At 37.5% G+C, this 101,755-nt stretch overlaps 2 protein-coding genes across 8 annotated transcripts; one reads left to right on the top strand and one right to left on the bottom strand.

Annotated features, from left to right (window-relative positions):
* Nucleotides 1–3,214: 3,214 nt before the first annotated feature.
* On the bottom strand, nucleotides 3,215–28,206 carry LOC140138110 (small ribosomal subunit protein mS40-like). 4 transcript variants are annotated; one of them, XM_072160006.1, is made up of 8 exons: nucleotides 28,049–28,206; nucleotides 21,574–21,745; nucleotides 21,019–21,095; nucleotides 18,459–18,479; nucleotides 17,541–17,609; nucleotides 15,523–15,589; nucleotides 14,251–14,310; nucleotides 3,215–4,463 (listed from the first exon to the last, which is right to left on the bottom strand). In XM_072160006.1, exons 1-8 carry the CDS (start codon nucleotides 28,181–28,183, stop codon nucleotides 4,372–4,374), a joined length of 693 nt encoding a protein of 230 aa, XP_072016107.1. In that variant the 5' UTR covers nucleotides 28,184–28,206; the 3' UTR covers nucleotides 3,215–4,371. The 4 variants fall into 4 exon arrangements, with proteins under 4 accessions (XP_072016107.1, XP_072016109.1, XP_072016108.1 ...); XM_072160008.1 differs by having other exon boundaries at nucleotides 21,574–21,742; XM_072160007.1 differs by having other exon boundaries at nucleotides 28,052–28,206.
* A 425-nt stretch (nucleotides 28,207–28,631) lies between these two features.
* Nucleotides 28,632–99,630, top strand: LOC140138107 (serine/threonine-protein phosphatase 1 regulatory subunit 10-like). Of its 4 annotated transcripts, XR_011856943.1 has the most exons (18): nucleotides 28,632–29,125; nucleotides 54,320–54,379; nucleotides 81,152–81,264; nucleotides 81,972–82,058; nucleotides 82,541–82,728; nucleotides 83,334–83,828; nucleotides 85,922–86,042; nucleotides 86,615–86,715; nucleotides 86,925–87,037; nucleotides 87,835–87,981; nucleotides 89,656–89,680; nucleotides 90,303–90,515; nucleotides 91,298–91,452; nucleotides 92,349–92,555; nucleotides 92,926–93,210; nucleotides 93,737–93,818; nucleotides 94,866–95,010; nucleotides 96,609–96,742. XR_011856943.1 is itself a non-coding variant. In XM_072160002.1 (17 exons), the coding sequence occupies exons 2-17, from the start codon at nucleotides 54,377–54,379 to the stop codon at nucleotides 97,058–97,060; spliced, it is 2,787 nt and encodes a 928-aa protein (XP_072016103.1). In that variant the 5' UTR covers nucleotides 28,632–29,125; nucleotides 54,320–54,376; the 3' UTR covers nucleotides 97,061–99,630. The 4 variants fall into 4 exon arrangements, 3 of the variants coding, with proteins under 3 accessions (XP_072016103.1, XP_072016105.1, XP_072016104.1); XM_072160002.1 differs by lacking the exon at nucleotides 94,866–95,010 and having other exon boundaries at nucleotides 96,609–99,630; XM_072160003.1 differs by lacking the exons at nucleotides 28,632–29,125; nucleotides 94,866–95,010 and adding an exon at nucleotides 29,146–29,265 and having other exon boundaries at nucleotides 96,609–99,630.
* Nucleotides 99,631–101,755: the final 2,125 nt, after the last annotated feature.

Raw genomic sequence — 101,755 nt, 5'->3', positions numbered from 1 at the left:
ATTATAGTGCACAGACATTAATACCCATATTCCTGAAAGATTAACAGGGGCATAGGAAGTGGGTGGACAGGGTGGATGAAGTCCATGGGCCCCCAGGCTCTTGCTACACTCCTGGAAAGATAAAGTTTTAGTTAAGAGGCATGGCATCATAAGTTGTCCGTTATTGATCACCTTGTTTATGTATCTGATAAGGCTGCCTTGTGTGATTTTGATTATCATTCCTGTATTCTGTATTGTTATTTCAGCATGCTTATCTATTTTATGAATGGACATAAGATTGTGATAATAGGTGACCCCGGAGTGACGTCACAAGCCGTTGACCTCTGTTGACAACAAATCCGATTCAGAAGTCAAATTTGTAGTTTTCTGTGGTTTGTCCCTTTTCAAATCGGCCAAAATACTACCATTTCTATAACTTCTCGACATGGGGCCTCCAGCCAACAACAAAAATAAAGACTCTCCTTCCTCTACATGTTCATGTGTTCAGCTTCACATAAAATGCAATTTTCGCCAAGTATTTAACCCTTATTTTACCGAAATCGGCCCGAAATATGCTTGATTCGAGGTCAAAACAAAATGTCAACAAACTGAATCAGCCTCTGTTACAAGTCTTCAACTAGTCGCACTGCTCCACGGTCTATTGTGGGTTGAAAAGCGTAAGTGTAGGCACTGTAGCGTCATGTAAAATAAGTACCCGGATGGCCGGGGTCACCTATACCTCAAAATACTACATGTAATATCAAGTTAATTTTACAGTGTATTTCAACACTAATAGATGGCAATAATGAAAAGTCACACAAGGAAGCCCAGGTTGTATCAAAATGATTGGTACCCATCAGTTTTGATGGTTATTGAAAAGTCTGCTTCTTCCAACCAAATGCAACATAGGATCTTCTTGAAATGACAATAATTTATAGTAATATGACTGTTTATGATATTATGTGGATCGTATGTTGCATTTTGATGTGGCAGTCATATCCATGTGAACTGATGGGTACCAATCATTTTGATACACCCTGTTTGTGATGTAATCAAGCTACATAATACAGTCCAATCTCGCTCATTGTGATTGGTTACTCAGATTAGTATATCATGTAATTAACCAATCAGAGCCACTGTAAAAAGGCAGTAGTTCCTATGGAGTTAACATTGGCATGAATGCACAAAAAAGCTCATCACTTCTTTTGACCATATCTCAAAATTAATCATAGCGACAAACAACTTGTCATTGAATTAAATTCATACATAATTCTGAGATGTATGTTTACACACCAAAGTTCCTCACTAATAGTTTCATTTAAAACACGTATAATTTTGACAATATGTGCCCATTTTAAACATTGTATGATTCCATGAATGAACAAACAAAAACATGTAAGTGTTAGATTTGATATATGTCAATTTCAATACTAAGTACATTATGTATAATTATGTTAATACCTGTTGTTGATTGATAGGTGATTAATATTCATACACTGACACAGAAACAGTAGATAAATATGAATAAACACATTGTGAACTGTTACATGTAATAGTTGTTTCTTGCTCCTTTATTTTTATGTTGTCATATATTTCTTAATCAAATTGTGGGATAGGCTTTTATGGTGGGAATTCATAACAATTAGTGGGTTTTTAGCAGGTTTGCTATCAGACAAGTTTAGAACTGTCAAGCTTTCGTCAGGACTAGCTCTGACTTCTTCAGGACAAAGTAACTAAGAATGAGACATATAGTGATTTTAATCACTTGATTATCTTCATACAATTTCATTGGTTCCTGCTTAAAACACAACAAGCTGTTCAAACCAATCGGATTCACACATGGTCTGTTTTGGGGCTATTTCAGTTGAAATACATACTTCCTCCTGGTACATCCCTTATGGAAGACATGACCTTAATGACAGGGGTATAGATTTCAAATGGAGTCACAGGTAACCCCATTTATGATTCACACTCCGTGTGGAAGATTAGGGTCATGTCTTAATGATAGGGTGTATGGATTTCAACTGGAATGGTGCAATACTGTTCCATGGGTAAAATCAAAGATATACTTTATTTTTAAAATATTTCTTATTATTAACATCTCATTTGAACATGATGAATAGAAATGTTAACAAATGACAATTAATAAAGGTATTATTTTTAAACCAGGTCATTCATCTATTGTCTCATACAACACATAATACAACAATCAAGCCTTCTTTTAATGCTGGATTGTCAAATTTGGTGATAACAATAGTGCACCTTCACCATTTTCAGAAATAATCAAAATCAAAAGTTGTTTGTTTGTCCATACCCAACTAACCCTTACCTTGAAAATCAGGAAAGTTTTTACTGTACGAAAAGTACACCGCTCTAATGGCTACACAATTTCAATTAAAATCCACACACTCCATGTGGAAGATTTTATTGCCATCTTTATTCCAGTTGACCCTTATGTTCATTCTATAATATTTTTCACCCTGATGTGGCAATGACGTAAACACGTTGAGGCAGCTGTGTCGCGACGTCATCTATGCAGCGTCTTTAAGCATGTGCAACTAGCACTTTGAGCATCCGCTAGATACTTAAAGCTGCGCTAATGAAATGCGCACTGACGTCACTGCCCCATCAGGGTGAAAAATGGTATTAATAGCTGGAATTTTTTGCTGCTAGTTTTATGTTAAAGTCCAGTTCATAATCATTGAAATTTATAAATCCAGTTAAATTTTGCACAACTTGGTCAAACATGTGACAATTTTGTTTGAAATTCCAAAATCTTCCACAAGTTTTCCATGAACATGGATGGATCTGGAATTATTCAAAGTTGAATTGGACTGAATTCTTCCTCAGTGTGGAGCGTGAGTGTGAATTTCAAATGGATTAGCCCAATTTTGGAAATACCAGAAAAACATTTTTTTTCTTCCAGATTTTAATATCCTGAATTACACAACACAAAGTTTTAAAAAAGTTTCTTCACATCAGTGGTGAAATATCCCAATCACACATAGTTTTTTTATCCAGCTAATTATGCATTGAATTTCACATTAGCTATTATAATGTATACTTTGTCTCATCAAGAGTTGAGAGTGATGTATGTGCTTATTTTGCTGGTTTCAGTACTGAATCACATGCCCTTAATGCACCTTAATCGTGCAGGGTGTATACACACACATATAAAGTCAGTTTGCCAGCATGCAGTGGCGTAGTGTGAGTCATCCTATTGGGGAATGGGGGGGAGTACCGGTCTGAGGGGGGAGCACAAGCCATTTTTCGTATGGGATTTCCAAATCGATTGGGGGGGGGGGGGCATGTGCCCCTGTGCCCTAATGATGCTAACCACTGTCAGAATGTCAAGTAAAAGCACTGATGTTACTTTTAAATGAGTTCAATCAAAGCATGTAGATGTTGACGTATCTTGCACATGAGTCCTATAATAGGCAAGTACTGTGCTAAGAGTCGGACATCAGCAATCAGTGCAAGTGCAGCAATTATTTCTCATTTTCTCCAGCAACACATAATATTCATGAAAAAGAAAACCAAGTTATGCTACTTATATTTACAAAATTCTCACCAAAATTGTCAAAAAACATGACCAATATGAAACCATACATCGGCAAGGTAGATCCTATGCGAAATCAGTCGGAACTCGGCAACAAAATTTGTTCACTTTCTTATAGGATGGTAAAAAGCATTTACAAAGCTGGATTTTGCAGAAAACCACACTGAAATTGAACAACCAGTTCCAAAGATATTAGCAATTAAAGAGTTTCCAAAATAAGAGGAAACAAAAGGAAATATTTTCTTTGTTTGGCTATATCTCAAAATCAATATTTCCGAGTTCCGACTCATTTTGCTTGATCGCATCACATATATGCAATACATTTTGATACAATTGAAATACATATTTTCTCTATCTACCGTATTTCGTCAAATAGTCGCCCCCTCAAATAAACGCCCCCACTACTTTTTTCAACCAAGATGTTTCAAAAATGCCGATATTTTCATGCTATCTTGTGTAGTAAGCTTACCAATTTGCACACATGTTCGATAATAGTGTCACTTTTTGGCGAAAATCTGGATTGGAAACCCGGAAGTGAACCAGAAGTCAGTGTTTCTAGTTCATAGTTCGTCATTTTAGCGTGAGTTTTAAGTTTACCTAATGATTTTAACAGGAATTATCGTTCTAAAATTGACCTTGAATAAACGCCCCCCATTTAGAAAATGTAACGCCCCCGGGGGCGTTTATTTGATGAAATACGGTACATTCGGATTGGTTGCTTGAAGTGTACATAATGGAAGTCTATGATATCACATCCAAATACTGTGAGTCTGTTAACAAGTCTGTTGTTTGAGATCACTCCTCATGGTCATTTATTTTTAGTGCTCATCATGTCATGATGAAGAACTACTTTCTTCTTTGTCGGCCTTTGCATAGTATTCATCGTAGTCATACTCCACATAGGGCATTGTGAATGGCAACAAACCTGAAAATAACAACAATTTATCAGAATATTTAGACAAGTTTAAAATTGTTAAAATCAGATCACACAATTTTATGATATATTGTTTAAGTAAAGAAAAAAAAATATCGATAGAACAAAATGTCAGATCTATTGCAACTCTATGTTGTCATTTGACTAGAATATTTATCCTATTTCATGCTAAAAGCAAACTAAACGGGAAGTTGAAAACATATTTAAGTGAGCAAAGTTCACAATGGAAGTTGATTAGGTGAGGGGTGCTAATTATGTCCAATACAGTATCTATAATATGTCACTTTGAGTTTGGTAGTCAGTCACCTAGGTGCATCTTTTGCTGATCACAATATAAAATTGGGGGTGCTAACCTAATCACATAATACATCCATACAATAATCCTTACCCTAACCCTAAACTTCACCCTAACCCTAACCTATATTCTAAGTCCTAATCCTTCTCCTAACTCAACATAACCCTGACTCTAATCCTAACTCTGACCCTAACCATGCGCATATTTTTTTTTGGGGGGGGGGGTTTTGGGGCCGCCAACCCCCTGGGGTAAAAGTAGAGGGCGGCAAAAAAGAAGGGGCGGCGGAAGATAAAGGGGCGGCAAAAAGTGTAACAGAAGAAAGAAGGGCGGGACTTAAGGGGCGGCAAAAATAATTACGATGGAAAATGTGCGCAAGATGATTGAGAATTTAACCCCCCATCAGTTTGCTATAGCAGAAAGGTTGGTAGAAAGGTCTTGGGACTAATGGGGTGTTCCCATTACATCAGTTTGCTATAGCAGAAAGGTTGTTTGAAAGGTCTTGGGACAATGCCTTTGGTAACCTTTATCTAAAAAGTAGAGGTTAAGGACGGAGATCAAGTTGTTTGGAAAAAATCAGTGAATTAGTGCATTCATTTTTATCATAATAATAATGATGACAATGACGGTGTTATCAATATAAACATATGTGTGCATCCATGTGTCCAGATGTGATGGCATCCGCATTGAGACAAGTCATTAACATTGGAAAACAACAACATACATTTTTCATATTTTATTGTTGAAATAAATTGGCCCTATTATTCTTTTACGCCTTCAAATAAAATAGAGAGTGGTACAATGATACACCCAGTGGAGTCACTTGGTGGGTGTTTACAATAAAAGAAATGAAATGACATTCTGAATTTAATTGGCAATATCTATTAATTGAAATCAGACTTTTGTATTTTCAATTGTACAATTGAAAAATTAAAAAAAAAATCTTTTTTGCATCTCATTTAACATTCGTCTCAGATTTAAGGGATCTGGAATGAGCGTTTTGAGCATTTCGACAGTATTTTTTGTGGACATGAGAGCACATCAGACATATCGAATTGCATTCTGAATACGAAGAATGTCTTTCTGATATCAAATAATTTTCATTTTTGAAATTCACAATATAATACAAATGTTATGACAAATTATAAAAATTTGATATTTGTCACATTTTTGATATATAACAGTCCTCGAAGTAAATTTTATAAATCTAATGATATATTTTTAAAGTGTATGTAGCTGGGAGGAAAAGCTGACGATCAATTGAAAATTTTGACCTTTCATATTGAAGATGTGGATTCCCCCCAAAAAAGACCTTTTTTTTGTGCTTTTTGGAAAAAATACATATCTTCAATATGAAAGGTCAAAATTTTCAATTGATCATCGGCTTTTTATCCCACCTAAATACACTTTAAGTTTAAATCATCAGATTTATAAAGTTTAATTCGAGTACTGTTAAATATCAAAAATATCAATTTTTAATCATTTGCCATAAAATGTGAATTACATTGCGAAATTTCAAAAATCAAAATTATTTGATATCAGAAGGACATTCTTCATTCAGAATGCAATTCGATATGTCTGATGTGCTCTTAAATGTCCCACAATAAATACTGTCCAAACGTTCATACCCCACCCCTTAACTTGTTATTCCATGTTGAAATATTGTACTCTCTCATGATGCACAGGGCAACGAAAGGGTGCACTTTATCCTGATCAGAACTGGCTGCGAGATCTTTATCATTCACTGCATCTGCCCACAAATCAAATACAGTAATTCCCTGCCATAGAGCATGTTAGTAACCATTTGTAACCAGGTGACATAGCAACGGTCATATTCTAATCTAACGTGCACTACGCCAGCGAATAGCGGAAAACTGAATATGAATTTTGCCTCCAACAGGGATCAAACCGGGGACCTCTCGAATCAGACTTCAAAACCTTACCCACTGGACCACACCACACTCTCTCTAAAATAATAATATAGCTTTGTCTTTCAGAAAAATGTATTCAGTTAATATACAAGGCGGTTCTCGAACCACGAGTCTCGCCTGCTTTCGCGATCGCCTGCTTTTACGATTACTTTTGGTAGAAGTAAATGAACCTGCAACAACCCATGGCGATTTGCCTGTTCAATTTGAGCTTGATTGGACCAATATTGGAATTTGACCTTTGATCCCTAAATTTTGGTGGGTCTCGGCTGGGCACAATTACCTGGCTGATGGTGACTGTACCGACCAAGTCTCATGCCCATCCGACAATTTTTACTAATTTGACCTCAGATGACCCCTACTGACCCCAAAATGACCTTCCAAAAATTGGGCTCTAAATGTTGACTGTACATGTCATGCCCATACAACAGTTTTTAGTCATTTGACTTCAGATGACCTCTGAGTGACCACAGATGACCTTGCAATAACTGTCCAAAAATTTGGCTCTAAATGATGACTGTACCCACCAAGTTTCATGCCCATGGATGACCTTTGATGATCCCAAAATGACCTTCCAAAAAATTGGCTCTAAATGTTGACTGTACCCACCAAGTTTCATGCCCATACAACAGTTTTTAGTAATTTGACCTCAGATGACCCCTGGGTGACCCCGAAATGCCCTTCCAAAAATTTGACTCTTAATGTTGAAAGTGACCACTTAGTGTCATGCCCATACGACAGTTTTTAGTAATGTGACCTCAGATGACCCCTGAGTGACCTTGGATGACCCTGAAATGACTTTCCAAAAAACATGACTCTAAATGTTGACTGTACCCACCAAGTTTCATGCCCATATAACAGTTTCAAGTAATTTGACCTCAGATGACCCCTGGGTGACCTTGGATGACCCAAAAATGACCTTCCAAAAATTTGGCTCTAAATGTTGACTGTACCCACCAAGTTTCATGCCCATACGACAGTTTTAGTAATTTGACCTCAGATGACCCCTGGGTGACCCCGAAATGCCCTTCCAAAATTTGACTCTTAATGTTGACTGTAACCACTAAGTGTCATGCCCATACGACAGTTTTAGTAATTTGACCTCAGATGACCCTGGGTGACCTTGGATGACCCCTAAATTACCTTCCGAAACTTAGACTCTAAATGTTGACTATACCCACCAAGTTTCATGCCCATATGACAGTTTTTAGTAATGTGACCTCAGATGACCCCTGTGTGACCTTGGATGACCCGAAATTACCTTCCGAAACTTTGACTCTAAATGTTGATTGTACCCACCAAGTTTCATGCCCATATGACAGTTTTTAGTAATTTGACTTCAGATGACCCTTGGCGACCTCGGATGAACCCAAATAACCTTCCGAAAATTTTACTCCAAATGTTGACTGTACCCACCAAGTTTCATGCCCATACGACAGTTTTAGTAATTTGACCTCAGATGACCCTGGGTGACCTCGGATGACCCGAAATAATCTTCCTAACATTTGACTCTAAATGTTGATTGTACCACCACCAAGTTTCATGCCCATATGACAGTTTTAGTAATTTGACCTTAGATGACCCCTGGGTGACCTCGGATGACCCCGAAATAATCTTCCGACCACTTCACTCTAACTGTGGATTGTACCCACCAAGTTTCATGCCCATACGACAGTTTTAGTAATTTGACCTCAGATGACCCTGGGTGACCTCAGATGACCCCGAAATAATCTACCGAACATTTGACTCGATGTAGCACCCCGAGAGAGACATTTTTGACATAAAACCCGTTTTAGACATTTTTTGAAAAATGCTTCCTTCACCCTAAAAAGGTGGTTTTAAATGTTCAGTTTCCTATCCTTTTGTACATGAGAGACATTCTTCGAAGTCTTTTTTGGCCTAATAACTTGGCCTACATGACTGAAATTGATATACATAATGCGCAATATAAAAACAATATTTCATTAAATTTTTGACCCCCCCTCAACTTCGAGTGTGTGGGAGGGGGCCACATGGGGGGGGGTACTAGGTACTTAATTACCATATTTTGCGCTGAAAATCGAATCGGGTTGAGATCCTCTGGTCATACTACCCCCTACCACGTTTCATCATCATAGTAGGGATGACCAATGAACCATCAACTTGATTAGAACACTCCCATTCGCTACTTGCAGGTTCGCCATTATGCACTATGTGGGGAGAGCCTCGAACTGGCAGCATACATGAAAGGAAGAATTATGTAACCTTACACAGAACGTTATGACTAGTTCAATTCCCATTCATGTATGCTGCCAGTTCGAGGCTCTCCCTTTATAGTGCATAATGGCGGAACTGCAAGTAGCTTAATAGACATACAGGGAGCTCAACTGTGCACTGCTTGCACAGACATTTCTAAATTGAGCTCATTCTTTTATTGTTCATAATTTTTCTGTAAAAATTGGAGATGTTAATGCCAATTATGTTTTGTAACTATCCTGCAAATTACAGCATCATAACTTATTTGGTTTTTCTGTAAGTGTGAGTCAAAATTGGTCCATCACCACAGTGCGCTTAATTGCCAGTGGCCCAGTGCAGCACTGCTCAGAATGGCACAAAATATTCAGATGAATAAGATCAGGTGAACACCTTGACCTACTGAGCTGTAATTTGGCAGAGTTGTTGTTATTACCTCTATCATCCCCTCTGTAAAAAGGTTAAAAAAATGGACAAGTAGATCTCGAGTTAAAAATTAAATACCAGCTTCCCTTTGGAATTTCCAAACACCTTTCGAATCATGTTAAATAGACACCTTTCTGAACATAAATGTGAAGTTTCGTGCTCATTTGTTGTATTATTCACCTGATCTCAACCCTAAACATTTTCTTATATTTATACCATCTGCACTGACTTGCTGCTATACACGCACAGGAGCTGTACTTTTAAAATACGCGCCTAATCAATAATGAGACTTTCACTCCATTGTTAAAGTACTGTGCTCCCTGTAGCATATGGAATGACCAGGCCCTGGAGTGTGATGGTTTTGTAGCACATGACAGTATTCATTCAAGCCTATCAAGGTCAGTTATTAGCCACTTGCTGAATGGCTGGGCATTATCAGCTATCAAAGAGATACATTATGCTGCTGCCAATCACAATAGAGGTTAAACATTTTGTTAAAACCCCAGAAGTGATATCAGGACAAAGCTGTGCATGTTGGTACTTGATTGTTTGGATTCCTATGTTGAAAATCCCTTGTAGTACATTAGTATTTTTCTTATGTGTAGTGTATATTGTTGTGGAAAAAAAGTTCACCTGGATTTTGTGCCACTTTGGCCATTATGGATGATTTTTGGCAAATGTTTTCTAAAAGCATGATTTCAGTGCCTCGGTTTGAAGAAATACTTAATGCTATTGACTAGTAAAGTGCCATTTCATAAGAAACCCTTTTGATATTTTCACCATACTCTTTTTTCATGTTTGCATATATATCAAAATAAAGAAATATAAAAAGGTAAATATATGCTTATACCAATTTTGCTCACATTGCTATATTTAGACTTTGTCAATTTATTTCGTTCCAATGACCGGTCAGAATGGGAAACTTTGAAAATTCATAATTTGAAAATTTTTTGACCGATTTTGACCATTTAACCACCAAAATACTTCTGTTGATGAGTTCTTTCCAGAAAACAATCTTTTGTAGCAAAAGGGCAACATGAAATTATGATGGTCATCCCTAATCATAGGGCTTAGGGATCTTACGGATCCCCCAGATACAGCTCCACAAGGCGGATTTCTTCAGATTTCCAACCATATTTGTAGAATCGTTCCGCCTAAATTATGCAAATTAACAACTAAATGCGATACTTTTCACGAAAAACTAATCAGGTGATCAGCAGGTGTGTATCATTCCTGTCACCAGGTTTCGCTACTATGCGCCCGACGGATCTTGAGATAGTCTGTCCACAAACTCCGCTATCAATTTGCGCTGATTTTCGCATTATAAATTATGCAAATTAGCTATGTTAATTTGCATATTTTTCACCGAAAACATACGGTTACGGAGCAAACTTGGATACCCTTCCTCCCACCAAGTAGCGTCGCCGTAGGTCTTACGGTTCCCCAGATACAGCTCCGGACGGACACACATACATCCACACATACACCCCCACACACGCCCACACACACACGCACGGACAGACAGAAATAGTGACTACTAAGTCCCATCCTGAACAAAGTTCAGGCGAGACAATAATGTGTGTTCTATAAAACTAAAGAGTCACCCAATTTTTCTATTATCCTTTTAGACTTTTACATCAGCAGATAGGCGAGATCTTGCTCACTGTTGACAAGGAGCAGTCTTCAGTGAATGGCTCTTTTCAGAGCCAACAAACCTTTTACATCAGCAGATAGGTGAGGTCTGCTTGTTCACTGTTGACAAGGGGCATTTTTCAGTGAATGGCTCTTTTCAGAACCACCAGTAGGCAAGGGCCTACATGTCTCATTCTTAAGTACTTTTTTCTGAAGAAGTCAGAGCTACTCCTGACGAAATCTAGACAATTCTAAATTTGTCTTATGGCGAACCCACTAAAAACTTACCAATTGTCATGAACTCCCATCGTAAAAGTCTATCCCAAAATTTTCTCTTATCATTGGCTTATATTGGACAGGAAATTACCAAAGCAAAAGAAGCTCCCTCCCATTTTCATTGAACTTTCTTGACCATTGTTTTCTATGGGTACAAGAAATGATCAAAATCGCAACAAACATCTTAAAAGTCACACAACTGTACCACTAAATTGCAGGGTTAATAACCCCACTTCCATCTACCAACTCAAGTGGAAAAGATGACCACCTCTGACTTCTAGGGTCAAGTTTGGCAAAGATCTTCTAATTAAAATGTGTAAATATGGACAGTGCTGTTTGGACTTGTTTGTCTCTTTTCATCATTAATTTCAGGGGTCCTTATTTAAAGTTCAACTTCAGTGAAATGCCAGCATGGAATATCACAAGGAACAAACAATGCCAAGGTAGCAATGACATCAAAACCTAATGGGGTGGATTATGTGTGTACCTCCCACAGAAATAAAACCAGAGAACCAGGACTCGACCGCCATCTTGATACAGGCATGGAGCAAAAATTGGGGGTATTCGGTTTCCCTCGGAATGCGCCGAGGCATTCGTTGTCATGCAAGCGACATGGATGATGGGCGCATTTGAGAGACGCACTTGATGCGACCTGCACGCTTGAGTACCAAGACGCTTCAGATGAGACGCAGAATTGTTTTCGTTCGTCTCCGCAAGACCGTCGGCAAGGACCCGAATACCCCAATTTTCTCCCCATAGCTGACGGCGCGATTGTACGTGGTGGTATAGGGAGTCCCGGTTCTCCTTCTCTAATTCTGTGGTACCTCCTAATGAAAAAGGCATCCAACACTGAACCTACTTGCTAACTAACAAATCATATTATCGGATGAATGAAAGAACATTATTTCACATTATTTCCGATAATGCCACTACGCATGAATACTTCCTGACACAGCCCTATTGGGTCCTGAATGGAGCTATCTGGCAACTCAGGTGGAAGTGATTTGCAAGGCGGCTGAGTACAAAGATTAGAGATGGGAAAACTGTTGACACCAACAAACTCATGGGTTGGCTAGGGCAATGACATGAGCGGGGACATTGTTCTTTAGAGGTTCAACAATGTTGTATATCATCACACAAATTATAAAACACTTCTGCGCCTCTTTATGCTTTCATTTTGTGACACAACAGGATTTTCAACCTGCCGAATACCAGCATTTCTAGATTGACCATTTCCAAAATTTCAGACCACTTTCTACCCTGAAGTAAGTCACATGCACATTATTTCACATTATTTCCGATAATGCCACTATACATGAATACATTTTGACACAGCCAAATTGGGCCCTGAATGGAGCTATCTGGCAACTCAGGCGGAAGTGATATGTAAGGCGGCTGAGTACAAAGATTAGAGATGGGAAACTGTTGACACCAACAAACTCATGGGGTTGGCTAGGGCAATGACATGAGTAGGACATTGCTCTTTAGAGATTCAACAATGTTGTATATCATCACACAAATTAACAGCGCTTCTGTGCCTCTTTATGGCTTCATTTTGTGACACAACAGGATTTTCAAACTGCCGAATGCCAGCATATCTAGATTGACCATTTCCAAAATTTCAGACCACTTTCTACCCTGAAGTAAGTCGAATGCACATTATTTCACATTATTTCCGATAATGCCACTACACATGAATACTTCCTGATATAGCCTGATTGGGCCCTGTATGGAGCTACCTGTCAACTTCGGTGGAAATATTTGTAAGGCAGCTGAGTACAAAGATTAGAGATGGAAAACTGTTGACACCAACCCATGGGGCAATGACATGAGTTGGACATTGTTCTTTAGAGGTTCAACAATGTTGTATAACTTCACACAATTTAACAACACTTCTGCGCCTCTTTCAACCTGTCAAAGGGTGTATACAATGTCCCTCCATTCTGGCAACAATATGGTAACATGCACATGATTTCCGATAATGCCACTATACATGAATACTTCCTGACATAGCCCAATTGGGCTTGTACGGAGTTAACTGGCAACTCAGGTGGAAATGATTTGCAAGGCGGCTGAGTACAAAGATTAGAGATGGGAAACTGTTGACACCAACCATGGGGCTAGATCAATGACATGAGTGGGACATTGTTCTTTAGAGGTTCAACAATGTTGTACAACATCACACAAATTAACAACGCTTCTGCGCCTCTTTCATTTTGTGACACAACAGGATTTTCAACCTGCCAAATGCCAGCATTTCTAGATTGACCATTTCTAAAATTTCAGACCACTTTCTACCCTGAAATTAGACCACCCAGTCTAATATTTGCAAAAAATGCTTGAAATATTTTTAAAGCATATATTTGTGACATGATCAATGGAAATAAGTCCAATGTTACATCAGTTACTAGCCCTTTACAAATGTTATGTTTTGATACAAACCCACATGGAAATTTACCTTCTTGTTACCAAGTTATAGGCAATTCATCAGTTACTGAGAACAATACAAAACAAAAGAATTTGAGTACCTTTTCAAGTTGCCGATAACTTAAAATCAACATTCGACTCAATTCCCTCAATCATGTCACATTTGATTGCAGGACGGGAAAACCTCATCATAATACCAAAGGTCAAAAGCATAACCTCATATGTAACAAGTGGGCCCCAGTTACATAAACCTCACATGTGCAGTTCTGGTCAAATTCTTTTTTTGTATGTCAACTCGCAGACAATGCCCCGGCACACCTTCTGTACATCCCTCAGCTGTAAACTACATATTTCGGGAAATTACCAAATAACCAACACCATTTTCTATGTATATCCTGTTAATTTTGAACAGTATTTTGTCACTCACGCTAAATGACAAATTCATTACATAAGAGGTTTTTGTGACTTTGGCCCACTTGTTAGATAATATTATGAGACTTTGCATTTGACCTTTGCAACTATTATGAGGCTTCCCCTGCCAGGTGACAATTTGTGGTCTACTTACCATAATTCTGTGCTGTTTCTACTGCTTTAACAAGCCTCTTCTGTGTCTTTTGGCATAAACCTATCAACAAAAAAGAACAGATAGGATCAAGTAACATACAGAGGGCAAATTGATCACATATTCTCTTACCTCTGTCAAGACAAAAATAGTATACTCCACTACGCACCCATAAATGCACCAATCATTTCTATACATTGAAAACAAGTCAAGTATTCATACAACCACCCATCAATACTGCACCCCTGCAAGGGGTATTCTATAGTTACTCTGCAGTGTTTAGCTTTGAACTATTGATGACCAAGTTTAAAGAACTTTTGACACTAAATTTTGCCCATAACACTTCAGATCCTGACTGATACACAAGCCCCCATTTGTGAAATCCAACATCACATATCAGTTTCTTTAAATTAGCCAACAGGTACTGATGTGCTATAAATGTCTGATGGGATATTTGAATTCCATCCTTGAAAATCACACAAATGGCCCATATGTTTTGTGTGAAATTCCAGCAACTTTTCAAGCAGATTTCTGTGGGCATTTTGGAGGATGACATGAGTACAATGTATATTAATAAAGAATTGGGTGGGTCTTTATGCTTATTTGAGTGGTTACAATTATGTACCAGATTAAAAAATATGAGGAAAGTTATAACACTGGCTCTCATTGCATTTGAACAGTGTTCACATTTTCCCCAGATATTTTCCTCTCTCTTGGACATAACCGAATAGCATATGATTCATATCAAATCCCCAGCAATTTGTATGGTCAACTATCAAAATGCAAACAATTAATTTTGGTGCCAAAATATTAGGTGTGAGTTATCATCCACATCCCAGCAAACACTGTGCCAACACTGTGCCAATAAAGTTCAATACTGGACACCAATAAATGTTTGCACACCGGCATCAAATTGGGCCAGTACTGGTGCTAAGCTGGACAAATTTATATTTTCTGGCTGAATATGCCAGTGTGTGGGTAAGAGAGTGAGAGTCATGAAAGAGTAAGAGAGAAAGGAGGCAAAGAGAGGGCAAGCTTAAAATTTTTACTTGTTCATTATTTAGCACCAGTACTGGCCTAGTCTGATCATGTATTTAGGTAATGTTTGCTGTGATTGAGTGTCTTCATATCCTCATAAATCAAACTGCAATGGCGCCCTCTATTAAACTTGCATGAGTTATGTTTCCCTTACTATGAGGGCACTATTCAGTTTAAAATGTAAGCCCTACAAAAAATCAGATTTATTTCTTGCAAAATCATACTTTCTTTACATACCTGTTTGCTGTGGTGGAAATATGTGCCAGTTATCCTCATTGATAAATTGTTTAAGTAATTCCACATTCTGGGAAAAAGAAAATATCAGTTCAGATTAGTGGCAAGTTCACTTTCCCATCATAAAACCTAAACATGTCTCCAAATGATAATTCACTGCTTTTCAAAGATTTACCAGTGTTTCCTCTGTTCATACAAACTTTGAGTCAAAATAGGACCAAGAGAACACTTTGATAAGCTACAAGAAAACAAACATTAGCTATAAGTTTAAATCATCTGTTTTCACAGAATAAAATCTAATGTTTTTTGTATAAACATTTCATTTTTTCCTGATATACCTCATTGGAACCATAGAGTTTGATGGAAAATGGGATTTTCATTTTTGCTCAACAAATCTACTACATTTTGCAATCTCTAATAAAAAATATACACATCTTTTGAAGGGTAAGACTTTCCCTCCTAATATATCAGTAAATCTGTAACATTAGCATTGTCATTTCTCTCTGCAATCTTATCAAAATGAATTTTTCTTTCTCTACTATATTTACTATATAAATCAACACATGTTCAATAATTATTGTTTCTTGAACATTGCAAATATCGCATAAACCATCATGGTGTTTTCCCATCATAATAATAAAGTAATGATTCAGAGAACATTTGCCCAACAGCAGAGCTGCTAACATGCAGAAGATTTCTGCGAAGTGTAAAAAAAGCTTAGGATGCCCTTGCATGGGATCATCGCCCCCAAAAGCTCCTGGATGTTAGCTTTTTGAGACCCTTTCTAAGGTTACTCAATTTTATTTTGCAAAAGGACAGGACAGTGGGCGTATAATTGATTTTGTTTTTATTTTTTAGCCAATCGCTGTAAATGCAGAAGATTTCGTCAGATGGCTGCAATGCAAAAGATTTAATATGTTTTATAGAAGACAAAAAATTGTCAGCAAATGAGGAAGTCTTCTGCAGGATCAAGAAGCGTTGGCAGCTCTGCAACAGCAATCTATGAATATCTACTTCATTCTCTGGTTACAAACCAATACTCTTCCAATGAGCAAATAATCAGACAGGGAGAAGTAGAAAATGCATTTCTTTGCAGCACTTGACACTTGAAATCAGTATTTTCCATACAAAATCAGTATTTTCAATCTTTCATGCACAAAGCAGTATTCTTTAGCATTTTCAGTATTCTTCAGATTTTGTCAGTATTCTTGAGTAAAATCAGGTCAAAACACTGAAAATTTATACTAGTTGGCAGCTCTGCTGATGAGGCTTCAACAAATCACATTTTCCTTGTTTTAAAATCGCTGATTTTTAGGTTTTAGAACATTGGGCTATTCCAGATGTATTCCGCACCCCCCCTATGGAAGACATTTAAAAAAAATACAATTCCAGCTGGAATTGAGATGTGTCTAGAATTCCAGCAGTCATTTTTAACAAAGATTCCGGCTAGAGGGTATGGAAGACATTGAGATTAGGTGAAATTCCGGCTGCTAAAATAAACGAAAAAACAAGAGTGGGGATTGTGAAAGGCCATGATGTGCCTATGGAAGACATTCACATTTCTTAATATTCCGGCTGGAAAATGGTCAAAAATGCTCCAATTCCAGCAGAATCTTCACTTATGATCACCATCTCGATTAACCTATGAAAGACATTTACTTGAATTCTGGCTGGAAACAATAAATGTTCTAATTCCAGCTGGAACCCTATGGAAGACATTTACATTTACGTGAATTCCGGCTGGCCATATTACCACAATTCCGGCAGTGTCTTCCATGGGGTTTTCCTTACATGTGAATTCGCTGTCAATTTAGCCCAATTCGGAAGTGTCTTCCATAGGGGGTGCGGAATACATCTGAATAGCCCATTGAATTAAAGCCAAAAGTTAACAATTGCTTTTTCTGACAATCAAGTTTGTATTTGAAAGGAATCTCCCAGGATTAAAAACACAGGCCACTAAGTAAAGTTTGAAATCATGTCACAACAATCACACAAATAAATACACAGAACCAGATACTCACTTTGTAGTGTAAAAGAAGCTGCCTATCTCTGCAAATTGGACAGGGATTGCTTTCTAAGCGCTGGCCTCTCTGTAAAAATCAAAAGATGAAGTTATATTAACATTGACGAGTATGTGACCATAGTTAAATATCAAGTTTTGTCCTATGTTGCTGTCTATATCCATAGTTTCCTCAATTTGATTCCAACTGCTGCCCATACCTCCATTCCAGACACCCTTGTTCAACATTACATAATCGACCTAGCCCACTTCCTGCCAATCTCCAAAATTGTTAAGGTGCATGAAATCCCACCAATACATGGATCCCGAGTTTCTCTACCGGAAGTCTGTTTGACCGAAATTTCTGTCATTGAGTATCCTGGAACAACCTGTAGCATATGTTGCATGGGTAAGCATACTGCACACTCTGCTGACTGTGAGGTGCTAACGGATGCGCTGTTAGAATCCGCATATTGTATTGTGGGAAGGAATTTTGGTCAAACTATCTTCCGGTAGAGAAACATTCCTTGATCATAACCATTTCATTTTACACAAGTGTGGTATTATATTGTAGCTAGCAAACTTCTCAACAGGTTCTTTTTGTGTGGCATTGATCTTTATGTTATTGGGAACTGGGTATGCTTTTCTTAAAATATTTTGATGGTAAAATCTGAATCTGTCTGAATGAGAAAAAACATGATGGGCCAACCTCTTTTCTCCGACCATGATGGGATGAAGCATTAGCTTGATCCACAAAAATCAGCAAAAATCAACATAGTGGTGTACTGAGGTTACCTCGTTACCTTTTTGAAACTTCCTCCATAGCACATCCACACGGGAGTATCACTGGAGGTTGACTGAAGGTGGTCTGAATGACAGCAATTTATATCCAAAGTAACAAATTTAAAATTAAATGATGATTTACACAAAGGATACTTACTATGCAGGACTTCCTGGTTTTCTGAAATGAGAAAAAAAAATATAAGCGACTATAAAATAATCACAAAACAGCAGCTATAGCAACAAACTTTAAGTAAGGCTCACCCATGGATGCAAGTTTGATCAGTTTGAATGTGCATGTACATGTATGGGAATGTAGATATATTGCATTAAAAACACACTGAGCTGATTTCAAGAGCCCTCCACAATTTACAATTAGTTATCCAGGCAAGTAGTGCCAGTGCACAGTTTGCCTGATGCAATATTCAATTTGCAACAGGCAAGTGCCAAATCAGAGCCAAAATTCCTAAAATGTTGGACTTAAAAAAGGAAAACACATTATTTTAGGACAAACTTTTGTTAGGTCAGCACTAAAGCTAACCTGATTTTGTGAAAACTAACCAGAAGGTATATGTTGGGGGTATATGTTGTCTGTCACATTTGCATCTGCGATCTTTGAACAAGTTCATCTGGATTGTTGTGACAATGATTTTGAAAACGGTTGTAAAATGCAGTTATATTTACTCATGTTTTCAGTGAAGTTTCTATGGATACAAATCACAACATTGAATGAAATCAGGCCAAAGTTATAAACAGAGAGTCGTACAAAACTACAAGATGGCTATCTGGATTAGGAGGAGAGGAGACATAACATCTTGACCAAGTCATCACCACGCCCCCTATGGTGTTCACCAAAAGGACAGTGAGTAGTGGAATGGGTTGCCAGTCTGAAGAAGATCCATCTGGATTGCATCATTTCAGCTGGATTCAACAATTGGTATTCCAATGAAATTTCTGATCAAAAGTTGTTGTAATTATGTGCGAGCCTAATTTTTTGCTTTTCTTCCCAGTTTTTTGTGTTCGGGAGGAGTTGCCCCCACCCGAAAAAAAAACCCACAACAAAAAAAACCAAAAAACTGGTTATGCCATTGTTTATGGGATAGATTGCTTGGAAATAATGCAGCCTAAGGAATGAAGATATCTGTAAGCCTATCTGGTGCACTGGAAACATTTAGACCAATGTTGCTAATAACATCTGTTGAACAAAATTGTTCCAACATATACATGTACCAAAGATGGAAACTGAAAACTGCATTGTAGTCACTACACATGGTCCCCTGATTCTTATTTGCTCCTTGCATGGTCATCAAGTATGGAGGGTAGAGCCTCCAACTGGCAGCATACAAAAATGGGATTTGAAGCGTCCTATATCGCTTAAACTATCGCAAAAGTCAGTTCATCTGTGTTGGTAATCAAATAAATGAAGAATTGGAACTTATTCACAGCACATTTGTTATTAAAAACCAATAAAAAAATCAGGCGAGCAATTTTATGTGTTGTGAACGAAAGTTCAATTCTTCATTTATTAACATTATTATTAGCTATTTTGCTGCAAGCCTGATTAGCCGTTCATACTACCTTAAAGTTACATATTCCTTTTGTGTTTGTTGCTAGTTTGAGGCTCTATCCAATTCAGGGGAACCATGCAAGGGGTGAACTGTGACTGGGCCATTAACCCTAACCGCCTAGGGGCTTTTTGGCGACGGGAAGGGAAAGAAGGAAAGAATAAAGAGAGAAAAGAAGGAAAGAAGTTGTTTGCTCTGGGTGGGATTCGAACCTGAGACCCCTCGCATGCCAAGCACTCGGTCGGCGACACCTTGCCACGGGTCTTGGGCTTCGCTGGCCAGCGAAACCGTGCCTATATATCACTTAGGGCGATTGCGTCATCACACCACGTGGGATGCATGCACGAACAGCGCACATATCAAGTAGTATTTTGTAGTATTCAGGGCTGTTAGGGTTAAGGAAGCCTATACTGAGTTTCGATAGTGGTAACCTAACCCTAACCGCCTAGGGGCTTTTTTGGCGACGGAAGGGAAAGAAGGAAAGAATAAAGAGAGAAAAGAAGGAAAGAAGTTGTTTGCTCTGGGTGGGATTCGAACCTGAGACCCCTCGCATGCCAAGCACTCGGTCGGCGACACCTTGCCACGGGTCTTGGGCTTCGCTGGCCAGCGAAACCGTGCCTATATATCACTTAGGGCGATTGCGTCATCACACCACGTGGGATGCATGCACGAACAGCGCACATATCAAGTAGTATTTTGTAGTATTCAGGGCTGTTAGGGTTAAGGAAGCCTATACTGAGTTTCGATAGTGGTAACCTAACCCTAACCGCCTAGGGGCTTTTTGGCGACGGGAAGGGAAAGAAGGAAAGAATAAAGAGAGAAAAGAAGGAAAGAAGTTGTTTGCTCTGGGTGGGATTCAAACCCGAGACCCCTCGCATGCCAAGCACTCGGTCGGCGACACCTTGCCACGGGTCTTGGGCTTCGCTGGCCAGCTAAACCGTGCCTATATATCACTTAGGGCGATTGCGTCATCACACCACGTGGGATGCATGCACTGAACAGCCATTATATCAAGTAGTATTTTGTAGTATTCAGGGCTGTTAAGGTTAAGGTATGAGGTACACATTGGATTCCTCTATGGACTGCAATCCATCCATACAGCTCATAAAGGATTATAAACTGTTTTATGTATATATACATTGTACAGTAACTTACCCATCTTGGGACTTGTCCTTTGAAGTTTCTGCGATAGTTTGACCATACAGGATTCCCACCATAGCTTTTTATATATTCTGTAAATATTAAAAATATCAAATCAAATCAGATCATCAGGCATAAAAATGGCAAATTCTTATCACTCCTCTTTAGATCATGTTCTCAGGCCCGTACGCATGGTTATTTTGCGGGATGCTGAATTTAGACATTTCTTCAAAAAATTCACTTGCATGCCGAAAGTGGACTTCACCCCTAAATATTTATTCTAATTTGGACCTTCTTGGACATTTTTACCCTTAAAAATGGACTTTTTGGCAGACATCCCCAGTGACGTGCAAGCGTGACGCGATGGCCGCTTTGTGGCCATTTTGTACATTTTATTTTTATTTTTTCTCAAATTGGCCCCTCTGACTGCTCTAGATCTGCCACTGACTGCATCAGTAGAGTAGAGTAGAGTAGAGTAGAGTAGAGTAGAGTAGAGTAGAGTAGAGTAGAGTAGAGTAGAGTAGAGTAGATGAAAGTCAGATACAGTAAATGCTTAGCACACACTCCTACCAGAACTCTCTATGTATTCAATTGCATCTTCTACATCCTGGTCAGTAATCTCATGTTCCTTCTTAAATCCCTGGAAACCGCCATCTTGCTTGTGTCCCTCATCTGCCCAACATTTTGTACTCATGCATATTGGTCTTGTTACCGACTGCTGCAGCAGAACAGGGTGTGACTGCTGACAAATCAAGAAATAAAAGCTTAGTCAACACAAAATATTAAGATTTAATTAACCATGAGGGGCTATGTAATAATTGTTACCCCTGGGGGGAGGGTAAAATTAAGGGGGGGGGGGGAACAATTTTGGGGAAGCTGAGTGAGGGGGGAAGCAATTTTGGGCACATATTCATGGGGCACCTTTAATATAACATGCTCTAGAAACACATGAACAGTCGGAACACTTAAATATGTGAATTTTCCATCACCAGATGGGCCCAGGGCCTGTGCATCTTCCTTTATAGCCCATGTTTTGGGCCAAAATAGAGTAACAGTGTAAAATTTGCACGTTTCAGATGCACTGGCCCTTCAAGTAGTACAATTCACCTTCATTTAAGGCTAAAATAGTCTAAAAACTGTCCTAGTACAATTGAGAACAAAATATATGGAAACCAAAATTGGGCAATTTTTGGTGCACATGCCTTCCTGAATCCTCACAGTGAGTTTGCGGCCTCCAAATTTGAGCTGGGGCCCAAAAAAGTAAATCTGGCCCTGTGCCTATGTGTTTAATACAGACTGGCTTACGCCATTTTGTGTGTCAATGGGATTGATGTTTTGCGCAGCTCAAACATTTCAACGAATTTCTTTGCAATTTAGTCATTGTATATGCATATCTCCCGGGCATATCTGATCCTCAAATCATAGTTATCTTACCCGATGTATCCAAGGATTTAAACTTGGAATTTCTGATTTTTAAAAGATAATTTCTGAGCCAGTAGTGACCCCCTATGTCTGACAAGAGTGATCGCTGATGAAACAATACATGTCACAAGATGACCCGTCTCGTTTACAGCCAGTTTCTCGTCAATGCATGTTCGCCATTGAGCCACAATTGTGACCAGCTCCAACAAAACCCGGAACAAGTTGCCAGACATGTTTTTGAGTTATAGGTTTAAAGATGACATTCCCATAAATTTTTTTTTTTAATTCTTAATTTCATGGTATTTGACCTTGGGACTAAGTGCACTTTCAAATCCTTGAAAGTATTTATTAAAAATATGTCTATTTTAATTGACAGTTGACTACTATGATAATCCCTATTCAATCCTGTGTAAGGCAGGAAAATAATTAACCCATTATTTAGAATAACAATTTGGAAAAATATCAAGGTATCATTTACAAAATTATCCATATCTTAAAAAGTATCATAATTTTGGTATCATTTTAAAGCTCCATCTCGTGCTTACATTTCAATTCAAATGATGAAATATCAAAAATGTGACTTGTTCCTGGTTTTGTCGGAATGGGTCACAATAGCATTCTGGGAGCAACAAATTATTCATGACGATACGTGAGATTTTACTCATTTTCCAGCTTTTTGCGTGAGATTTACTACCTAGGCATGAGATTATACTACCTTGGCGTGAGACCATGAGAAAGTGACCCAATGTGTGAGACTCACAGCCAATGCGTGAGAGTTGACAGCCCTGGTGTCAGGTCGCTAATAAACATGATAAAACCCACTTGAGAAAACACAATCGCCGGTCATTTCTAAAGATACATTTATACTCAATCGCTTTTGCAGAAAACTGAATTGCACGCATGATCAGTGTACTAAATCGCTGCCGTATTTGCATGCTGAGCATGCGCATGATTCACTGTTTTTCAAAAGCGACACGTAGGCCTATATTTGACACCCTCTGCCGGTCAACGTTCACTAAAATTACACACATAACTTGTGCAGTTGTAAACAACAATGATTCAGTATGATGATGAGTAACCCATGAGTATAAACACAGCTTTACACAATGACTAATTTACATAGGCACAGAAGGCTGTGTTCAGGTACCGTTACTCAGCCAAACATGGCAGAAGAGTAGGGCCCGGATGTCCTATCTTCACAACGTTAATTTTTTCAACAAGGAAAGAGATACAAAAGGCGAACGTCTAGTGTACATTCAGTTCACATCTGTACCGTACTTATGTACTAACTGTACTTCCGTCAGAACGAGGAAATTACACTTGCAAATTTAATTACACATTTGTAATCATTTTTAATCTGGTTCTGGATCTGGATTGGTTACCTCCGTTAAAAGCTAGTTGTAGTGACTACAAATTTCGAACTTTTGAGGAGCTGTGAGTTCCAATTATTGGAACTAGTAAAAAGCAGGTAAGGTGCCTGCATCTCAACAACATGTTGGCGGTGATATAAGCCCTTTCGCAATTCCAGATCATGGTGCATCATGGGTAATATTTGCCGATAAAATTGGAGATAAACACGATGAGGCAACTAACTTTGACGTTTGCATAAAAACGTTTCATACTGGAATTTCGCTGACTGTTTGTTCTTCATTCCTTCACAATATTTGTATTTCACAGGAAATATTAACATGTAAGAATGAATAAAATATGTTTTACAAAAATATGTTTTTGAAAGAAGTGCAAAGTTCGCCACCATTGCAAATGCACTGCAGCCTCCTTGTGTTTATCTCTCGTTGAAGAACTGTGTGACGATGTCTGAGCATGCGCAGTTGCAATTTTCCGAAATTGCGAAAGGGCTTATTAATTTTGTGATCCTAGTATCCTCTTTTTATGACATTTTTCAGTAGATATCCACGAAAAAAGCTTATTCCCAAAATTTCAATTGATTCCGATTTTGCGTTTGCGAGTTATGCATGATATGTATTACACTGCTCCATAGACAATGTGTTGTAATTTCGTTCTGGTATACCAGAACGAAATTCAAATTTCACAATATCTTTGCTAAACGAATTAATCTGCAAGAAATATTTTGATCATAAACATTATGTAGCCAGAGGTTTCCAGTGGTATAAAAATCTCAATTTTTTTATAGAAAAGTGGGGGGATGAGGCTGTGGATCACAAAATGCCCTTTTAATAGGTATGCCAGGTGAATTCACATTTGCCATCAAACTGCATCATTTTATATACGGTATCAAATTAAAGCCCTTGAGTAAAGAAAGCCAAAACTGAAAACCTTTTTTTCATAGCACTTTCCGTAGCAAAGTTACATCTTGTCTAGTCCGAATAATCAGACCCAGAACAAAATATTAATTTCTGACATGATCGTGTTCTGGGTCTGAACTGTTTCCATTCGAAATCTTGATGCCAAATTGGACAAAAGAAGCACATGGTCCTACTTCACAGTTTTTTAATCCCCTATGCCCTATTCATGTTGTGTGAATCACTCTATTGTGGACCATCCTTTTGATACTTGAGTATTTGGACAAGCGGAACAGTTTTGACAGGCCTTTTGTCTACCTCTCTGTTTGGAAACAAACGAGGAGGTCGAAATTGTCCTCCTCGGCGAATTCGAAAGTCAGCGTAATAAGCCAAATCGGCATTAGAAGTTTGCAATGCATTGTGGGACAGTTTTTGCATTTTTAGGACACTTTGTCCTTTGACCTATCGCGAAATTCAGAAAAAATTGGTTTTTGTGCATACAATATTGTCGACAAAAGCACTTTTGCCGATTGTCGACAAGAGCTTTGCATGTATCGACAAAAAGTGAACAAAAACTTTGGCTAAAAAAGCCCGAAAAGTTTAACATCCTAACAAAAAATTTACCAAGGTATTTTCAGGATCTCTTATTCCTTACATCTTTATCATTTCCCTGACGTTCTTGCCGTGTTTCTTTAGCGAAATTAGCGTTTTCATCCTGACTTTTTTTGATCTATCACACACACTGGTAGCATCCAATTCTTTCACTCAGCAGTCGCCATTTTCGCTGTCACGCAACATTGGCAAACAGGGAAAGTCCCTGATGATCAACTGATGATGTCATTATATTTATTGAAACAAGCACACTGATTGGGTATTTATGTGAAATGGGTAAAATATGAGCCAATCACAGATGCTGTTTATTTGTGATTTGACCTTTCACACAATGTTTTTTTCATCTCTGTATCTGATTCTGTACCAAATATTTTTTATTCCAGGTACGGCTAAAACACTAGCACAAAGGTCGCGAAGAACAAAATCTGACATGACATCACAATGACATCATGGGTCACAGACACGTACGTGCGTTGCACAGCATTCAATTGTGAATGTACATTGTAAAGCTATAATTAATATTCATTACACTAAAAGGTAAAGACGAATCACGATGACGTTGATGGGTCACGTACGTACTTTGCACAGGGTTTAATTGTGAATGTACTTGGTTGGTGATCCTCCAAAATACTCAGAAGAGAGTTTTAACTGTACAGTTGAGTTATGAATATTCAGCGCACGAGGCAAGAGGAAGCGCTAGCCACGCGGTGTGTGTTGAAGGGAAAGCCCGGGCTATAATTGACATTGCGTGAATACATAGGTGGAAATACATTTGTAGTTTGATGGCTAACTAATAAACCATGGCATCAAACATACTTTGATGGACTTTTTTGACCAAGGGACTCTGACACCAGGTATTGTTAATAATAAACTAGACTTCTTTATTGTAACGAACTGTTTCAATAAGCCTCCTCCGAGCATACAAAAGTATTTTCCAACTCACAAAACAGTCACGTGCTCGGAATAATGCACACGCTCTCCATATTTGGGGAAATGGCTACAGTGAGGCGGAGTTCAGAGTAAGTTGCGCGATGAGGCGGATTAATATCGGTAATTTGTGATTCGGCACTTCTTTCTGATGTTTACATTTAGCAACTGAAAAAAGGCGAACAAAGGGACAGGAAATCATCAGATTTGCGGATCTTGTTTGGTATCTTTTTTATATTTCAGCTCAAAATCTAGCATATATATCTCATTAATATGTAATAACTTTCACAACTCTTGCCTGGTTTTCTAAAAATGGGTCAATCATTCATTGCCAGTTCAGTATCACTTTCATGGTATTCACGCAGCGGCGTGTGGTGCCGTCAGATAGGTTGCAGAATTTTGCACCGGAACGTCGCAAAATTTGCCAGGTTTGTGGGATGATTTTGGGGGTTATTAATTAGGTCTGATTGTTGACAGTTGTCGACGTCGGCTTTTTAATTTTGTCGATTGTCGACAATGAAAATGCTTGCCGATACCAGCACTACTTCAGTGGTCATGAAATAACCTCTGCCCCAATAATCCCAAGCTATTGTCTAGGTATCACAGGGAAACCGCAGTTAACACATTTGTTAGTCAGTCAAAATGGCCTAAACCGGCAATACAAAGTTACATTGAAATTAAAAAGAAGCTGTTTAAGAAGGAAACCTTCATAAATATGTTGTCTATACTTCACTTGACCCAAATATATGATTTTTTTTGGTGATGAGAGACTCGCACATGGAATTTCAGAGAGATTTTGATAGCAGTTCCATTAAAATAAGGTGCTATCGTCATGAGACTAAGATCTAGAAACACCCCCGTAATGCTGTTTTGGGGAATTTTGCTAGCAGAATCTTTTTGATGATTTCAAGTCAATCTTTGACAAGATGTAACTTTGCTACGGAAAGTGCTATGACAAAAAGGTTTTCAGTGTTGACTTTCTTTACTCAAGGGCTTTAATTTGATATATAAAATGATGCAGTTTGTTGGCAAATTTGAATTCACCTGGCATACCTAAAAATTGTCTGAAACTGCACCTCGAAAGATGTATCGTAAGAACTCAGTCCTCAAATGATAGTCATATAAATGACCAAAAGATAAATGACTTACTATCATTGAGGACTGAGTTCCGCAGCTGTCTACTGCTAGTGCTACTTAGTCACGATTATCGCACTTTCAGTTCCCCACGCGTTTGAACGGGAATTGGATTGCGTACTTTTTCGATGTCTGGTGAGCTAATTTTTTCAATATTTTGAGAAAATGATGTCAAATTTTCTATTCTGTATTGTTTGGTAATAATGTCTTTTGCCAATAGTATGTTTAAAGTTGTAATTTTATGTTTTTGATCGCAAAGATCGGATATTTTCGTTCCCGATTCAATTCTGAACCCTTCGCAAGGGTGCCGATTTCGCAGAACTTTGACGATAATTTTGCCTTTTGGACACTAAAATGCTTTCGATCCTTAATTTTGTTTCAACCGAGTCTTAAATTAGCAAGTACAATACGGTTGGTACCACTTTTATATACATTGATGAAATTTTAAAGATTTTTTTTCAAGTTTCTAACCGGCGCAAATCGTTAAGTGTGTATTTCCCATTGACATCCAAAATGGGAAATACGAGTCTGATGGACATAGGAACGGCGTCCATGAGACTCAGCGAGTCTAGTGCTACTGGCATACCTAGCGAGTCCTAGAGTACTAGCTACTTTTAAGCTTATCGTATTTATTTCTAATATAATTATTTTCTAAAATAAACAGAAGTTTAGCAATAAAGAACACATACAACCTTGAATTTTCCATACACGTTGTTCAATAACACACGAACGTGGTTTGGTTGAATTCCCATCTGTTGCGAGAAACAATGGTTCCAAAAACGAACAGAAATTCTAGGGAGCATTTTGGACATGGGCGCTGCCATCTTGGATTGAAAACAGGCTCATTCACAAAATCTTCTTTTGTTGCATTTTATCATTACGATGAATATGATATAAATAAGCAAAGTTTCATCAAATAAATATTTTTAAGTTATATGAATTTATGTAACTGTTCAAATGATGAGTTTAGAAACATTTTGTCTATTTTTTAATGTGTTTTTATAAAGTTATTTTTCAACAAATAGTGTCTAAACATTGTGGATTGAGAAATATTTTTATATACTTTATAATAAATCAATAACATCTTTGTTTGATTTTTTGAAACTAGATAAAAATAATTATAATTGAAACTCAGTAGAACTTGGCTTTTATTAAAAGATTGTTTGTACATATCAATTTTGATATGTAGCTTTATAATTCGTTATATATAGCCCGGATAATTATGCAAATTAATTTCGGGCGTATTCTATGACGTCACTGTTTGAACCTCGTTTTCGTGCTGGAGTTATTTCGCCACAAATACGTACAAAATTGTAGGACATAATTCCCTTAATTTTAGGCGTAAATACGTTATAAACTCTGTTTTAACATCAATATTGCTACAATTGTATATTCCTGGGAAACTGATATCCCATTTTGGTAAAGAAAAGACGTTGAGAAGGTGGTGTAAAACGAGAGAAAATAACTGACTTTCATGGGCCCAGACTTGTGAACGTATTTCCGCTATGGTCGTCTTGGTTGTGTAGAGAGAATCGTAAAAATTATGCTGGCCCCCGTCGCTAATGTTCCAAAAATTGAAACTTTTTGAGCATTTAATCGATCGGGAGTACAGATTATATTGTCAGGAGGCTGTCTTCGTCTTTCTTCTGTATGATTTCCAAAGAAATCCGCAATGATAGTCGCAAAATTTCCGTTTAAAGAAGTGAGAATGTACAGCTGTTCGCAAGAAAACTGAACAACAGCGGCAGGATATTGTCGCGCACGATGTAAGTGTGTTTTACAACAAAATTGTGTTTTTCCGTGGATGTTTGTGTTGTTCGTGTTTCAAAATGTCTCGCTCATGGGATATATTTGGATAAATTTTATTGTTGGATTTTGGATTTTGATTGTTACACGTCGAAGTAAGGTAAGCTTTATCTGAAATACTTTGTATAAAGCCAGCATGTCGCTGGAAATCAATTGTCTTGCAAGCAATGCAAGTTGCAATGGCATGATTGCTTGCGCTTGTCCAGGCCAGCCCAGCCTATGCCCTTCATGCATTGCTGTAGCGCCTTGCATAGCGTGAGCTGTGGCCTTGAAAGGTAATTAATTCATGAATTATTCATGGTGTGTCACTAAGCTATCATGTGATGTGTTTTGTGCAGGGTTGCCAAAAAAATTAGCCAAGTCGCAGGTAATGACATTATGGCATGGTATAAATAGCCGGGTAAATTTGTCTACTGTCTAACTCGTGAACTAAAATTGCCAAAAATTTTAAACTCAATTTAAGGGGTTCTACTAACACCCCCCCCCCTTTTTGAAACTTTTTTGGAAAGGCTGAAATAAATTATAAAAACAAACAAAAATGAACATTGAAGCATGGTCCACCCCACTTTTGTTGGTCATTCGGGGGAAAAACATCAAAATTTGCCCCTAACAGTAAAATAAATTGGACTCCATTCGGGGGAACTGAACAATCCTATAATTAAATTAAGTATTTCTTAGCCAAACTGGAAGTTCTGAACGCTAGTGGTTCCGCGATAAACATGCACAAATATAGCGCGGTACAGAAGAAAGTATACACACTGTTGGCAGGGCACCCTTTTTAAAGGGTGCCACTTGGAAATTTGAAAAATCCTTAAAAGGGTGGGTGTTTAAACTTTGTTGGTAAAAAGGGTGGATTAATATAAAGGGTGGGAGTAAAATAAAAAGGGTGGGAGTGCCAGCTTACAATATATTTTCATTGTCATTGAATGATAAAATCATCCTAGTTTCCAAGAATAAGTGCCAAACCACTGCCAGCAAACTATATCGCAAGATAAAATTCCATTTGATGCATGTTTACATCCACTAGGTTGTCGTGTGATGACAGGTGCAGAACTCAGCGTACTTGATTTACTTCGAACCAAATTGCCTGTGACTTCTTCAATGTATACAAATAGGGGAAAAAAAAAAAAGTGGTGGGGGTCAGGAATTTTCAGTATAAAGGGTGCCTCAGTAAAAAGCGTGGGGTCAGGAATTTTCAATATAAAGGGTGCCTCAATAAAAAGGGTGGGGGTAAAATAAAAAGGGTGGGGGTCAAACCCCACTGCCAAGTATGATACACGCGTCTTGCACTGCGTACACGACATGGATGCAACACGCATGTTCCAGTTTGGCCAAGTTACTTTATTTGATTATCATAGTATAGCTGAGATCAGCTCTAAGGATTGGAACCAAGAACAACCTGCCCCCCCCCCCCCAGTGTTCGTTTTAAGTGGTAATCCGGGCGTCCTGACGGCCAAAATTGCCGTCGGATTACCAGAAATTCACTGCCGGTTATCCGGCGGAAGTCCACATATTTTTCACCATTACAGTGTCTGAAACGATGTCCTACGATTCCTCATCAAAATTAATTTAAAACGTAATTATATCTCAGTTTTCCCAATCAGTTTTCCATGATTTTAAAGCTAAAATCGCCAACTAATTGAAATAGTAATTGTTCGATAAAGTCAATTTAAGGGCGTACTACACCCCTGGCCAATTTTGTGCCTATTTTTGCATTTTTCCCAAAAATTATAGCGCATTGGTGATAAGTAAGATATGTATATTATAGGGGCAAGGACTGCAACTACTGCATTAAAAATTCGGCAACTCAAGGCAAGTAGTTTTTGTCTCGCCTGATAAGGCAGGAGACTATATAATCACTTTTCCGTATGTATGTAGGGGTGTATGTGTGTGTGTGTGTATGTGACAAATTTGGTTAAAGTTTTGGTTAAAGTTTGCCTTCCGCCTATTTTCTCGGAGACTAGGAGTCGCACGTTCCTCAAACTTATGGGGTGGGTGCATCTTGACCCGAGACAGAACCGGTTTGTATTGGTTAGTGGGTCAAGGTCACTGAGGTCATGTAGGGGTCATCTGAGGTCAAATGAGTAAAAACTGTCGTATGGGCATGAAACTTGGTTGGTACAGTCAACATTTAAAGCCAAATTTTTGGAAGGTCATTTCAAGGTCACCAGGGGTCATCTGAGGTCAAATTAGTAAAAACTGTTGTATGGGCATGAAACTTGGTGGGTACAGTCAACATTTAAAGCCACATTTTTGGAAGGTCATTTCGAGGTCACCAGGGGTCATCTGAGGTCAAATTAGTAAAAACTGTTGTACGGGCATGAAACTTGGTGGGTACAGTCAACATTTAAAGCCAAATTTTTGGAAGGTCATTTCAAGGTCACCAGGGGTCATCTGAGGTCAAATTTAGTAAAAACTGTTCTACGGGCATGAAACTTGGTGGGTACAGTGAACATTTAAAGCCAAATTTTTGGAAGGTCATTTCAAGGTCACCAGGGGTCATCTGAGGTCAAATTTAGTACAAACTGTTGTACGGGCATGAAACTTGGTGGGCACAGTCAACATTGAAAGCCCAATTTTTGGAAGGTCATTTCGAGGTCACCAGGGGTCATCTGAGGTCAAATTAGTAAAAACTTGTACGGGCATGAATCTTGGTGGGTACAGTCAACATTTAAAGCCAAATTTTTGGAAGGTCATTTCGAGGTCACCAGGGTCATCTGAGGTCAAATTAGTAAAAACTGTTGTATGCGGGCATGAATCTTGGTGGGTACAGTCAACATTTCGAGCCAAATTTTTGGAAGGTCATTTCAGGGTCACCAGGGGTCATCTGAGGTCAAATTAGTAAAAACTGTTGCATGGGCATGAAACTTGGTGGGTACAGTCACCATCAGCCAGATAATCGTGCCCAGCCGATAACCGCCAAATTCATTTACCTCTACCAAAAGTAATCGCAAAAGCAGGTGGTCGCGAAAGCAGGCGAGACTCGTGGTTCGAGAACCGCCTTGTTGATTTACTGATCAAATATTGGTTTTCCCTCATTTTTGGCTGTAACTCCACAACTGTTGTCTGTGCTGAAATAAAATTTCCAGTGCAGTAGTTGTAGTCCTTGCCCCTATAATATACATATCTTACTTGTCACCAATGCTCTATAATTTTTGAGAAAAATGCAAAATTAGGCACAAAATTGGGAAGGGGTGTAGTACCCCCTTAAAATCATTAAGCTTACGCACGGTCGTGTATGGAACATGATAACATCCATCCCGGAAGTCTTCAGATTTCGCTTTCACACCGCCGCATCCCCACATACCTAGTTTGGGCTCGATTATAATTAGTGTGCACTGCAGATTTCTTTTACTCCGTGACTCAGTGACTGTGTCTTTGTGATTGTGTTATTATTTCGCTGACCTTTGGCCTGTTAGAAGGAATCTGTAAATGATACACTTCACTGAACATCGCTTCACGCAATTATGCTTGTTTGGAACTGTGCCTTTGAGGTCGTGACAGTTTGACAGCAAAAACGTTGTTTCAACGTCGCCTCGCACCGTGCGTTGAGAAAAAAATGGCGAAGCAAGTTTCAATTCGGAATTTCTTCGTGGGCGGGACCCGTGGCGAAGAAACTAATGCTTCTACTTCTAAATCTAAGAAGAGGGATCTGGATAGAGATTATGATCAAAATAAACGGATGAGAACATTTAAACCTTCGTGGAAGGAAGGCTGTTAAATATTGATTGTTTACATTACTTTTTGATACTTAAAATTTTGAGAAATCCCGACTTTGGGGGATAATATACGGATGACCAAAAATTTTGGCGGATGACCAGATTTCATGGCATGGTCATCCGGCGGATGACCAGATTTTTTTCCTTAAAACGGACACTGCCCCCCCCCCCCACGCCACTGCATTGAACAAGGTTAAATTAAAGAAACTGAAATTAGAAATAAATTACATGTGTTACAAAAAAAATGTACTGTTTGTACTTAATCTGATCTAATTCATAAACTGTTCATCAAAACCCTATAAAACTATATATCACTGTCAAGCTTAGAGTACCAGGAATACACACATACGGTCGCATGTCATGAATTGGTCATCTTTTGTGTAACATAATGTTAAATGATAAAAATATCACCAATTTTGATTCACTTCAATACAACTTAATGGATACATTTTAGACCATTAAAAGTATATATTTCTGAAAAGCTTATATTACAAGGATGCCAAATCAACAAAGTGTAACATCATAATACAGGGTGGGTAAGAAATATACAGGGTGGAACATCAACAAAATTAGCATCTTTATTGTCATGGTAAACCCCATATTTTCTTTTTATGAAAGCTATGTAGCTCAAAATAAATATGGATTCAGAAAGACATTACATGGGCCCTTCAAACAAATTAGGAAGAAAGAGTTTCGTATCCCTTGCGTAAAACATACAGGGTGGTCAAAAATTGTAAAATAATTTTACAATTTGTATGACATTATCAATCAAAACTTTTTTCCTCCATGTCTGGCACTAAAACTAATAGCAAAATTGAATTCCTCATCAAATTTCCTTAAAAATATGTGTACTTTTAAATAAGCAGGGTGACTCAGGCAAGAGATAGGCCATTTAGAAATGTCGGAGCATTATGTGCATACTTTGTACAGTAACATATAGGGAAAATTGTCTTAATTAGCAATTAATTAGGCAATTAATTAGTTACATCTAATTTGTTTCAGTTGATCTACTATGAGGTAGATTTACAATCCAGGATGATATATGTGCAATTTGTGGTCCATGCTAGTTGTACTTTTTAAGATACAAAGGTTTGAAGTTTGCCATATTTTCACAATTTTGTGTACAACCCTATGGGGCTCACCCGCCTGCTCACCCGCCTGCTCCTCCATTGACACATGTTACATATTGAAGTATAACTCTCAAAGTAGTTGTCCAATTGACTTGGGGATTTTTGTATTTGACAAAGAACATAATTATCTACAAAATGACACCAAACTATCTAAAATAGGTATCATACTTTTAGAATAAATCATACTTGAAGTGGGAAGAAAGCATTTTCATGTTACGGCTCCTCCATTTTTGGGTGACCTATTTGTGACATGCGACCATACAAACAATTGGTCAATATACAGGGTGCCACAAATGTCATATAGGGTGGAAAGTTAAATTTTGGTTCAAAAAGTATAACATTTTGTTCCTCTCTTATTTACTAACCTAAAAACTTTCTCTGCTAAAACCTTTTCAGATGTGCTAATAACATTGTAGGCTTTCAAAAAAAGCAAACATGTAATGATGAGTTATGTTGCCTTACTGAGATACAGGGTGTTCAAAAGTCGTACATAATTTCTATGATTTTTATAACATTATCAATCAAAACTTTTTTCCTCCAGGCCCTACACAAAAACCAGTGGCATATTTGAATCCCTCGTCAAATTTTCATCAAGAAAATGCTAACTTTCAAAGCATTAGGGTAACTCCTTCAAGAAATATGATAGTCCGAACATTTCGGAGCATAAATAAATACCTAGTACAGTAACATATAGGAAAAGTCAAGATACCATGACACAGAATGCAGCACACTTGCAACAAATTAACTTGGAGTAAAACTAGTCAGTAGTCACACTTCAAACTAGACAGAAATACCAAAACAATGGTACATAATCCATCTCAATACCTTGCTGGGTTATGAAGTTACAGTAAAAAATATATTTGAGAGTCACCAAAAAACAATATTCCCTATACTTTAACACATGCCTCATCCGTAGGCTCCTCATCCGTAGGCTCCGTCACCCCTGACTTAACATCCTTTGATTGGCAATATCTCACAAAAGTACAAATACCAGATGATGGCCTTGAGTATAGTCCCACCCGCTTTTGGGTGAACATTTTTCAAAATTGGGGGTGGGACTATACTGAATTTCAAATTTTTTTATTTTTTAAAATTTTTTAAAAATATTTTTATTTAATATTTTTTCGGTTTTGTAGTGTCCCTGGACCTAGACCTAAATGCTACGATCATTCATGGTTGACCTAAAAAAAATATTAAAAAAATAAAAATTTCAAGATGTTTTGTATTTTTAATATGAAAATTGATAATTTGTATTCATGTCATACTCTATTAATGATTTCAAAATGCATTGAATTTGAATGCATTTTTTTTTTATTATTAGTTTTTTTTATTTCTGAAATTTTTCGAAAATTTGGAGTGGGACTTTACTCGAAGGTGGGACTATACTGCGTCAGTACGGTAGTATGAAAGTTTTACCTTCCACAATTTTAGCCAGATAAATTAGCTAGAGAATAAGACTAAAACCAGTTCAGTACCCCTATCCATTCTAGAGATCTGTGACAAAATGTTTGGGAAAAAATATAAAAATGTAACACCGCCACCTTTTCCTATACCCCAATTCATGGCGCATGACCTTATATAATTAATCTCAGGTTTGTCAGAAACCTACAAATTTTATATTCAGCCCTCGAATTAAGGATCTGAAGGGGCACAGCAACTTTTTTAGGGCAAGTTGATAAGGCCAAAAAAAAAGTTGTTTGTTTGTTTGTCCTCCACCGCCCGCTCCTCCTTTTTTCTATTTTTTTTAAAATTCAATATTTTTTTTTTTCAGATTTGGAGTATCTCTGGACCTAGCTAGAGCTAAATACTAAGATCTTTCATGGTTGAAAATTAAGCCCCCCAAAAACATTTTGTGTCTTCAATATGCAAAGTTATAACTTGTGTTCATGTCATAGTTTATTATTTTTAATGACTTCAAAATACATTGGATTTGAAATCATTAAAAGACTATGACATGAACACAAATTATAACTTTAAGGGGGTACTACACCCCTGGCCAATTTTGTGTCTATTTTTGCATTTTTCTCAAAAATTATAGCACATTGGTGACAAGTAAGATATGTCTATTATAGGGGCAAGGACTACAACTACTGTACTGGAAATTAAGCAACTCAAAACAAATAGTTATTGATTTATTGATCAAATATTGGTTTTCCCTCATTTTTGACTACCTGTTGCAGGGTTAGCGGTGCCTGGTTAAAACAGGGGGTCCAGTGGAAGCTATTTGGACCCCTTAACCCCACCTTTAGTCTGAAAATAGGGCGTCCAAACCTAAAAACAAAGGGTCCAAAACGCCAAAATAAAAAAAAAAATTGAAAAATACCAAAAAAGTTAATTTTTTAACAATTTAATTTAATTTAATTTAATTTAATCTAATTTAATCTAATTTAATCTAATTTAATCTAATTTAATCTAATTTAATCTAATTTAATCCAATTTAATCTAATTTAATTTAATTATTTAAAAGGCAAGGCAGCACGGCAGTTTGTAATATTTCAAGAGGGCATCATGGCAGCTGTTGATAATTTGAGAAGGGCACCAAAGCAATTTCTCTATAAAGTGAAGAAAACACACACAAACAGTCTGATAGATGATTTAAAATGGAAGGGGCAGGGCTGGGGCATTGACGGCAACTTCATTATAGGGCACGGCAAGTGACTGCCTTGTGTAAAGGACATATTTTGAGGGCATTACGGCAGTGGGGCTGGGCACCCACGGCAAAATGGCATGGGTGCCGTGGGTTAATTTGAGGGCTGTTTATATTGAACATCACAGCAGCTGATAGGTGTATCCCATCATGCTCTATGGTACCATAGTAGAACTGCACATGCCATAGAAAGTGTACACAAAATTCCTCACTTCAACGTTCAATTACTCGCTTTAATAAGGTGGTACTACACCCCTGGGCAATTTTGTGCCAATTTTTGCATTTTTCTTAAAAATTATAGAGCATTGGTACTTGTAAAATGTACTATACATTATACAATGTAGCTACTTTTCTCGATCATGAGAGTATGAATGTACTGCGTGCACTGCGTAATGTCGCCAGTTTAGTGGAATGACACAATAGCGCGATCGATTGTGCACGCACAGGAAATGCAGAGCGTGTGTGGTAGGCGTAGTCCTTCAAGAATGACCCGTGGCTATGTGGGGGGGGGCTCGGCGAAGCCGAACAACGAGGCCGAAGGCCGAGGCTTGCCCCAATACTAGTTTTAAACTTTTAAACTTGCGTGCCTATTGAGCTCTCATGATCGAGAAACTATTATTTTAGCTATGTATATAGGGGCAAGGACTACAACTACTGCACTGACAATTTTATTTCAGCACAGACAACAGTTGTGGAGTTCAAAAATGAGGGAAAACCAATATACATTTGTATGATCAATATATCAATAACTACTTGTCTTGAGTCACTGCAATTCCAGTGTAGTAACTGGATTCCTTGCCCCTATACATTTTGTTACCAGTGTTTTATTAGTTTTTGAGAATAATTCAAAAATAGTCACAAATTTATCAAGGGGTTTAGTACCACTCAGAGGAGCTTAGACTTTTGTTTGAAAAAATATGATCTCTACATGTAAAGTAAATTGTGAAACTATCCATAGTTCTCAATATTAAGTGTATGTATTTGCTATGGAGCAAGCAGATAGACTGCAATGCACAATGGGATAGGCCTACTCCCTCCAGCTGCTGTGATTGAACATCATAAAGCTGAAAGTGTAAAGAAAACAATTTTGCAACCTGTTAGTTGATATGGGTATAATCTAGGCACCGGAGTTTTGCGCGATTTAAAACAGCAAAATGCGCTGGCCACTTTTCAAAATGCGCGAAAATCCGCCAAAAAATAGGTCAAAATGCGCTAAAATGCGTGATCCCCTGTTATCAATGCAAAACACAAAAAAACATCGGTAAAACGATGGCATGTCAATCAATTACGACCGACTTCCGGTTCATTTCCGGGTTCATTTCCAGTTTTCTGGAAAAAATAAAAAATAACTAGAGTCAACAGACGCTGAATACAAGCCGCAATTTGACCCCTATAACTTGACCCCTGGGTTACGGATGGGGTCAACTGCTCTTACATTGTGCTTAGGATGTCATAAGAAATATTCCTGGTGAATTTCAGCTTAATCGGAACTTATACATGGATTTTGATTTTTTGAAAATTTTTGATTGACCTTTTGACCCCCTTAATGACCTTTGACCTCAATGAAAAAAAAACCTTACGTACACCGACAAAATGCATTGTTCCAATTTTAATTAAAAAATTCTAACATGTTTAGTTCTCGAGATAAAAATTCTTAAAGTTATTCAGCTAAAAACAGAAAGTTACCCCTTAATGACCTTTGACCCCCAAAAATAAAAATACCATGCATACACCAGGGAACACTGATTCATGTATGATGGTTATATTATTCTGGTTTGTTTATCTTTTGAGATAAAATTTTTTTGTATTTTTGATAATTTTGGTTTTTGACCGGAAGTGACCCCTTAATGACCTTTGACCCCAAAACTGTAGGCATCCTAAAGACCCTGGCTAGTAGTGATGCATGTGTGCTAATGGCGACTCTCTGCTATGTAATTTGTAAAGACAGTGATTTTTTGAATATTTTTAGACTTTGACCGAAATGACCCCTTAATGACCTTTGACCCCTTATCTGAGCACACCCTATAGACACCGACTAAAGTCGAGTCACATGATATAACCATGTTCTCATCGCATGAAATTTGTGGAAGTAGTAGCATTTTTGTGAAATCACATTTTGACCATTATAGCTAGGTCAAAGGTCACAGCAAGGTCAAAGGGCAGGATTGGCCTAGTCCAGTGGTCATTTGGCTTAAGTATGGTTGAAATCTATCGAAGCATAAGAGAGCTAGGGCGAAACGTGGCAAGTCACGCAAAATGTCACGAGGTTGCCAGAAGAAGAAGAATTGAGAAGAGACAGCACAAGCCGACGTTTGACGTCGGCTTGTAAAGATGGCGACCATCACAAATCGTCGATCGAAATGTCGAAAGCAAGGGTAAATTTCCCCACATTATGCTTGGTTTAATGATCGTTATTTGTATTTTGATGTACATAAGTGAAGTTAGAACCAATATTGCGTGAATTTTCTTGTAAATGCTGCCGATTTGGGGCATAAAATCGTAAGTTTTAACTTTAAGCTTATGGATGGGTCAAAATCGTGAACATTCTCGATGGAACCCAAAATGCGCTTTGGACACCCAAATGCGCGAAAATGTGCGCTTTTGCGCGAACCGCGCAAAACTCCGTGCCTAGTATAATCAGAAATAATGGCATCAAACTTCAAAGTGTGACAAAAGGGTCAAAATTACAAACAGTGATCAGAAATGTAACTGTTGTCTTATTGTAAGCACAACATATCTAAATTCAAGTAAAAATAAAAAAAAAAATTTACATCAGTGATGTTACTAAATATATTTTTTCAACTGGCTTATTGGCAAAAGTAGTCTAAAATCTTCAGAAACATTACACAAAAGTTCCATGTCATTCTTTGTTATATTTTGACAAAATTATGCAAATATGTAATTCCTTGAGTTTTAACTAATTACTTAGACACTGAACTAAAATAGTCATTGGAGTAAAACAAAAAGTTTTGGAAAAAACAATAAAATTTTCGTTAAAACACCTAAAAATATGTGTAAATCAGGAACAAAAGTTTTTATTTGTCAAAATAAACATCTTAAATTATTTTCTGTTTAAATTTGTATAATGCAATATGATGTGCAAAAAACTGTGTTAAGGTTTTTAGCATCACATTGTTCTTCAAATTGATGTAAGAATCCATCAAAGTAGTGCTATTGTGTAACACTCCTGACACTGTATAGTAGCCTACCTGTATGGTAGGCACCGGAGTTTCGTGCGATTTAAAACGGCGAAATGCGCGGCCGGTTTTTTATAAAGCGCGAAAATTCAAGTCAAAAAGCGCGAAAATGCGTGTTCCAGACAGATTTTTGTGAGTCCATCTGAAATTCACGATTATCACGATACACACATACCCCGGGTCTACACCTCATCAAATGTTGATTGTTAAAAAAAAAAAAGTGCATTTTCGCCGTGATATTCCATCTCCGTTCGCTATGATAATTTTTCTCATTTCTGTATCAGTTTTTGTCCGAAACATGGTCAAAAACAGGTGCAAAAACATGAGCAAAGTCTGTCAATCTTGAGCAATTTTCGTTTGTACTTCCGCATTTCTTTTTTTAAATTAACTTGTTGTTGATGCTACAAAAACTAAAACACGCGCTACCACAAATAATACGAAAAAGGGGTTATCATTTGGATTTTGTCTTTAAAATTGCTTTTATTCATCGTAACAATAATACTAATAAAGGAAACCTAGATTATTTATGAGAAAATAAACTTAAAATATTAAAAATTGAATATTGCCAGGTTGTGATAAATAATTAAATAAACATTAACCGCACGTTAGCGGCACATGCTTGGTTGTAAACAAATCAATCAGGACTTCCCCAAGCCAGCGATCGTTCGGAAAGCCTGCAAAAAGTGCACGATTTCCTGACGTTACAAATATTGCAGAATTTACTTCAATTCTCAGCAGGTGGGTCAAAATTTTGGGGCTTTTATTATCTTAAAAATATAAAAGAATAGAAATTTAAGCCTGTTATGTTGTAAAAAGGTTATTATTGGTGAATTTACATTGAAAAGTAGTGTGTTTGGCAAAATTCTCAAAATTCACGATGGACCCCCAAAATCGTGATTTTTTGCGCGATCGCGCGAAACTCCGGTGCCTACTGTATGGTCTCAAATATTTTGTAAACTACAATTCTAACACAGTTTTTGTAATTTTTTGTTGACAACCTCTATGGCCCTCTCAAAAAAGGCACAGAATCTATTGCGTTCAATTTTATTTTTTTGAGCCCAGCTTGCATGTTTTTGTAACACTCCTGACACTTTGCTACAGTAACTGTATACATTTTCCAAAGTAGTTTTTGTATTTTTTTGATGACACTATCTATGGCTATCTCAAAAAGGGGCAAAAAATGAACTACATTACAATTTATTGTCAGGAGTGTAACATTTTGGTCGAGCTATGAAAACCATGTTTATGTACATATTTCTTGAATATGAAGGTCTATCATGATTGCAGCAGTTTGGCTTCAGGAATATATTTTCAGGGCTAAAAGAACACCAACAGACTGGTAGTTTCTTCAGAAATTTGAGATCAATCAGAGATTGCGAAGAGGCGTTCACTGCAAACACCATACGGGTTACGGATTGCGGCATTATGCGATAGAACGTCATAGTGCCGTTCACATCCAAACTTGCCTCCTACACAGCCAGTTTGTGTCGGTCCTAACGCTCGTCGTTCCTAGTATGTTCGTTCCTAGTATGTTCTGAACCAAGACCATATGTTACAAACGCAATTGTAATACGCTCATGGTGACGCTATGCTGAGACAAATATAGGAAGTGCCCATTGATTCACCTTGGGTGCATCGAACCAGAGAAGATGACCTTTCATCAAACCCACTTTCCTCGGCTTTGATATGCAAATACGACTATAATTGCTCTAAGCATTCAGTCCAGATTAGCGATATTTGAGTTCTGTGGGCTATTGGAAAATGAGTATAGGCCTATGTTCACACGTGTAGCAAGGCATTAGCCAGAGAGGTGTCTTTAGGGTGTCCAAAATGGTCAAAAATTTCTTTTTCTACAAAATCGGTGTCCACTTCCTATTCACTCCATTATAAAAATCAGAATTTTAGGGCGTCCAAATTGACAACAGGGCATCCAAATGACACCTGGACACCCCTCTGGCTAATGCCTTGACGTGTAGTCGACTAGTCGTGTATGCAATATATGCTATTTGTCTAACTAACAGAGTTTGGTGTTGGATGCCTAGGAAGTTCAAGTTGCCATGGTGTACATGTAATCGAATAACAAGAAACAAACTCCATTATCATATAAATAGTACCCTGTTTACTTTTTAAGGGGGTACTAAACCCCTGGCCAATTTTGTGCCTATTTTTGCATTTTTCTCAAAAATTAAATAGCGCATTGGTGACAAGTACATGTATGTAAGATATGTATAGATGTATATTATATTGGCAAGGACTACAACTACTGCACTGGAAATGTTATTTTAGCACAGAAAACAGTTGTGGAGTTACAGTCAAAAATGAGGGGAAACCAATATTTGATCAATAAATCAATAACTACTTGCCTCAAGTTGCAGAATTTTCAGTGCAGTGGCTGGTTGTAGTCCTTGCCCCTATAAATATACATATCTTGTCACCAATGCGCTATAATTTTTGAGAAAAATGCAAAAATAGGCACAAAATTGGCCAGGGGTGTAGTACCCCCTTAAAGCAAAATGAAAATGGATAATCTAATATGCCTAGTTCGATTACTACCCAGCAAACACAAATTATATATTACAGAAAACGTTAAATGTCAGGTTAAAGGGTATGTGAGGGCAAGGGTATAAAAGGTTTTAATAACATTCAAAAAACATGTTCAATACTTGCTGCAAAAGTTCTAACACAATAGACTTAAATACACAAAATGTTTGCCAAATGATATTTTACTGTAGTATTTCGAATTTTGGTTTAAAATGTTGTATTATTTTTGCTGAACCATGAAATGGTATCAGCCTATATTAGTGTATATTACTTACCAACCATTTGGTCTGAAATGGACATATCTTTGAATGCCACAAAGGTATGAGCCCCCAAGTGGTGCCAAAAGAAAGAGGAAGGAGTAAAGAATATAAAAACATTTCCTAACATCAGAGGTCATCCAAGGGGTCACAGGGGTCAAAAAAGGTCATTTTAACCGAAAATGCTCCATTTGAGCTGAAATTTATATGCAATGATCCTTATGGGCGCACACCACCAATGCAGCGTCCCATTGAAACACGTGAAAACACACCTTTTCTCTGCACGATTTCAGACCTTTTCGGCAACAAATTGACCATAAAAATACTACCAATCGATTGCAAATCGATGAAATTTTAACATATGTTTCAATGTACGGGTAGTCTTCCGATTAATTTTCGAGATATGGGCGCTCAAACAGCACCATGACCATTTTCGACCCCTTCTATACCCTGAAAACCTGTTTCTGGCCATTTTTCAATCCGCGGGCCTACTTTATTTAAAAATTGTGTTTTGCAACTTTTTGGGCGATCCAAGTTCATGTATAGGTCTTAATTTTTTATTTAATATCCCGTTTACATCGGGCAAAAGTCGTAATCGACTTAAGCCGTATTTTGAATTACGACCGCAAATTAATTCGTTTAGTGGGTGTTTAAACTGCATCGGCTTAATTCGATTTCAAATTCGCATTCACGAATATCGAATTCGTTTGTTACCAATGGTAACGGCAGATAAATACGAATTCAACAACGTGTTCGTTTACATTAGCAAAAAGTCGTAATTAATGACGACTTATTCGAATTCACTTGAAATGAATGATGATACAAATCATCATTGGAATTACGACTTTTGAATTACGATTAATTACGACTGTACCTGTTTACACGTATGATACGAATTAAGTTGATTACGACTTTAGTGAATTTGATTACGACTTTCGCCCAATGTAAACGGGGTATAATATGCTATAACATGCTTCTCTTTTTGATTACAAATCCACAGAGAGGCTCAAACTACCTCAAAAATTATTCTGTTTTTACCGGAACTCATTAGGGTTACACAAATGGCGCATTGATTTGGTTGTTTGCGCCTTATGACATTCTAAACATGTTTAAGGGTACATGCCACAAAATAGCTTTCCATAGACTTTACGTGCAAAATAGGGGTCACGTTTTAGGCTATAAGTCGAGTTACGTCTTACTTTGAAATATATATTTGATATCATCTTAATCAGAACAAAATTCTGCATAACATATCTGAAAATGACACCATATTTTAGGTCTACTTTTTGAGAAAAATAGCGCTATATAAAAAGACCCGATTTTCCCGTGTTTACGTCCGACTGCTAACCGCGTTTTGACCTCGTGTGTTCATGCGCTCATCATCGTAAACATCACTCAAATTTTCGCGTTTTCTGTTGAAATTAGTAGAGAACACATTCACAAGTTCTAGCAAAACACGATTTCCAACACTAAAATTGTTAATATTGTACCGATTTTGCACATTTTTTATGCAAAGTTGGGACTATAGTCGTGATAAACTTTTACCGGAAACCGCTTCACATGCGGATTTAGTGGTATGAACCCTTAAAATATTTTAGTATTCATTGAAGGTCATTAAGGGTCAAAGGTCAAGTTTTCAGAAATGCTCCAATTGAGCTGATATTTAAATGCAATGATCCTTATGATATTGTAAACATGTTTATAATATTATAATATTCATTTATGGTCATTAAGGGGTCATAAAGGGGTCAAATGTCAAGTTTTCAAAAATGCTCCAATTGAGCTGATATTTAAATGCAATGATCCTTATGACATTCTAAACCTGTTTAAAATATTTTAAAATTCATTTCAGGTTATTGGGGTCACAAAGGGGTGATATATACATGTACCACAATATACTGCCAAAGCCCCATGGTTCAGCTATGGTGCGGTAACCGCTCTAGTTTCAGTATAACACGTTTAAAAAAAAAACGAGTTCATGATTTTTAAAATGTTTTAACTAAAACCAAAAACATGTGCATTATCAATTTATCATGTTTTAAAAACATTTTGGTGTTTTGCTGAATACATGTAGTATCCATAAGCAAAAACTTTGACAGCTATTTAATGCAACGAAATAGCAATGGTGAAAAATGATGTTCCACGAACTGCCCCCATCCAAAACGGACAATTCATACCGCATTACATGTCCAGCCCTCGAATTAAGGATCTGAAGGGGCACAGCGAATTTTTTAGGGCAAGTTGATAATTGCCTTGGATTTTCACTGAAAAAGCAAGGCAGCACGGTAGTTTGTAATATTTGAAGAGGGCATCATAGTAACTGTTGTAAATTTGAGAAGGGCACCAAGGCAATTTCTCAAAAGCGAAGAAAACACACAAACAGTCTGATAGATGATTTTATAATGAAGGGGCAGGGCTGGGGCACCGACGGCAACTTCATTAGAGGGCACGGCAAGTCACTGCCATCGGTAAAGGACATATTTTGAGGGCATTACGGTAGTGGGGATGTGGGTTAATTCGAGGGCTGATTATGTCGTAAGACGACACGATCTTGCCTAAAATGCCTTTTCGCAAGATGATTTTTTGACGGCATTCTCCACACACAAATGAATAGGCAATCTGCCCGTTCGAATTCGCGTCGAAAAAAATCTAAATTTATTCACTAGATTGTCTATATACTAGGTCAAATTGTAACCCCCCAAATGAATTTTATTACATGTCGGACTCTACTTGTTCTATTTGGATACTTTGATTAGCTTCATAACACGAAAAACATAACATTTTTCTGCATTTTGTATTTACAATCGCAAATTTCCAATTTGCGAGTGTTCTGTTTTTGGTCAGTTCTTCTTTCTTTCTTCTGTCAAACTTTTAACGAGCCATCATAGCCATATGCTTTAAGCCAATGTGACCATATTTGGTCACAAGGACCATTGGGTGGGGGTCACAAATGTTACATGACCAACTCGGGGTCAAAGGTCATCCAAAGGTCATTATGGCCCAAATGTGATTTTCACTAAAAATGCTTCTTCTTCCACAAATTACATAACACAATGTCGTCACTTGCATACCTGCATCACCTTTAGCCATTGTCTAAAAGTTGTACAAAGAATTGGGGTCAAAGGTCATTAAGGGGGTGAAATCTTACAATTGCATTATCTCAACATCCGTAAGGGGTATGGGGCTCAAACTCTCAAATCTCACGACCAGGGGAACATTTTACAGGGGTCAGGTCAAAGGTTATGCAGAGGTCAAATTTAAGAAATGCATTTTCTGTACATTTGTAATTGGTACGGGACTCAAACTCTGTGAGAACAAACTTAATGACCAGGGGAATATTTTGGAACACTTTGCAGGGGTCAGGTCAAAGGTAAAAAATCAGGTCAAACGGCCATTAAAGGGTTACATGCCTTGCGATTGTCTGCGCTCTGTGAGCGCAAATTATCTCTAGTTGTTTTTATGTCATTTTGAAACATCATTTTTTGCTGCCAACCGCAACGTAACTGCCTCACAGGAATTCCACGGCTGACCAATTCACAATGGATTTCACCCTCTAGAGGGCATACTAACTAGTTTTCGACTAATGTAGCAAAGGGTTGGCGTTCCCGTATTGCGTTTCACATAGATTTTGCAATCTCTCTACTCTTGTGGGGGGGGGGGGGGGTAGGGGTGCCAATTTGGTTATTGCCCCGGGCACTACCAACCCTACATGTAGTTACGCCACTAGAGGGCACAAGCATGAAAAATTATGTATAAATCTAGCAAGCAACTTTAAATTTAACCCGACATTTGACCTCGGATGACCTTTTCAGTTTTATATTTTTCATATTTCATATTTGTCATATTTTCAAATTTTATTAACATTTATCAAAAGGTGACCCAAAGTTCAAATTACATGATAAATTTACAATGATAAATACAACAAACATTCAAAATTTTTTTTTAAGAATGACATATCTATAAAACACACAAAATGATATAAAATTTCATTTACAGAAACTAATATTGCACTTATAAAATAGTATCATTAAATATTAATAAATAAAAAGAAAAGGAAAGAAAAACATTGCATTTAATACACTTCAAAAATGGGGGATTGCACGGCCACTCTGCATGCTAGGATACAATGAGTACATGAAAAAGAAAGATTACACATTACTTGTTTAGCAGGTTCACAAAGTATGGAATGGGACTCTTTTGGAAGCGGGAGGTTCTGAATCACATTTCACTAAATCAAGCCTTACATATAACTTTGACTCCAATCGGTGATGTACAACTTATTTGAAGCTTGGGCCAGCTGTTTGGTGGTCATAAAATGTAATTTAAAGGAGGAGTACTTAGCATAAAGATTTTCACAAAATGACCCCTAATAACCCTTATGGCCATGCTAATTATTAAAATGTTCATAACTTTACTTTTTACAACATTTATTATGTTTAGACAGTTAATGCCCGTATTGGAGGTTCTCTGCTGGGACACTTTACCTGGCTGATGGTCACTGTAGTCACTGTACCCACCAAGTTTTATGCCCATACAACAGTTTTTAGTAATTTGACTTCGGTCAATCCCTTGGGTGACCTGGGGCGGGTGACCCCAAAATGACCTTCCAAAAATTTGGCTCTTAAATTTTGACTGTACGTTCTGGTCAAGTTTCATGCCCATACGACAATTTTTGGCTCCCACACAAGTTATGTTATCATCCAAATGGTTGCCTGGTTGTTTCTTTGTTTTTTCTTTGTATGCTTCTTTATTTGGCTGTCCAGGCGGAAGCAAATTCATTAATCCACTCTGCAGCTCCAATGCAATAACAGATCAACTTCATTATTATGTCTTCAGAATCTTGCATCCTATACCTTTGTACATAACCTGGCTGTCCGATAAATTTGTGTATCTGGTCTCCTGGAGCTAAAGGGTTTTTTCATATCTGTAACCTCTTCATTAAGTGCATAGTTCATATACTTTATGTGCACAAGTCGCCATGTATAACCAAAAATCACATTTTTGACCAACAATCACATTTTTGACCAAAAATCGCATATTTGACCAAAAATCGCATATTTGACCAAGAATCTCGTTTGTCAAAAAATGTCATTTTTGACCAAAAATCACATTTATGACCCAAAATCAGTTTTGACCAAAAATCATGCATTTGACCAAACTCATTTTTGAAAAGAAATCGCATTTTTAAGCAAAATCATGTTTTGACCAAAAATCATGTTTTTGACCAAAAAAAGATTCTGAAGACATAATAATGATAAAAAATTTGGCTTTAAAGAGGGTGCACCACCAGATCACTCCACGAATTATGTAACAGTGAAATGTTGTTAAAATAGTCCAGCTTGTTGCATGCGTGTGGGGGTGTGTGTACATATGTATGTGACAATTTGGTTTAAAAGGGAAGCGAAGGGGTATTCATGAACGTTTGGACAGTATTTATTGTGGGACATTAGAGCACATCAGACATATCGAATTGCATTCTGAATACGAAGAATGTCCTGATGATATCAAATAATTTTGATTTTTTGATATTCGCAATGTAATACATGTACACATTTTATGGCAAATCATTAAAAATTGATATTTTTGATATTTAACAGTACTCGAAGTAAAATTTATAAATCTGATGATTTACACTTAAAGTGTATGTAGGTGGGATGAAAAGCCGACGATCAATTGAAAATTTTGACCTTTTCAGTATTGAAGATATGGATTCTTTTCCCAAAACACCAAAAAAAAATTAGGTCTTTTGGGGAAAAAATCCATATCTTCAATATAAAAGGTCAAAATTTTCAATTGATCGTCGGGTTTTCCTCCCAGCTACATACACTTTAAGAATATATCATTAGATTTATAAAATTTACTGAGGACTGTTATATATATCAAAAATTTGAAAAATATCAAATTTTGATAATTTGTCATAAAGTTTGTATTATATCGTGAATTTCAAAAAATGAAAATTATTTGATATCAGAAAGACATGCCTCATATCAAAAATGCAATTCGCTAGGCCTGAGGTGCCCTCATGTTCTACAGAAAAGACTGTCGAAACGCCATAAACGCCATTCTAGATCCCTTAAAGTTTTGGTTAAAGTTTTGATAAAATCCTCTCAGATGAACAGTTCAAATCCTATTGCAAGGAAACTTTGGCCATAGGTGAAGTATGAAGTTCTTTATGTTATGAAGTTGTGTCACATAATTCCAAGGTCATTTCAAGGTCACCATAGGTCATTTAAGGTCAATTGTTTTCTTGAAATTTGGATTAAGTTGCTCTCGGGCTATGTATTTCGCCATGCTTTTACGTATCAAGCTACAATTTTGAACAGTGATAGGGGCAAGTGTGTCGAGCTACCCAGTGATTGGAGAAAGTGCTGGTCCAGTGGAGGGCAGGATGGGCAGTATGGGGGGTGGGGAGGAAGGGGGTAAGGCAGAAGATAACAAGCAAAATACCCTGTGAAAAAATATCTGGAGATCCGTATGGGGTACAGTGACGTAACTTGGTGGGGAGTAGCGTGACCAGAGGTTCTCGATCTGAGATTTTGGGGTCATCCGGGTCACCCAGGGGTCATCTGAGGTCAAATTACTAAAACTGTCATATCGAGGGTTGACAAACAGAAGGCCTTAACTCACTTTTGGCCATTTGGAGATTTTGGTACCAAAATAATCTGTAATACCACAGATTCTTAAAATCATAAAGCCTTAACTCAATTCAAATTCCTATAATACTTGGTCACATCTCATATGCAAAATATTATTTTACTCATTTTTCTCAAAAAGGCACTTTTTGAGTTAAGGCCTTCTGTTTGTCAACCCTCGATATGGGCATGAAACTTGGTGGGTACAGTCAACATTTAGAGCCAAATTTTTGGAAGGTCATTTCAGGGTCATCTGAGGTCACCCAGGGTCATCTGAGGTCAAATTACTAGTATAAACTGTCCTATGGGCATGAAACGTGGTGGGTACATTCAACATTTAGAGTCAAATTTTTGGAAGGTCATTTCGGGGTCACCCATTGGTCATCCAAGGTCAAATTACCAAAAGTGTCATATTAGCCACTTGCACGGTTCCGCCATTATGCACTATAAAAGCGGGAGAGCCTCGAACTGGCAGCATACATGAAAGGAAGAATTACGTAACCTTACACAGAATGTTATATGACTGGTTCAATTCCCATTCATGTATGCTGCCAGTTCGAGGCTCTCCCCACATATAGTGCATAATGGCGAACTGCAAGTGGCTAATGGGCATAAAACTTGGTGGGTACAGTCAATATTTAGAGTCAAATTTTTGGAAGGTCATTTTGGGGTCATTCGAGGTCACCCAGGGGTCATCTGGGGTCAAATTACTAACAACTCGTATGCGCATGAAACTTGGTGGGTATAGTCAACATTTAGAGCCAAATTTTTGGAAAGTCATTTCAGGGTCATCCGATGTCACCCAGGGGTCATCTGAGGTCAAATTACTTAAGACTGCTGTATGGGCATGAAACTTGAATCTTTACCTCAAATGATTTTGAAGAAAAGTACATTCTTAGAAAACACACCAAAACGAGGTTGCACACGGATGAGTATTTTATTCACACTATCTGTTCTACAGCATTTTGCTCATCAGTCATCAACTGCCCGCAAACAGTTTCAGTTCAACATAAATTGCGCATTTAAAAATGAAAATAAGATGAATTGATAAATAAATAAAATTAAAATTAAATACTTACCAAAATTTGAATAATTTTATATTGCAAGCTGTGATAGGGTAATAGGCTATGTTTCCCATTATTGGTGAAAAAATTGGATCTCAATTTCGAGTGTATGGATATTGCACCAGCACCATTTTTATTTGAATTCAAATTTCCCTCTACAATTTCAAGTATTATTTAATCTTTGCACACCTGACATTGTAATTGAATATCAATATTATTGATTTAATAATGCGAAATAACATTTGTCTTGGTTTTGCTGTACATGTATTGTACGTAGTCATGGTAGTTGCATTTTGTTACTGCGGTAGAGAACACAGATAAACTTAGTTCCGTGTGTTGGTCTAAAAATGGGATGATAACTTGAAAATGCGATATCTTCTGACTAAAACCACTTATTATCAAAATTCAAAATTTCTACTACAGAACACTTATCACTGTTTTCTATGATAGTTTTTTTGATATGTATAATTTCCGCAAATATATTTAAAAAAATTGGTGAAGTTGGGTACAGTTCATTTTAAATCACCCTGTGGGGGGGATACATGTCTCTTAATGATCAAGACCCAATTTGACACAACTGAATCAACTCAGTTTTGTAGCTGTGATGCTTACTTTAGTACCCATAATCTGGAAACTCATTGTTCGCCACTTCGCCTCTTTCAAGCCCAGTCCTGCTACCATTATGAGGGCCCCGAAAATACCCCGAAATTAGTAGGCCATTACTAAGCATGCTAAAGTAATAAAATCAATCGGGAGAAATGTGAACGCAATTAGGCCTAATATAACAGGCTATAGGTTGCAGGGTTCGCAAGTTTTTGCCGCAGTGGTTTTAACCGCTTGGCAAAAACAGTTTTTGCCATTTTTTGCTGTCAAAAATGGCAAAAACTAAAAATGTGATTTATAGTTCAGTTTTTCATCTCAAAACAAATTATTAAGTTACAAAAATAATTACCTGAGTGTAACAAGGCCAGATTCTGTAATTATAAGTAACATATAGGCATGCGTTTTCATTGCTCAAGTGCATAATTTTAGCTGAAATGTGGCATATATCAAATTCAATTTTCATTTTTCATTTTAAGGACTTGATGAGACAAAAAATATGTTGAATGATTCATTAAAAGTTTTGGGTTACTGTTTATGAGCTTTATGTTACTTTTAAATATTTGAGTGACTATAAATCAGTTTTTGCCAAATGGCAAAACAGGTTTTGCCGGCAAAAACCGAACTCTGATAGGTGGGTGTTAACTGTTAAGTGTTAGGGTTTCTGCTATTCAAATGTTAACTACGGAAAAAGACAATTCACCCCGGAAATAGTCAGTCTTGCGCCATGAGTTGGGACCCTTTTCGGTAACACATGGAAATTTTGAAAATTACAGTGGCTTTCATCTTGCAGCAGCTAAGTAACATCTTATCTTATCCTACAAGGGCACGGGTATATTGCCATCCTATGGTTTCTTCTCCTCTTCTTCCTCCTCCATCAAACACAACATTCTGTCAAGGCTAGCGCTAAAACTACAAGGGCCACAGGGCCCATATGTGGTACACTTATGGGCCCTACCCAGAGATTTATCCTTTGCCCATCTTGGCCCCAGAGGTCAAAGGTCACGGGCCCCAGGGGCCCAAATGTAAAAATACAAAGCATGCCGTTTCTCATCAAATGAAGTAGCCTCAGGGCCCTGAGTTGGTACACTGATAGCCCCAGGGGTACTCTATACAATTATACATGAGCCCCATATGTCATATATTATGGGCCCCAGGGCCCCAAATGTTAAAATAAGGTATGTACATATGTACATGAGCCTCATAAGTCAAATATTATGGTCCCCAAATGTTAAAAAAGGGCAGTCCGTTTGTCATCAAATAAAGCAGCTTCAGGGCTCAGAGTTTTTACACAGATTGCACCTGAGAATTATATTGTTAATAACGCCCATCCCATCCCACCCCATACACGTACATTTGTAGGACTAAACAGATTCACAGACAATAAATAGCGTAATTATAATATAGATAACATAAACGTTAAGGCTGTTCCAGTTAAATTACATACCCATTGGCTGTTCTATTTAATTTACATACTCCCTCTGAAATGGCCACAAAATAGGCTGTTCCATTTAATTTACATATTCCCTCTGAAATGGTTGTTCCATTTAATTTACATACTCCCTCTGGAATAGCTTTCCCCTAATCAAATTGCATATTGTGAATTTCAATAGCGTATTAGGCCTATAATAATTATAGATGATGATAATTGGAAATACCATGTGTGAAGCGTTAAGGCTGTTCCATTCAAATTACATACCTTTGGCTGTTCCATTTAATTTACATACTCCCTCTGAAATGATCCCAAAATAGCTGTTCCATTTAATTTACATACTCCCTCTGAAATGGCTGTTCCATTTAATTTACATACTCCCTCTGGAATAGCTTTCCCTAATCAAATTGCATATTGTGAATTTCAATCTATTAAATTGCATAGCTTCACTGTGAATTAGAGAGACTGACAACAGCAACCTAAGTCCTCAGCAAATAAGCACTGTAAGTTTGTGTAAACCGATAACATGCGGGTATAGCCGTATTTGTGTACAAATATATAGCCTTCTAGTTTTGAGGGACTGTCCCTCATTTGGGGTTTTCCAAAGTGCAAGAACAGCAGAAAATTATGCAAATTTCACTTTAAATTTTGCTGTAGCAGTCTATTGTGATGAATTTAGACCTGCAAAACCTTTCCTGAATTCTGAAAGGATTGCACACCTGACACCTGAAGTCTTTGAATTTGTTGGTACCTGGTTTGTGTACATATGTATGTACAAGGTTTTGTCCCTCTTTCTGACTGCGGTAGGTTGGCAGGTCTGAGAATGTAGTTTTAATTTGTTTGAAAGGATACCAGTATCATGCAGGCCCATTATATGTGTAATCATCAAAGCGATGCACTTGTCGGCTGCTACATGTGCCTCATTTCACATAATAGCAAAGAATAAATACCAGACTCATCTCCGAAGTGGAGGTCACTTCGAATCATCCCAAGTCACATGGTTAGAAATACAAAGAACATTCCTTAACCATATGACTTGGGGATGATTTGAAGTGACCCCCACTTCGGAATTGAGTCTGGTACTTATTCCTAGCTATTATATGTGAAATGAGACTCATGTAGCAGCCGACAAGTGCATCGTTTTGATGTGGATGTACACATATTTCTTTTGCTTGAGGTGTCTTGATCGTTTTTGATCACTTTGAGTTTGACATGGTAGATCAACAGAGAAAACTGAATCAAGTACCGTAACCACTCTGGTATAAGCCCACCTCCCTAGATGGCAGATTTCACTTCAAAAATGGGGGTTGGCTTATAACCGGGGAAGGGCTAGTGCATGAATTTTAAAACATATGAACAGGAGCTAACATAATTATCATCTCCACGGTTTACTAACCGCTTCCTGTTTACTAACTGCTCCCATTTACTCAACTTCGGGAACCCACGTGAGATTTCTCTCACTTTGCTGGATTTCAATGAGACTTTAGTAACAATGACCATTGGATACAGTGTAACATGTAGTATGTGATGTCAACAGATATTAGGTCATAGGTCAGGGGTACTCACAGGCCAGAGAGAGGAACACATTTCAAAGATCTGTGAAATGTGTACTGTATACACATTTGATAGCTGTTCAAGATCCAACAGCAATTGATTGGGGGGGGGGGGTGGATCTGGCCTATCATACATTTCTACAGCTCATTTTAGGTTCAAAATGTGTTTTAAAATCAAGTCCAAAAAAGATCTGTTATGTTTACTGTTCAAGATCCAACAGCAATTGATCATGATCAGGGAGGGGGAGTGATCTGGCCTATCATACATTTCTACGGCTTATTTTAGGTTCAAAATGTGTTTTAAAAATCAAGTCACAAAAAATTATGTGAAAATTTAAATTTGTGAAACTAAATCTTGATTTTCTTTGTTTTTATCTTGCAGATAATTCAAGTTCATCGAATTTTACAAGTGCAGTAGCCGGAATTCCTATAAATCAAAATGGTAATTATTACTCCACCCTGAACTAATTTTCAAAAAAAGTAGTTCAAGGTACAATTTTTATTCATCCTTCCTTGCTCCCTTTGTTTATAAGTCTTTTGTTTTATTTAAAACCAAAACATTTCAAGCTGCTCTGTGCAGTATCAAAAGTTGTTGTCAACACCTGCATTGCTTTGTTATCATCGTGTGTTGCGTACCATTCACAGTGAATTGGTTAGGCCATTTTTAACAGATTCACAAGATTTTTGTGTGTGAAAGGAGATTGTGTGGAGTTACACCAAAGAAACAATGTCAATTGAAGTGAAGTCGATTTCACGCAATGTTCAAAGAGTAGAAGTGAACATGATGATAGAAGTTATACATGCAGCTCAAATGAGGACTGGAGAACTGGGCTTGGAATGGTTTTGTGGCAAGCAGGACGATTCAACATCGGCGGTGAAGCTATACTGTGGGTATTTTTTATCATCATGACCAGGTCTTTTTCAAAGTTAAGTAGACTCATAACATTGTGTTACAAAATACCTTTGATTGCAAGCTTGAGTCCAAATTGCGATTGGTACGCTATAAACGCTAACCTCCCCCAATCTTAATGCACCATGGTACAAGATTATTTGCATATCCATTCTTTATTTTGACTGCTTGAAATATTTAATGTATATACCAATGTTTTTTGGGTTTTAAGCAGTCGGAATCAAGAACGTACGTACGCATGTGCACATAATCACGTCTTGTGATCATTGATCACAACTTGTGATTTTTGTACAGGTAGAGTCATTTTTCTGAACTAAGGAGAACAAGAAAATTGCAGTTTTAATGAATAATTAACATGCATGCTGTTGGACTTAATAAGCTTGTAATTTCAGATAATTGAATACCATGTTACTGAGAAACTTAATGGAAAAGATTTGTCTTACATATTGATGAAATCATTGTTTTGTTTTTTCGTCTTGCATAAAATGATGCTGTCGTTATGCACAAGCTGGTAATCATGAACAAAGAAACAAAGTGATTGTTACCATTCCATTTTAGAGGTGAATTTCCAGTGTGTTAAAAGAAAAGACAACAAAAACTTTTGATTTCATAATGATACAGGTCCTCCAACAAATTACAGCACATTCGGCCAAAAAAAGAAAAATGCAATTTATTTCAACTTGGGTACCTTTGTTTTGATAAAATATTCAGATGAACTTTTTAATTACTTCAAAATTCCAAAGCATGTAATGTGCAAGAATGTTCTATAATTTGTTGGAAATTGACTTAAATTGATGTTAATTGCAAACTGCTTTGGGAGGAAGAACAAGTGTGCAGCCCAATTATTAAAATGATTGCTTAAAAAAATGATAAATCCAATAACAGAAATATCATAGTTTGTTGTTCTTTAAAAATCTAATACATTCAATCATTTGATCTGATCAGGTTAATCACTTTATTTTTCTCCTCAAAATTGTGTACTTTAAATTAAGAGATAAGTACAGTACTATTAGATTAATGACTACCACTGTGTAAATTGTTGTTTTCGTATCATTGCAGTTTAATAAAATAAACTGTGCCCTCTATGCCTGTTTTGTTTTATAAAGTGACTGCATACAAAAGTGTAATTTGCATGAATATCTAGCTTTTGCAAGATATAATATTAAGGTAATTTATGTCTGATCATTTGAAGGCTCAAATTTGTTGAATCAATCAAATAACACTTGGAAAATGTTTTAAACATGGGGTTCCCAACCAATGGGTCACAACCTCAAATGGGTGGCAATTTCAAAATTGGTTGCGACTACAGCAGGAAAGACATGTTATACAATTCTTTCAAGTTTTGACTTAATTTATGACTTTCACGTCCTAAAGTAGGGGAACCCCTGGTTTAAACCATGCACATTCTGCATACACAAAACAACACATTGAGCCTTTTGATTTACTTAAGGAGGATGGTCTGATCAAAAAAACTTTTCCCCCGATCAAATTGGAAATTCTGGTATCAATTGATTAATGAAAGCCCATACTTTCCACATTGTTTTATTTGGACTTTGGAGCCAAAATGTGTCAAAAGTGGATTAACCCTTGATTACGGCCTTTCAGATATGCACGAACAGGCAAAGTCCTTGTTCCTTGTATGCAGTAAGAATGTTCGCATTATTAATTTTATGCTCAGGAGGGTCTATCGTTAAATTGATTGTATCTAACAAATGACGATAGAGCATCCGTGTGAAAAATACATGGCATGTGCATCTATAGCAGTTTTGTACATAGTCTCTTTTAAATGATGGAACAGTTAGCCCTTATGCTGAGACTTTGCCAGTTGGTGAATCATCTGCAGTTCTTAATTGTTAGTATATATGGGGTTAACCCACTTACTCACACTTGTCTATTGGGCCTACAAGTACACATTTGGCTCCTGAAATGCAGGCTTAACTTAAAACTCAGCAAGTGAATGAAATCAGACCACCTCCTTTGTGTGAAGTACTGACATTAAAGTTACAGAAAACATTGCATATACCGTATTTCGTCAAATAGTCGCCCCCCCCCTCAAATAAACGCCCCCACCACTTTTTTCAATCAAGATGTTTCAAAAATTCGATATTTCCATGCTATCTTGTGTAGTAAGCTTACCAAGTTGCTCACATGGTCGCGAGTAGCAGCAATAAATGGCGAAAATCTGCATTCGAACCCGGAAGTGAACCATAAGTCAGTGTCAAAAGGTCATAGTTCGTCATTTTAGCGTGACTTTTAAGCTTACCTAATGATTTTAACGGGAATTTTCGAGCTAAAATGACCTCTAATAAACGCCCCCCCTTGGGAAAATGTAACGCCCCCGGGGGCGTTTATTCGACGAAATACGGTAAATACTGCCAAAATGTGCGCACACAATTTAATACAATCCACAGAGCTTCAGGATTGGGCTTGTCTCTGCACAACGAAACACCAGGGAGATCGAGATGTGTTAAATATCATGTCAATTTGTGCAGTTTTTGTGCAAGATGTTTTTAAGTTGTGAAACAGAATTTGCAATTGGGTTTTTTGGTAAAGCCCATAAGCCTTTGCGGATAGGCCTGAGATGTCATCATTTGACGTCACGCTGATGTGAGAACATCACAGGTCTACCTGCAAATCCTTATGGGATTTACCGAAAAGGTCAATGACATAAATACTCTAGTATAAATTGTGTAAAGTTTCAAAAAGGAGACTTGTAACATCAGTTTGACAATACAACTCACTACAGAAACACTGACATGTACAGTAGGTATCTTGCTTCCTTGAAATATAGGGAGACTGGTGGTGTACAAATTGATTCCATGCAATAAATGGGATCTGGTATTGGAAGACCTTCCCATGAAATAAATGGGAGTCCATGCTTAGTGTAGGTTAGTTAACAATAAGCTTCCATGAGATAAATGGAAGTAGGTTAGTGTAGGTGGCCCTGATAGGTTAGTTATCAATGAGCTCTCATGAAATAAATGAGAGTAGGTTAGTTTGTAAGGCCCCCTTGTGTCATTAACTGTTGCATGTTGCAAAGCATGTTCATTGATTTGGCTGGTGCAGCCGAGCTGTATCAGCCTATGACCCCTGTTTGTGTATTGTGAATGTGAAAATCTGGGTTTGGAAAGTGGTTCAAATTTAAATGCCGCATTTGCATGAACAATGCTTTTAAATGATCAACTTGATTTATTGATTCGGTCTACAAAGTAGGGCAAGTAACCAATTCTGGACTTGGCATTCTTGGTGGCTATGATATTGTACTGCTGAATGCTCATCTGGTGGATTGATCCTGAGGTTTAGTAGTTGAATTGGGATGGTGTTTGTTGCATGTTCCAAGACATGTGAAGGGAAGTTCTTGATTACGTCTACTACCGATCCAGAAAAATGCAGCATAAATTTTTTGAGTGCTTAAAGAGGAAGCCCCACCAGAGCAGTTCGTCTGGGGTGAACCAAACCTGCCTGGTTATCAAATTAATCGGTGACGAGTTTGACAGATGCTAATTGATTCAATAACATAAAAAACATCTATTAGCACCTGTCAAATTCAGCAATAACCATAGGTTACTGATTAAGGGGGTACTACACCCCTGCCCTATTTTGATCCTATTTTTGCATTTTTCTCAAAAATTTTAGCACATTGGTGGCAAGTAAGATATGTATAAAAACTGTACTGAAAATTCAGCAACTCAAAGCAAGTAGTTATTGATTTATTGACTGTAACTCCAAAGTGCAGTAGTTGTAGTCCTTGCCCCTATAATATACATATCTTTCTTGTCCCCAATGCGCTATATTTTTTGAGAAAAATGCAAAAATGGGCGCAAAATTTGGCAGGGGTGTAGTACCCCCTTAATTTGATAACCTGGCAGCTTTGGTTCACCCCAGAAGAACTGGTATAGAGGGGCTTCCTCTTTAAAGACTTTAAATTTTGCAGGTTTAGAAAACAAGCAAAATGTTTTGGTTAATTTCCCTCAAATTGTAAAAAATTGGACTTTTGATTGCTGCATGATCAGGATTGAGCCGTTTCATTTGGCGAATCGGGATATTTTAGTCCAAAAAAATAAAAATTAAAAAAAAAAAAACCAGTTCCATATTTTTCTGGAATGCGGGAGTACATCCTGCATGTAGGTCCTTGGTTAGAGATGAAACAAATGCCTAGATGTATTATAAAAAGTAAACCCCCCTTAATATTATGAGGCAATAACTCGAAATCTATGCATCCAATTTTAAAACTGAATACCAAAAAGAAGTTCAGTTATGCATATTTTTGATGCCTCATTTGTCTAATAGCCCATGGTGCCCCCTTGAATGAAAAAGATGCAGATTTAAAAGTTGCACCTAAACCACACTGGCTGGGGTTCAATTCCTCGAGGTGCCACATGTGAGTTTGGTTGCCGATCCACGCTAGTCCTCACAGGTTTTTCTCCGGGTGCTCCGGTTTTCCTCCTGCATCTAAAATCGGACCTCTTTCCATATCCCTGTCTCGTCATATCCGGATGGCTTCGGCCAAATGTTATAAATAAATAAACCCATTGAAAATGTTGCTAGAGTGCTTGTTCATCACTGGTCACCACCACAGGATCATCCTTGACCAGTTGAGAATGTAATGGTACACAGACATCTTTTTAATGCGTGCAACTTTTTATTCTGCATCTTTTTTTCATTCAAGGTATCGCTATGACAACATTGCTAACCAGACAAATTAAGGTATCAAAATTTGCATAACAAAAATGGGTTTTTGCTTTTTCAGTTTTAAAATTGGATGCATAAAGTTATTGCATCGTGAAAAAAGGGGTTGGGGAAATTACTTTTTTGGATGTGTATAATGTAGTTTTAGGATATCTGGCTCTTTTGGAATCGGTACTAGCACTGCCATCGGAGGGATTAAGGGAAAAGTGCTCCACCCCAATGCTCCATGCTCCTGAAGCCACAAAAGCTATGCTCTGGGTGCCCTGCCGAATGTCTCCTTGGAGCAGGGCAGGCAGTGACATAGCCTGAGATGTTTTTTGCCTTGCATGTTTTATATGCCCCATTTCAACGAAAATACTTGTCAAATGACGGAAATATCATCTCGGCAGTTGCAATTTCTGCTGATTCTGCACCATGAGGTACTCTCTGGAATAAATTGTTTTGCACGAACAACGAATGTCCAGTTTTAAAAGGTGAATGTGGTAATTTATGTAGCGCCCAACTTGATGCTGTAAACAAGAAGCTCCGTATAAAAAGATAACCTTTTTAACAAATTATAAAACCACCATGGTTCAGCAAAGTCTATGCAAGATAAAATGATTTGATAAGACGGCTTGGATGAGGTACGATATGTGACGACTAAAATTACGGGTTGCCTGCCATTCATTGTTATTTACAATGTACATTGACAACCAAATTCGAAAGACTAACTCGGTATTCATATAGGGTACATGGACATGTACACTTTTGCGTCATACTGGTCTATTTGGGGCCAATTTGTCATTTCATTAAAAAGGCAAGTTACCGTATTCGTTCCATTAACCGCCCATGCCCCTATAAGCGCCCACCCAGCGACTTTACTATGTACACATGATCCTCTATCATTTGTAGTTTAAATTGTACGCAGAATCCATGCATGCATGGGGTCTCAAACACAGGGCCTCTACACACAGTCCAAATTCTGGGCCATTTTTTACATGTTACAATTATGTAAACAATATATAAAATCAGTGCCCACCTAAAATGACTTGGTTAAGCGCCCTGGGCGGTTAATAGAATGAATATGGTAGTCCAAAATATTCATAGCTTATGTTTAACTCACTCTTGAACATCTAGTGTGTACAGGATACATTCAGCACAGCTATTTTGGTCAACCATCAAAGGTCACATTAGGGGCATTCAGAGGTCAGATATTTAAATTTTCTGTCCCCATACAATAAACATGATTTGCAAAGTGAGCAAAAAGGGTTCATTTTTAATTTGAAAATCTGTGTCTTGCAGTTCTTGAGTTGCCAATATATCAAAGTTTTGGGTGTCCCCCCCCCCCCTTTTACAGACACCATACCATTTCTTGTATGTGTCAGCTTGACTCAATATTTTGAGTCCAATCACTGCTAGGTCATGAACCTCTCCGACCTGCCTTAAGCCATCAGATATGGCCATACTGCCCTCTTCCCCTAATAGTGCCCTCTTACAGGTTTTACTTTCAAGCAGTAATAAAATTTTGACCTCCCTACAAAAAAGTCATGACCTTTCGTTTCCGATTGCAAGAACCAAAAGGGAATACCGTATTTGTTCCATTAACTGCCCAGGGTGCTCAGTCATTTTGGGTGGGTGCTTATTTTTTACATTTCTGTGACGCATGGTTGCAGAATTCAACAACCTTTACAAAGTTTGACCGGAATTTACAGCCTGAATCTACAAAAACAGTCCATTTTCTTGCACATCCAAGCATCAACACAAGGAAGGGATTGTGCAATAATTATGTAGACCCCCGGAGTGGTGAATTCTCAAAGTGGTCTGCCAAAATCGCTTGTCACACCCCCCGCCCTTTGACCATGCCAAAAATTCTTTGCCCCCCCCCTTTTGACGTGCCAAAAAACCTGTCCCCTCCCTTTTGATGTGTCAAAAAATCTTTGCCTACACACCATATAATGTGAGCGCAGCGAGCAGAAAATTTTGTGTATCTGAATGTGTTCTTAAGGTTAAATGCAATTGATTTTCAAGGTTTGGTTCCAGAGGGGCGTAAGTTAATAATGGAAACAGCCATGCAGAAAAGAATGAACTCACGCGTACAATAGTGTATCAATCTGAACTAGGGCCACGGACAAACCGCGGCTCGTGAGTCATCCTATAGGCCTATGTTGCAGGGATAGGGAAGGGGCGACCATGATAGGACCATATGGGCTGATGGGGGGGTGATTGTGGGCAGCCGTTTTCGGCAATTTTCCTTTGGATTTTCTAAATTTTCAATTTTTAAAATTATCCTGGATGATATCTGTCGTGAAATAAATCAATGCTTCTATAGGCTATAATAGGCCTAGTATGCTTATTTATACCCTGATTATGCAATATATAGGCCTACAACATTAACTACAACAACAAAACCAACAACCAATATTTTGTTAATCTAATTTGTAAAAATATATTCATAGGCCGCGCCTATTAGACTAGTATAGCCTAAAAATTCCTGAATTATTATAATGAAAAAAAAACCGGGCAAAAACAATCAATCGCTGCAGAGAGAAAGAAAGAAACGAACAAGAAAAAAGAACAAAGTGAGAGAAAAAATAAAATAAAATAGATGGAATGGACCACATAGGGACTCGAACACGTACCAAAGTTTTCCAGCTCAAAACTATAGTATTATAGAGTCGAACGGGAGTTCGGCGCGCTAACCGATTGAGCTACTGAGTGACCTGTGAAATCGATTGATCTCAAACTGACTATTATGGAATAGTGCATACCAGGCTCTTATGATAAACAATCTCATCACCGCTGTAAAATGTCGGAGGTATCGATGGCGAAAAACCTCGATTTTTGCAAAAGTAGCTTAAATTTGGAGTGAAATTCAAATGGGAAAGGAATCGACATACTTTTGAGAAATAATGTAGGCAGTTAGAAATCAAAATTAACGTTCCACAATCCAGATATCGATAATGTAACATAACAGTGTTTTGTGGTACAAGATTCTCGAAAATTGGTCCCAAAAACGGGCTAATAAAATTTAATCGGTACTGTATTTTGTTCTCCCCATGGCAACATTATTTCTTTGGTCGATTTGTAGTACAATACAAAAAAGGAGAAAACAATCACTCGGCGTGGTTTTATACGGAGCGAATATTTGAAAAAAACTGCATGGAACGTGTTTTTGATCTTGTGAACATGGTGCGTAAAAATGATTTAAACGAAGGATTTTCAAACGGATTCTAAAAATTTGTATAAACTCACAAAAATAATGTTAAGATACATCCATGCACCAACATTTGACTCACTGCGATATTTGATTGCTGAGAAAACGCGGTTTTAGAGAACAACTTTATCGTCTTTTATACGTTTTTATACGTTTCTTCGTGTAACCTTAATAATTTACTACACCTTTTTTGGGCGTAATATAGAAACGGTGCCCAAAATATCTGTGCCAAAAATCGCTTGCCCCCCCCTTTCAACCTGCCAAAAATCACTTGACCCCCCCTTTCAGCAACCTGCCAAAAAATGCTTGCCCCCCCCTCCTTTGGCCTGCCAAGAAATCTTTACTCCCCTCTTTTGGCCTGCCAAGAAATCTTTGCCCCTTCCCCTATAATTCAGCCCGGGGTACCAGGGGTGGAAGTTCGTTAAGTGCCACGGGAGTCCAAGTGGATTCTCGCAGGAGATTTTTATGAGAGTCCATGGATTCCCAAACGGATTCTATTATTGTCCCCCCAAAAAAAATACTGCCCCCATTTTTTTTGGCCAATTTTGGAGCATAAATCTCACATTTTGCAGTTGCCATCTCGCATTTTTGTGTTCTTTCTCTAAGCCTACCTAAGGTGGGCGCTATAGGGGCATAGGCGGTTAAAATGGAACGAATGCGGTACATTGAAATGATTTTCGAAGCAATTCAAGTAGGTTTTTACCCTTGCATAATTAGACTGCTGTTGGCCCTCTTCAGTGGTGGCAACATGGAGGAAATTCCAAAATTTTGAGTTAATTTGGAGCGACTTGTGACACCTGTACAACAAGCAAATCAAGATTTGATCTACATAATTATTGTCCCATATTAAAAAATGTTATACACCCTCAAACCTTCCAATTTCTGGGATCGATGGCACCAGATGTATAATTTGATATGTTTGAAAGTGCTATTGGAATGGAATGTATTTTCCCCCAGTATCAAAATACTGCTAGTAGGCTTGTCCTAAACTTACTGATTGGGATGCAATTTTTTCAAAATAAACCAGTCTCTCGTAGGATGTTTAAATGTCAAAATAAAATCATTTAGTCATGGTAAGGGTAAAACCAGGCCGTTGCAACTCATATACTAGCGCAATACAAAAAGGTGGCAACAGCGTCGGCTTCCCGGCCTTCCCCTCTGTATTACCCTGCACTAACATGGCATCGCCCGGGGGCGGGGCCATATTGGAAAAGCTGCTGCCACCACGATAGTACTAAAAGCTACCTAAAAAAATATGCGTAGTGCTGTGGAGACTTATGCTAATTAAAGAAAAATGCTGCTGCCACCTACGTCCACACGTTCCAAGTGTGATGACGTCGCTGACCTCACGTCGACGAACGGAGTTTCAAGTCAATCGCACTACGTGCTCTCTATACATAGTCCATGGTAAAACTACATGTAGTTACCAAAAACCTAGGGTTGTTTCCCATTGGTTCAAGTACTAGTACCTCAGTACCTACACAGTCCTGTATATTGTTGATCAAGAATAATTTGAATAGAAAACACATACCCTGCAAAACTAGCAAAAACAAACTACCAATAATTCCATCCACTTGATTTGACTGAAGATATCGAAGTGTCAAAATAAGTGAATCATTTTGCCATTGATTAAGCAACGTTTGCAGTTAGCAGTATTTTGAGAGCACATCGGACATTGTATTGCATTCTGAATATGAGGAATGTCCTGATATCAAATTTTGATTAAAAAAAAAATTTGCAATATAATTCAAATTTTATGGCAAATTATTAAAAATTTATATTTTTTTGATATTTAACAGTCCTCGAAATAAACTTTATAAATCTAATGATATGTACTAGTAGTTAAAGTGTATGTAGCTGGGAGGAAAAGCTGACCTTTATTTGAAAATTTTGACTTTTTATATTTAAGATGCACATTTCCCCCCAAATAACTAAAAATTTAAAAAATATTATCTTCATTACTGAAATATAAAAATTTTCACATAATTATACAATCAGCAAGCTAGTAGTAATACACGCATTGTAGGCGCTGGAATGAAATGGCGATTTTCTTTGTTAAACGTTTGTTTGCTTCAAGTGGACAGTGCTATCAGTGAAAACTAACATTTAAATAGGAATTTATTATATTCAAGTCCCCCTGTGGATTTAAACAATAGTTGAAGTGTCCTTCCTGCATTTTTAGCATGAAACAGGATAATATGTAGAAAATTATTTCATCATTGCATTGCTGTTACATATTTTGTACAGCTCATTATCATGTTCACTTTTTGTCACTTAAAAATAATGTAACCTAAGCACAACATTGAAGTGTTTTTCCAAATACCCAGGGCAGTACTACAGGTAAATTAAGTATTTCTTGGCCAAACTGAAACATGTGTGTTGCGTCCATTTAGCGTATTAGCTGTTCCAGACCCTCTGTTTAGCCAAAAACAGATATTTTTTCAAAGACACACTCTCAGGCCTGGTGTATGCTTTCTTCTGTACTGCACTATGTGTGTTTATCACGGAGCCACTGGCATTCATAGTGTTTTGATCTTGGCCAAGAATTACTTAATTTACCTGTAATTAGGTTGAAGATGGTAATCCAAAATGACTTTAATATTGCTAACACACTGGTCATCAGTCTGCAGTGACAGCACAACGGATGTGTAATCAACTAGGCATTAGCATAGTCTATGGCATTAGCCACTGTGACGGCATGAGATGCTAGAAGGTGAAGCCATTGGAATGTATGACCACAATTATGTTACCATTTCCAGAGATCTTGCTGCATGGATGGCATCAGACTGTTGTAATACTCATACAGATATAGTTTGGGGAATTTTAACAGCTTTACTTGTCTTTAGGTGTAAAAATAATCACTTCTTCTCTCTCTGAGTCGAACCATAGAAAAAAGGATCTCAACGGTAACACGATTTTGACGTTTGGAAGGAATGGTATGCAAAGTGCTATGTGGTTGCCACGTAGCATACCTTGGAGTCCGGGTTCAAAATACACGTGGGCAAAGGGCGATTCGCCCCCAATTTTCCCAAAATAGCCCCCATGGAAAAAAATTGTCAATGGCAAAATACATACATGAGGGCTATTTTTCATGGAATCTGTCAAAAATAGCCCTCGTAATCAAAAAAGTATTTGAGGCCTGCTTGGAGTAGCCAGGAATTGAGTGTGTGAAAGGCAAATGTTTGTTTGCAATTGTCAATTTTTTTCGCCATTGGTCATTTTAATGACAGTGTCCCTATTTTATCCCTGAAAAATGTTTGTGGGGGCGAACTCTCCCCTGGCTACTGGTATACCTTCTCGTGCCTATACCACAGTGTTTTGATGTTTTGTAAGAATGATGCCCATATGAAATGGCGTACAACCGTCTTTAAATTTTGTTCAGGAAACTTGTTTATCAAATATCTTGCTAAAAATAACTTTGGCAATCCTAAATTTAGTAAACTGATTAAATTAGTACTAAATGACCAAATTTACTTGGATCTGAAAATGTTTTCAAATGACTGTGTTGAAAGAAATTATATGTAGCCATTTTTTATGGCTGCAGCATACATGTAAACTACCAACATTTTGATGAAGTCTTGTTTGGGTGGGAGGTTGTTAAAATATTGATGTTGTTTTTCCTATGCTCAAAAACAGGGGTTGTTTGACCTACTTCATTTCATTACAGTTGGGAAGGTAGTGGGCTAGTTATGAAACAAAACTAGTTAATGTATTGGGCTTCATCAATCTTTTGGTTAGTTTATTAATGTGTAGGGAGATATTTTCTACAAAGTTTGTTCAATCAATAAAATTATCAACATCAAATCTTGTGTTCTGTGTGTTGTCTGTTTTAGATACAGCCGTAAATGCCATAACCCGTCCATGACCGTTTAGTGAAACCATACATCTTCTGATTGCAATGCATGCTTTTGAAAGTTGTGCGAAAACTTTTTTTCACCACAATAAGTGTGTGCACAGTTTGAATTGTGTGGTTTGGAATATCGACCAGTTTTTACTATGTACAGATTTGAAAATGCACTCCCAAAACATTTGTATGAAGGTGTAGACCTGAAGCCACTATTTGGTAGCATTGACAATCAGAAAATGTATGATGTATAGATGAGTTGACCTCAATGTTTATCAACAAAGACAAGGGGCTGGTATATCGATATGCTTGAGTGAACCCCATTCAACCACTATACTGTTCAATAGTCTTATTGTGATGTGGCGGGAGTTTTTAAAAACACAATCCCTGAACAAAATATTGCCAGGCAAAAAACAATGGGAATAGTGATGATGCGTGTGCATACTACCAGGCATTGAGGTCAGAAGTCAACTCATCTATACATCAATCTTTGTCAACACATTCTCACATGAGTTTGGCAACAGCAGGGATAGCTGCATAAATTTGGCATAGCATATTTGACTTGGCACCCTTTCCCTAATAACCTGCTGAGAACTATTCTGACTTGCAATTTTTAAGCGGCTGCACCACCACCAATAATTTAGAGTTGTTAATGTATTGGGTAATTTTGGACAATATTTTGCTCAGAAACAATGTATAACTTTTTCACAGAATATTGGTTTAAAACATGTTTTAAGGTTCCTTATGACTTGCAGATATTTCAGGCATGAACATTTTCAGCATTTTAGCTGATTTCAGCGTTTTTGTTGTTTTCAGTGTTTGTCAGCCTATTTCTGAATCGGTAAAAAGAAAATGGTAAAAAAAACCCATGGTTTTCAGTGTGTTTTTTCCAAGACCAGTTTTCATGCCTGTAATTTATGCATTTATAATTTATAGCTATAGGGTCCACAACTTACCCCTAAATACTTCTTAAAATAAATCAAAAAAATATTTGACGAAATGCAAAGGTGTAAAAAGGTATGGGTAGCCTTATTTGTTTTACGAATATGGACCAAATTATAGCATCACACGTCATTGCATTCAGTCACAATGGTTCATTATGTAAAAAAAGACCGTTTTAAACAGTGTTAAAAGTTGCATCTGAGTCCATAGGAGTCGGCTCTCAAACAATACATTAGGCTAGGTCTATTCATGAATGTGTTTGTTAAAGAAAACCTGACTGCTATGGACTCGGTGCAACTTTTAAAACGGCCTCGTTTACACAATTAACCATTGTGACTGAACGCAATGACGTGTGAGGCTATAAATTGGTCCACATGTGTAAAACAAATAGGGCTATACATATCTTTTAACATTTCGTAATATATTTTTGACTTATTCTAAAAAGTATTAGGGAGGAACTTACAAGTTGTGGACCGTATAGCTGCCCTAATTTTCATAATTAGCATATGCAAATTAGATCATTAATTATGCAAAGTAAAGGGACAAGACAAGATGATACATTGGAATGCATTCAAAACTCGCAAGTTTCAAGGCAAAATGCTTTCTGTTAGCGAAATATTGGCCAAAATTGGATATGATCTTTGTCGGTCATTTTTGCTCATTAACTACATTGATTATTGGTATAAACAAAAATCAAATTAACCTCACATTTGGCCATTGTTCCACTTTTGCCCCATATTTCACCATTTTGGCTTCAATATGGCAGATTTTTGAGAACGCTTATTTCCATCTACTTAGTCTGCAGGGTTTACTTTAACGCACAAAACACGCGTATTTACGCGTTCAGGCACTTTGCTGACTCCTTCAAATTCAAAGTCCCAAAGTCCAACGCATACAAAATCTTGAAAACGTACGCGTTCAGATATTGCAAGATTTGAATAGAGAAACACCCGATATTGTGTATTTATTCTCGGCTTTTGGCATTTAGGACCTACTCCCGATACGGTATGTAGGGCCCATCACATTTTGTCAGCATCGATCCATGCATGTTTTAGTGATTGCGAGTCTCTATTGTAGAGTGTCAGTTTGAAATCTTGCAATTGGGTTCGTGTCCTTTTTTCTGTTTAAATGATGCACCAAATGTCTTCAATTGGACTTTAATTTTGCAAAATGTTCCCTCTCAGAGGGGAACATCCCCATCAGACACGGTGAGACACCCCCATGCGTAGTGGATAAACAAGTGACCATTTTCGCTTCTACTTTCGACATGTTTAACACAATTTATAGGCCTAATAGGGAAAACGTGACAACGAAAGGCTTCAGCTTCATGGACCGTCATTTCACAATTTTCGGGTTTTCAACTTAAATTGTACACAGTAATAGTGCCAAAATGGTCCACCAAATTGCTTCAATTAGGTCTTCATTTTGCAAAATTTTCCAAGTTCTGAGGGGGAACATCACCCTCGTGTAGTTGATAAACAAATGGCCACTTTCACTTCAGCTTTCGACATTTGCTAATTTATGTTTAACACAATTTATAGGTCTACCATAATAATAGGGAAAAACTTGCCGTCCACGAAAGGCTCCATGGACTGCTCATTTCACAAATGTTCGGCTTTTTAAACTAAAATTTTAAACATTAATAGTGCCAAAATGGTCCACCAAATTGCTTCAATTAGGTCTTCATTTTGCAAAAGTTTACTTACTTCTCAGGGGGCATTTTTAAATATTATTATTTTTTTTTAAATTGCCACCAGCCCCTTCTGACTGCTCTAGAGCCGCCACTGCTCCAAACAGTGACGTAGATTTCTATTTGACTGGGGGTGAAAAAAAAGTCTTGGAGTATAGTGAATCCAGAACCTTTTGGCGAAAGAATAACTTTATGGTACAAAAAATTTGCCATTTTGAAGCTAAACTGTGGAAATATGGTGCAAAAGTGAAATAAATTCGCGCTAAGCGCGCAAAAATGTGCACTTTTGGGGCTAAGATGACCAAATATGAGGTTAATTTGCTCAGAAACCCACATAGGCCTATAGGCGTCAACATTGGGGGATGATTATATCGACCATCCCCTTGGCAAAATATTGGGGGAGATCCCCCCCCATCTACGCCTATGGCTCCAAAAACACACATATTGTTAAAAATGTCTTCAAAAATAATATTATAAAAATACCCCTTGGGCAATGTTTTTGACTCCTTCAGAGAAAAAATTCACAATTGAAAGGGTCAAAAAAATTTGAAAAATACCCCTTCAGCAAAATGCTTAAAGAAAACCCTGTTAGTCTGTCATCAAAAGGGGCTGGATTCACTATACTTCCAAGAAATTTATTCCAACCACATTCCCACAATGTCAAAAGGACATCTATGCCATGGACCAGAACAAACACATACATTGGGGGGAGCATTGTGGTCATTGTAATTTGCCGTAGAAGTGATGTAACAGGATTAACTACCATAGCAATAGGTTAAAACAATTTTTGAATATATCGCCCTTCACTACAAGGAGGTTGCACTCATCACCTGTCTGCAATCATAGATTTAATACTATAATACCGCTCACTCTTTTCAAAGATACTAATCTTGCACTAGGTGCGAGGGATCAGCATGATATGAATATTCTATAGAATTAATGAAGCAAGTCTTTATCCCCATTCTTTGACATCTGTGGTTCAATGCAGAGGTACCGCGTGAACATACTAGTGCAGTGCGATATATCCAAAAATTGTTTTAACCTATTGCTATGGTAGGTAATCCTGTTAAATCATCACTTATACAGCAAATAATTCTTTTGGGGTCCAAGTATTTTGTCTAAGGGGGCAAAGAAAAAATTCCGGGCATCATTTTTGCCCTATGCTATAAAGGCTATAGTGATGATTGTGCACAAAAGTGCGAAAAACATGTCAACTGTACACTCTTTTAGTCCAAAATTAAGGTGAAATTTTGTGTTTTACCAGCCCAGTTTTTCAATTTTACACTGGTTTTGCCCAAAATAAAGGAAATTGTGTTTACCATACCCATGTTAAATTTTACACGGGGGGGGGGGGGGTTTAGGGAGGGTTGAGATATTCTTTTTGGGCAAAATTTTCTTTTTTGGGGGGTTAAGTTGATAATCAAACTCATTGAGGGGGTTCAAACCCCAACACAATGACCACACTGTTGGGGATCAATTTAATGAAACTGAATATAACATACAGTAGAGAAAGGGACAGTACACACCCAAAATTAACCAAGTCTAATTGCACCTATTTCAATGCACGGGCTGTACAAGTAAATCCTGTCAGAAATCTGTAGGTTTATTAAAGTTTCGAATCACCATCTAAACCTTCATGCAAAGGGGTTGTGCAGTTCTTCTGTGACCCCAATGTTGAATTCTCAAAATGATCTGCCAAATATCGCTTGCCCCATTCGGCTGTGGCAAAAAAATCTGTCCCCCTCTCCCCCTTCACACATGTCTAATCAATTGTGACCATCCACCTGGAATCTGTCCTCCTCCCCCTCCCCCATTTACACATGTCAAATCAATAATTGTGACCATTCACCTGGAATTTTGGTCTTGCAAAATTAGTCATTAGGCAAGTGCTATCCCATGATGCATTGCTGAATTTTTAGTCTGATGCTTTGTGGAAATCAATGTTGGCCATTGTGAAATGAAACCTATGCCAGCTATAAATGAAGACAGAGATAAAGACTTTGGCGTCTGACGTCACTCAATCAAATTCCCTACGATCCTTGATTGGTTAATAGCGCATAAAGGAAGGTCGATTTATCTGGTGCCGATCGGAGAAAAGGAATGGCGAAAAATTAATGTACTTTTACAAGGCAAAAAGCAACTTTTCTAGGTATTGTTGACATGGTGCCTTCGAGAAAAAAAGTTTCCTACTATAAAGACCGAACGTTTGAGATGGTTTGTATGTTTGAAGGTGCAAAATTAACAAGGCGCCCGGTTTTACCGCAGTGTTCAGCAACTCAAATGCGATTTCGTCCTTATCTCTGTCTCATACATGAAAATAATGAAGGTAGTTGTGAAATATATACACTTAAATGTAGAGAGGAAAATCATGCTGTCCCATGATGCATTGTGGAAGTTATAAAAGAAAGTATGCTATACCATGATGCATGCACCCCTATTAAGGGGCTGTGCAATAATTATCTGCCTCCACCCCCCTTCCAAATAATTTTTTCGGGTCAAATGGCTATGCTGGCAAAATTTTTGACACATTTAAGGGCTGGGGTATGAACGTTTGGACAGTATTTATTTTGGGATATGAGAGCACATCAGACATATCGAATTGCATTCAGAATACGAAGAATGTCATTCTGATATCAAATAATTTTGATTTTTTGAAATTCGCAATTTAATACACATTTTATGGCAAATCATTAAAAATTGATATTTTTGATATTTAACAGTACTTGAAGTAAACTTTATAAATCTGATGATTTATACTTAAAGTGTATGTAGGTGGGATGAAAAGCCGACGATCAATTGAAAATTTTGACCTTTAGTATTAAAGATATGGAATTTTTTCCCAAAACACAAAAAAAATTTGGTCTTTTGGGAAAAAATCCATATCTTCAATATGAAAGGTCAAAATTTTCAATTGACCGTCGGCTTTTCCTCCCTGCTACATACACTTTAAGAATATATCATTAGATTTATATAATTTACTTTCGAGGACTGTTATATATCAAAATTTGAAAAATATCAAATTTTTGTAATTTGTCATAAAATTTGTATTATATTGTGATTTTCAAAAAATGAAAATTATTTGATATCAGAAAGACATGCTTCGTATTCAGAATGCAATTCGATAGGTCTGAGATGCTCTCATGTCCCACAAAAAATACTGTCGAAACGCAATAAACGCTCATTTTGGAACCCTTAACGCTCTCAAAAGGCATGGGAAAACATGGAAGCGTTCAGAAAGTCGGATATTCTGCACTTCCCACAATGCATATTTTTGCTATGAGCTATTTTTTGTCACTATTGACCAATGTTGCACTGAATGCAAGTTTGTACAAGGAAGAAATGCATTATAGGAAGAGGAAGATGTTTTCTGTACTCAAATATGCAAGGGCTGTGCAGTAATTATGGGGGGGGGGGGCTGAGCGATTTTTGGCACAGATCCATGTGGGCGCCTTTTATAAAATGCTCTATAGAAAGGCTTAAGGGATGGGTATGAGCGTTTGGACAGTATTTATTGTGGGACATAAGAGTACATCAGACATCGAATTGCATTCTGAATACGAAGAATGTCCTTCTGATATCAAATAATTTAGATTTTTTGAAATTCGCAATGTACCGTAATACACATTTTATGGCAAATGATTAAAAATTGATATTTACAGTACTCGAAGTAAACTTTATAAATCTGATGATATGTACTTAAAGTGTATGTAGGTGGCATGAAAAGCCGACGATCAATTGAAAATTTTGACCTTTCGTATTGAAGATATGGATATTTTTTTTTTTTTTTTTAAAACCAAAAAAAATCTATATTTTCAATATGAAAGGTCAAAATTTTCAATTGATCGTCGGCTTTTCCTCCCAGCTACATACACTTAAAGAATATATCATTATATTTATATAATTTACTTCGAGGACTGTTATATATCAAAAATGTGAAAATATCAAATTTTAATAATTTGTCATAAAATTTGTATTATATTGTGAATTTCAAAAATGAAAATTATTTGATATCAGAAAGACATTCTTCAGATTCAGAATGCAATTGATATATCTGATGTGCTCTCATGTCCCACAAAAATACTGGGGGGGGGCAAAGATTTTTGGTCAGGCCGAGGGGGGGAGGGCAAGCGATTTTGGCGGGCCTAGGGGAGGAGGCAAGTGATTTTTGGCAGGCTGTTTGAAAATTTTACTCGGGAGGGGGCTCAATTATTGCACAGCCCCTAACCTGCTCCCACAAAGTGAGCATAAAAATTTTTGAGCGTGGGATCTTCGAGACGTTTCAAGTGTTGAGTTGATGTTTGTCTGTAGACCCCTGTATTGGCAGCTGTACTCTGTATTCAATTCTGTCATCATTCACAAAGTTCATTGGGACTTTACGCTCACTTTGTGGGAGCAGGTTAGGGGCTGTGCAATAATTATTAGCCCCCTCCCGAGTAAAATTTTCAAATGGCCTGCCAAAATCGCTTGCCCCCTCCCCCACTCGGCCTGCAAACAAATCTCCCCCCCCCCACCTTTGTACATATCAAATTTTTGGGATCCAAAATTTCTAACCTAAAATGGTCTAGATATGTATTGCGTGTGTAGCGAGCAGAAAAATTTGCATATTTAAGCATTTTCGTACTGTTTTTCCCAGCCTTTCTAGATCGTGTTATTTAAAAGGCGCCCCATTGAATGAAAACTCCCCCAACTTGCGACTAAACGCTCATTTCATATGAGCAGGTCACACTCACATGTGCAAAATGTCCTGCTCTCAATATCTAAACCATAAAGGTTTGCAAATTATGTTCCCAAAAAATTGACATGGGCAAGGATTTTTTGGCAGGCTGATAGGGCCCAGAGGATAGGGCTAGGGCAAGCAATTTTTGGCAGGCTGTGAAAGTGGGGCCAGATTTTTTGCGGAGTGGAGGGGGGAGCATTTTGAAATTTGCTCACCATGGTGATCCAATAATTGCACAACCCTTTAAGGGGGTACTACACCCCTGCCCAATTTTGTGCCTATTTTTACATTTTTCTCAAACATTATGGTACATTGGTGACAAGTAAGATATGTATATTATAGGGGCAAGGACTACAACTACTGCACTGAAAATTCAGCAACTCAAAGCAGTGGCGTGCCGTGGCCGCCCCAACCCGGGGCTGAAGAAGAAACAATTTTGCCGCCCCTTCCTTAACAACCCGAAAAGGTTGACCCAATTTTTTTCTCGGTCGTTTACAAAAGTGAAGAGCAAAAAAAAAAAAAAAAAAAAAAAAAAAAAAAAAAAAAGGATTTTAGGAGCTATCGTCCCAAAAACAACCTTTTTTCAAAATTTTTTATGCTTTTTCAATTTTTAGGCGCCTTTTTCATTGCTAATTGTTTTGCCGCCCCATTTGTTTTTGCCGCCCGTGTTTTTGCCGCCCTTCTTCTTCCGCCGCCTTCTTCATTTTGGCCGCCCCTACTTTGACCCGGGGGCTAAGGCTAAAGCCCCATAAAATACGCTGCGCATGCAAAGGAAGTATTTATTGATTTATTGATCAAATATTGGTTTTCCCTCATTTTTGACTGTAACTTCACAACGGTTGTCTGTGCTGAAATAAAATTTCCATTGCAGTAGTTGTATTCTTTGCCCCTATACTATACATATCTTACTTGTCCCCAATGTGCTTTAATTTTTGAGAAAAATGCAAAAATAGGCACCAATTTGGGCAGGGGTGTAATACCCCCTTAAGTGCCCCCTTTTACCGCAAATTAATGATACTATCCCAAAAGCATTGTGGAAATTATAGTAGACAGGAAATCCTGCTATCCAACAATGTGTTGTGAAATTTATAAAGGAAATTTATAATTGTTATTGTGAAATAAAATACTATGCACACATTGCACAGACCATATTAAAATAATGAAGGAAATTATGCAATCCCATGATGCATTGCAGGATTTGTAGCAAGCATTGTGATATTTATGGTCATTTAATAACCCATACTGTGTCCTGCACAATGCATGTTGCACACTTTCTTAAATAGACCAGCAACCATGGACCTTTGTCGAAATACCCAACCAACCATGGACTGAAATTAACCACCCAACTGAGATGACACATACCAGACTTAACATCAAGGGTAGCCTTCCCCACTCAAACAAACTTTGACATTGGTTTAAACAGCGAATTAATATTACACACTGCTTTGCATTTTGGCTGATTCTGGCAACCGAGGGTGTCGGCGGTTGCAGGTGTGTCCCCATTTGGTTGGTAAAAGGTTAGATCAAAGTCCACAGTGTGCGGGTGTCTACTACACACCTACTCCCAATTCCAGACAGATTTTTAGGATTGGAAAAATCTTGTTTTGCCAAATGAAATGGCTTAATTCTTTAGTTCTAACTGGCAATAAAAGTCACATTTTAATATTTTTGCAATTTTGGTAAAGTGGACCAAAAATAGGCAATTTTGCATGTTTTCTAATATTTGTAGCCACAAAATTCAAAGACTTTACACAAGCATTCCAAATTTTGGCCAGTCAAGTTTGCTCATAATTTTAATATTTTTAATTTTGATAATTGGTTAGAAAGGATAACAGAAAATGTGTTTTACAACCTGAAATAAGTCTTACCTCTTAGTACAAGTCGTTGGGCTTAATTGTCACAACATGAAACACTTTAAAAATGCAGCCAAATTTTAAAATTAATTTGACTTTTAATGCCAGTTAGAACCATTACCGTCAATCCGTCTTGAAATGTGGGAGCGGACAATTGACCTGAATTTGCCAGAAGGTGGGGTTGGGGGAGGACAGGGGGGATATGTAGCGGGACATGCCCCCTGCCCCCCGGGGTAGGGGGACACCTCCCGCCTGTTCCCACCTGATACGATTGCCAAAGGGATATCATGGCACAGCTTTGAAATGATACACCCTATGGAATTAGAATAGGCAAGGCTTTATATTGAAATAATTTGTAGTGCTATCTGGGCTGAATTTACCACAGGGTACAGTGGGCAGGGGCCACAATCAGGGTCTTTTGAGGAGTGTCGCCCCCGATTGGGAAATTATTTCAATTATTTTCTTTACTTTTTGTCTTTCATTTGACACCACTCAGGGGGTCACACCTTCTTGGCATTTCGAGATATGAAAAGGACCCAAAATAAGAATATTGACCTGGGTCTTATGAGGAGTGTGACCCCCGGTGGGGAAATAATATTTTTATTTACTTTGTTCTCCTTCATTTGACACCACTGGGGGGGGGGGGGATATATAAAGGACCCATATGAATATTGACCCAGGGCTTATTATGAGTGCCACCCCCGGGTGGGAAAATATTTTTATTATACATGTATTTATTTTTTTTCTCTTTCATTTGACACCACTCGCGGGGTCATACCTTGGTGGCATTTTGAGATATGCCCATTTTAGAGCAAATGGTTAGTCAGTCTGTAAGTAAGGAAGCAAGTAGGATAGGCTGATACCATTTCATGGTTCAGCAAAAAGACATCAGATTTTTGTTTTACTGAACGATTTACAAACAATCGCAGCTTATAAAACTGAATAAATAGTTATTAGGTGTATTGTATTTGCATTTGGGTTACAAAACGCAGAGTATTGATTTGAAAAGTTGGGTCTTTTAAGTGGTGGTTCCAAGTAGAAATCATAAGGGGTCTTGGGGTGGCAAGAGGATGGTTTGAAAAAATATGGGGTGTTTGTCTGGGGGTCTTTGGGTGACAGTTCCAAGTAGAAATCATATGAGGTCATTGGGTGGCATGAGTGGAAATCATGAGGTTGTTGGGTGACAAGAGCATGGGTGTGAAAAAATAAGGTGGTCTTTGGGTGACAGTTCCAGGAGAAATCATGAGGTCATTGGGTGACAAGAGCATGGGTGTGAAAAAATAAAGGGTCTTTTGGGTGACAGTTCCAGGAGAAATCATATGAGGTCATTGGGTGACAAGAGCATGGGTGTGAAAATATAAGGTGGTCTTTGGGTGACAGTTCCAGGAGAAATCATATGAGGTCATTGGGTGACAAGAGCATGGGTGTGAAAAAATAAGGGGTCTTTTGGGTGACAGTTCCAGGAGAAATCATTATGAGGTCATTGAGTGACAAGAGCATGGGTGTGAAAAAATAAGGGGTCTTTTGGTGACAGTTCCAGGAGAAATCATAAGAGCTATTTGGGTGACAAGAGCATGGGTGTGAAAAAATAAGGTGGTCTTTTTGGTGACATTTCCAGGAGAAATGATAATGATCTTTTGGGCTTGAAAAAATACAGGTCAAAGAAAATTATAATTATAATGGTCTTTAGGTGACAAGGGCGTGGCTTTGAAAAAAATTAGGGGTCTTTGGGTGACAGTTCCAAGAAGTCTAAGGGGTCTGTTGGTGACAAGAGCATGGGTTTGAAAAAAATATGGGGTCTTTGGGTGATAGTTCCAAGGAGAAATCAAGTCGTTGGGTGACAAAAAAAAGATGAGGTCTTTGGGTGATAGTTCTAAGGAGAAATCATAAGAGTTCTTTGGGGTTTGAAAATATGGGGTCTTCAGGTAACAGTTCAAAGAAGTTGTCAGAGGTCTTTGAGTGACAAGGGCATGGGTTTGAATAAAAAAGGGATCTTTGGGTGACAATTCCAAGAAGTCATAAGGGGTCTTTGGGTGACAAGAGCATGGGTTTGAAAAAAAAATGGGGTATTGCTAGTCTCGCAATCCTAGGGGGGTGCGATAAGTGCCGAAGACGCGACAGATTGCGCTGCCTCAAGTAGAATAAGATGGATGGCGCTCCCACTACGGTGCTTTAGGCAAAGGCTAGGGTCGTACAGTTCCAAGGAGAATTCATATTGATCTTAGGGTGACAAGAGCTGGGTTTGAAAAAACAAGGGGGGGGGTCTTTGGGTGACAGTTCCAGGAGAAATCTTTGGGTGACAAAAAAGGTGGGGTCTTTGGGTGACAGTTCCAAAAAGACATTGTCAAGAGATCTGTGGGTGACAAGAGCATGTGTTTGAATAAAGAAGGCATCTTTGGGTGACAGTTCCAGGAGAAATCATAAGGGGTCTTTGGGTGACAAGAGCATGGGTTTGAAAATTTGGGGTCTTTGGGTGATAGTTTAGAGAAGACATCGTCAGGTGTCTTTGGGTGACAGGAGCATGGGTTTGAATAAAGAAGAGATCTTTGGGTGACTTACAGTTACAAGGCGAAATCATAAGGGGTCTTTGGGTGACAAGAACATGGGTTTGACAAAATATGAGGTCTTTGGGTGACAGTTCCAAAGAAATCTTGATGGTCTTGGGTGACAAAGGCATGGGTTGGAAAAAATATGGAGTCTATAGGTGACGGTTCAAGGAGAAACCATGAGGTGGCTTTGGGTGACAAGAGCATGTTTTAATAAATACTTGCAGGATGCCTGCGCTCCGCGCAGGCCCCCGCTAGTTATTAAAAAACAGGCCGCGCTCTGCGCAGGCCCCCGCTAGTTATTAAAAAAAACAGGCCTAGCTTTTTTTCAGGAGGGCAACGCAATAATTTTTATGGCTCCACCGGAGGTATTGTCTGTCCGTCCGAGCTTGCTAATGCAATTTCTCGGAACTGGTAAGGCGCATAGTGATGCAATTTGGTGAAGGGGTGGCAATTGGTGGTCTACAAACTCTAGCAAGTTTTCGTCGCAAAATATTGTAATTAAGTAACTAATGTGTATAATTTATGCATATCAAGCAAATGTCCGTCTGTCTGTCCGAGCTTGCGAGTGCAATTTCTCGGAACTGCTAAGGCATATAGTGACGCAATTTGGTGGAGGGGTGGCAATTGGTGGTCTCCAAATTTTAGCAATTTTTTGTTGCAAAATATGGTAATATAAGTACCCAATTTGCATAATTTATGCATATCAAGCAAAATAACCTTATGCACAGATTATCTGGAGATATGTACGATTTACAGTGATGAAACTTGGTGGAGAGTAGCACAGCCAGAGGTTCTTGACCTGATTTGCTTTTCAGTGCAAAATATGCGTAATCGCAAGGTCATTTGGGGTCATCCAAGGTCAACTCGCCATATATTGTATGACAGGTTCATGAAATTTGGTGGGAACGACCACTGTAGGAAGACAAAAATGTCAAGGTCATTTTGGGGTCATCCGAGGTCAAATCGCCATAGATTGTCACAGGTTCATGAAATTTTGTGGGGACGACCACTGAAACAAAGCAAAAATGTCAAGGTCATTTTGGGGTCATCCAAGGTCAAATCGCCATAGATTGTCACAGGTTCATGAAATTTTGTGGGGACGACCACTGAAACAAAGCAAAAATGTCAAGGTCATTTTGGGGTCATTCGGGGTCAAATCGCCGTAGACTGCTGCAGGTTCATGAAATTTGGTGGGAACTGCCACCTTAGTGAGGCAAATAATATGAAGGTCATTTTGGGGTCAAGTGAAATTGCATTGGTTAAAACGATGGGCCGATACGAGAACCGCGCAGGTCGAGAACCGCAAAATTCTAGTTTTGGCCTAATTTTGCACACTCCCCCTACAGATGTGTCAACTGTGCCCCCTTTTCAATGCACCTCGTCAACTAGATTCCAAGTAAGATAACCATTTAAAATTTCCAGCTAAGAATAATGATTTTGACTTCAGATGCATTGTATTTTTAATGATTACATGTATAATTTTGATATTCGATTAAAGTTTTAATAAGAGCCTCATAAAAGTTGTTTACTGAAAGTGGAATACGGTATAGCCTATGCAATGAAATAATTTCATTGTCAATAACTATATACAAATTATAGACTGACATGACATAAGATGTGGACACTTCTAAATGCAGAATGTGATGAGTGTGGTGTCTATTCAAATATTAATAAACACGTTTATAGAACACATTTATATAGTTTGACAATGTACTGTGTAATCCATGATTGTACCATCCAAATGAGTGAGATAAGTAAGAGTTGTGATGCTTTAAAATTGTATTTTCATGTTGATTGGTATTTATATGTAAGCTGCAATTAACATGGGTTGTAAACTTTAACAATACTAGTAGTAACTTCAGGTAGGGACAGTACGAGCTATTAAGAAATCAGTTGTTGTTTTTTGTGTATTTTGTTTTTGTTTTTGCTTTTGCCATGGCCAAAGTCACTGTGAATGGTACAACTAAAGTTATATAATTGCATAAATCTGAAGTGTTTGTGACACTTGCAGGTTTTACCCGTCAAAATGTTACATCTTGATTGTTATCACAATCATTATTTTCCTATAACAGAAATGTATTGGAAGGTTTTACAAAGGTGGTCATTAAGCTTTGTAGATTTTTAGGTTGTCTGAAGGAAAAACCTTAAAAATGGTATGATGAGTTGTATCTGTGGGTGTGTGTCAGCATGTCCATCAACATGCAAGGCTTTTGGTTAAAATTTGGTGTCATGTGAACTTTTCAAATCCAATTGCCACCATTATTATGTTTTGATGGATCCAAGTTGTGATAATATTGGATCCAAAACATAATAATGATAAAATTGGATGCTTTACGTAAATATTTATTGGTCTCGCTATGAGTTGTAAAATATTGGACTCGACTACGTCTCGTCCAATATTTTAAAACCATAGCAAGACCAATAAATATGGGCTCAATTCGATCCAATTACTATATCATTATTATGTTTTGATGAATCCAAGTGTGTAAAATTATTGGATCCAACACATAATAATGATAAAATTGGATGGTTTTTTCACCCAATACATAATTTATTGGTCTCGCTATGAGTTTAAAAATATTGGACTCGACTTCGTCTCGTCCAATATTTTAAAACATAGCTCGACCAATAAATTTGTGTATTGGGTTCAAACCATCCAATTTTATATCAAATTCTTTCCTCGTAATATTTTATTATTCATGTCTTTCTATTTCTCTTGTTATTATTATGTTTGAAATTAAAAATACCGCCGGTTTAGGCATGTGCTGCTGTTCCAACAGGGATCATTCAAATAATTAAATACATTTTGTTTTTTATGTCATTTCAGGCTAGTGGAGATTCTTGTGCTGTTGATCCACATCAGCTCCTCAAGGCATTGTCAACATTACTAACACCGCAAGGACGGATCAAAAATTGTGCAGATGTTGCCAAAATCCTCAAGTAAGTACTAATATCATCCACTCGTGTTGCTGATTCAATTTAATACTCTGAACAACTTTGCCATAGGAATAAATACTTAGGGTGAATAGGTCAAGTTAAAAAACACCCGAAGTATTTACTCAAACTAACTGTCTTTTGGACTATTTTAAGACCAAACTAAAAGTCACTTTGATTATGGGCAAAAATGCTACAAAATTGTGTATCTAGGTAAAGTCATTTATGGATTAGGATTTTTGGTGAGACTTAATATTCCCTCAATACAGGCGGCGGATGACATGATCGAGCCGGCAACTTGTGAAACCGCCCGGCCGTATGGCATTTTCCAATATAGTCGGTTAGTTTTGTGGGGTTCATTATCGAACCCCAACGGTTTTAACTTGTATTTATATTATTTATCAACATAGGCCTATTTGTTTGTGATATTTCAAGCGTTTTAAAATTTCAAAATAATCCCATTCAATTACACGGTTGACGATGAAAATTTACTGAATTTAGAGAATGCAGTGCGGCCACCACCTGCTAAATATTTGTATTCCCCTCCCTTGACTACTTTGCCCATTGATTATTGCAATAAACATGCAAATAATTGGGGAATATGGTGAACAATATCTGCATTTGCTTTTGAATTATCATTTTATATTTAGAAATATTATGAGATAATTATTGTTAACTTTTTCACTAAATAGTTGTTTTCCTGTCATTTTCAGTTTGATGAAGTCTGCAAAGAAGTTAGTGAGTAGATGTATCTACATTAATATCCTGAGAGCGACTGATGACCAGGAGGTCATGGACAAGTGAGTAGCAAATATTTTATGATTGTTGTAGAGAAAATTTTGTACAATGTAAGATTGCAAGGTAACTTGACAGGATCTACAGTGTACTGTAGGAGCTAAGCAAGCAGATGAGTGTTTTATTTTCGACAAATGCAGGGACAAGCTTCACCGAGCTATGCACCTGTTGCGGAACTTTCAATACAGGTAATATGTGAACATTTAGTTTAGTAATGGTTAGTTGATTGAAATATTGCAAGGTTATGGAGCCAAGATGGTTGAAATGATAATGGCAGCTTGATGTACTAGTTCAGATATGGTGAGCATGGTAATGGTTGAACAACTTGACCACACAAATGCTGCCAATTGTCATAATAATTATAGTTCTTTGCTTGAAAATGACCCTTTTCTTTGAAATTGCAGCCTTGAATCCTTGCGGTTGGATGGTTTTCAATACAAATAATCCTCCCAAAATGTGCCACTAATCTGTTAATTTTGTATTGTAGATTTGTAGCTGGAGGTGGTTGGGAGCTGCTGAATGGTTGGCTCACAGAAGCCAAGGCTAATGACAATACACCTGTCATCTTAGAACTCATCAAAGTATTCAAACATCTACCAGTAACAATAGACATACTGAAAAAGAACAATACAGCCAAACTTATCAAACAGATGACTAAAGGAGATGCTAACGAAAGTAAGTTTGGACATTTGGGTCTTGATGATTTTGATTAAGAACAATTTCTAAACATTAAAACATATCAATTAACTTAGGGGATGGCTTGTAAAGGATGGTCGAGTCAGAACTAGTGGTTTAAACCACATTCTGTTCCAAACAAGATCGATTGTTCTGCCAGGGTGCTGACAGTTGCCTGCTGCTTTGGTTTTACAGCCATCCCTAATCTCAAATTTATGAAACAGGTTGCTCTATTTTAACAATATGAAAGTTAACCTTCTCTTGTAGTTGAACGGTTCTGATTAGATTTATATCTCATTTTATACCAAAATATGTGTTTCTAATATCTAAAACAACTACTAAAGCCTTCAATGAAGGTGATATTATTTAACTTGATCAAGCGCTTCAGAAATAAATATGTAAATGTGCCTTTTGGGAGCAGGTCAGTTTGGTGATACTGGACATTTTGTGCTGCTTTCAAGAAATTTAGCTCAATGTTAAAGTTCATTTGCATGTTCAGCTTCTAAGTTCACACTGAGACTAGTATTGGTTTACTAGTCTCAGGTTCACGCAAGTCCCAAATTATTGTATTTATTGTATTTCTATGTGATGACTACTTTATACAGAATTGAAAGAAGTTGCCAATGACCTGGTAGATAAGTGGTTAGCTGTGATCAGGGGTCATCAGCCAGGAGCAGAGTCAAAGGACAAATCAGTCGTCAAGAAGAAACTCAAAATCAAGAAAATTGAAAAGAAAGACTCTGATAATGGAGATGAGAGTAAAATGCAATCAAAAGCAACAAAGAGAACTGCTAGTGATAGTCACAGTAGTGACTCTAAACAAAAAGGCACTAAACACAGTGAATCCAAACATGAAAGAACTAAAGATGGGGTAGTCAAACCTAAACATGCTAAAAGAGACAGTTTAGATGATAAAGATGTCAAACCCAGAGCTAGAAGAGACAGTATAGATGATGATATACCATTGAGTAGATTAAAAAAGATGCACTCTGAGTCAAAATCACCAGTTGGAAAGTCAAAATCACCTGCTGGGAAGACTGAGGAAGCCAAGAAGAGACCTAGGACTGCTAAAGTACCACAGACAAAGTTTAGATCTACAGGTAAGTGGTTTGTGTGTTCTGTGTTGTGTCACTTGTGTGATAATTGTTCATGATCACATCTGGGAATGGTATGTGAAATTATTTGTGTGTGAAATATGCATTATAAAACACAAGAAGTTTGTGCTGCATAATGAATCAAAACATTTCTATTACCTCTTCAACAAGCACTTCCTTGAATTGTAACATTAATTTTATTTTACCAATGTGTTTTAACTTAGGATTTTAGGTAATACTCAAGGTAGCAGGAGATCAGGAGCACACAAAAATTGGCCATACAAGTCCACCTGGGTTGATATTGAATTATTTTCAGATAGGCATACATGGCCTGTAGTGAGCCAATGGAGCGTGTACTTTCACCTTGAGCTCCTTGAGCTATATTCTTCAATATTATGAGTGTCATTGTTGGAATGTACAATGTACCTGTGAAAATAAGTGAGAACAGTTGTATTGCATTGTTGCACCTCACTACTGTCTGTTCAATTAGCTTAGATTCTTGAATTTTTAAGATATTTGAAAAAATACAAAATTGCGGTCAAAGTCATCAAAGAAAAGTGTTAGCACAGCCTTAGACCTAACGTGATTTATACTTTTCAAATTCTAAAGTTCAATTTAAAACCCCATTTCTTTTCAATTTTGGTCTTTTCCTCGCGATATTTTCAAAACAAGCCGTGAGAACGTCGGGTACCATAAACTTTTTGAATCAATCCATTTAGAGCAATGGGGACGCCGGACGATATGTCACAATGCGCTGAGATAGTATTTATTCGACCATCCGCATCAAGAATTGTCCAGCAAAATAGCTATATTTGTCAGTAGGCCTAGGCCTATTTCAGATTTGTGTTGAAATCCTACTGTTGAAACATTACCTTATTATTTATGAACTACATGTAAGTTTTCTAAAATAGACCCAGCTTATATAAATACATGCCTTGCGTATTTATTTATTTATTTATTTATTTATTTATTTATTTATTTATTTATTTATTTATTTATTTATTTATTTATTTATTTATTTATTTATTTACTTTGCGAATTTATTTTGCGAATGGATCTGAGAAGGTGTAGGCATTTAGGCCTATTATAAAACTACACATTTATTTTCAATTAGTTATTTCGTTTTGTTTGTTGAATACAAACTATGAGAAGGACAAAAGAACTTTTGTACAAGAAAATATTATTCAAAATAATCAGGTTACAGAAAGCAATTTTTGAAAAGTCACTGTATCTGAAAATGTCAAGCGAATGCTGATATTCTTGGGGAGGAATGATGGTATTAAACAAAACTCAATTTACATTGTAAACCAGTTGAAATAAGATGGAAAAAATGTTTAGGAAAAAATAATGCTCAGAATAATGTTATGCATAAAACGTAATCGCGCCATATAATTTAGTGTAACAAAAACCGGTGGACCATCATCACCTATAGAACCTATCCAATAACCGAACGGTATAACAATAGAGGCCCTGCATCATTTTATCGACTGGCTCCAAACAAAGGATTTGAACCGTGTCCTTCACCGTAGTTATGGCGGAGTGCAGTTCATTCAATCAAATGTTGTCATCAACCTATTTGATCGTAGTGCAGGGTTATGTGTGTGAGACGAACTGTCACGGTAGATTGGAAATCATGCTTTTGTTGAATGCATTTGAGTAGTCCGCCATATTTACGGGATGATACGTCACATGCAAGGCCTCTATTGAAATGACAGGACAGATTGGTGAACAGGTTGTTTTGCTATATTGGATAGGGTCTATGCCCTAAGTTGAGAATGGACCGTCCCACTCGATTTGTAAAAGGTCGCGAACCCTTTGGGTGGACCCAAGTAACTGCCTAAAATGAGGCAAAATTGAAAAGAAATCGTGTTTTAAATTGAACTTGGGAATTTGAAAAGTATAAATCACGTTGGGTCTAAGGCTGTGCAAACACTTTTCTTTGATGACTTTGGCAGCATTTTTTTATTTTTTCAAATATCTTAAAAATTCAAGAATCTAAGCTAATTGAACAGACAGTAGTAGAGAAATGTTGATAGACCTGTTAATTAATAGGCTGATGCGAGAAAACTATTCATTATTACCAATCATTCATCCAACAGGTTTAGAAAAAGAAGCTCCTTTACCGCCACTTAAGATCAAGAAGAAAGCAATAGTACCACCTGTTTCCAGTGTTAATAAACCTAAGCCAGTAGAGAAATTACTGCCTGTCAAGAGAGAAGGGTAAGAAATGAAGTAACAATCAGCTGTATTTACTTTATGAATTACACCTGCAATGTTGAGTGCAATATTAAAACATGGTGATTTACATACATTTGCTACACCTTCATTCTGACACATGTTCTTCCAGCAACAGCAGCAGGTTGGAATCTACAACTTGACACTTATGGGCTTATCGTATTAGCACAATCGTCGGCAGCATGCAATCGCTGCAGGTTGCTTTGAAGTCAATAGTCAACTGTCTTGTGACTTGACGCTCAGGCATGCTAGCGACTTAACGATAAGATCAGTCGATGGAAGTGACGTCGTAAAAACAGAATTTAATATCTGTGATTGATGACTGATAATAATTTTAAGCTGTGTTCACATCAGGTTGTGCAAAGATAGTTCAAACCATAGGTTGGCACTACATGTATTACACGATTGTTTAAAGAACAAATTTTACTAAAAAGGTTTTTCGAAAGTTTGACTTAACTAAAATATCATTGTATGTATTATCATGTAACATAAGAAAACTTGTTAATCTGCAAATGATCTTAATAAAGGTAATATTTTTTCTTGTTATTTTCCAACAGTCCCATATTTAGCAAAACACTAACACCACCAGATAAGAAGCCAAAGACAGTGACTTCGCCAACTCAAAACAAGGCCAAATTAATCCCACCAAAATCAAAAGGTATGATCATATATTTCATCACATTTTCCAGTCATAATCATGTGTTAAATAATTGAGCACTTTGCCAGGTATATTGCTGGTGGTAATCATGTAATTGTATGAGTGTTTATAACTTAATCATTGATAGCGTATCCACTTGTTTACTGTAATGCAGCAAAATTGGGGCTATGTTGTATTTTAACTATTTTGGGCTTGTTTCTTTGTTTTAGCACATGTTGTTCACGAAAGCTCGATGTTCATGAGTGCTCTCAATGCCCCAGCACCTCAGATCAGGAAAAAGAGACGTCCATCTGCAAAGCCTACCTCGCCTACAACTAATAAGGTAATAGAAACTAGAAATTGGCAATTGTTTCATAGCAGGGGAACAATTATCAGTTAATATTGAAAGTATTGAACTTGATATCCGAGTAGACATAGGCATGAGACGTTTCCTGCTTTTGCAGGATTTTCTGCTTTTTTTTGGTCCAAATTTCCACGCTTTCTTTTAATTTCAGCCCGTTTTTGGCCTTTTTAGCCTCATTTCACACGCTTTTTCAGGCTTTTTCAAACTTTTCAATTTTTTTCATTGATGATCATTCTCATGCCTGAATACAGTTATAGTATTTGTACAAGTACGCGGTTGGTTATCGCAGTACCGGTGCAGCCTGTCTCTATGTCTCTGACTTCATCAGGACTCCTTACTTCCATCATATAACTCTGATGATTTGTTCTGTATAAATACAGTCAAAATGACTTCCAAGATATGATTTATTTGTTGTCTTTGTGTAATAACTTGTATCAAACATGTTGCACCAAATGAATATTTGGCAAACCAGTTAAACAAGAAAGGTACAACTTGTGGATTGCAATGAATGAAATACATATGCGTGTAGTTTGGTAATTGAATTACGTCAGCAGCTTCCATACTATTACATGAATTCAAAGATTTTGCAATTGGGCTATATATTCCAGTTGAAACCCATGCACCCTCTACAGGGAGTGTGGATTTCAAACTGGGTTACCTGTATTTGTATGGATTTCAACTGGAAAATTAGCCCATTGAAAGTTGAATATGTGATAGAATCCTTTTCCTTTTAAGAATCGCCAATTATTCAGAATATTCTCTTCCCCTTTAAACAGACCAGCCATCCTTTGGAAAAAGAAAAGCATGGTAAAAACGACCATCATGGTAGTCATGGAGACCACCATCATTCCTCCCCGTCTCATGCGGCCGAGAGGAGCCACCAACACCATCACCATCATCATCACCACCACACGGAGTCGGAGGTACAAATGATTGTCCTCTTGGATGAAGTGTTCTCACAGTTAGCTTGTGTGATGTTGTGGTGGTTTAATGGGATATTCCAGTTGATATCATTACACCCTATATGGAAGACAAGACCATAATCTGCTACACAGGGAGTGTGAATTTCAAATGGAGTTACCTGAATGGTGACTCCATTTGAAATTTACATCCCCTGTGTGGGAGATTAAGGTTGTGTCTCCATAGGGGGTGTATAGATTTTGATTGAAATTGCCCAATGTAGTCTTAGTGTGTTATGGTAATATCCTTGGATAGGTTGGTAACAAAATGTAGACACAGAAATACACAAATATTGGTGTGAGTGTATGTAAGGTTCACAGCTATTTTGGCTAAATTATGTTAAATTCAAAGACTAACATTGATTAAAAGTGTCAAAAATTTGATACACAATGTTGATCTTGCAAATAATGTTGATCTTGCAAGTTGGCAATTCAATAGTGATTCCTTAGATGACTGTACTAAGAGGGAGCCTGCCTATTAACATGACCAAATATGCATTTGTTCACCGCAAGTTTGGTCATGAACTAGGTGTGTATTTCACTGGTTGCAGTATTAAATCGCACATGGAAAGTTAATCACACTGTTTACACACACGCATATAAGTGTGGTTTGATGCACTTTTGCTGCACAACAACGATAAAGCATTTTACTTCTGAACTTGAGGTGAACTAAAGATTAAAAACTTGGTATCTGATACTCATGATTTCAAAATCATGATACACAAATGGCAACTATTGCAATTTTCTTGTCCAGATATACAAGTACATGACCATTTCCATGAGGATGACATTGATTATCAAGTTAGCTAAGAAATGTGAGCCTTTTGACCAACCTTTATAGGATATTACCAAGAGTAGCTAAACCGACCTGTGTATTGCAGTGATAGCTGTAGTGCGTCATAATTAGTGAACCCTCTTTGTACATAACCAACTTCAATATTATTACATACTATATTGTGAACAAATACTCAGTGTCAAAAACAGTACCCAGAATATATGCGGAGTACTGATCTACAATTTATTAATGGATGTTATGCATATTGATTTAGTCACCTTTTTTTATCAACATCATTATCATTATCATTACTGAGTATAAATAAAATCTGTTAACTTCCACCTACAGTATGCTGTAATTATCCTAGATTTCTGTTACTGTCTTTTATTCAACAGAAAGGCTGAATTGAATTAATTGATCAATTTCAAATGGATGACCATTCTCTTCTGGACACTAAAATAGATTTTATAGTCTTATGAGAGGCTATTCATGTACAATGTGACAGTGAAATCAGCCTCTATTCAGAGTCAATTCAAAGTCAATTTTCCTAATTCTATTGTTTGGAAATACCAGTGTCAAATAATATACAGTCTTATGTTAAAATACCTTCTGGGTACCTGTTGCAAAATGTAATAAGTTTTATATTACATTAATATGGCAGCTGTTTCCATCCCATGGTGCTACCTCCTAGCTATATTTATTGACCCGTTTCATTTGCTGTTTATGTTATTTGTACATACATTATTCATCCCCACATATTTACTGTGTTATCAGTTGCAGTGAAATTTGATGATTGCCTTTATTGCACCGATTTGCTGTTAATATAAATTTTACTTTATTTTTTTTTCCAACTTTTGTTGCAGGAAGCAAAACCAGAACCACCGAAATGTAAGTATAATTAATTTGGCATCAGCCCTCGAATTAACCCATGGCATTTTGCCGTGGGTGCCCATCCCCACTGCCGTAATGCCCTCAAAATATGTCCTTTACCCAAGGCAGTCAATTGCCGTGCCCTCTAATGAAGTTGCCGTCGGTGCCCCAGCCCTGCCCCTTCATTATAAAATCATCTATCTATGTTTGTGTGTGTTTTCTTCACTCTTGAAAAATTTCCTTTGGTGCCCTTCTCAAATTTTCAACAGTTGCCATGATGCCCTCTTGAAATATTGCAAACTGCCGTGCTGCCTTGCCTTTTCAGTGAAAATCCAAGGCAATTTTTAACTTGCCCTAAAAAAGTTGCCGTGCCCCTTCAGATCCTTAATTTGAGGGCTGTTTGGCATAATATCTAAAGATCTTTGAAACATGGTATATTCTTTTGATTCAACCTGCTACATGTTCCTTCTTTCATGCGATTTCACCTGGAATAGCCAAATATGGCAGAAAAAGATTAGATTTATGTTTTAGTGTTAGGATTAGGTTAAGGAAAAGATTAGGGTTAGTATTATGATTGACAGTTGCTCCACCCAATTTTATAAACACAAATATATATTAACAAATACTTGTATATCTGTAGTTGGCTTTTATGCAGCCATCCAACAAGATGAAGAGAAGAAAGACGATAAAGACACATCAGAGAAGAAAGAAGAAGACACCAAGACAGCAGAAGGAGCTGCTGCTGCTGTGGAGGCTGAAACCAACGGGATCAAGAAAAAGAAATCTGTGCGGTGGAGACCTGAAAGTGAATTGGTTGAAATCAAATACTTTGAAATGGATGCAACAGAAAGAGGTATGGGTATATTGTATGTAGGGGTGTGTTCATGCGTGCGCACGAATGCATGCTCGGCTGTGGGAATATTGATCATTATTAGGCAATTTGATATAGCCAGAAGCAGAATTTAAATCGCATTGATTCTTGTCGATTTCAGCACTATTTGGGAACTGTGTGGCCAATTTGAATGGAATTAGCAGCATGAACAAATGTATAAATCAAACTTTATTTTGCTGCATGTGAACAGGGAATATTAATTTTAACGGAAAATTGGGCCACTCAAGTGTCCTGCAGCTGCGATTCCAGTGAGGGTGGCATTCCCTCCGGCCTGCCCCTCAAATAAATATAAACAGCTTATTCCCAGCTTCTGCTTGTCACACGAATGGGCCCCTCACCTACCACCTGCAGCTTTTATAGCTTTCATGGCCATATTGATATGTTCATGAGCATCCCCCTTTCAAAAACCTGGATCTGCGTCGGGTTCCTTTGCAGACTTTTTGTACAAGTTGTAGAACGGATTGATGGGTGGGAAAAAGGATGCAATGCACTAGATTTGCTTTGACAAATTTCATCTTCAGGGATGTGAGAGTTCCTCTTTTCAGCTGATTTCCTCTTTTCAGCTGATTTCCTCTTTTTTTGTTGCCAAAATTTATGCGTTTTTCTTTTATTTTCAGCCCATATTTGGTGTTTTTACCCTGATTTTACGCTGTTTTTAGTGATTTTCCTCGTTTTTGGTCTGTGGCCTCTCACACCCCTGCATCTTATTAATTACCCCCAATCTTGAACATTTTGTCTTCCAGTGAATGTAAACAAACCTAAGGATTTCCACGATGCAGCGCAGCAAGAGATGATGATGGAGAGACAATCAGTGAAGAATGCCATGAGAGGAGGAGGCATGTTTAATGAAGATGGCATGATGGTACCAGAGAAACTTAAAACTGTGGAGTATATACCTGTAAGTTCATATATATCTATGAAGCTCTGTGTGATATGTATTCATTAACTTTCATTTATATACATATGAAATAGTGTGTTGCAGTGCACTTCTCTAGCTAAGGAGTACCCCATTAAGGAGTAGTACCTATGGAGTACTCATAAGAACCTCCAACATATTTACAACCTGCTAGGATACATTTCTTTTACCCAAATATCACCGTCCGAACCAAGTTGTATGTGATTTTTGACTACCTCATGAAAAACTACCTAATCTTCCTATTCTGGTGAATGAATGGTCACATGCGAAGTTATGATTGTACAATGATGTGACAATTTAATCAATGACTTAAGGGGGTAAGGTGGGTGAAAAGCACACACAAGGTTTTGACAGAAGAGCAATTACACTTGTACACTCATTGAATTACTTCTGAATGTGTTGTTTACAAAAAAACTCAGCAACTTGAGGTCAACATTTGAGGCTGTGTTTGTGGAATAGAGGTTATTGAACTACACCAGGAGACATGATGCTATACTATAGCCAAAATATTAAATTCTCGATCATGAGAGCCAACTTGGGTACGCACAGTTATTTGCGTTGAGCGTACTACACAAAGACCGGCGCTTACGGTGCAAACACAGCTTTTGAGAATTGACCAATCACACGGTCGTTGCTAGGCAAGGTCACGGTTCGGTCATGCAGGTCGCGCGATCGTTGTATTCTATGAAAAGTATGCTGACGCAGAAGGTACATCCTCTCATGATCGAGAATTTGTTATTTTGGCTATACCTCATAGTATCATGCATGATGTATGGCATTGTATGGGATAGTTGCAGTAGGCTTTAAGCATATAATGGTGTTTTCAGCAGTGCATGTAATTAAAGCAAGTTCTGATAGTTGTGCTTTTATTTCCACAGTGGCAAAAACTGATCAACCTTGACCTGAGCATGATTCAAGAACCTGATTATGGTTGTAACAGTAAAGAGAACAACATCCAGAAACGGCGAGAGATGTCAGTATTAGCAGAGATCTATTTTAACAAGAACATGATACCGGAGACTCCACGGGAACCTGAATCTGAACCTTACAATCCTGAAGATCCAAAGATGATACCGCTAGAAGATGTAAGTTTTTCAAATTGTATACAATTTTAAAAGTTACAACACTTGGATCTCAACATGCACATCTGTCAGTACACAGTTATTTCACCCCAATAGGCTCTCACATGCATAGAATGACCTTTGAGTGCATTGGGTACAAAAACTTACACCCCACAATTTCAGGTCAACTGTTGAGCTATGCTTGTTAAATTAAAGTTATTGAACTTTGCCATCAGAGATGAGATTATTTTTGACTTCTAGTGCAACCATTAGTGGACTCACTTTGTTTAAACAAAGGCATTCAAGAGGCAGGAGGTTTAAATGAAATACTGATAAAGATTTCAATGTATTTATTCATCCTATTAACTTGATCCCATCTTTCTTGTCACCCCAGGAAACAGCAGTAGAAACATCACATGGTATGATGCAGCATCAATTCCATCCAGAAGTACACCACACTCCTCCTCATCAAGGCTTTAATAATGCAGGCGGCGGTCTTCCATTCAATCTCCAAAATCTGGATATTCCACCAGACATGCTGCAGATCTTACAGCAGATACCAATGGGACACGGTGGTGTGCCGGGTCAGCAGGGACAACCGCAACATATGCAGGGTAACGAGCAACCACCACCTAATGCAACAATCGCTAATGTACAAAATCTTCTATCCTCTATGATGGTAAGGGTACAAATTTCTACTATGTCAACTCCTGGTTTTTGCGTTTGAGGAGCGTTACCCCTCTGTTTGTCCACCTTCCCTTCCCCTGTCTGTTAACAAGTATCTGAAGAAAGCTTTAATGACTTTATCGAACGAGTTCACAGAGGTGACTATAAAATGAGCTCTGTTGCCTGTGTGTACACTTTGTTTGTGTTGTAGTTTGTGTGCAAAAAGTGTCAACCCTGAGCTTCTTTTGATGATTTCTCCTATATGCTTTGACAAAATATCAGTGGGATTTGGGACACAATAAGTTAAACCTTGGACAATGGCATATGTGATGTCATCAGATGTGAGGTCGCAAAAGTCATGTTGGGCATTGGAAGTCATTTTACAAATAATGTGTACAGATAAGTTTTGTTTTGATGGTGTTTGCATGGAATGATCATTTGGTCAGAGGTTATGTAGGGTGGTTAGGAAAAGTGTAGAAAGTATTAATATTATGTTATTCACTGTTTACATTTTCTCATCGTATTGAATTTAACCACAGGACAATCAAGGCTCAAGTACACAAGAAGACTTAACAAACAGATTACGAGAGATGCTGGAACCATTTAAACACCAACTACCAGGTAATTCAATGAGACCACACAGTAAATGGGGTTATTCAAATCAAAAGCACATGTTTCATTCATGTCGTTCAATTCATGGATAGTTTGTTTGCATTGCATGCTGAATTTGGTTTTTCAGTTTTTGTTTTTTCAAATTTTCAAATTCTTGCTAAGCCATGTTTTATATTATTGCATTCACTTTGTTTTTGAATATCAGGCTATTCCAGTTGAAATCCATCACCCCTATGGAATACATGTCCTTTGACACAGTGAATTTCAAATGGGGTTATGTGAATAGGTGATTTCATTTGAAATCTGCACCCCTTGTGTGGGAGATTAAGTTAATGTCTTCCATAGAGGGTGTATGGCTTTCAACTGGAATAGCCCATCTACACTATATTTCACCTCAAGTTTAGTAGTGACATCAATGTTCTTACTATATTGTGCCGCATGCATGCTGACAAACCACCCTTGTATGTGTGTGTTTATATAATCTGCGTGATTAGGTTAGTATGCATGTTTGGACTCTGCAATCGGCAAAATATGCACCTGTGTCACTACCAGAGACGAGGTTAAATAAATTATCATATAGTTTACTTTATTCATGCATTGCTTTGTTTGGTTGACATCTTAATATTGTAAGGTGAAGCTTTGTAACCCAAAATAACTAACCCCACTTATAAACAGACTTTGAGCCACCTATAATATATAGAGAAGTAGGCAATTCCAGTTGAAGTCAAACCCCCTATGGAAGACATGACCTTAATCTCCCACATGGGGTGTAGATTTCAAATGCAGTCACCCATTCCGGTAGGCCCATTGAAATTTGCACTCCCTGTGTGGCAAATTTTGGTCATGTATTTCATAGGGGTGTAACCGGTGCCTATCGTAGGTTCAGACTATTATCAAACTATACGAGACGAAAGGAATAAATATATTATAATGTTAGCAAAGTTTGATAGATTTCATCTTGGCTGTAATAAAGCCCCAACACTTATTATTAATATCTATTATTTTTCCCCTACCTACCTTTACACACACTTATTATACTCATTTGCTTCCCAACAGGTTTAAACATGGGGCAAGGTCCTCCCACGGCATGGGGCCCCAATTTGGTAACCCAGGTGACTTTGGTGGTCCCCCTCAAATGATGGGGGTCCTGGTGGAATGCCGCCTAGGGATGGTTTGCTACCACCACCACCATTTCAAGATGGTAAGATAGTTACTTGTTTGTGTAGATTCAGAAAATGTGTTGAAAATAAGACCAAAAACAAATGGTATTGTGTTGCCCTTGTTGGATTTTCCAAAGTGAGTTGGTTGGTTGACAAAAAATTTCCGAATTGTTTTGTCTATCTCCAAAATATTTTTGATGTTACACAAAGACAAACAAACAACCAAACAAATATACAATTGCAAGTCCTTGAGGGTAACACAATAAACTTATTTTCACCTAATATATTAACCCATGTTTTAGTGCAGCACGGTGTTGCCAAGTTAGATAAATAATAAAATAAATAAATGTCGGAATTCATACAGCGTCTTTCATGTGTATCAAAGCGCTCTACATTTATTCTGCTGTCGTTAGAATTTGTCAGCTGCCATGCAATGCTCATTCATACCTTTGGGCGGAGCTCAATGGACAATATATTCATATCAGCTCCCCATTTCATCCCTGGTGAAGAGAGGCAAGTAAGGTAAAACACCTTGCCCAAGTGCACAACACGATGGCACTGCTGGGCTCAAACTCGCAATCTGCGAGGCAGTGCCCTCAGCAATTACAAATCATTGATCATAGTTCCTTGCCAACAATGTAGGTGCAGCTTCCAACCAGCATGTGCAATGAGGGTTGAATTCACCATCCATATGCATGCAATTTATACAGCACCTTTTGCAATCTTATTGAGTTTTGCATTTTGAAGATTTTATTTTGTTCAATAATAATCATTTTGCTGACATTACACAAAGGGGAAGGGTCTGTCTCATAAAGCTGCTTGCATGGTCTTGCAACATTTGAGTTATATGTGTTAAACATTTTATCTTCGAAAAATTTATGTATATGAAATAAAATATGGCTGAATGAAGCCTGCATGGATGAATATTTCGGGTATAATGCAAAGAAGAACAATATGCTGGACTAGGGTACACCAGACCAAGATTTTTGTGTTTTTAAAGATTTGTTGTTGTTGCTGTATGCATGTCAAATCAGCCATTTTTGGCAAGCAATTGATTGAATTTGAAAATATATGCACATTTTTTTGGTTTTTTAGGGTCATTGCAAAATACAAAAACAAGTGCAATAATTTCTTTTTTATAAACCGGTTACTCCTGAGACAGACTTTGCTCCTTATTCATGTGCACATTTTCATGGATTCAAGGGGATATTTAAGACATGCGTGTTTTTAATTTGAACTTGCAGTAAAATAATTGGCTTGAATAAAGCGTCATCTTTCTTCATGTTGATTATAAATTGGTGTTTGTAGAACTAAAATTGAGTTAAGTTTAAAATAGGGCACACGTGTAAATTTAATTTTTTTTTCCTTCGTATTTTTACAATGGAAACCACAATGGTATCAATTTAAAGCTTAATTTATTGTCTGTTTATAAACATTAAGTCTCTACTTCTAACATATTTTCCCTAAGCTGTAAGAGGAAAAAAAATGTGTCTTGTTAAATTTCTATTGTTATTTTGTCAGTAACTAATCTAACAATGATTAGAAAATAAAGACATTAGAATTTATATTTTTTGTTTTATAAAAAAAACCATTCATATTAATTAGTAACCAATTTTCTTACTATTTCGTTTTTGAATAGGTCCAGTACCTCAAGGAATGGGTCCTCCACATTTTGGTGGTCCTGGTGGTCCACACTTCGACCCACAATTCCAAGAATTCCAAGGTGGTCCAAACTTTGAAGGTCCAAACTTTGAAGGTCCAAACTTTGACGGTCCAAACTTTGAAGGTGGCAACTTTGAAGGTCCCAACTTTGAAGGTCCCAACTTTGAATTTCATGGAGGACCAGGACCACAGAGAGGTAGAGGCAGAGGAGGTGGTGGTGGCAGAGGTGGTGGTGGTGGCAGAGGTGGTAGAGGCCCAGGTAGAGGAGGACGAGGTGGACGGGGACAAGGTGGTCGACCCGTGTGTAGACATTTCATGTCGCAGAAGGGCTGCATGCGTGGCAATGCGTGTATGTTCTATCATCCAGGTGTACATGGACCACCCATACCAGCAAATGGACCAGTTCCACTTCTACCTAATCCACACTGACAGTGGATCAAAGCTTCCTGGCATAATGTGTTTGAAAAATTGTCAGAATGTTGTACTTACCTGCCAAAGATGATATTTTGTGAATCAATCAACTCATTGAGTACCACCTGCTACATCTTACAAGATTATCAACTGCTCAGCTGTTACCTGTCTGATTATTTCTACAGCATTTACCTACAAGTGGCCAGTTCTACATCATTGATCAGCTCCCTAATTGCTTTACCAGAGAGAAAGAATCATCAAAATGAACAGGATAATTTTTTCTGTGAACTGTCTTGTGTTCTCCATAGTATTTTTTTAAAGAAAGTGCACAAAGTAAATTATTTTTGAATTCCTAGCTTTGCAAAATGATTTATTCCCATCCCAAATGGTGCGGATAATTTATCCAATTTGATTGATTATTGTAACTGCAAATGTTTATGAATTGTATTTGAATTCAGTATAACAAAACCTACAATTTATTACTTCAAAAGGTAATGTTACATTTTTGATGTTGAAATTTAGGGAATTAGGAAAAACTTTTAAATATTCATTATTTATGACATTCAAAAAATGTGGGTGGCATGACATTCAGCGCGATTTAATTTTTTTAATGCAAACATATTGATATTATTAGAGATTGCAAAGTGTGGTCTTCCAAATTAATTACAAGAAGAGTCCAAACATGTGCAGTACTTGAATACAACAAACAATGGGTTGTGTGTGATGATAGTGTTATGGGGTTTGTATACAGACAACCCTAAATTTCTTTCACAATCCCAACATGAATGATTACATCAGCCACTGGCTACAAAAAAAGGAATCGCCCTATAATTTCTTTCAAAAAAGTTGGAGATGGAGGGGGGCACATTTGTCTGTATGCTAAATCCACATTTACATGCATAGATTCACCAACCCTGTTGTTACTGACTTGACTTTCTCTTTAGTGGAGCAAAAAGAGTATTATATGTTGTTCTTTTGAAATATTCAGGCACAATATTATCACTTTAATAATGGTGCTTTTATGATTTTATGTTTTCTTCCAGAATAAGTAGGTATACACAATTTTTTTTCTAAAATGTCACCAACATTTTCAACAAGAAATGGTTTATTTTATTGACACCATTTCGTAGACTTGCCTTGTCAATGTATGTGTGTGCTTGCAATTGAAAATAGAAGTAGTCCATTTCATCACATTAGTTTTGAAACAAATAATGGTACAAGGCAACCAATACTTGAATCTAGCTATTTGAATTAAGGATTGCAACTGCTTTCTTTTTACCCTTTCCCCCATAAGTTCGAGCATTGAAATACAGGAGTCAAATGATCATCACCTCGGCCTAGTTGAGGTATGATCACATTTTATTTCAGCAGTCTCCATGTTCTGAAACTAGTGAAACACTGATAGGTTTATGCCCTTTATGTGTGATGATTCCCCCTTTTAACAGCGTACTCATTAGCCTAGTTGTTGCTTTAAATCATAACTGGCCCACCCTTTCCGTTTGCTAATTTCACACCAGGGATTCCAAGTCCCTACAGATGTGATGTTACTTACGACAAGATTTAATTTACAACAACCAGAGATCCAAGTAAGAGTCACATTTTATACTTGCTGAAGAGCAAACATGATTAGTAGGGGGAATTCCCTCCACTATGACCTACTTGTACTACTGTCCAGTTTCCAAAAGCAATACATAAGGAAAATCCATTAGAGGCTATTCCATTTGAACAGGAAAATTTGCATATTAAAGCGTTTCCGTACTGTTTTCCTGAGCCTTTTTAGAGCGTTTTATTAAAAAGGCGCCCCATGAATGGTGCCAGAACATATGACCTTAATCTCCCACACAGCCATTTGAATATTCACTCCCTGTGTGGAAGATTAAGGACATGCCTTCCATAGATGATGTATGGATTTCAATCCCATCATGGACTTTATTATTGTTTTTTAATAGCCTAATCTACCTATCCTGCCAATATCCTTAATAAGATGTCATTGCCAATGAAAAGTGCACCTTGGTTATGTCATGTCCCTACTGTTACACAGATTATCATTTGATCAGATCAGTATTATCTACCCTGTATTTTGGCGTAATGTATTCTAAATGCATTTTATTTGACTCTAAAGAGTAAGGTCCTGCTGGCACAAGTCATATTGACATGTCCTCTTCCTGCCTAGAGTTCCTTTTAGTGCTAGTTCAGACAATTTCTGTTGAAGCCTTGTTGCTGATAATGCATTCCATTTTTACCCAGTATGTGTGGTCTTAATATTTTTTTGGGGGGGGGGGGGCCTGGGGGCACTGTATTAGCTATATTTTTTAAGGAATAAGTTAATCAAATTCAAAACAATATTTTGATTTGGGGGAGGGGTGGATGAGGGGCACAATATTAGCTATTTTTTAAGGAATAAGTTAAATTCAAAAACAATATTTTGATTACTTGTGCTATTTTTTATTATGATCCATTTCAGTACATTTATGATGAATTTCTATGTTGTGTAATAGGAACAGATATCTATATAATGTGCACATTTTTGTACATGATTTGACAGAGATGCCGTTTTTTACAATATATATTTTTGGATATTTTTGTAATGCTTGTGTCTTGTTTCAGTTTAGTTACATGCATGCATGCAACGTAGTGTGTTCTGTCTGTGAGTGTCAGAACCAATGTTTATGTCAGTATAGTACACAAGTAATGTGAAAAAATATGCCTGATGATAAAGGCATCATATAATAAGCCTGTTTATAAAGGCAATAATAACAGAAACATACATTTTGCATAATATATACAACATAATCCAGTTTGTTGAACAATTATGAAATAATCAACATTTAAAGCAAACACAAGACACAGACTATTCCCATCCAAACATTTAACACTGCGCAATCATATTACTACAATACAGTAATCAAAACATGCAGTGCCCTTGCAGTCTTATAGAGCAATTAAAATACCATACAAAAAGTTCTTATTATGCTCATGAAATAAATGAGAATGAGCTCTGTATAACTGATATAACATTTTACACCCCAGCCCACTGAAAATACCATACAAAGAAAGTTCTTATTATGCTAACATGAAATAAATGAGCTCTGTATAACTGAGATATAACATTTTACACCCAGCCCATATCCCATTTTTAAGGGAGCAAATAATAATAATATCCTCGACTCCACAAATAAGTCTAGCCAGGCCTTCCAAATTTAAATACCAAGGTTGATCCAATCAGTTTCCACTCCACTCTGTGTCCAAACTTTCAGAAGTTACGAATATTACGTGTCAAAAAAGTCTCCTGGGTTCCTTTCACAAGCAACATTTTGGTCCTTACACAGAAGGAAGTATTTAGAGCTACTCGCACAATTTTTTTTGTGCAGGCAACACTGCTGAGAATAAATTTACTAGATAAGTTTACTAGAGAGCTCAAGGTGCAACTAAAAAGCACAATGCTCTGTGTCCCATATTTGAAACCCTATCAAAACTGTTTCAAGAAGAACATATAAACACAGGTTCTTTCAGAGTAAAAGAACTTCATAAGTTTCCATAAGAACCATTTTAATTGTGAATTAGCTTTATTTGTCCAATCTTGCTGATAGTAGTATGGTATGTCTTTTCCAAAACAATCATATAATGATGTGGTTCTTGTTGGAACCCAAGAGGACATTTACGCTAAAATGGTACTTTGTAGAACCTTGAGTTCAACTGTGGAAGTACCCTTATTGGTTCTTTTTTTAAACTTTTAAGTAGGGTTCCAAATAGAAGATAAGAATGAACATTATGGTTCTAAGTTGCCCCTTAATTTGAGTTCCTAATGTATACTTTTCATATTCAACATCTTCTGTCCAATTTGGTTTAAAAAAACTACTTGCAAATTGTGTTTTGTTGCCCCTTTCATAAGCATTTTCATATTCCACCATCTGCCCCTCTCCAGGGCCCATTGACACGCATGATATTTGAAACTCGACACGCTCAATAAATCTCAAAAATATTTGGTTTGAGCAGTGGACCACAATTGAAAAGCTCTTATGATGCCCCCTTCTAAATAGTGATTTAATAAGAGCACCCCCCTACACACACACATAGGGCCTACATAATGACTCGTGCTACGCCACTGGTAGCCGCCGCTGGTTAGTCATGTATGATGGCTTTATTACTCAATCCCAATAGGACACTTCATTAGTATGTTGATTTAGCACAAGTGAATGTTAACTCAATTCACTTGTTGCACGTTAATTGAAAGAATTCAGCCTCATCAATTTGCTTCCGCTCTGTATATCGGGTCAATAATGCCCCCCCCCCCCATTCCTCATACAGCCAGCAAAACAAACTAGTTTGGCATATGTGTGCGTGTGGGGGGGTAGAGAGCCCTCATCTATATTCGCCATAGATAGTGGCGGCACGAAATTTGTCCGGGGGGAAGAGCAAAAGTGGAAATAGTCGTAATTTTATATTTACTGCAGGGGGGGCATTTTCCCATGGTGGCGCCGCACAGTGACATCGCCCCGATGTCTTCATAGTAGAAATCGCCATGGTAGGGTGAATCCACAGCCACCCATGACCATTTTATTCGGACCTTATGAGATGCATATTATTAGCGAAGTGACCTGACTAAGGCTACTGAATAGACGGGGTAATTGATTTCTCGCTCTGTGAGCAAGCTTGTATACGACATTGCGGTCAATGGTTATACTCTCTCCACTTGAGGGAGTGCCGATATAG

Source organism: Amphiura filiformis, chromosome 17, assembly GCF_039555335.1.
Source record: "Amphiura filiformis chromosome 17, Afil_fr2py, whole genome shotgun sequence".
Taxonomy (NCBI): Eukaryota; Metazoa; Echinodermata; class Ophiuroidea; order Amphilepidida; family Amphiuridae; genus Amphiura; species Amphiura filiformis.
This window is presented reverse-complemented; position numbering and strand designations above follow the sequence as displayed.

Bases quoted from the DNA above. Each gene is read 5' to 3' on its own strand.
- LOC140138110 (XM_072160006.1), bottom strand. From the start codon at position 28,183: ATGGCAGCGCCCATGTCCAAAATGCTCCCTAGAATTTCTGTTCGTTTT. The intron at 18,480-21,018 runs GTAAGTTACTGT...TTCTCATTTCAG, and splicing joins AAGGACAAGTCCCAAGATGG to AAAACCAGGAAGTCCTGCAT. The intron at 15,590-17,540 runs GTGAGTATCTGG...TCTTTTTCCCAG, and splicing joins AGCTTCTTTTACACTACAAA to AATGTGGAATTACTTAAACA.
- LOC140138107 (XM_072160002.1), top strand. The intron at 82,059-82,540 runs GTGAGTAGCAAA...TTTGTATTGTAG, and splicing joins GACCAGGAGGTCATGGACAA to ATTTGTAGCTGGAGGTGGTT. The intron at 86,043-86,614 runs GTAAGAAATGAA...ATTTTCCAACAG, and splicing joins CTGCCTGTCAAGAGAGAAGG to TCCCATATTTAGCAAAACAC.